The sequence below is a fragment of the Bos taurus genome, chromosome 3 (assembly GCF_002263795.3).
Source record: "Bos taurus isolate L1 Dominette 01449 registration number 42190680 breed Hereford chromosome 3, ARS-UCD2.0, whole genome shotgun sequence".
In the NCBI taxonomy this organism is placed as follows: Eukaryota; Metazoa; Chordata; class Mammalia; order Artiodactyla; family Bovidae; genus Bos; species Bos taurus.
Genome location: NC_037330.1, coordinates 21501128 through 21640177, shown reverse-complemented (window position 1 = coordinate 21640177; position 139050 = coordinate 21501128). Strand labels below are relative to the sequence as shown.

At 41.7% G+C, this 139050-nt stretch overlaps 5 protein-coding genes across 13 annotated transcripts; 3 read left to right on the top strand and 2 right to left on the bottom strand.

Annotated features, from left to right (window-relative positions):
- The first annotated feature begins 24593 nt into the window (after positions 1-24593).
- Positions 24594-29219, top strand: CD160 (CD160 molecule). Its single transcript, XM_059885311.1, is given in 3 exon segments — positions 24594-24931; positions 28839-28951; positions 28954-29219. Coding segments are annotated over 3 exon segments (522 nt in total). The 5' UTR covers positions 24594-24623; the 3' UTR covers positions 29055-29219.
- A 2069-nt stretch (positions 29220-31288) lies between these two features.
- On the bottom strand, positions 31289-107279 carry RNF115 (ring finger protein 115). 3 transcript variants are annotated; one of them, XM_024989690.2, is made up of 10 exons: positions 107093-107214; positions 85911-85969; positions 85114-85165; positions 82338-82380; positions 66862-67073; positions 47896-47946; positions 46649-46721; positions 45629-45722; positions 42886-43001; positions 31289-42200 (listed from the first exon to the last, which is right to left on the bottom strand). In XM_024989690.2, the coding sequence occupies exons 2-10, from the start codon at positions 85918-85920 to the stop codon at positions 42069-42071; spliced, it is 783 nt and encodes a 260-aa protein (XP_024845458.1). In that variant the 5' UTR covers positions 85921-85969; positions 107093-107214; the 3' UTR covers positions 31289-42068.
- Positions 107200-120398, top strand: POLR3C (RNA polymerase III subunit C). Its single transcript, NM_001038511.1, is given in 15 exon segments — positions 107200-107690; positions 108676-108842; positions 109449-109704; positions 109815-110000; positions 111061-111149; positions 113117-113221; positions 113352-113444; positions 115342-115422; positions 115665-115716; positions 116209-116269; positions 116710-116860; positions 117626-117727; positions 117839-117888; positions 118313-118462; positions 120249-120398. Coding segments are annotated over 14 exon segments (1602 nt in total). The 5' UTR covers positions 107200-107690; positions 108676-108695; the 3' UTR covers positions 120328-120398.
- PIAS3 (protein inhibitor of activated STAT 3) lies at positions 107549-135103 on the bottom strand. 6 transcript variants are annotated; one of them, XR_009493798.1, is made up of 15 exons: positions 134268-134350; positions 131939-132356; positions 131695-131779; positions 131402-131452; positions 131076-131166; positions 130228-130362; positions 129917-130022; positions 129143-129216; positions 128848-129008; positions 127419-127552; positions 127170-127338; positions 126900-127033; positions 126668-126705; positions 122140-122249; positions 107549-107851 (listed from the first exon to the last, which is right to left on the bottom strand). XR_009493798.1 is itself a non-coding variant. In XM_010803096.4 (14 exons), the coding sequence occupies exons 1-14, from the start codon at positions 134289-134291 to the stop codon at positions 122235-122237; spliced, it is 1635 nt and encodes a 544-aa protein (XP_010801398.1). In that variant the 5' UTR covers positions 134292-134350; the 3' UTR covers positions 118823-122234. The 6 variants fall into 6 exon arrangements, 4 of the variants coding, with proteins under 4 accessions (XP_010801398.1, XP_005204048.1, NP_001095655.1 ...); XR_009493799.1 differs by lacking the exon at positions 107549-107851 and adding an exon at positions 118823-122045; XM_010803096.4 differs by lacking the exon at positions 107549-107851 and having other exon boundaries at positions 118823-122249.
- NUDT17 (nudix hydrolase 17) lies at positions 122444-127735 on the top strand. 2 transcript variants are annotated; one of them, NM_001083383.2, is made up of 8 exons: positions 122444-122654; positions 122815-123001; positions 123235-123260; positions 123410-123502; positions 123758-123856; positions 124079-124215; positions 124588-124740; positions 127183-127735. In NM_001083383.2, the coding sequence occupies exons 1-8, from the start codon at positions 122463-122465 to the stop codon at positions 127202-127204; spliced, it is 909 nt and encodes a 302-aa protein (NP_001076852.1). In that variant the 5' UTR covers positions 122444-122462; the 3' UTR covers positions 127205-127735. The 2 variants fall into 2 exon arrangements, with proteins under 2 accessions (NP_001076852.1, XP_059738890.1); XM_059882907.1 differs by lacking the exon at positions 123758-123856.
- Positions 135104-139050: the final 3947 nt, after the last annotated feature.

Here is a 139050-nt window from a genome sequence, read left to right as displayed (position 1 = left end):
TGTAGACTACCCAGAACCTGACGAATCCTCAATAGAAAATAACATTATTGTGGTTTTTGCAAGAACAAGACCTCTTAATTTATGGGCACATGTTGTAGAAGCAAGCTCATGGAAATAAACGGGCTAGAAGTACACAGTGGGCAACTCTGTTTGAGAGTTCAGAACATTTGGGGCATCATGGATGGCATTTTTGCCCACACACATACAGCATTTTGTGCAAGTGGTCAGGAACAGAGAAGTAAAAAGACATCCCAATGCTTTCCTTTTTTTTTTCCTATCGTGTCACATGGAGAAATTGGTAACAGTTGCATAGCTCATCACTAGAGTAAACAGATGAGGCTTTTTAAGCCTGGAGTGACCTGCCTAGGGCCAACTGTCCCAAGCTTTCCCCAGACTCCCCAGAGGGTGAGGGGATCAATATTTGGGTATGCTTGTAGAAAACTAGAAAACATCACTGAGGGCTTCCCTGGTGGCTCAGTGGTAAAGAATCTGCCTGCCTATGTAGGAAACTTAGGTTGGATCCCTGATCTGGGAAGATCCCACATGGCACAGAGCAGCTAAGCCCATGTGCCACAGTTGTTGAGCCTACCCTCTAGAGCCCAGGAACTGCAACAACTGAGCCCACATGCCACAGCTGCTGAAGCCCATGCCCTCTAGAACCTGTGCCCTGCAAAAAGAGAAGCCACCGCAATAAGAAGTCTGTGCACCACAACTAAAGACAAGCCCTGCACTCTGCAAACAAGAAAAGCCCAGGCAGTAATGAAGACCCAGCACAGCCAAAAAACAAATAAAAATATTTTAAAAAATCATTTAGAGCAACCAAATAAACTTAAGCAAATGAAGATTTTACCATATCCATTGACTGAAACTTCAGCACTAAGATAGTTCTCCAAACTGATCTACAGATTATTGTATTTCTAATCAAATTTCCCACAGGGATTGTTTGGTCACATGTTTGTTTTTTGGTGAAACTCGACAAGCTGATTCTGAAAAATAAGAATAAGGAAGGAGTTGTTCTCCTGGATAACAAGATACTAGAGAAACAATAATTACAACAACATGACATGGCCACAAGGTAAACTGTAACACTGGAACAGACTAAAAAGCCCCCACACAGACCCATACAAATAGAAGCAATATGACAAAAACAGAGGAAGAGGCAGGTCTTTTTTCAGTAAATTGCTCTGGTGTATTCCTTTCCGGTCTGGCTTATTTCATTCAATATGATATTCGTGAGATTCATCCATGTTGTTGTGTACAGTTGTAGTTCATTTGTCTTCATCCAGGGATTCTGTTATGTAATGTCCAAACAGCAGTCAGAACTTGGGGTGATGCCTGCTCAGGTGGCAACACAGTATCCACAATTGGAAGGGATCTCTATCTTGGCATTGGCATACTTGAAGAATCTTGGATCTCTCCATCTCAATTGTTTTTATTGTGGTAAAAGCATACATAACATAAAATTTACCATTTTAACCATTTTTTAGTGTCAGAGACATTATGTACTTTCACAGTGTTGTGCAACAATCACCACCATCCATCTCCAGAACCTCTTTATCTTCCCAAACTGAAACTACACGTCTATTAAACAACTGTCCATTTTTATTTTTATCTGGCAACCACCATTCTACTCTTTGTCTTTATGAATTTGACTACTCTAGGTACCTTGTACAAGTGGAATCACATGGTATTTGTCTTTTTGTGACTGGCCTATTTCACTTAGCAAATATCTTCAAGGTTTATCCATGTTTAGCATGTATTAGAATTTTCCTTTTCAAGACTGAATAATATTCCATTGTGTGTATACACCATATTTTATGTATTCACTCAGTGTTGAGTGGATTACTTTTGGCTATTGTGAATAATGCTGCTATGAACATGAGTGTACAGACATCTGTTCGAGTTCCTGCTTTCAGTGCTTTTGAGTATATGCCCAGAAGTGTATTTGCTGGATTGTATGGCAATTTTATGTTTAATTTTTTGAGGAACTGCCATACTGTGTTTCCACAGCAGCTGCTCTATTTGCATTATCATCAACAATGCACAAAGCTTCCAATTTCTCTGTATCTTCATTGACACTTGATATTTTCTGTATTTTTTAAATAACAGTCATCCTAATGGGTGTGAAATGACATCTCATTATGGTTTTGATCTGTATTTCCTGAAAGAATAGAAATGTGCTTATTAAACTTTTGTATATCTTCTTTGGAGAAATGTGTATTCAAGTCCTTTGCCCATTTTTTAATCAGATTGCTTGATTTTCTGTTATTGAGTTGTACCAATTCAATTTTTTTACTATGTAAAAAGACTCAAAGAGATGAAGTGACTTAACCAAGTCAATTAACCTCAAGTTTAGAGCAGAGCCATGGATAAAAAACTTGTGATTTTAGGGATACAAAGATGGTTTAATATCTACAAATCAATCAGTGTGATAAAACACATTAACAAAAGGAAGGATAAAAATCACATGATCATCTCAATTGACACAGAAAAAACGTTTGACAAAATTCAACATCCATTCATTTTAAAGTCTCATCAAAGTTGGTATAGAGGGAATATATCTCAACATAATAAAGGACATTTATGACAGACCCACAACTAACAGCATACTGAATGGTGAAAAGCTGAAAGCCTTTCCTCCAAGATCAAGAATAAGACAAGGATGCTCACTCTCACCACTTCTATTTAACATAGTATTGGAAGTCCTAGCTACAGCAATCAGAAAAGAAAAATAAATAAAAGGCATCCAAATTAGAAGGGAAGAAGTAGAATTCACTATTTGCAGATGACATTACACTTAGATAATACTTTGACAATACTTTGGCTACCTGATGTGAAGAGCCAACTCAGTGGAAAAGACCTTGATGTTGGGAAAGATTGAGGGCAGGAGGAGAAGGGGGTCACAGAGGATGAGACATTTGCATGGCATCATCAATTCAGTGGACATAAGTTTGAGCAACCTCCAGGAGACAGTGAAGGACAGGGAAACCTGGCATGCTGCAGTCCATGGGGTTGCAAAGAGTGGTACATGACTGAGAGACTGAACAACAATGACAACAAATGACACTAGAAAACCCTGAAGTTTCCACAGAAAGTTGTTAGAACTAATAAATGAATTTGGTAAAGTTGCAGGATACAAGGTAAATATATAGAAATTTGCTATTTTTCTATACACTAATAATGAACTATCTGAAAGAGAAAATAAGAAAACAATCTTGTTCAAAATTTCATCAAAAAGAATAAAGTACCAAGGAGTAAACTTAATTAAGGAGGTGAAATAACTGGAAACTACAAAACACTGATGAAAAAATTAATGATACCAATAAATAGAAAGTTATCTCATGCTCTTGTGTTGGAAGAATTAATATTGTTGAAATGTCCATACTACCCAAAGTAATCTACACATTTAATGCAATCCATATCAAAATACCCATGACCTTTTTCACAGAACTAGAACAAATAATCCTAAAATCTATATGGAACCACAAAGGACCCTGAATTGCCAAAGCAATCTTGAGAAAAAAGAACAAAGCTGAAATTATCACCCCTAGCTTCAGACTATAGACTGTACTACAAAGCTACAGTAATCAAAACAGTATGGTACTGGCACAAGACATACACTGGAACAGAACACAGAGCCCAGGAGTAAATCCACACACGAGGGCAATTAATCTAGGACATACAATGAGGGAAAGACAGTGTCCACAATAAGCAGTGCTAGGAAAACTGGAGAGCTACATGCAAAAGAATGAGATTATAACATTTTCTCATACCTTATATAAAAATAAACTCAAAATGAATTAAAGACCTAATTGTAAGCCTGAAACCATAAAACTTGTAGAAGATAACATAGGCAGAATACTCTTTGACATAAATTGTAGGAATATTTTTTTGATCTATCTCCTAAAGTAAAAGAAAAGAAAAAAAATTTTTAATGAGACCTAATAAAGCTTAAAAGCTTTGCACAGTAAAGGAAACCATCAACAAAATGAAAAAATAATCTATTGAATGGGAGAAAGTATTTGCAAATGATATAACTGATAAGGGATTAATATCCAAAACAGATAAACAGCTCATACAACTCAATATCAAAATGAACATCCTGATTCCAAAATGGGCAAAAGACCTGAATAGACATTTTTCAAAAAAGAAGAAATATGGATGACCAACAGGTGTATGAAAACATACTCAACATCACTAATCATCAGAGTAATGTAAATCAAAACAATAATGAAATCCCACTTCACACCTGTCAAAATGATTATCATCAGAAATTCTATAAATAATAAATGCTGGAAAAGGTGTTGAGAAAGGAGACCTTTCAGCTGTTGGTGGGAATGTAAACTGGTGCAGACACTATGGAGAACAATAGGCAGTTCCTCAAAAAACTAAAACTAGAACTACTATATGATACAGTAATTCTCCTGTTAGGCAAACATTTGGAAAAAGTGAAAACATTAATTTGAAAAAAAATACATGTACCCCAATGTTCATAACAGCATTGTTTATAATAACCAAGATATGGAATCAACTTGAGTATCCATCAACAGATGAATAAATGAAGAAAATGTGGTATATAAAATGGAATACTAGTCATAAAAATGAATGAAATTCTGCCATTTCCAACAGTGCAGATGGACCTAGAGAGCATTATGCTTAGTGGAATACGTCAGACAGAGAGAGACAAATTGTGTGTGTTATCACTTACATGAGGAATCTAAAAACCAAAACAAATAAATAAATATAATAAACCAGAAACAGACTCACAGATGTAGAAACAAACTAGTGGTTACAGGTGGGAGAGGAAAGGGGGGAGGGGCAAGATAGGATATGGGATTAAAAGTTTAAAAGTACTATGTACAAAATAAGTAAGCAATAAGAATATATTGTACAGCACAGGGAAATATAGCCATTATTTTGCAATAACTTTAAATGGCTTATAATCTATAAACATATTGAATCACTATGTTGTATACCTGAAACTAATATTACAAATCAACTACAGTCCAATAAAAAATAAATCCAAGGCCAATGTCCTTCTACTACACCAGTCTGCCTGGTTTAGTACAAGATTCTAGCCTCCACCCTTTACATTTCAGATATATCCCTGATACGTTCATATTTTTACCCCAACTTCAGATCTGATTATCCTTGTCTTTTTAGTAGCTCATTAACTTACCCGGAGCCTGATATTTTAAGCTCCAGCAGTTTTCTGCCCCTGGGTCAATATTTATGACAATCTCCTCTGTTACTCCCTAGATTACTCTGGCCTCATCCAACACCCAAAGAAGCATTCTGTTTAGGCTGCATACCTTTGGAGGAATTTATTAGGCCAGGGTCCAGATACAGAATTGAGATAAATGTTTTACAGCAGTACCAGGCAATGGGCAGGAGGAAGGGCAAAGTCATGGTCCTCAGCTGGTTCACACACTGTGGCTCCACATGTTTGCTGAGTTAAACTTTCTAGTGTTTTTTCAGCAACCAGGTAGCAGGTTGGCAGGTCTGAGGACCCCTAGAGAGCTGTGACTTATTAATACTTGCAAGTAGGCTACAAAGGATACTTCAGTAGTTATTCCCTCCCTCTTCCCTTTCCCAGCTGAGGGGTCAGAATACACAGTACTTTTCCACTGGTTGGGGCGGGGGCAGGAAACAGGTACAGAGCAAGAACTGGCCATGTCCTCCGTTCCTGAATGTATCAAAGTCTGGGCACTCTTGGAATACCGATTAGGGTCTATCCTTACCTTTTTCTGAAAGACACAGAAATGGAGGATCAACGGCCTTGGGAAGTTTCCAGCTTCTCAGGGGCCCCAAAGGGACAAGCTTAGGGACAGGTAAACAAGGAAAGTGCCAGAGACTTCAAGGCCACAGCCTCAGCCTGACTCCAGTCCTCACAGGGAGACTGAGGATCATCCCATTCAGGCGTGAAAGGCCAGTGAGAGAGAATCAAGACAAGGAATAGATTAATGGACCCAAGTCTGTGGCATGATTTAAAAGACACCCCTGCCTCAAAGTACTGCCTCCTTCAGGATGGTCTCAGGACTTCTTGACACTCTAGTTAAGAGAAACAACTAATTCATGTGCATGCTATTTTTCCCCATTGCTTAGAATTTTAACATGCCAGAAACACACACACACATACAATACTCACCTTCATTATCCACTGAAGAAAGTACCTCTTCTCAGGAGCCCCAGTCAGATTAAAGATGATCCCAACTGATATGCCATAAGGTGGTATACAGCCTCTATGCCCCCAGCTACACGAGTGCTGAAATCCTACCCTCAGCAATGGATCCCTTGCTAAACAGTATCTTTTTCCTTTCCCCTAGATCAGCCTGGAAATATTCTGGAGGACAAAATGCTAAGTCCCTGATTCAAAGACTTGGGCATCAGCAGGCCTGAGATTCCTAGGTGCTGTAGGAAGGCTGAAGAAGTGCAGATGTCACAAAATGCAGGAGGCTAGTTTCCTCGACTCCTTTGGCCAAAGACAGAGCTAAGCAGAGCTACAACAGAGCTCAGGACTGGAACCCACACCTGCCACTTGCGGAGCAGCTGTCAAGAGGCCATAAGCAGAGAAAGATGGGGATCTGCAGCTTCAAAGCCACATTCTGTGTGACTCTGCTGTCTAATAGGCAGTGAACTGCAGAAAGGAGCTGTCTTCCTATTTGCTCACATGGCACAGTGTGGCTTTGTGGTGGCAGTGAGGAGGCACCCCAGCCCAGAAGACACACAGAGCTGTGACTGCAGCCATTTCTGCCACCAGGCTGCTGTATCCTGAAAAAACCTGGTATATCGCCATATGGATCAGCATGTGGAGCAGGTGGCAGTGTCAGGCTGCCAAGCCAGCAGTTCTGCAGGAGGGAGGCCTGGCTGCAAAGGAACTGGTGTCCTCTGTGACCAGGAAGAGGTAAGACTCTCTCTTGACACCAGTGACTTGGGCAGATTTTTTTCTGCCTTCAGTTTAAAACTTGAGGTCATTATTCCCAGTAAGCCATTCACTACAGACTGGAAATTGGGATTGAAACTGTGAGAGGCATTGCTCCCAGAGCCTGCCTGTCACCCTAATACCTACACCCCTGAAGCTGCCATGCCATCCCCATAAAAAACAGCCCTGACTCTCTCCTCATGATGTTACCAAGGACTCTGGGCAAGAGGCCAGTAGAGACAGAGGCAGGGGGTGGGGATTGAAATGCCTACACAGCTTTGCTCTAAATGCCCTCTGGCCCTGAAGTTTGGTTTCCTTCCAGAAAACTATTGGCTGTACCAAAGGGGTCAGTTCACCCTTCCCCAGGGGAGACGCTGGGTCTCCCACCAGGCCCATGGAGGCAGGAGAGGCAGAGGCCAAACAGAGAAAAGAAGTAGATCCCTTTTCTCCGTCAGCCTCTGACATGCTTCTTCACATGGCCTGTTGCCCAGGTTGCTCTCAAGGCAGTCACAAAGCAAGCGGAAGCCCCAGGTCAGACCCAGGATCAGAGTGATGTCCCCAGCCAACACCCCACACATAGTAAGAGCCCCATGCAGAGGCAGCCAGGGGAGCTTCAAGGGGAAATGTGACAAAATAACAAATTTTTCCTTATGTGCAGATGTGGCTTCAGGCATTTCATTGCCTAAAAGTCTGATGGGGTCAAGTGAAATGTGGAAGTTAGCCACAAAAGCTAGTGATCTTTGGCGGCACTGAGTATACTAGGCTCCAACTATGCTGAGGCCAGTGGCAGGTCTGAGCCCCATGCACACTTGACAAGGGAACTGTACAAACCAGACTCTGTTTGGAGCAGAGTAACAAAAATGAAGGAAATATTGACACTGCCATAAGGAATAGGTGAAGAAACTAAAGATGTTTATCCCAGAAAGCAGAAATGTTAGCTAAAATGATTAACTTTCTTCAGTGATTTGATGAGATCCCAATAGAGAAGGGTTTCCCTGGTGGCTCAGACAGTAAAGAATCCACCTGCAATGTGGGAGACCTGGGTTCAATCCCTGGGTTGGGAAGATACCCTGGAGAAAGAAATGGCAATCCACTCCAGTATTATTGCCTGGAGAATCCCATGGACAGAGGAGCCTGGTGGGCTACAGTCTATCGGGTCGCAAAGAGTCAGACACAACTGAGAGACTAAGCATGCACACACATGGAGAAGGAAATCCGGGTAATGCTAAAACTCAACATTTACTGAGTACTTACTATGTGCCCAAAAAACAAGCTAATTATTTTATACACACTTTCTCATTCAATCTAAACATCTTATTTAGATATTTTAGAAACATATTATTTCCATTCTACAGATCAGGAAAATCCAGAAAAGCTGAGAGACTTGCCCAAGGTCACATACCTAGTGGGAGAGTAAGGAGATGAGCCCAGGCCTGTGACTCAACCACCATCCACAGACACGTTCTGTGTGGTGCTCTCAGCAGAATTAGGAGCAATGGTTGGGTGGAAGTAAAAGGAAGGCAGTTCTGAAGGCAACAAGAGGGAGAATTTTCAAACAACTGGAGGGTTCAACAAAAAATAGTGGGTGGGTGCTGAGAGTGGTCAGGAGCCACACACAACTAGAGATGGAAGCCGAGGATTCAAGAAGTATTAAATAACTTAGTTGTCAAGAATTACAGCAACAGCAGCACCTGGGAACTTATTAGGAGCCCAGATCCGCGGACCCTACCGCAACCCTACTGAATCAGAAACTCTGTGGCTGGGCCCAGACATGTGTATTTTACCAAACTGTCCAGGTGATTTTGATACACACTCAATTTTGAGAACCACTGACAAGGAAGCTTCTACACCCTGCCAGGGACTGGACTAGATGACTGTGTTTGTCTCTTCCAGTTCTAAGACCTCACAGTTCTATAGAAGTGAGATACAAGTATGATTTAACAACTAACCAGATTTTCTTTTAACATGGAGCACTTTATAGTAATATCTTGGAAACAATATATCAGCTGTTAAATTGTGTGATTGGACTCACCTCAGACACGTGAAGGCTGACAAGATAAACATCTGGGAGACTGTGGGCAATGGGGCTGCCCCTCCAGCCAGCAAGCAACCTACGTTCTAGCCACCTCAGCCATTTCACTGGTTTCCAAACAAGCCCCGAGTGTCCCCACTCCTGGTTCATTCCTGTTGTTCTTCTATCTGAAAAGCACTTACCTTTTGAAATTCTCTCTTCTTTAAATGCTCAATTCAAATGTCACCTTTCCTGAAAGTGCCCAGCAGTATCTGGTGCACGGGTCGGCCTCTCTTCCCGCTTTCCTTCCTGGGTGTCCTCTCACTTCTGGGTGACTTGCAGCACCTGGTGCGGTCGGTCGGCTCTGGCTCAGGGGTGGGGCCTCAGCAGAGCGTGTTCTCCTGAGAGGAGGCCGGCACTCAGGCACGTCAGCCCCCAGTGCCTACCATACAATGATGCTCAGTGGGGAGGGATCAGAAGCGGCATCTTAGGAAAATGATTTAGGCAACTATTTACAAGATGCACAGATGCCAACTCACTGTGAGAAAGAAGCCCTCTATGATTCAGTTTCTAGCCCTCAGGTCTTTGCAAAACTTTGAGGTTTTTGCAGTAACCAGTGTGAATACATATCTATGCTGTTGGGGCTCAGGGGGCCCACCTTTATGCATCTACAGCCCTGTTATGTTTAACTCCTCTTCACATTCATAACAATCTTTGTTATATAATCGCTGGATGATGAGAAATGCTGAATGCCCTCACAGCCAACCTTCTAAGTACCCCACAGAGACAAGCATGGACAAATCTCCTTTTTAGGGAACAAGGAGGTCATAAATTTGACCACTATTGTATGGACAACAAAGAAGGATACTGGGTTACCAGATACCAGGTCCAATTTAAGAGTTTATGTCAGCAGGGCCAGGTGTCCTGTGGGCTGTGGTGGGCTGGCCTTGTGACCAGGATGCTGGTGAGAGACATGGAAAGGGGATGAAAGACCTCCCTTCTCAACAAGGGTTTCTATACCACAGGCTCCTGGAATTGACTCATTATGAATACTGAAAGCTGAATACTTCAATGGAATAACAACATGTTCCTGATGTATGTCTCACCTGACAAAGCCCAGACAATGGTTTCCTTGTCCACTGAAAGGACCTCAAACTCCAGAAGTCCTGTTACTATTTGGGGGTGGGGCACAGAGTACTACAAAACAGGAATTCCCTGTCCACACAAGTGGAGAGGGACTCTAGTCATGAAAAACTTCCCCCAACCCAATTAGGGCTCCTGGGTAGCCCAGCACTGGTTGGCAATCATGGAGAGTTTGCTGCAGAGCCAGGGGACTTCGTGTTGTGTTGGGTCCCCTCTGGCACAGGGCCTGGCCCAGCCTTGCAGAGGTTAGAGCCCAAAGTTTCTCATTCTCAGACCAATGCTTTTTCTACCAAAGTACACAATCTAGAGTTTAGGAATAATCGTCACAGTCTCCCCAGCCATCAACAACCGAGGAGGAATAGAACAGAATAGAAATGGGTGAGGGGGTCACGAGTGAAGAAATAAGGTCAGTCACCCACCCCCTCACCTCTACGTATAGGACCATTTTGACTGCCATCACCCCTCATCTCCCTTGCTCCCCCCGCCTCCCTGCATCACTCCTGGCCCATCTTCCCCTTCATCCTGAAGCAGCTCTGTTCTCTGTCCTGTGCTGTGCTTAGTAGCTCAGTCATGTTGGACTCTTTGTAATCCTGTGGACTGTAGCCCACCAGGCTCCTCTGTCCATGGAATTCTCCAGGCAAGAATACTGGATGGGTTACCATGCCCTCCTCCAGGAGATCTTCCCAACCCAGGGATCAAACCCAGGTCTCCCACATTGCAGGTGGTTTCTTTACCATCTAAGCCAAGACCCAGTAATTAGACTGATTGTGGAATGTGGCTTAGGAATGAGCCCAGGACAGGAAGGCGTTGTCTAGAGAGTCAAACGGCAGACTCAGGATATTTGGAGTCAGCAGAAACAGCCCTACATAGATTAACAGGCCCATCTGGAAAGTAAAAAGTAAAAGCATAGAGAATAAAGACATAAAAATGCCATCACTTAGTCTGGGTCAGGATGCTCCCATGAGTCAATTTTTGGCACCTTCAGAGCTGAGGGAGAAGAAAGAATAACCTGGTAAGGGCCTTCCCAGAGGAGATTGACCCCAGATCCCAATGTCTTTATCAGGACCTCAATGTCCTACTCCTAAGCCAAATCTTCTCTCAAGAAAAGACTAGGCACCTTACTTTATACTTGAGGGCACATTCTGTCCTTATAGTGACAAGATATTAAGATATTCTAATTTCAGTCTTATCCTTATAGTGAGCTACCAAGTGAAAAATCTTTGTCCCTCAAGGTGAAGAAAACAAAGAGTGGTTTTTCTCAGCCTTTTCAGCACCTTAGTCTATTTCTAACACAGGCCAAAAAAAAAAGGAAAAAGAGAAAGTGGTAGAGAAGGAGGTAGAGGAGACAGAGAAGAAAAGATTTCACAGTGGGGGTGGAGGAGGAAGAGAAAAGTAGGAAGACCCATGATTGCTACTAAAGAACTCATCTCTGGTGTTAAAAGACCATATATACCAGTAATGAGGGCACCAGCAACGACAGAAGAGGGGGATGGGGCTTGAACAAAAATGAAGAGCAAGTTGAGGGCTGAGAGCTCATTCACAGAGCTTTCACCAGAGCCCCCAGCCTGAGAGCAGGAAAGAACTTCTGTCCTGAGGTAAAGAGGCCCAATGGGGACCTGGGGCCTGGGAGCGGGGATGGGACAGTCAACAGGACCGGTCAGGCAAGGACAGGCTTCCAGTGAGGTCCCTGGGAAGCCCCATGTCTTAAAATGTTCTTTGCCCTCAAGAGCCTGGGAAGAGAAGTGTTCCTCACACCCACGAAGCCGGCGTGCTCAATATTCTCCAGGAGGCATTCAGGGGCACACCCTGTCCTGACAACTTCCTCAAATGGGAAAGAACCACACTGTGTGTTCATGGGAGGGAAAGCCAGGTGAACTCCTTCAAGTAACTGTACCTGTACTGTTACTGTACCAAAGTCTAAACTGTAACTGTACCAAAGTCTAAATTGCTTATGTACTTCTAAGTCCTCCAGGCTCCTTTCTTCTGTTCAGTCTTGAGGAATGAATGACAAAGGGTCATTCTTATCAATAAAAAGGAGACAGTTAGCAGAGGAAAGTTAGCAAGGCTTGAATCAATTCTCCTCTGGATCCCAAGCCTAGCCTGGGAAAAGACACTAGGCTCCATGGAGCTTGGAGCTGGCCCTGTGAGGTGCCTTGCGGGGAGCTCACATCCCAGATGTAGGCTCTATGGGTGATGCAAACAAGGGAGGCTTTGGCCACTGCATGTTTCTGGCAGAGTAAACCTGGAAATTCCAGGGTGAAGATATTGGTTTGGAGATAGTTCTTCCCAAGTTCCAGAGTTATGCACTTTAGTGGGAAGACCCTTCACCTAGGAATCAGGAGACCTGGTTGCCTCAGTTTCCCCACAGGCAAAATAAGGAGCCTGTCCTGCAGGACCTCTTAACTGGGGAGTACATGGATTCACTCATGAGATAGTGAATTAGGGAGAAATGTTACATCTTTATCTTCACCAGTCTCTAGTTGAAAGTTAGCATTTGCTTCCATTATGAAGGTAGGCAACAAACCACATTAGAATTTGCAATCAATAGAAATTACAGTTATTTACAAATCTCTTCAGGCTTGTCGCAGATTTTTTAATATGTCATATATGCTCATCACTTCTGTGAAATTACAATTGTTTATTTAGACTGATGCTACTTCTAAAGAAGCCCATACACCACTCTATCACACATTCTTCTAATGTTTGGACAACTGTTTTTATATAACTTGTTTCCTTTGTTATTCTATATATTATGAATTTTTAAACGTTATTTTGAGAAGATGATCCACAGGCTTCACCAGACAACAGAAGTGTTCATAGCGCATTTATGTAAAGGTTGAGAAGGCCTCTGCTCTAGTGTGTCGAGAGGGGTCAGAGTGGGAGGCCTGAGAAAGCAGACAAGTGATCCAAGGGTCTCCTGCCTGAACTTTGGCTGACTTACAACTCTGCCTCTACTCTAAGGAAGTTGTAGTGACTGATGAAATCCTGTCTCTGGGCCTCAAGCATTTTTTTCAATGTTGTGGGAGATCTGCAAACAGAGGTGTTTGTGAAGTGGATTGCTAACCTTCCAGCTCCTCTGAGAGGCTAGGTCTGGGCTTTGATAGAGGAGAGAATGGAGCCTCTTCCTTACAATCTTGTCCCCACCAGTAACAGTCCACATATCCCAGAAAACCCTGGGTACAGCTTCACGTGCCATTTAATCATCACATTCCCACGATGCAGCTTGAAACACAAAAGGAACGTGAGCCTGATTTAGAAACGTGCCTTCCATCACAGAAAGCTTGCGTCTGAATCCAAGACTCAGTGGTCTCCCATTTGAAAAGGTCAGGGAAAGGAGTCCATGCCCTGCTGGCTGTGGCTGAGTCACTCCATACTGACAGTCCACAGGCCCTAGGCAGCCAAGGGAGTTCAGGAAACCCCGAGAAAAGGCCAAAAGGTGAGAGTGCCAGTCTGGTGCCAACCTAGTCAGCATCCATGTCTTTGCCCACTCTGCTCTATGAGGGAGATAAGACTTGTCCCCACACAGGTGGTGGACCCAGAATGTCCCAACTTCCCGCCCCACCACTTTTCTTGCTATTTAGTGCCAGCTGCAACTCTAGTACAGGCTGTGACCCCAGGACCCATCAGACCCGGAATTGCATACCCCTACCCTAGACCTCTGCCTCTAGGTTTTCCTGGGTGAACCCGCAAGCTCCACCCCGCGCCCGGCTCAGGGAGCCGAAGCCTGGGTTCAGGAAGACTTCAACCGGAAGGCAGCGCCCTCTAGCGGTCAGAGTGCAGAACCAGCAGGGCTCTGCCTCCATCACACCAAGATGTTCACAAGCACCAAGGTGACTTACTCCAAGAGCATCCTTGTCCCACGGACCCCGCCTACCCACAGCCTTCCATAACGGCCCATGACAGACTTACACGCTCTGCTCCAGCTCGGCCCTAGGCACCACGAAGCCCGGTGACTCTTGTATCAGCTCCTGCAAGCTTGCCAGACTTGTCTGCCGCTCTCTTCTTGGAAGCAGCCCCTACACTGCCCCCTCCTGTCCCGCTGCACCAGTCCCTTAGGAAACGCGCCTGGAAAAGGGATAGGACCTTCTCAGTTTCTCACAGCTAGCTAGTGCAGAGCCAGGTGTTTATTCATTAAGTCCTGTCGGACTCTTTTGTGACCTCATGGATAGTAGCCTCCCAGGCTTCCCTGTCTGTGGGAGGGGAGGGGGCAGTATTCTCCCTGTCATAGGCAACAATACTGCAGTAGGTTGCCATTTTCTTCTCCAGGGGATCTTCCCAACCCAGGGATCGAACCTCTGTCTCCTGCATTGTCAGGGAGATTCTCTACCACTGAGCCACCAGGAAAGCCCAGTGCAGAGCCAGGTCTGGAAGCCAAATCTCCCCTAGTCCACTCACCATGTACCCATAAGGCACCAGCAAACATCTATCAAGCCCTAATTCCACTGTCACCTTGAAGCCTTTCCAGATCCCTCATCTAGAACTTCTCCTTCCCTATTCCTTGATACACTTTACAACCTTATTATTGTTATCAGAGTCCCTTGTGTTGCAGCTGTTCCTGAATGGCTGGATGGGTGGGAGAAAAGAGGCAAAGAAAATTCCAAGAGAAAGACGTCATAACTTAGGAGTTAGAATCCTTGCTCCCCTATTTAGAAGCTGTGATTTTAAAGTGGTCACAATGCCTCTCTAAGCCTCCATGTGCTTTAGCTCAAATGACAAATTTTTAAATAACCATAATACCTCAGTGTTTGATAAGAACCAAATACAGGACTTCCCTGGTGGTCTAAGAGGTTAAGAATCCACCTGCCAATTCATGGGGCATGGGTTCAACTCCGGGTTCAAGAAGATTCCACAGGCTGTGGAGCAACTAAGCCCCTTCACCACAACTACCAAAGCCTGTACACCTAGAGCCAGTGCTCAGCAACAAGAGAAGCCACCACAATGAGAAGCCCACACATCACAAGTAGAAAAAGCCCACATAAAGCAACGAAGACCCAGCGCAGCCAAAAATTTTTTAATTTTTTAAATGTAAAGTTAACAAAAAAGAACTAAACACAGTCATGTATGTGTATGTGCTTGAGACACTGTAAATTGTCTCAAATGTGAGGAACCATTAAAAACATAATCATGGTTAACATTTTTTGAGCCCTTACTCTATGCCAGGTGCTATAATATGTAGTTTACACAGGCTGCTTTGTTTAACCCACACAACAAATCTGGGAAGAGAATATTATTATCACCATCAGATCAATAAACTGATTTTCAGAAAGGTTTAAAAACTTGCCCAGCATTATACAGCTAATAATTGTCCAAGCTAGATCACAAAGCTGTCCTGATTCTACAGGTTGCATTTAACCACTAAAATAGTCTGTCTCTGCGTTTTAGTTACCTTTCTGTGACCTGTGTTGCCTGACACATCATGGGTGTTCAGGTTTGTCAAAGGTATTCATTTATCAAGGACTTAGTGTAGTGCCTGTCCCAGGAGCCTAAGAAACTTACTTGTCACACAAGTAAATTTTGGGATCAAGAGTTGGACACAAGCTGCTGGACTTAACCACATCCTTTGGTGAAAAGAATCACTGCAGTCCTCTTTATCTTTCTTTTCCAATCAGATAATGCTTGGTAATGAGACACAATGGGCTACCTTGGTGGCTCAGTAGTAAAGAATCCACCTGCGGGCCCAGCTTTCATCCCTGGGTTCAGGAAGATCCCCTGGATAAGGGAATGGCTTCCCACTCCAGTATTCTTGCCTGGAGAATTCCATGGACAGAGGAGCCTGGTGGGCTATAGTCCATAGGGTCCCAAAGAGTCATAACTGAATGACTAACAACATTACATTTTTAATATCCTGCTGAATTGGTTTGTTATCTTTTCTTTTGTATTTCCATGTGAATATTTAGTACTTTCACATGAACAAGTGACATTGGTCTGTGGACCTTTATATCCTTTCTTTTAGGATTAGCAAGTGAAAAGTGAAAGTGTTAGTAACTCAATTGTGTCCAGCTCTTTGCCATCTCATGGATTGTAGCCTGCCAGGCTCCTCTGTCCATGGAGTCCTCCAGGCAAGGGAATGGGTTGCCATTTCCTTCTCCAGGGGATATTCCCCACCCAGGAATCAAACCCAGGTCTCGTGCATTACAGGTGGATTCTTTACCATCTGAGCCACCAAGGAAGGTATTAGTAAAAAGAAATGAGATTTCTTCCTTTTTCTATGCTGCCAATTTGAATAGCATCGGAATCCAGAGTAGTGCTTTCTGAAAAGATAGTTTAGTTCAGTTGTTCAGTCATGTCTGACTCTGCAACCCCATGAATTGCAGCACGCCAGGCCTCCCTGGTGGAGAGGTCTGACACAATGTGGTCCACTGGAGAAGGGAATGGCAAACCACTTCAGTATTCTTGCCTTGAGAACCCCATGAACAGTATGAAAAGGCAAAATGATAGGATACTGAAAGAGGAACTCCCCAGGCCAGTAGGTGCCCAATATGCTACTGGAGATCAGTGGAGAAATAACTCCAGAAAGAATGAAGGGATGGAGCCAAAGCAAAAAGAATACCCAGTTGTGGATGTGACTGGTGATAGAAGCAAGGTCAGATGCTGTAAAGAGCAATATTGCATAGGAACCTGGAATGTCAGGTCCATGAATCAAGGCAAATTGGAAGTGGTCAAACAGGAGATGGCAAGAGTGAACATCGACATTCTAGGAATCAGTGAACTAAAATGGACTGGAATGGGTGAATTTAACTCAGATGACCATTATATCTACTACTGCGGGCAGGAATCCCTTAGGAGAAATGGAGTAGCCATCATGGTCAACAAAAGAGTACAAAATTCAGTACTTGGATGCAATCTCAAAAATGACAGAATGATCTTTGTTCATTTCCAAGGCAAATCATTCAATATCACAGTAATCCAAGTCTATGCCCCAACCAGTAATGCTGAAGAAGCTGAAGTTGAACGGTTCTATGAAGACCTATAAGACCTTTTAGAACTAACACCCAAAAAAGATGTCCTTTTCATTATAGGGGACTGGAATGCAAAAGTAGGAAGTCAAGAAACACCTGGAGTAACAGGCAAATTTGGCCTTGGAATACGGAATGAAGCAGGTCAAAGAGTTTTGCCAAGAAAATGCACTGGTCATAGCAAACACCCTCTTCCAACAACACAAGAGAAGACTCTACACATGGACATCACCAGATGGTCAACACCAAAATCAGACTGATTATATTCTTTGCAGCCAAAGATGGAGAAGCTCTATACAGTCAACAAAAACAAGACCAGGAGCTGACTGTGGCTCAGATCATGAACTCCTTATTGCCAAATGCAGAGTTAAATTGAAGAAAGTAGGGAAAACCACTAGACCATTCAGGTATGACCTAAATGAAATCCCTTATGATTATATAGTGGAAGTGAAAAATAGATTTAAGGGACCAGATCTGATAGATAGAGTGCCTGATGAACCATGGACAGAGGTTCGTGACATTGTACAGGAGACAGGGATCAAGACCATCCCCATGGAAAAGAAATGCAAAAAAGCAAAATGGCTGTCTGAGGAGGCCTTACAAACAGCTGTGAAAAGAAGAGACGTGAAAAGCAAAGGAGAAAAGGAAAGATATAAGCATCTGAATGCAGAGTTCCAAAGAATAGCAAGGACAGATAAGAAAGCCTTCCTCACAATCAATGCAAAGAAATAGAGAAAACAACAGAATGGGAAAGACTAGAGATCTCTTCAAGAAAATTAGAGATACCAAGGGAATATTTCATGCAAAGATGGGCTCGATAAAGGACAGAAATGGTATGGATCTAACAGAAGCAGAAGATATTAAGAAGAGGTGGCAAGAATACACAGAAGAACTGTACAAAAAAGATCTTCACGACCAAGATAAACACGATGGTGTGATCACTCACCTAGAGCAGACATCCTGGAATGTGAAGTCAAGTGGGCCTTAGAAAGCATCACTACGAACAAAGTTAGTGGAGGTGATGGAATTCCAGTGGAGCTATTTCAAATCCTGAAAGATGATGCTGTGAAAGTGCTGCACTCAATATGCCAGCAAATTTGGAAAACTCAGCAGTGGCCACAGGACTGGAAAAGGTCAGTTTTCATTCCAATCCCAAGGAAAGGCAATACCAAAGAATGCTCAGACTACCACACAATTGCACTCATCTCACACACTAGTAAAGTAATGCTCAAAATTCTCCAAGCCAGGCTTCAGCAATACGTGAACCATGAACTTCCAGATGTTCAAGCTGGTTTTAGAAAAGGCAGAGGAACCAGAGATCAAATTGCCAACATCCGCTGGATCATGGAAGAAGCAAGAGAGTTCCAGAAAAACATCTATTTCTGTTTTATTGACTATGCCAAAGCCTTTGACTGTGTGGATCACAATAAACTGTGGAAAATTCTGAAAGAGATGGGAATACCAGACCACCTGACCTGCCTCTTGAGAAATTTGTATGCAGGTCAGGAAGCAACAGTTAGAACTAGACATGGAACAACAGACTGGTTCCAAATAGGAAAAGGAGTACGTCAAGGCTGTATATTGTCACCCTGCTTATTTAACTTATATGCAGAGTACATGATGAGAAATGCTGGGCTGGAAGAAGCACAAGCTGGAATCAAGATTGCCTTGAGAAATATCAATAATCACAGATATGCAGACGGCAGCACCCTTATGGCGGAAAGTGAAGAGGACCTAAAAAGTCTCTTGATGAAAGTGAAAGAGGACAGTGAAAAGTTGGCTTAAAGTTCAACATTCAGAAAACTAAGATCATGGCATCTGGCCCCATCACTTCATGGGAAATAGATGGAGAAAACAGTGGAAACAGTGGCAGACTTTATTTTTGGGGGCTCCAAAATCACTGCAGATGGTGACTGCAGCCATGAAATTAAAAGATCCTTACTCCCTGGAAGGAAAGTTATGACCAACCTAGATAGCATATTCAAAAGCAGAGACATCACTTTGCCAACAAAGGTCCATCTAGTCAAGGCTATGGTTTTTCCAGTGGTCATGTATGGATGTGAGAGTTGGACTGTGAAGAAGGCTGAGCGCCGAAGAATTGATGTTTTTGAACTGTGGTGTTGGAGAAGACTCTTGAGAGTCCCTTGGACTGCAAGGAGATCCAACCAGTCCATTCTGAAGGAGATCAGCCCTGGGATTTCTTTGGAGGACTGATGCTAAAGCTGGAACTCCAGTACTTTGGCCACCTCATGTGAAGAGTTGACTCATTGGAAAAGACTCTGATGCTGGGAGGGACTAGGGGCAAGAGGAGAATGGACGCCAGAGGATGAGATGGCTGGATGGCATCACTGACTTGATGGACGTGAGTCTGAGTGAACTCCGGGAGTTGGTGATGGACAGGGAGGCCTGGCATGCTGCAATTCATGGGGTCGCAAAGAGTTGGACACAACTGAGTGACTGAACTGAACTGAACTTGGCTACATCATGATAAGGGTAGGACAGTGAGCAGGTACTAGACTTTGAAGAAATTTCACCAGTGAGTATTATTTCACTGTCATCTCATTTTTTACTGCATATCCTCAAGAGCCAAAGGCCTGATACGAACATCCCATTAGTCCAATTCCATCTTTCAGAGGGTGGGAAAAAGGTGTATCTGGTCTTTTGGGCTTCTGGAAGGAAATCAGGGCTCTGCCTTCTACCAACACTCTCACAGGGAGATAATGAGGGGAGAAAGGAGGATGAAGCTGGTTCCATCAAAAGATACTATTGAGTGGCCAGAAGAATGACAAACACCCACTACATGGAATCACTGAAATCTTTCAACTGGGGAGAAAGCCAGGTTCAAATCTGTGTGTTAGTTTTTTCAATATTTAGAAGTAGGCAGCCTCCTCACTTACAAATGGGGAAATAAAGTTCAGGAGAGGACCTGAGACAAGCCAAGGAAACAGTCATCAAGAGTTGAAATCAGGAAACTATAAACAAAATGAAAAGACAATGTATAGAATGAAAGAAAATATTTGTAACTGATGTGGCTGACAAGGGATTCATCTCCAAAATATACAACTCACATAGCTCAATATAACAAACAAACAAAACACTCAATCAAAAAATGGATGGAAAATCTAAATAGACATTTCTCCAAGGAAGACATACAGATGGCCAAAAGGCACATGAAAAGATGTTCAATGTTACTAATTAGTAGAGAAAGGCAAATCAAAACCACAATGAGGTATCACCCACACCAGTCAGAATGGGCATCATGAAAAAAATCTACAAAAATAAGTGCTGGAGATGGTGTGGAGTAAAGGGAACCCTCCTACACTGTTTGTGGGAATATAAATTGGTACAATTGTTATGAACAACAGCATGAAAAGTCCTTAAAACATTAAACACTGAACTACTATATGATCCAGTGCCGGGAGCCACCACGGGAGATCCCACCCATGACAAAGGTCATGCAGAGAAAACCTGACAGGCAAAGGCGGATCAGGCCTCGAGGGATTCCCTGGATCTGCTCGAGCATCTACCTCAAAACCAGAATCTGTCTGTCTTACTATTTTGTGCCTTTCACCAACTCTTCTGACATTAACAGGGGGTGTGGTGTTGGAGAAGACTCTTGAGAGTCCCTTGGACTGCAAGGAGATCCAACCAGTCCATTCTGAAGGAGATCAGCCCAGGGATTTCTTTGGAGGGAATGATGCTGAAGCTGAAACTCCAGAACTTTGGCTACCTCGTGCGAAGAGTTGACTCATTGGAAAATACTCTGATGCTGGGAGGGATTGGGGGCAGGAGGAGAAGGGGACGACAGAGGATGAGATGGCTGGATGGCATCACTAACTCGATGGACCTGAGTCTGGGTGAACTCCGGGAGTTGGTGATGGACAGGGAGGCCTGGCGTGCTGCGATTCATAAGGTCGCAAAGAGTTGGACACAACTGAGCAACTGAACTGAACTGAACTGATCCTCGACCACCTTTCTCTGGAAAAGGTCAACTTAGGGCTTTAGTTAATAAGTCTCCTGGGTATGATAGGACTGTTTCAATTCAAACCCCTCTGATGGCTTTCTAGCTTGCCTGACAGGTTTTTCACAGCCTCCCAACCGTGAGAGACATGGGAAGCCTAAAACATTCTAAAAATATAGAGCCTTTCAAAGAGTTAAAAACTATTAGAGTAGTGCTGGTGTAGGATTTCATTGTTGAGCCAATGCTTGCTGCCAAGTTCCCATATCCCTTATCCACTGTGCACCTGGGAGTACATTAGTTAACATAGTTGGAATGTGAGAAAAACAAGTAGTAGCCTTGGAATTAACCACATCAGACCTTTGAGCTATTTTTCCCCAAATAAAATAAACTCACAACTCTCACAATTGTGCATTTTTTTAAAGTCAACACAGAGAAAGACAAATACTATATGATATCACTTGTATGTGGAATTTAAAAATAAAAATGGTACAAATGAATTTTTGATGGTTAAAGGCAATTAATAAAGCATTCAATATTTATTCTTGATATCTTGAAAATTCAATAAAATAGAAATAAACATATATACCTTAACATAATAAAATACTTAGCACAATACTTAATAAGGAAACAATTGAAGAATCCCCCATTAATCTAAGGAAAAAGACAGGACTCATTATCACCACTATTTAATATTTTCTGAAGATATTAGCCAACACAATTAGACAGGAAAAAGAAATCATAAATGTAAAACTAGAAAATGAAGTCATTATCACTGTTTACAAATAAGATGATTATATGACTAGAAAAGCCAAGACAGTCAACTGAAAAATGATTAAAAACAATTATAGAATTGAGTAAGAGACAGTAACTAGGTATGAAATTAATATATAATCATCAATAGTCTTTCAGGTGTGGAAAACACTGAAGAGATAAAAGATATAGTGAATGATAACAAAATTAAAATGACAAACATAAAGCATACAGTGGGGAAAAGATAATATTTTCAATAGTGACATAAAATATAAAATACTAAGAAATAAACTTAAGAAATGGACAAGACCTTTATTTTAAAAACTATTAAAAATGTCTGAGACACACATATCAAAACACAAGACTTTTAAAAATGGTAAGGAATATCATGCTCTTGGATGAAATATAATCAATGTCACTGGAAGCAACCTAGATGTCCATTGACAGAGGAATGGATAAAGAAGATGTCATATGTATACACAATGGAATATTATTCAGGCATTAAAAAGGATGAAATAATGCCATTTACAGCAACATGGATGGACAAGGACATCAACCCTATAGGAGATGAGCAATTTCACAGAAAGGGATAAACAAATGTCTCTTGAATATATAAAAATGTGCTTTACCTAGGTCATGAAAAGATAACTGTAAGTTAAAACTGTATGAAGACCATTTTTCACTTCTCAAATTATCACTATGCTGTTGGCATGGGTATGAGGAAGCATTTCATATGTTTCTGGTGGAAAGTTATGCTGGTGCAACCTCTGTGGAGGACAATATGGCAACTTTCTCAAAATTGCAAACGCATATACCCTTTGACCAGCAATGCCATTTCTAGAGATTCATCATTAACAAAATAATGCACGTACAAGGTAGGGTTTAGGAAACCTCCATCAGACTAACCAAGCGAGGTTGCTGCCAGAAGCAGGGAGATGGTCTTGGATCTCTGTCAGGCCTTGTGTAGGAGATCCCCTTGTGCTTTCAGGAAAAGTGAGGCCAAGGACACCAGCAGAGCCAACATCTGCTATTCCTGGGGCTGCTGACAACATGCAAGATGCGGATGGAGAGGCTGCTGTGCCCTACCCATTCTTCTGGCAATTGTGGACATCTAGCTTTGTGGTGAGCACAGCCCATCCAAAGATCCCTAGAGCAGAGACAGTCAATAGGGAGAATCCTGGGTTCATGAGGGATGGAACCCATAATTTTTTTTTTTTATGGTGGGGAAGAAAAGGACCCATTTTTCCTGACACTAATGAAAGGGTGAAAAATATATTTATTTTTCTTTTTTTTTTTAAGAACTAATACTATTGCCCTTCCCATCAGACATCTGCCTCTACTATATGTTGCAAAAAAGCCTGGTAATCTGGCCTTTAGGCTCTCATATACTATAAATTTATAAAATCCAGGTTTGATATCCAGATACTCCAGTATCTGTCAACTTTCAGTTCAGTTCAGTTGCTCAGTCGTTTCCGAATCTTTGTGACCCCATGAATCGCAGCACGCCAGGCCTCCCTGTCCATCACCAACTCCCGGAGTTCACTCAGACTCACGTCCATCGAGTCAGTGATGCCATCCAGCCATCTCATCCTCTGTCGTCCCCTTCTCCTCTTGCCCTCAATCCCTCCCAGCATCAGAGTCTTTTCCAATGAGTCAACTCTTCGCATGAGGTGGCCAAAGTACTGGAGTTTCAGCTTTAGCATCATTCCTTCCAAAGAAATCCCAGGGCTGATCTCCTTTAGGATGGACTGGTTGGATCTCCTTGTAGACCAAGGGACTCTCAAGAGTCTTCTCCAACACCACAGTTCAAAAGCATCAATTCTTCAGCACTCAGCCTTCTTCACAGTCCAACTCTCACATCCATACACGACCACTGGAAAAACCATAGCCTTGACTAGACGAACCTTTGTTGGCAAAGGAATGTCTCTGCTTTTGAATATGCTATCTAGGTTGGTCATAACTTTCCTTCCAAGGAGTAAGCGTCTTTTAATTTCATGGCTGCAGTCACCATCTGCAGATTTTGGAGCCCGAAAAAATAAAGTCTGACACTGTTTCCACTGTTTCCCCATCTATTTCCCATGAAGTGATGGGACCGGATGCCATGATCTTCATTTTCTGAATGTTGAGCTTTACACCAACTTTTTCACTCTCCACTTTCACTTTCATCAAGAGGCTTTTGAGTTCCTCTTCACTTTCTGCCATAAGGGTGGTGGTGTCATCTGCATATCTGTGGTTATTGATATTTCTCCCAGCAATCTTGATTCCAGCTTGTGCTTCTTCCAGCCCAGCGTTTCTCATGATGTACTCTGCATATAAGTTAAATAAGCAGGGTGACAATATACAGCCTTGACGTACTCCTTTTCCTATCTGGAACCAGTCTGTTGTTCCATGTCTAGTTCTAACTGTTGCTTCCTGACCTGCATACAAATTTCTCAAGAGGCAGATCAGGTGGTCTGGTATTCCCATCTCTTTCAGAATTTTCCACAGTTTATTGTGATCCACACAGTCAAAGGCTTTAGCATAGTAGCAACCACTTAATCACTCTGTGCCTCAGTTTATCTGTAAAATGGGAAAAATAATGCCTGTCTCTAGGACTATACCATAAATGTATACAAAAGCACTCTTTAATAGTTAAAGGGCCTATAGAAGTTCCAGTTGAAGAATAGAAATAAAATATAAACCACTTCAGAATTAATGAAGAACTGGGATTGCAGACCTCCCTCAGATACAGGTATAGTCTGTAGGTTACTCTTCTAACAGGGTGGCATTCAGTGTCTATGGAGCAGCCCCATCTCTGCCTCAACATTTTTATGTGAGTGGATTTAGTTAACCATGTATATACCTGTCTTCCATGGCTAACACTTTCCTTCCTATTCCAGAATGAATGCACACCCTCAGCTCAACTTCCCAGGAGGGAAACCAACTGTATGGCTTAAGAAAGAAGAAAATGAGGCGGGAACCATGTTTTTGTGCAAGGACAAGTTTTGAGATTGTTCCCTTGAGACAAGCTTGAAGCAACTGAGACTTAAATAGGATCCTGAGAGAGATGGTATCAGTGAAATATCATCTCAGTTGGTGCTCACCGTAAACCAAGCCATTCCATTGGACAGGGAGACCTACCAATGTTGTGCCAGAAGCCAGAAGCTGGATATCCACCTTCAGGGCCATTTTTGTCTATATGAGTCATAGCTGAGCTTCTGATATCATCCCAATGCTACCAGGTGGGATAGTAAGCAGGGTCACAGATAGAGACAGTAGTTATTTCAGGTCCCGGATAGGCAGTAACCTTGGAAAAAGAGTCCTTCCCATTACTTAGATCCTTTGGCATCACTCCCATTGGCAAATGCTGCCTTTCCTCAAAGCATAGATACAAAGGTATCTCATTTTGTCTTTAGTTTATAAATGGATAGGTGTCTTGAAGAACATTTAGTCATAAGAAACAGAAACCTGGACTTGCCTAGCGGCACAGTGGCTAGGAATCCACCTGCCAATGCAGGTGACATGGGTTTGATCCTTGGTCCAGGCAGATACTACATGCTGCAGAGCAACTAAGTCCATGTGCATCAACTCCTGAGCCCACAATCTAGAGCCTGCAAGCTGCAACTACTGAGTCTGTGTGCTGCAACTACTGAAGCTGGTGTGCCTAGAGCCTGTGCTTTGCAACGAGAAGCCACCACAATGAGAAGCCTGTGCACCGCAATCAACAGTAGCCCCGCTCACCACAGCTAGGGAAAGCCTAGCAGCAACGAAGACCCAGCACAATGAAAAAAAAAATTTTTTTTTATTTTTAAACTTTATAAAAAAATTTTTTTTTAAAAAGAGTAAATCTTAAGAACTTTCATAAGAAAAAAAAATCTATTAAAAAAAAGAAACAGAAACCACTCAAATTGTCATAGATTTGGGGGGCAGGGAATAATAATAAGTAAAGCAAGCTCTCGTGAGTTCTGGAATCAGAAATCAGAAAACCAACAGAACCCCAGTTACTGTCTCAATCTCTCTGGGGTAGGAAGCCCTCTCATCTCTGCACATTTCCTTCGTGTATGTTCCCCTGCTTTGTCACTGCTTTGTGTGCATGTGCTCATTGTTTCAGTCGTGTCCTACTCTTCGCGACCCCATGGATCATAGCCAGCCAGGCTCCTCTGTTCATAGATTTTTCCCAGCAAGAGTACTGCAGTGGGTTGCCAGGCCCTCTTCCAGGGGATCTTCCCAACCCAGGGATGGAACTCCCGTCTTTTGCACTACAGGCAGATTCTTTACCTCTGAGTCACCAGGCTTTAGGACAGCCTAAATATGGTCACTCCAACTTCAACTTTATATATGACTTCCTCCTTTTCCCAGACAAGGGAGCAAGTCTTCAAAACTAAACTATGTTCTAGCTAGAATACTATACCCAACCAAACTACCAGTTAAACACGAGGAAAGAATGAAGACAGTTCGACACACAATGACTCAAAAAAAAAAAAAGTGCTTCAGTAAACCAAGGTGAATCAGTACAGCGGATAAAATGAGATCATCCAGGAAATGAGAAAACTAATAGGGGGAAGGGGATAAAGAAATTCTAGAATGAAAAAGGGCCCAAAAGGGTAATTGGTTGTGAAGAAAACAAATGATAGAGGGCTCGGAAAGATCTCTAGCGGGTGAAATGGAATTGACAGATCATCTTTCTGAAGGTCTATGATAGATCTGATAAAGGATTAAAGATATGGATATGGAAAACTGCCTATTTAAGATGACCATCATCTCCAAGGAAAACACTAAATTTCACAAAAGGAAGCACAATGGTAGCTCACAATTTGGCTCTGTAATAAGTAACATTTACAGAATCCAAATTATGTAAAAATAAATGAAAATTTGTGATATAATGATTTTTGAAAGATGCAGAGAAGGGTAGAGGTTTAAAAGAACTATACCCTCATTTTCTATAACACAAAGTCAGTAGACAATGTCTAAACTTTATCATCAAGAAGTGGCAGTCTTAGGGCTTTGTGTAGGAATATGGTAAAACACCTCAAAGAGTTGATAACGGATAAAAGGACACTATTACTTTTTATGAAATTTCACATACTATCTTTTTGACTTTAAGAAAAATAGATCTAAAGTACACCTACCCACCCCCAAATAGAATCTACTTACAATGCAGGAGACCTGGGTTTGATCCCTGGGTTGGAAAGATCCCCTGGAGAAGGGAATGGCAACCCACTTCAGTTCCTTGCCTGGAGAATTCCATGGGCAGAGGAGCCTGGTGAGCTACAGTCCATGGGGTCACAAAGAGTCAGACACGACTGGCTGACTAACACTTCACCCCCAAATAAAAACCTATCCCAGAGCCTTTTAACAAATATTTTCAACATCACCTACAGTTACTAGTTAATCCAAATTTTCTACTTCAGCCTAAGGGAATTTGTTTTCCTCCTAGCTTCCCGGTGTCTTCCCATCTGACCTAACTAGCTTAACATTCAGCACTTTCATTCTCTCCCTTATCAAACTTTCATCTCTACTGGCTTCTGTGACTGCTTTCTGGTTTTTCTACCTTTATGGCTGTTCTTTTCTTTCCTCTGCCTGTTTCCTCCTCCCGCCTCTCAAACATGAAATTTCATTCAAGGCTCATTCCCCACTCCTTTGATCTTTTCTACTATCTCTCCCAACTTCTCACCCACCCTCGATTTAAACCTGCAACCCCTTGCAACTGACCCACAAATCAACTCTAACCTCTTTTCTAAGTTTCAATTAAAAAATCTACCCTGACAACTGACTCCTTGTTCTTGAATGCCCTACCATTTCCTCACTCAAAATCAAATCTGAGACCATATTTTTGTCCATGATTCACAGTCATAACCTTGGTTCCTCCCTTTTCCTCTTTCCCTATCTGGTCAGTAAGTACTACTAGTTCTTTCCCATATTCATTCCTTTCTTTCCAAAGGTGTTTTCCAGGTCTTCAACATCTCACAGTATAGTCTCCTAAGTGGTAAACCCCAGATCTCAAATCTGCCCATGTATTTAATACATCCCACACCTACCTCAGGGCCTGGCACCGAGCTACTGCCTAATAAATGGTCCATCGTCCCTAAACACGATCTCCACCTCTAATCCATACTGCCACCAGACATCTAAAATGCAAATTTGTACAAACTACACACCATTCAGAGTTTTGATGTCTTTTCACTGTCATGCGGCAGTGAATTAGTTTAGCCTGGCCCTGGAGGTGCTCTATGAAATTTCATTCTACTACTTATGTGAATACTGTTCTGGTTAATCTCCCTAATGGAAACTCCTCTTTTATTCATCTGAACAGACTGATTACATATCCCAGGCACAGTGCTAAGCCTTGGAGAATAGAATGGGAGTATAAGGAAGCCACTGTCCTTATAATCCAGTATCTGTGTTCTCCTAATACCCCTTAAATATTTCTATTAATACCTGTGATGGTTCTCCTCAAGATAGAAAGCCTTTCTCATCCTCTCAGCATACTTAAGTACTACAGTCAGTAAATATGGATGCTCACCAAATGTGGAAATAAGGTTCTTTTTGGAAGGTGAAATAAGGCTAAAGAGGTAACAGATAATACCAATAAACAATGTCTACCATTTACTGAGTGTTTACTGTGTGCCAGGCATTGTGCTAAGTGATATATTATTTCATTTAATCTTCATGGCCTTTTGAGGTAGGCAGTATTCTTGTCACGTGACAGGTCAAGCTCAAAGGTAATCCGTGTAAGTTCACTCAGCTAGTAAATAGTGGTAAATAAAAATCCAGATCTATTACAAAACCCAAGATTTTAACTTAGACTGAACTGCTTGATTCACTCCAGAAGATGGTTTTGAAATGAGATTTGGGGACACTCAAATCTAAGGTAACTAAGCTATTTTAGCTGTTTCTCTGGCCTTTAGAGTTCCTTCAAGGTAGGCCGATTTGCATCCCCACTGTGACACACATAGATTCTATATTTATGTACTGTTGCTTAAGTACGTCATCACCACCTCCCACAAACGTTAAAAAATACTTATGTGGGCAACTAATTATACTGAGAGGTATCCTTGGAGATCATGAAAAAGATGTCCTGAGATTATGCAAAAGGAGGTATTAATTTTCAAAACTTTCTCCTGATCCACTGATTCTCTTCTGGACTGCAGTAATGGTACTGAAACACAGAGGACACCCTGAGTTTGGCCACAGTAAATGTGTTCTCAGCTCAGGTTTCCTGAAAGAAAAGTCTGGATGATGCTGTTCACCAGCCTGGTGACCCTTCAAGGGATGTTCAGAAGAGCCTTAAGGGCCACAAGAAATGAGGGTCCTATACCTTTAACATCTTGATGCCTCTCCAGGAGTGGAAAGGAAGCCCAGAATGGGACAGTGAAATGCTCCCCAGGCCCTGGCTGTCCACAAGAAAACATAACATCAGTATGAGGGCAGAACTGGTCCAAATGGACTAGTGACTGCATACGAACTAGGGGAGGTAGATGAATCAGACTTTCCATTGGGCAGGTCACACCTACGAGGAGAGAAAGCCTGTGGGAGAGGCAAGCAAACACCCCCAACTTACTGGATGAACAAAAGGCTGTAAGTTGAGGCAACAGATGTTTGGCTACAGTGTGAAGATGAGAAAGGCAAGAAACAGACTTGGTCTGGAGGTGGGTTTTAAACAATGCAGCTCTTTAGCAAAGGATGATGGTCAGTCTGAGTACATAAAACACTTGTAGTTGAGTCCTCTGAGCATCAGTGTGAATCAGTTTTCCCTATTAGATTAAAAAAGACACTGGAATTTGCAATGATTTACCATTTCATGTCTGTATAATCAATAACTGATACAGGTTTTTGCCTCTCCTAGACATCCTTAATTTCAAGCCTATTGAGGCCTTCCTCAAATCAGTAAGTAATACTTTCCAAGCGCCACCAGAATGCAAGCTCTATAAATATGGTAAGGACTTTGTCTTTTTTACCCCAACAAAAAAACAGTATCAGGCACATAGCAGGCTCTTAATATATTTGTTTAAAGAATTTGTATGATGGGCTAGGCTTTACAAGGTGCTTCTAACCTCACAACCCTTCCAGGTAAATATTCCCTGATTACTCACCAGCAAACAGGTATAAAGAGGTTAAAGGTTGCCCCAGTGCACAGGAATTAATAAGGACCGTCTCACTCTAAAATCTGTGCTCTCAGTGATCACCTACTACATGCTAAGCAACTTCTCTCTCAACTCCATCACCACTCTCCCCATTTTGAGACTGCCTCCTCCCATTTCCAGAAACAGGACTACCTAACACTCTTACTTCAGCCCTTAACCTAAACTATCAAAAGACAACAAAGACCTAATCTGTGCTCCTTGGCAAGCATCTGCCAAACGTAAGCCTATGCCAGCTTTCAGGAGGAAACTGGTGAATATCAAGCAGTCTGACCCTTCAGACATAATTCTTTATTGAATCCAAATCCTCTCAGATGGCTATTTTATTGACAAAATTAATTTTAATTATTCATACAGATTAAAAACTTTAAAGAGGAAATTTGTTTTAGCCATTCAACCTACTAACATTTATGACTCCCAAGTTATGCTAGAGGAAAAAAAATCTCTAAGCTCTTTTCCTTTTTCTAGTCAGGTGAAGAGAATGAACTTTGATAGTTCATTCCTTTCATCCCTCTCTCCCAACTCAAGACTCAGCAGAATTATGGATGTGGTAGTGTTCAGTAAAACAAAAACACACATTTTCTCAGACCCAGAGAAATGACATAGGTCAAGTTACTATGCATACATGTGACAAAAATGAGGGAACTTTCCTGGATCTCTATGCCTCCCTCAGTTCATGAAGCTAATTTCAGTAAGTGTCTCTGTCCTTTCACTGTGCATTCATTGCTATCCATGGAAAACCTACCTTGAAATTGAATGGCGTCTATTCCTTCTTTGATTGTCCTACTTTCCAGCAAGGAGAGATCAAAGGTAGGCTTCTTCCCCACTTCCATCTGGATCATGCAGATTTCATAAGATTACAATTACAACGTTAAGCAGTAAGACACAACACATGTAAGACTTTCTTCCCTCCTTTCCTTGTCCATTCCCTCCAGTCATAAGGGTCTATCAAACACACATCCTAGCATAAAGTACATCAGGTATTTTGTTGCTATTCTTAAGTTTGTAGCATAATACAAATCTTCCTTTTTCTTTCTACAGCTTTGTAAGCTTTGTGCCAGAAGAAATTTTTTAAAAAGCTACAGCAAGAGAAAACTGACTTTCTTTAGCTGGGTATCTTTCACATCACAGTATACAGAGAAGGAAATAACAGGGAACAGGTGAAGAGAGGCTAAATATGCCAAGAATATGGGAAATATAAGATGGGCAAGTAAATGTATTCCTTCACCTCCCCTCCTCACTGCCAGAACAAACCTAACTTTTTTCCTACCTCAGTCACCAGTAAACAGTGCAGTTCTCACAAAAGCAGTTGGTATACAGTTCTCATTCAAATACTGGCTAAGTATCTTGTGTTTTTGTACCCTGGAAGAACTTTTCCTCTATGTCCTCCGAACAAAGTCAAATAAAGAAGCAAGTCAAACAAAATGAGAACACCAATGTTTCTGGAAGACATTTTATTTGACACGGTTAAGGGAAAGTAGATGAAACAAGCAAACATAGTTAGGATAGGGGAAGAACGCCAGACCCAGTAACTGACTTGGCAGAAAATGAGGAAACAAAGAGACCTTGGTGTTGAACAGCATCCACGTAGTAGTACTGGAGGAAGAGGAAGGTTTATTTGTGTAGACTAGGTGCACCACAGATCCTAACTGTCCAGCTTCAATGAAATACTTGTCAACCTCTCTGATCATTTCTCTCTTTTTAAATAAACATCAAAGCAGTATTTGCAGCCTTTTCTTTTCTCCCTAAGTTCACAGATCCTTTTGTCTCTCTTTGGACAGATAACCTCTTATCATAGTTAAGCAGAGAGGTGGGGGCAGGATATTCCTGATAGGAGGAACTATATGAATAAAGAGGTGGGAACACAATTCAACCAGGGCTAAATGGCAAACCATCAAGGGGAAACAGACACCTTACCTGTGATCCTTGGCCAGGACCTGCAAAATGTGGGAGCTAAAGTTTATAGGAACAGAGGGAGAAAGGCTGAAAACAGATGGGTTAAGACCTTTATTAGTGATAGCATTGAACCTCAAACTAAGGATTTTGGATTTTGTTGTCTTATGGAGGTAAAAAGACTAGGCATGAAGTAAAAAAGCCTTAATTCAAATTCTGACTCTGCAACATACAGGCTACATGTCTACGTGTCCTTGGGCAAATGAAGTTTTGAGATACTATTTCTATCTATTTCTATCTACTTATCTGTAATATGGCATATTTCCTACTTTATCTTCTGTTTCCATAGGATTCCTCTGAGAATCAAATGAGATTCTGGATTTTAAACCCAGAACCATTGGAATTCTGACTAAAGTCTCCAAAACTTTCTCCACTATAGTACACTCACTTTAATCTTTATTGACCTGTTTTATGTACTAGTGCTGTTCTTTTTACTGTATTTTAAGTTTACATGAGTGGAGATGTCTTTTATTTTTTTACTATTCAAAGACTCTTCTGAAACTACTCCATATTATACAATTGCTGGAAGTCTCACAAAGAAGCCATATCCAACTATAGAAAAAGTTTTTATCCATTGTGCTGTGCTAATTATAGCCTACATTAAAAAAAAAGTCTGCAGAAAGGACACATGATTACTGGCCAAGTTTATCAAGACATTCAAGAGCATTAGACTACTAACTCTGACTTGAACTAAGCAGAATAAATAAACCCAACAGTAAGTCAGGGGTCCCACTTCTAAAGAATTTATTTATTCGGCTTATTTCAAGACAGTTAAACAGAAATTTGAAACACTTATGTCTTGACTTTCAAAGTGTATTAATTCCACTGATTTCAAATAAGCCTATAAATTTCCATGCATGAATAAGTACTCTTCTGGACACACATCTAAACTTCAATCTATATGAGTGATTCATAATCCAAGGAATTTGAACCTCTGTAAGGCCATGCAGTTACATAAGAAATCTGTATAAGTATTATCTCTAATATATCTTACAAATAAGTAATACTTCTCTTCAACTGGATGTAGATTCTTGTGTGACTAATAAAGACAAATTGATTTAAAAGCATTACTAAAAGCATAGCAGCTTTTTGCTGTGTGTTCCAGCAAGATACTAAAACTACAATTATAATCTTGTTGGGAGGGAATCTAATAATTTTTGGACCTCAAAAATGATACATCTTATTAGAAAAAGAATCATAAGCTTACATTTCATGATTTATAGATATTAAGTGTTTCAGGTGAAAGAGGAAAGGTAGCATATAGACTTCACTTCTGGGAACACCTTAAGTGTAATTCGGCAAAACACAAAGTTTATATGTAAAAAATTTGAAACTTGAATGCCTGTAATTCCACTTATCTGGCAGGTATATAAGACATCAAAACCTCAATAGTGTCCACTGGATAAGACGTTTTAATCCTCTCTTGATCCTGGAAAAGATCTCTGGTTGTACACTTTGTATTCTATACATTCTATTTTAAAACCCATGGCACAGCCTGCTGGGATGCTGACATTACTGCAATCTACAATTCCCCGCCCCCAATAGGATGGACACCTGTGATATGTTTACCTCAGTGTTCCCCAACCTTTTTGGCACAAGGGACTAGTTTCATGGAAGATAATTTTTCTACAGATAAGGCTGGGGAGATGGTTTCAGGATGACTCAAGAGCAGTACAATTTATTATGCCTCCACTGATCTGACAGGAGGCGGAGCTCAGATGGTTATGTGAGGGGGACTGATTGTAAATACAGAGAAAGCTTCACTTGTTCGCCTGACACTCACCTCCTGTTGTGTGGCACAGTTCCTAACAGGCCACAGACCAGTACTGGTCCATGGCCCAGGGGTTTAGAACCCCTGGTATACCCCACCAAATCCTTCCCCCAACTCCCTACATCAGAACTTATGCTAGATTCATTCTGGAAACTTATAGTAAGAGTACTCTCTCCTGCTAGTACCCTCAAACTCCCCAATCTCCACTGGTAAATTTCTGCAAACTGCACCTTTATCTTCCTACTTCTCTACCACAGAGACCAACGGGATTTCCCCTAACAATCAAATATCTATTCATCAGCCCTGCTCCTTTTCCTAAATCTGTCTTCCTTCACAGATGTCAGTGGCCTTCCTAGATCAGCTCTAAAAATCAACTCTGAGGTGGTGTCTCTCACTTCTCCAAACCCCAGAGGCTGTTTTGTTATCGTTTAAAACAGACACACTATGATCCCCTCCTGATTAGTTTTTGTTAAGTTCTGATAAACCTGTATTCCTTGAGAAACAGCACTTGGACACCAAGAAGAATGAAACTGAAGCACACAGAAGGTCATGTGAGAAGTCAATTTGTCATCAATCATTTATCAAGAAAGAAATTTTAAAAACAAGACAAATGTGTTAGAGTTCACCTAATTATAATACAGGAAAAACAGATAATGAACACCCTTTCCTCAAAGCCATTTATTCTCAACCTTCAAAAATGATAACCGGACTTTTAGCTCTAGTAAAACCCTTTGCCACATACCACATAACAGGATGCCTGCCCAAGCCAACAGTGCCCCAAAATATAGAAGTATAGAGACACATGGGCCTAAGGCAGGTACCATGAGGGAATCAGACTATGAGGCTCCAGCCCTCTGCTGTACCCCTGCTCACTTTATCTATTTCAGTGCCCACCAAATCCCTTCTTCCTCCAGAGTGAAATGTGCATATATGCATGTGCCTATGGACACACACACACAAATGTTCAATATAAAGACATAAACAAGGAATTTTTCTAATAATTATTTAATCCAAGTGAGACTTGGGGGGGAAACAAATTCTTCTCACCAAATCTTCCAACTTGAGAAGTAACTATCGGACCAGAGAGAGTACTGCTTAAGGAAAACACTTAACAAGTATTTGCTCATTTGTTATGTAGCAAATGTTCACAACTAAGGAAGCTATTTGGACTCTCCAGGTTTCCCAACTCTTCAGAGAACTGGCAACAAGAGGAATTTTGAGGGAAAATTAATTGTGAATACCAGGATTAGTCCTTCTCTCTGTTGAAGATAACAGTTAAATGTTCATCACTTTGCCCTGCCCACCCAACTGCCTAGTTCTAATTCATCTGGAAACTACCCGAGAAGCAATAATCACTCAGAGGCCAGCATGGAGCTGACCTACATAACCTCTCAACTTTCACGTCTACCAATCTCTAGGAAGTCTCTCCTAATTATGTGCAAACAAAATTATTTCCCTTATTTCAAATTATAATGAAAAAAGATTAAGAAGAAAAAGACATTTTATGAATGAGAAAAAAATCTGCTTATCTCTGCATGGAACTCAAAGGGTAGGCCATTTAGTACAAACGTAAAGGCCTCAAGTCTAATGACTAAGATTTGAAATTGCAACTTTCTTCTACTTGCTTTGATAATGAGTGAAAGCTGAATCGTCTCTCCTAGTAAGGCTGACTCCTAGTAAGGCTCCAGTTTCCTGAGTCTGTAAACCTTCAGGCTGTAAAGGAATGAACACCTGAAAAGTCTGGGTTATGGAGACTTCTGCTTTGGGCACTGTATCAAACTGTGTTTGGATCCATAATCATGTGGCCCACTTCTTTATAATAAATCTCTATATACATGTACACACAACCTTATGGTTCAGCTTCTCTCAGTTCAGTTCAGTTCAGTCGCTCAGTCTTGTCTGACTCTTTGCAACCCCATGAATCGCACCACGCCAGGCCTCCCTGTCCATCACCAATTCCCGGAGTTCACTCAGACTCACATCCATCAAGTCAGTGATGCCATCCAGCCATCTCATCCTCTGTCGTCCCCTTCTCCTCCTGCCCCCAATCCCTCCCAGCATCAGAGTCTTTTCCAATGAGTCAACTCTTCACATGAGGTGGCCAAAGTACTGGAGTTTCAGCTTTAGCATCATTCCTTCCAATGAACACCCAGGACTGGTCTCCTTTAGGGTGGACTGGTTGGATCTCCTTGCAGTCCAAGGGACTCTCAAGAGTCTTCTCCAACACCACAGTTCAAAAGCATCAATTCTTCAGCACTCAGCCTTCTTCACAGTCCAACTCTCACATCCATACACGACCACTGGAAAAACCATAGCCTTGACTAGACGAACCCTTGTTAGCAAAGTAATGTCTCTGTTTTTGAACATGCTATCTAGGTTGGTCATAACTTTCCTTCCAAGGAGTAAGCGTCTTTTAATTTCATGGCTGCAGTCACCATCTGCAGTGATTTTGGAGCCCAGAAAAATAAAGTCTGACACTGTTTCCACTGTTTCCCCATCTATTTCCCATGAAGTGATGGGACCAGATGCCATGATCTTCATTTTCTGAATATTGAGCTTTAAGCCAACTTTTTCACTCTCCTCTTTCACTTTCTTTTTTTTTTTTTTTTTGTCATGCAAAATTTATCATCTTTATTCCAATGCACACACTCAAAAATCTATTTAAGTGACAGTATTAAATGGATTTTCACTTTCACTTTCATCAAGAGGCTTTTGAGTTCCTCTTCACTTTCTGCCATAAGGGTGGTGTCATCTGCATATCTGAGGTTATTGGTATTTCTCAAGGCAATCTTGATTCCAGCTTGTGCTTCTTCTAGCCCAGCGTTTCTCATGATGTACTCTGCATAAAAGTTAAATAAGCAGGGTGACACTATACAGCCTTGACGTACTCCTTTTCCTATCTGGAACCAGTCTGTTGTTCCATGTCCAGTTCTAACTGTTGCTTCCTGACCTGCATACAGATTTCTCAAGAGGCAGATCAGGTGGTCTGGTATTCCCATCTCTTTCAGAATTTTCTACAGTTTATTGTGATCCACACAGTCAAAGGTTTTGGCATAGTCAATAAACCAGAAATAGATGTTTTTCTGGAACTCTCTTGCTTCTTCCATGATCCAGTGGATGTTGGCAATTTGATCTCTGGTTCCTCTGCCTTTTCTAAAACCAGCTTGAACATCAGGAAGTTTGCGGTTCATGTTATTGCTGAAGCCTGGCTTGGAGAATTGTGAGCATTACTTTACTAGCATAACCCTAAAACACTCCTTACCTAAATTAACCTGGAAGTCTGAGATATTTCCTATTCTTTGAAGAAACACTACAGATTCATTAAGTAGGAGGGGTCTTGGAAACAGCAAAAAGATTTATCTCCTTTATCTAAAAGAATTTTTAAAAAGTGAAGGAAATTTCAGATAGGTTAAGATTGATGCTCTCTGCTATTCTTATATTGAAAAGTTAAATCCTTATCCAGCACTTTGTTTGCATACCTTTGTAAAGCCACTCAAGAGTCTTTCTGGTTGTCTAGTTTAGATTAGTTCAGTCGCTCAGTCATGTCTGACTCTTTGTGATCCCATGCACTGCAGCATGCCAGGCTCCCCTGTCCATCACCAACTCCTGGAGCTTGCCCAAACTCATGTCCATCGAGTTGGTGGTGCCATCCAACCATCTCATCCTCTGTCGTCCCCTTCTCCTCCTGCCTTCAATTTTTCCCAGAATCAGGTCTTTTCCAATGAGTCAGTTCTTTGCATCAGGTGGCCAAAGTATTGCAGCTTCAGCATCAGCCCTTCCAATGAATATTCAGGACTGATTTCCTTGAGGACTAATTGGATCTCCTTGCAGTCCAAGGGACTCTCAAGAGTCTTCTCCAACACAACAGTTCAAAAGCATCAATTCTTCACTCAGCTTTCTTTATAGTCCAACTCTCACATCCATACATGACTACTGGAAAAACCATAGCTCTGACAAGACAGATCTTTGTTGACAAAGTAATGTCTCTGCTTTTTAATATGCAGTCTAGGTTGGTGATAGCTTTTCTTCCAAGGAGCAAGCAACTTTTAATTTCATGGCTGCAGTCACCATCTGCAGAGATTTTGGAGCCTAAGAAAATAAAGTCTCTCACTGTTTCCATTGTTTCCCCATCTATTTGCCACGAAGTGATGGGACTGGATATCATGATCTTAGTTTTCTGAATACTGAGTTTTAAGCCACCTTTTTCACTCTCCTCTTTCACTTTCATCAAAAGGCTCTTTAGTTCTTCTTAAATTTCTGCCATAAGGGTGGTGTCATCTGCATATCTGAGGCTACTGATATTTCTCCCAGCAATCTTGATTCCAGCTTGTGCTTCATCCAGCCCAGAGTTTCTCATGATGCACTCTGCATAGAAGTTAAATAAGCAGGGTGACAATATACAGCCTTGAAGTATTCCTTTGCCGATTTGGAACCAGTCTGTTGTGCCATGTCTGGTTCTAACTGTTGCTTCTTTACTTGCATACAGATTTCTTAGGAGGCAGGTAAGGTGGTCTGTTATTCCCATCTCTTGAAGAATTTTCTACAGTTTGTTGTGATCCACACTGTCAAAGGCTTTGGCATTGTCAATAAAACAGAAGTAGATGTTTTTCTGGAAATCTCTTGCTTTTTCTGTGATCCAAATGATGTTGGCAACTTGATCTCTGGCTCCTCTGCCTTTTCTAAATCCAGCTTGAACACCTGGAAGTTCATGGTTCACGTACTGTTGAAGTCTGGCTTGGAGAATTTTGAGCATTACTTTGCTAACGTGTGAGGTGAGTGCAATTTGCGGTACTTTGAATATTTGATTGTGCAGTAGTTTGAACATTCTTTGGCATTGCCTTTCTTTGGGATTGGAATGAAAACTGACCTTTTCCAGTCCTGTGGCCACTGCTGAGTTTTCCAAACCTGCTGCCATAATGAGTGCAGCACCTTAACAGCATCATCATTTAACTGGCATCATTTTAGTTCTCTAGTTGTAAGTAAAAATACACCTTCCTGTCCTGGCATCAGTTTACTTCAGTTCAGTCACTCAGTTGTGTCCAACTCTTTGCGACCCCATGAACCACAGCATGCCAGGCCTCCCTGTCCATCACCAACTCCCGGAGTCCACCCAAACCCATGTCCACTGTGTCAGTGATGCCATCCAACCATCTCATCCTCTGTCATCCCCTTCTCCTTTTGCCCTCAATCTTTCCCAGCACCAGGGTCTTTTCAAATGAGTCAGCTCTCCGCATCAGGTGGCCAAAGTACTAGAGTTTCAGCTTCAACATCAGTCCCTCCAATGAACACCCAGGACTGATCTCCTTTAGGATGGACTGGTTGGATCTCCTTGCAGTCCAAGGGACTCTCAAGAGTCTTCTCCAACACCACAGTTCAAAAGCATCAATTCTTCTGTGCTCAGCTTTCTTCACAGTCCAACTCTCACATCCATACATGACTACTGGAAAAACCATAGCCTTGACTAGATGGACCTTTGTTGGCAAAGTAATGTCTCTGCTTTTGAATATGCTGTCAAGGTTGGTCATAACTTTCTTTCCAAGGAGCAAGCATCTTTTAATTTCATGGCTGCAATCACCATCTAACAGTGATTCTGGAGCCCAGAAAAATAAAGTCAGCCACTGTTTCCACTGTTTCCCCATCTATTCCCCATGAAGTGATGGGACTGAATGCCATGATCTTAGTTTTCTGATTGTTGAGCTTTAAGCCAACTTTTTCACTCTTCTCTTTCACTTTCATCAAGAGGTTTTTTAGTTCCTCTTCACTTTCTGCCGTAAGAGTGGTGTCATCTGCATATCTGAGGTTATTGATATTTCTCCACGATCCTGATTCCAGCTTGTGCTTCATCCAGCCCAGAGTTTCTCATGATGCACTCTGCATAGAAGTTAAATAAGCAGGGTGACAATATACAGCCTTGACGTACTCCTTTTCCTATTTGGAACCAGTCTGTTGTTCCATGTCCAGTTCTAACTGTTGCTTCTTGACCCGCATACAGATTTCTCAAGAGGCAGCTCAGGTGGTCTGGTATTCCCATCTCTTTCAGAATTTTCCACAGTTTATTGTGATCCACACAGTCAAAGGCTTTGGCATAGTCAATAAAACAGAAATAGATGTTTTTTTGGAACTTTCTTGCTTTTTCAGTGATCTAGTGGATGTTGGCAATTTGATCTCTGGTTCCTCTGCCTTTTCTAAATCCAGCTTGAACACCTGGAAGTTCACGGTTCACGTATTGCTGAAGCCTGGCTTGGAGAATTTTGAGCATTACTTTACTAGCGTGTGAGATGAGTGCAATTGTGTGGTAGTTTGAGCATTCTTTGCCATTACCTTTCTTTGGGATTGGAATGAAAACCGACCTTTTTCAGTCCTGTGGCCACTGCTGAGTTTTCCAAATTTGCTGGCATATTGAGTGCAGCACTTTCACAGCATCATCTTTTAGGGTTTGAAATAGCTCAACTGGAATTCCATCACCTCCACTAGCTTTTTTCGTAGTGATGCTTTCTAAGGCCCACCTGACTTCACATTCCAGGATGTCCAGCTCTAGGTGAATGTGAGTAATCACACCTTTGTGATTATCTGGGTCGTGAACATCTTTTTTGTACAGTTCTGTGTATTCTTGCCACCTCTTCTTAATGTCTTCTGCTTCTGTTAGGTCCCTACCATTTCTGTCCTGGCATATCCAGATAATAACAAAACTTCCAGGCTAACATCATTTTTTGAGACAGCTGATACTGTCAATATTGTTTTACTTGAAAACCATAACATATTCCAACTTCAGTTGAGCCCATCTCAATGGCCGTTCACAATATACCTCTTATGTCCCCTCAGACTCAACATCTCTCCCCATTCAAAGCCAACGTATATCTCTGGGTTACATTTCAATAACCACAGTAAACAGTTCACATTCTCCAAAAACACTCTCTCTACAGAGGTATAACATAAGAAGCTTATGAGAAAACATCTCATTCTCTCTGGGGCAAACCTGAATCATATCTTATGGTCACAACTTTTAGAGGCAAGCTATTAATTCAGCATTAAATTCTCCCACTTTCTCTCTTCCCTCCCCTATTCCTCTATCCTCTACTAAATTACAAAGATATCTCTAACCCCACCCCTCATGCCCAAAACCAGTGTGTGACAGACTCCTAGCCAAGAAAGAGACTCACCAAAGACTCATCTTCTTGTTTTGATCATTCCAACCATTAAGGGCTGATTAGACCACACCAATGGTGCCCCTCTTGTCCCCATTTTTGGTGCACCAACTGTGGTTACATGTTCCCATCATTTATTTTTAAGACTTTGAAGTTCCAACAACATTCTTAAGCTTCTCCGTTTATTCAAACACTTAAATGCACCAAAGAGCATCTGCATGTACATGGGACACAGGCTGAAAAAAGAAGGCCTATCTCTCCTAGGCCAAGCTGTTTCAGCATCATCACAAAAATCAATATGACTCCAAGTATAGCCAGAACGAAGCAAACAAAAAGGTTTCAGAGATGATAAATGAACTTTAAAAATTAAAATGAAACAACATAAAGTCTCAATTCCTGAAGACCAATGAATTATAAAAAAAACATGAATCAGCTGTAAAAGCAGTAATAAAATAATCCTATTTCTGTGAAGGAAATTACTTTAAGGTCCCCAGGATAAACAATGAGCTGAGACTCACTAAAAAACCTTAGAACCAGAGATTTCAAACATCTCTCTTTTGTGCCTTTATCCTGCCCAACTTATTCCCAAAAAGGAACCAGAATCAGATTCCTACCAACATAAGACTCTTAAGATATGTCATTTGTCATGTTGGTTTCTGCAGAAGCTGCATCTTACGAAGTAGTCTTTAAAAATAAAAATGAGAAAACCAAAGAGTACAATCAGAGGCCTTCCCACTGTAACTTTGTTTTGATTTGCTCTCTAAAGATTTAAGAAAAAAAAAATCATTAGTCTCAGATTCCTGATTTAATATGACCTCACTCCATGGCTAACGTGGCCAAGAGTAGATGTTTCTGTACAATTAAAACAGAAGCACTTTATCAGCAGGACTTTACGGCTCTGGTTCCACTGTATTTACTATAAAGTACACTAACGATGGTGGAGGTTGAAGAAAGAGGTGAAAACAACTGTCACAAGGTAACATAACAGACAGCATGACCCTAGGTAGACTTTAAGGAACCAATTCTATTCTGGCAGGGGAAACCCACATAATTAACCAATTCTATTCTGGCAAGGGAAACCCACATAATTAAGTTTCACACTTACAAAATTTTATCACTCTGAATTCAGGAATAAGAGGCATTTGGTTCTAGATATAATTCCATCTGTAGACACTAACTTTAAATTTAGAGAAGAAAAACACTCAGTGAATTAATATTATAAGTTGGGGTTTCTTAAGTGATTCCTAAATCCACCTACTATTTTTTTTGCATTGATACAATTAATAGCTGTGATAGGAGGTCTACCATAGCCCTGGCTCAGACGTGGTCTTTAGTTTCAGAAAGTCCATCGGTCATGTAGCTGGCTGTCACTGCTAAATCTGTTGCTTGCAGAAGCCCCGGATCTCTGTGTTTGCTGAGTAGAGTCCTCACCATTTAAGCTCTTCCTACATACAGGACATGCGTCATGCTGAAACAGAAAGATATAAGTCCACGTGAACATGCCTGACCTGAGAAGCTGGAAGAACTAACTAAACACTTAAGAAACCCTGACAGTTAGCAGGTAGATAAACAAAAAGGGCATGCATTCTCACAGAGTACCCGCTGGGCTTCAAGTGTAACCCCAGGACATCTCCCAAATAGAACTTTTAACAGAACTGACAAAGAATTCAAGGCAGCAACTTAACAATAGCTAACACATACTATCAAACAGAACTAACTAGAAACAATGACCTGAGATGGTCTAGAGAAGGGGTCAGCAAACTTGCTCTGTTAAAGAAAAAATAGTAAATATTTCAGACTCTGCAGGCCATACCGCCAATGTTTCAACTACTTAACTCTGCTAAGGGAGCAAAAAAGTAGCCATAGACCATCTGTAAACAAATGAGCATAGCTGTGTTCCAATGGAACTTCATTTACAAAAATAGGTGCCAGTCCACAGAGACCTATAGGCTGTAGTTTGCTAACCCCTGGTCAGAGAAGTTCTGAACAGATTAATAATCTAAAACACAGTAATGTTGCTACTAGGAGTTAGCCAGAAACTAAAATCTGATTTGCTTGGCTCTCCACTAACTGTTAATTATGCCCTTACTGATCCCCCCCAAGACATGACTGCCACAGGGGCCCCATCACAGATGAGAGCTGTCTGTACTTACGAGTTCTAACCACGGCACAATACAACTGCTGTGAAAGTAGTGGTTGCAGGGTAACTGCCGGACTTCCTCCTCAACTGTGTAATCCTCTTTGCATACTGGACACTCTAAGCCCTTATCTGTTAGAGGAGGAAATGCCTTTTAAAATAAGCAAAAAGAAGGAAAAAAAACCTAGCCTAATGTCTTTACCAACCAAAAGGATACAAAGAAAAAACAAAGTGCATCTAGGGTGGAGGCAGAGAAGCAGCAGAATTTTACTTCAAAAGGGGGACAGAGGTGGTAACAGCCAAGGATATGAAAAGGACTGATGAATGGGCCCGTTCCAATAAGGTCCAGACAGCAACTCTACGAGGTCTATTTTTCAACATAAAGAGTTGGAAGAACTGGGGCTTAGATTATCTGTTAAGTAAAACAGGAAAAACATCTTCTCAAATGTGTGAAAGCCTCCTGGCAGTTTCTACTTAGGAAACACTGGCAATCTGTCCACCACGACCAAAGGACTCATCTTGACAATCTTAGCAGTTCTCATTCAGTGCGTCAAGCCACTTTCACTCTACTACTTTCGACATTACACATCCTATTTCATCATGGTTACCCTAAAGCCTTTTTAACAAGTTGTTTATTAAAAGCTGTACCAAGAGGTGCTGCTACAGAACTGCAAGGCCCAAGGGTAAATCAGGCTCCAAGTCCAGAGACCGGAAACCTTCTTCTGAGAGATAATGGCTACAAACTGAACTAGGATTACCAAGCTGCAAATTCCAAGTTTCCCAAGTTTGGCTAATAACACCAGCTAGTCTATCTCTCTGGAGAAGGCAATGGCATCCCACTCCAGTACTCTTGTCTGGAAAATCCCATGGACGGAGGAGCCTGGTAGGCTGCAGTCCATGGGGTCGCGAAGAGTCGGACACGACCGAGCAACTTCACTTTCACTTTTCACTTTCATGCATTGGAGAAAGAAATGGCAACCCACTCCAGTGTTCTTGCCTGGAGAATCCCAGGGACGGGGGAGCCTGGTGGGCTGCCGTCTATGGGGTCACACAGGGTCGGACACGACTGCCGCGACTTAGCAGCAGCAGCAGCAGCAGCAGTCTCTCTCTCCAGCAGCCGGGGTATGTATGCTACATGCTCCACAGTATTCACAGCATTTGGAGTAAAATACCACTTAAAAGATTCACTCCCTCCTCTCTACTCCCACAATGTTTGCCCTAATTTCAGCGTTTACTTCTCATGCCTGCTGCTGCTGCTGCTAAGACGTTCCAGTCGTGTCTGACTCTGTGCAATCCCATAAGACGGCAGCCCACCAGGCTCCCCCGTCCATAGAATTCTCCAGGCAAGAACACTAGAGTGGATCGACCCCATGGACTGCAGCCCACCAGGCTCCCCCAGCCATGGAATTCTCTAGGCAAGAACACTAGAGTGGGTTGCCATTTCCTTCTCATGCCTAGTTTACTGCAATAGCCTCTTAGGTAACAACCCTGACTCCAGGCCTGCCAAATATATCCTATACTTTGCTACCAGTTGGTTTTCCCTAATACCAGCTCCACAGCAATCCCCAGCTCATCTTTTCTTGGATTCTCATTTGGGATCCCCAAAAGCAACAGATTCAAAATTAAAAACATCACATCACCTCCTTATCCAAACCAGGGCCTGCTCATAATTCTTCCATTCCCTGATGATGTCAGCACCACCTCTGTAGTTACAGAGTTGCAAAACTTTAGAATCATCTTTCCCCCTTTCCCCTCCTTATCTTATGCAATGATGAAAGCCTTTCTTCAAAAATTATCTGAGTCTACCCTTTCCTTTGTAGCACTGCCATCACCTGAACCCCATCAGAATGCTGCAATAGCCCATTAAGAATATTTCTGCTCCTTCCCTCTTCCAATCTATTTTAGATACTATCCTCCAAACTAATCTTCCCTAAAGATCACTCAGCTTCCCTCATTCCTCCAGTTAGGGACCTACAGAATTTACCTACTACCTAAAACATCCAGCCCTAACTCCTCTGCCAGTTTCAGGGTCCTCTGCAATAAGGTCCTATCCAGTCATACCTATCCAATTATACCTCCGATTCAAACATACCTCCCATCACTCCACAAATTAGATTCTATTTCAGATCTAATGAGGTTACACTCCTTATACCTAATGCAGACTCCACGTTCATACTGACATTCTTCATTGGTTCATACTTTGCCATAAACAGAATAATGTCTCTAAGATGGCCCATCCTGTCTTTTAAAATCTTCTGACTCTCTAAAGTAGAATTCATGGGGAAAGAAACTCCAAGTCCAAACTAATGTCCCTCAATACTAATTTTTTTTCATGCTTATAAATAAAATAATATCTATATCTAATGTACCTAAATATAGGGTAGATGTGAAACAAATTCCTAGCCTCCTATTTTTTCTCTTCCTTTTCCCCTAGATGATCATTTGCTCAAGTACTTTTTATAATAATGTCTAATCATTTGGTGAGTTTTGCTTCCTCTAGTAAGTTCTTCAAGAAATCAAGTTTTATATACCTTTGCATTTCTTTATTTCCTGCATAGCAGCTAGAGAAATAGCATGGTAATTGCTCAGGAATTACCTGGTGACTAACCCTAATGAAGGGATAGGTACCTTTTATATCTGGCACACAGGCAGGAACTTTAGGAGTCCTACAGTTTCATGGAAGATTTTTAATATAGTACATGGATCAGATTCTGAACAGAGATAATAAAACGACAACACACATATGAAAATGAACCTACCAACTTGTTCCTGAGTTACTGTCACTGTTGGAAGAGATGTGATCTTTTCCTTGTCAGCTGGGGGAGGCCCTGTATTTTCCAGTTGTCCTAAAAGCTACAAAAAAAAAAAAAAAAGGCAAAGAAGAAGTGGCAGACATCGAACTATCCCTAGGAGGGTGCTGCTCCATCTGAGAACAGTGCAGACATGAGAAATGTTAGTTGCTTTTGCTTCCACAAGGCTCTGAGAGGCTTGCATTTGCCCTTTCCTGCTGCCAGAATAATTGCTTTACAATTTCAGAGTGACATTAGTATAAGCCTACAGACAGATCCATCATTGCAAGGCTCACCTCTGGGCATAAAGCAACTTTGGAGGCAGCAAAAGGGTTGTGATGTCACAAATAAAACTACACCTTAACAGAAAGTGATACTTAACCAGTTCAAAAACTTCATTTTGCTGAAAGAAAGAAAAAGATGAGAGTATGGAAAGTAGCATAAGGTAAGCCAAGAAATAGGTAAATTACTGCCTACAAGAAGACCTGGATATAAATGACATGCCTTCTAGTCTCAGCAATCCACAAGGGAAATGAAAAACCAATTAAATTAAAATAAACATAAACAAGTGGAAGCAATTATACATGGCATGGGAATACCTTTTTCTCTGCTTCCTTCCCCTACTTTGCTCCATCTAGCAGAAATCCCTGCTTCAACCTGTGAGGAGACCTTTCTTTTTTGTGAAGTACTTGTCAATAGAATCCTCATAGGAATGAACAAGAGGCCAAAACAGAAAATACTGTTTGTTACAGAAGTTTTTTCCTTTGGAGTTGAAGCTATCTTCTAGAAAGTCCCTAGGACCAAGAAAGTACATGGATGCTGAGCTAAATCCATAAACCATTTATCTCTTTAGTAAAACAGAAACCCACAAGCTCAAAATATTAAGGAAAGCAGAGTGACTGCCATTTCAGAAAGTAGCAGAAGGAAAGCAGGAAGCCTGTGGAACCATGAGACACACTGAACAGACACCCTCAAAAGGCAGCTCCTCACCTGGGTTACAATGGCATCAAGCCCTGTCTGACCCCAGGCATAGTCCCCAGGGTTGGAGTGCAGCATCCCGCTCCTATACATGAGATGAGACAGACAGCATTAGATGGAGTGACCAGGCTCCGCCCTACACCACAGAAAAAGTTGGCAGAGGAATCCTGCTCTCTCTCAGAGCTGGCAAGTCACTAGTTCTCTAGAACTAAGCGGCAAAGAATTTCTCAGTGATTTCAAGGTCAAACAGATTATCCAGAGGCAGTCTCTCATTCTCTAGGAATTTCTGCTTAACTGTATGGAACATAAAATGTGAAGCTACCTAAAATACCACCTGACAAACCAGAGCAAAAAGAGTGACTCATTGCCTGTTGGTTATAAGTTTGTCTCCTCTGTGCCCATTTAAATTAAACATAGATGGAGCTGCTTTTTAAGGAGATTTTTCCCTTCCTGAGTGGTCAAAATTGACAGCAAAGTTCCCTCATTCTAAGGGGCAGCCTGTGGCCTTACACAATGAGCAGCTTTCAAGTAGAGAAGCAGCCATAGCAGTGTCTCTCAATCACAACTTAGAGCAGTTACAAAAGGGATTTGGCAGCACCTCTTTCTGGAGCTGTTGGTGTACCACCCTGCATGACAGATATCCAGACTCCGGCTGGAACATGCTTAAAGAAACTAGAGGCTGGAAAACAGGGTAACTGTGTGGAAGGACCAAGGTCCCTCTGAGCAAAGAAGCCTTCTGGGGTAGAGTAAGAAATGGCAAATAATTGTCCAGACAAGAAGACATTACATCTTTAACCTGTACAGTAAGTGACTGTCACTCTGTTACTGAATTTAAGCCTTTTGTTTCTTCTGAAAAAACCTTCTTACTTTGAGAAAAGGAAGTGAAGCAATGTTTTCAATTTCAGAAATTCTTAAGGAATAAAGTCTTCCCATATAATCTCCAAGAGAAGCTCACAAATCAGACACCAACCTTCGTAGGGACCACCTCACTCCCTACCTCAGCACGACCCTCAGACCTGAGCATGAATGGAATCAGACACCCTGCAGGACCAGGATGGCCCTCATCAGCCTGAATTATACAAAAATAAGTTCTGATTAAGTTTGGGCTCAGCAGACAACAGCAGTCTTTAACAGCCTGCCAATCACACCTATACACTCACCTGTGGAGCTCCTTTTGTCTCTCATTATGGCACAGATACTACAGTACTAGAAATTATGCTACTCCAGGAGAGTGAGACAGAAGGCAATTAGTTACTTACCAAGAAAATGGGGATCCAGGAATGAATCCTGCAATGATCTGTTGTAGTACTCTGTTGAAGAAAAAAAATTAGGTAAGACAACAGACTAATGAAAGTACTCTATAGATATCCATGGCTATCTCATCACCAACCCCTTCCCCGTAACGCAATGGCTTTTCACTGTATACAATAGCAAATCAGTCTGCTATCTGGTAGACTGTTACTTTGATATTATGGCTGTCTTCCTGAGCTATGCTGCCTTATATAATAATAGATTTTTATGAATTAAGCAGGAAAGGACTCTGACTGTATGGTTAGTGTTCAAACTATGATTCCTGGATCCTTGGAAGCAACATGAGAGGCTTAAAGAGATGCTAGGCCAGTGGGATTCTGGACCCACCTCCCTGCAACAAGAGTAGTTCCATTTTTATGTGTTATATACATTGTGCAAAATACTATTTAAAGGTACAGCATCCCACCCACCCCTTTATTTGGCTGTGCTGGGTTGTCTTTGCTGCTCGGGCTGTTTTCTAGTTGTGATGCTGTCTAGAGGTTTTTCATTCTTGTGGCTTCTCTTATTGCACAGCACAGGCTCTAGGACATGTGGGGTTCAGCAGTTGCAGCTCCAGGGCTCTAGAGCACAGGCTCAATAGCTGTGACATACAGGCTTGTTCCTCCATGGCATGAGGGATCTTCCCAAACCAGGGATTGAACCCATATCTCCTGCACTGGCAGGCAGATTCTTTACCACTGAGCCACCAGAGAAGCCCTAAAGAGCCCTTTTAAAAAAAATTCCATGATAGCTAACTAAGACACTCACAAGTTATTTTATACTCCTCTTTTGGGTATAGGTTGGACTTACTGACTTTTCTTTTTTTTGATGTACAACTGACATATAACATTGCATTTTTTTTTCAGGTACAACATGATTTGATGTTTGTATATATCGCAAATGATCATAATAAAACTAGTTCACATTCATTACCATACATAGTTATAAAATTTTACTTTCTTATGATCTACTCTCTCAGCAACTTTCAAATATACAATACAGTATTAAAATAACACTGTAATATAATTAACAGTAATGAACTATAATCTATCTCATTGTGAGTTTCATTTACATTTCCCTGATAATACAGTCATTGTGCTATACATTATATCCCCAATATTTATTTTATAGCTGGAAATTTGTATCTTTTGACCCCCTTCACTGATTTTACTTATCCCCCAACCCCTGCCTATGGCAACCCACCAATCTGTTCTCTTTTATCTATGAACCTGGATACTGAATTCTCTTTTTTTTTTTTAAGATTCCACATAAAAGATTATATAGAATTTGTCTTTCTCTCTCTGATTTATTTCACTAAGCATGTCCTCAGGGTCCATTCATGTTGTTGCAAATGGCAAGATGTCAGTCTATTTTAGAGCTGAATAACATTCCTTTGTATATGTGTACCACCATTTCTTTATCCATTCGTCCATCAGTGGACCCTTAGGTTGTTTCTATGTCTTGGCTATGGTAAACAATGCTGCAACGATCATGGGATGCATGTATCTATTCAAATTTGTGCTTCTGTTTTTTTCAGATGAATATCCAGAAGAGGAATTGCTGGATCACGGGGTCGCAAAGAGTCGGACATGACTGAGTGACTGATCTGATCTGAAGGTAGTTCTATTTTTTTTTTTTTTTTGAGGAACCTCCATATTGTTTTCCACATTGGCTATACCAATTTACATTCCCAATAATACTGTAGAAGGGGCTCATTCCCTTTTCTTGACACCCTCATCAACACTTGTTATTTCTTATCTTTTTGATTATAGCCATTCTAACGGGTGTGAGGTGATAGCTCACTGTGGCTTTGATTTGTATTTCTCTGATGATTAGTGATGGCGGAGCATCTTTTCACATGCCTGTTGGCCACCTATATGTCTTCTTCAGAAAAATGTCTATTCAAGTCCTCTGCATGTTTTTTAATTCAATGTTTGTTTTTATTGTTGTTGAGCTGCATGAGTTCTTTGTATTATTTTGGATATTAGTCTCCTGTTGGATATATCATTTGCAAATACTTTCTCCAGTTCAGTTGCTTTCCTTTTCATTCTGTTGATTTAGCCATGCAGAAGCTTTTCATAGTCTGAGGTAGTTCCACCTGTTTATTTTTGTTTTTGTTGCCTCTGCTTTTGGAGTCATCCAAAAAAATCATCACCAAGACTGATGTCAAGGAGTTTCCTGCCTGTTTTCTTATAGGCATTTTACAGTTTCAGGTCATATGTACCAGTCTTTAATTCATTTTGAGTTAATTTTTGTATGGTATAAGACACTGATCCAATTTCATTCTTTTCCTTGTGGCTATCCAGTTTTCCCAACACCACTTATTAAACAGACTGTTCTTTCTCCACTGTATATTCTTGGCTCCTCTGTCATAAACTAATAGACCATATATGCATAGATTTATTTCTGGCCCTCTGTTACCTTGATTTAGATGTCTATTTTCATGCCAATACCATACTGTGACTTACTTCTTTTTTTATTATTAAAAATTAAATTTATTTCATTACCAAAGTTAAGGGAGTCAAATAAGACACAAAGACTTAAACAGATTCTTGCAAAAGATTCTTGTCTTATCCAACCCCCTGTTCCTGCTCCCGGGAAGGAATCACTTTCTGTGGTTGCTTCTGGCATTCTTAAATATTCATATTCCTAAGTACTATCATGATTCATTTGTCTCTTTATCAATCAGTTGTAGTCATTCACTTATTGATTTACTGATTTCCTCTTAGAACAGATGAGCATTTAGCTCTATGAGCTGATTACTCCAATCTCATCCTGTCCTCCAGCTACTCTGCTTTCCTATTCCAGACAGAGTCTGGTCAGTGATTCTGGCTATATCAGTAACAGTTGTGACTTACTTCTTAACAATAGAATACGGTAGGATAACTGTGACTTCCGAAAGTGGAAGTGAAGTCGCTCAGTCGTGTCCAACTCTGTGACCCCATGGACTATAGCCTACCAGGCTCCTCCATCCATGCGATTTTCCAGGCAAGAATACTGGAGTGAGGTGCCATTTCCTTTACCAAGGATAGGTCATAAAAGGCATTGTGGCTTCTTCCTCACACCCTCTCATGGATTACTTTCTCTGGGAAAGTGCCATATCAAGCAATCCTATGGAAATGCCCACGTGATAAAGAACTAAGGCTTCCTGGCAATACTTAGAACAAACTTGCCAAAATCTGAGTAATCCCCAATTGATTCTTCAGATAACTACAGCAATGGCCAATGAACTGACTGTAAGTTCATGAGATCCTGGGCCAGAACCACCCAGCTAAGCTGCTTTCAAATTCCTGACCCACTGAACCTATGAGATAATAAATGTTTGTTGTTTAAGCCTCTAAGCTCTGGGGTAATTGTTATACAGCAATAGATACCTAATACAGATTTTGATACCCAGAAGTGAGTGCACGCATGCTAAGTTGTGTCCGACTCTTTGAAATCCCATGGACTGTAGCCTGCCAGGCTCCTCTGCTCATGGAGTTTTCCAGGCAAGAATACTGCAAGAGGATTGCCATTTCCTACTCCAGGGGATCTACCAGACCCAGGGGTCAAACATGTCTCTTGTGTCTCTTGCACTGGCAGGTGGATTCCTTACCACTGGGCCACCTGGGAAGCTTGCTGTAAAAAAAAAAAAAAAAAAAAACCTAAAACGTGGGAATAGCTCTGGAATACAGCAGAGGGCAGAGCTGGAAGGATTTTGAGGAGAGTGAGTAAAAGTTTGAAAAGCCTTGAAGAAATAGTAGACGCATGATGGCTTCTGAGGAAGAGTGAGTACTTAAGGGAAAGTGAGGAAAACAGGAGGGAAAGAGATCCTTGTTATGTAGTGGCAAAAGCCTGCCATCATATGGGAAGTAGAAGTTATGGCTCATGAACGGATGATAATCTAGCTAATAAGACTTCCAGACAGGAATGTTGAAGGTCCCTTTTGGTTTCATCTTGATGCATTAAAATGCAAAAGAAGAGGAATACATTAAAGGAAGAATACTTAAAAAGGAGTTAAGATTGGATCATTCTGAAAATTCCCAGACTCTCCAGATGGCAAATGATACTAAAATTAAGAAATGGCTTTTAAAAAAAAGAAAGAAAGAAATGGTTTTCAAGCAAAGATCAAATCATGGGCCTTGCCAGAAGAAAACAGTTAAAGAAGCCAAGAATATGGCTATAAAAATTCTTTGTGAAGACCTCAGAAAGATAGTGCCTAGAGAACTATTCAATTAAACAACTGTGGACGTTGTATTATTAATAGTTTTCTGGGGCTGCCATAACATATTCCCGCAAACTGGGTAGCTAAAACCAACAGGAGTTTGTTCTCTCATAATTTTGGAGTCAGAAATCTGAAATCAAGATGCTGTCAGGGGCTTCCCTGGTGACTCAGTGGTAAAGAATCCACCTGTCAATGCAGGAGACATAACAGACGTGGGTTTGATCCTTGGGTTGGAAAGACTCCCCTGGAGGAGGGCACGGCAACCCAGTATTCTTGCCTAGAGAATTCCAAGGACAGAAGAGCCTGGCAGGCTACAATCCACAGAGTTGCAAAGAGTCAGACATAACTGAAGCATCTGAGCACACACACACATAAAAGACCTTATTTCCAAATAAGATCATATTCACAGCTAAGTCAGGAAGTTAGGACTTGAACATTGGTAGAGTATACAGTTCTACCCACAACAAGTATTGTCCTTCAGCAATCCCAGCAGAAGTTCATGGTAAAAAAGAGTATCTAAAAAAGACTTGTGAGTGTAGCTCTTGTTAACGGCATGAACTTTACTAATACTCACAGGAGACTCAAAGTTTTCAAAAGAAACACTACCAGCTTAAATTGAAAAGTACAGAGGCAGTACAAAACGAAAAGAGATCTTTAAGGCCCTCAAAATTCTATTGGTAAGATGCACGCTAAGAAAACTATGGAGCTGCAAATTTGGACTACTTTTCACGGAAAACAATGACTCATTGGGTGGAATCAAGAGCCAGGAAGGAGGAAACAAGAGCCACAGAGAAGCATTCCTGGGCAGAAGTAGAACGAAGTCCCAATCAAGGACCGTCCAACATTTATCCAGACAAACATCAAAATTGCTATGAATCAGTAACTTCTGTGTGCCTTACATCTTCTCCCTTTCTAAACAGAAATCTCTATACCTATTTATTATATGCTTCTCCCATCACTATATGTTGTATATGTGAGGGGTAAAAAACTTGTGTCTTTGTTTTCTAGATCTCCACATCAAAAGGAATTCTGTCTATATCCAAAGAGGCTCATCCATACTCAGACCTAAGTAAATGACACCTGGATTTCAAGTTAATGCTATAAAGGGACAAGGCTTCTGGTGGGTCTTGGGAGGAGGTGAGTATATTTCTCACATGGGAGAAATTTCTGGCCAAAGGTTAAATTGTGGTAGTTTTAAAAAAATATGTCCGGGGCTTCTCTGGCAGTCCAGTGGTTAAGACTCTGCTTGCACTGCAGGGAGCACAGATTCGATCCCTGGTCAGAAAACTAAGACCCCCACATGCCGTGCAGCATGGCCAAAAAATTAAGGAAAAAGAAATTTTTTTTTAATTTTGTAAATAAAAACATGTACACAAATTCTTTAATATTCTTCCTCATGAATGTGGGCTAGACTTGGTGACTCACTTCTTACAGATAAAATATAGCTGAAGTGACAGTGTTTGTCTTTTAAGATCAGGATATAAAAGCATTATGGTTTTCCCATCTTCCTTCTTCTCTCTTGAATCACTTACTCTAGGGGAAGCCAGCTGCCAAGTCATGAAGACACCAAAGAGTCCTATGGAGACGTCTACACAGTGAGGAATTGAGGCCTCCTGCCAACAGTAATGTTAGTTCACCCATCTTGAAGTGGATCTTACCAATCCCAGGTAAGTATTCAGATTACTGCTGCCACTGCAGACATTTTGATTACAACATCATGAAAAACTTTACCAAAAACACCTAGCTAATTTGCTCCCAAATTCCTGTCCCTCAGAAACTGTGAGATGATAAATGTCTGTTGTTAAAAGTTCCCTGATAGCTCAGTTGGTAAAGAATTCCCCTGCAATGCAGGAGACCCTGGTTCGATTCCTGGGTCAGGAAGATCCACTGCAGAAGGGATAGGCTACCCACTCCAATATTCTTGGGCTTCCCTTGTGGCTCAGCTGATGAAGAATCCACCCACAATGCGGAAGACCTGGGTTGGATCCCTGGGTTGGGAAGATCCCCTGGAGAAGGGAGAGGCTACCCACTCTAGTATTCTGGCCTGGAGAATTCTATGGATTTTATAGTCCATGGGTTTGCAGAGTTGGACACGACTGAGCAATAACTCTATCATAAATTGCTAAATTCTGGTATAATCTGTTTACCCAGCAACAAATGACTAGTATATCCTCGCCTGCTAGTAAAGGCATATCTCAGCAATATCACAGATGTGGTTCCAGACCACTGCAATGAAGCAAATGTTGCAATAAAATCACTCTTATGAATTTTTTGGTTTCCCAGTGCATATAAAAGTTATGTTTACACTTTACTGTTGTCTACTAACTGTGTGATAACATTATGTCTAAAACAATGTACATACCTTAATTTTAAAATATTTTATTATTTAAAAATGCTACCCATCATCTGAACCTTCAGCAAGTTAGTAGTAACACCAAAGACCACTGATCAAAGCTCACCACAGCAAATACAATAATGAAAAAGTTTAAAATATTATGAGAATTATGAAAATGTGACACAAAGACGTGAAGTGAGCAAATGCAGTTGAAAAAAATGGCACGGACAGATTTGTTGGATACAGGGTTGCCACAAACCTTCAATTCGTAAAAAACGCACTATCTGCTAAGAGCAATAAAGCAAAGTGTAATGAAAATTGGGGAGCTGTACAGTTGGCCTTCTGTACCCACAGGTTCTGCATCTGCAAACTATGAGGGGAGGGGGGAAACTCAAGAAAGCTCCAAAAAGCAAAACTTGAATTTGCAGTTCACCACCAACTATTTATATAGCATTTACATTGTTTAAAGTGTTGCTATTTACATAGCATTGTATTAAGTGTTACAGTAACCTAAAGATGACTTAAAGTATACAGAAGGATGTTTGCAAATAGTTTTATATCAGAGATGCAAATTCTCAGAGTTGGGTACCACCGGGGGGCGCAGGGTGTCCTGGAACCAATCCCTCTAACAGATACTGAGGGATGACTAACTAGAACAGTTAATCACATACTTGAACTAACCAATAAGTAAGTGGTAATAATCAAGTTTGAGAGAAAGACAGAAAGACTCTAGTTCCCTGAGGCTCTAAAGCAGACCCTATATAAATACTTGGAATTGCCAGGGATACCTCAGGGGATCAGCTGCTGATTTCGCCTTTATCGGCAGCTCACTCTCCGGAAGTGAGATGCAGGTTCCATCTCAGCAGCTCAAGGTGACCCCAGTAAGTGTATGAGCTGACGTCAGGAAATTATCTTCAATAATACATACACAGTACTTACAGTGAACTTTTTTTAAACAAACACTTTCTTGTTAAAGTAATAGGAGCTAAAAGGAGTGGGGGAAGAGGTTTACGTATTTAATTTTAGCAACGCACAGAAGAGAGAAATAAATCCACAGGGTCTGGAAGGGAAGATACATGCTAAACCCAAGAGTAGTCAGTCTCCAGAGCTGTATTCTCTCTAGGTTTTCCTCCTAGCTCCCTTCTCAGTCTTCTCTACTTATTCTTCCTACCTTACAAACTTCTAATCAAGGAGGGCTTTGAGCTCAATTCCCTGAGCTCTTCTATTTTCTATCTTGACTCTTTTGGCAATTTCATCCAGTTTTATATTTAAGTACCATATATAGGCAACAACTTCCAGGTTTTATCTCCAGCCAAGACCTCTCCCTACTCAACATCATCACTTGAATGTGTAGTAAGCACCTCAAACTTATTAAGTCCAAAAGTGAACTCTTAGATCTTCTCCCCCAAACCTATCCCTTCGAGCATTCCCCATTTTAGCTGATGGTGGCTCCATTTTTCTAGTTGTTCAGACAAAAATCTTTGTCATCCTTAATCGTTCTGTTACACCTCATACCCAATCTGCCAGCAAATCCGATCATGCCCATTGTCAATCTTTACCTAGAATCCAACTTTTTTTTTTTTTTAAACTAACCCTCATCCAAGCCACTGGCATCTCTAATGCAACAGCCCCCTAACTGGTTTCTCTGCTTCTGTCTTTGCCCCCGTGCCCTTCGTACACACACATATCACTCGCCATTCTATTATCAACACAGCAGTTACAATGATCATTTAAAGGTGTAAGTTAGACCATGTCATTCCTCTACCCTAAAATTCCTACTGGACCTCCACTGCACTCAGAATAAAAGCCTTTATAATAGCCTACCAGTCTCTACATGATCTCAGACTCACCTCCTGATCTCCGGCCCCAACAAGTTCTCTGTGACCTCATCTCCTACTATTTCCCTCACCCATTCTGCTCTCTTTACATTAGACTCTCCTTGTTGGCACATTCCTGGCTCATTCCCTCACTACTTTTATGTCTATTCAAATATCTTCTCAATAAGGCCTTTGCTGACTACACTTTTTGAAGCTTCACTTCTCCCACACTCCCAAACTCCCTCCTCCCTTTTTTTTTCTATATCATTTACTGCTGTTTAACACTCTATTGATTAGGTTTATTTTGCTTGTCTGTCATCCCCCATTAGTATTTAAATTCCACAAGGGCAATCTTTTTTTTTCTTTTCTTTTTACTGTTTTGTTCACTAATGTATGCCCAACATCCTGAATAGCACTTGGCAGTAATACATAAATGCTTACTGCATGACTTAAGAGACCTCAAGATGGGGCCCAATCAGATAGTCATTGAAAGATATACTCAATCTATGAAGATTAAAAAAAAGAGATTATAAAACAGGTATAGTATGATTTCTTTTCAACTCTATAGATGTAGGTATCTCATATATATGTATGTAAAAGGTCTACATGATTACGTACCAAGAAACAACTGTGGCTAATTTCTGGGTAATGCTGTTTTTCCAATCCAAGCCAAAAACAAGACAAAGTAAACCTACTATTTTTAAATAACAAAAAAAGTCAATTCTCAAAATTTGAGTTGTGAGTAGTGGTCAGTAAACAATGGTCCCATAATCTAGGGTTACCTTCTGCTGCTGCTGCTAAGTTGCTTCAGTCATGTCTGACTCTGTGCGACCCCATAGACGGCAGCCCACCAGGAGCCTCCGTCCATGGGATTTTCCAGGCAAGAGTACTGGAGTGGGGTGCCATTGCCTTCTCCGAGGGTTAACTTTAGGAGAACATATTTTAGGTTGAAAACCTGCTGCTGCTGCTGCTGCTAAGTCGCTTCAGTCGTGTCTAACTCTGTGCGACCCCATAGATGACAGCCCACCAGGCCCCCCCGTCCCTGGGATTCTCAAGGCAAGAACACTGGAGTGGGTTGCCATTTCCTTCTCCAATGCATGGAAGTGAAAAGTGAAAGTGAAGTCGCTTAGTCGTGTCCAACTCTTAAGTGACCCCATGGACTGCAGCCTACCAGGCTCCTCTGTCCATGGGATTTTCCAGGTAAGAGTACCGGAGTGGGTTGCCATTACCTTCTCTGGAAAACTTGATAAGCAGGATAAAAAGTTATACTACTTCTCAAATCAACAGGACAAACTGTTATCAGGAAGAAGCCAAGCCAAAATTTAATCAATAAAAAACTTATAAAATATGAAATTGTATAGTACTTTCAAAACACTGGGTAACATTGTAATGATAACTACTGTAAAGTAATAACAATCATGTGGAACAATCTGGGTTGACCTGCTAAGAAGGCAGAGCAATACGCCCCAAAGATGTGTTCCATTTACTCTTACATGAATGAAAAGAAAAAATAAATTGAACATAAAACTCCCTAAGTTTTACTTACTGATACACTGATATGTGTCCCTTAGAAGGAAAATTTTTGACAAAGTTAGGCAAATGCTTAATTCTTTTTTTTTCCCCCCTAATTGTGAAGACTATAAAACACTATTAAAATTTCTTTAAGTATTTTGAAACATTCATAATCCCACCAACTACAAATATCATCATTTTTGCCATATCCTGGCTCCAATATTTAACTGGCTTCATATCTTCAGGCAATTTACCTAACCTCTCTGTGCCTCAATTTCTACTGTAAAATGGAATATTCATAGTAACTTATCCAGAGTTATAATGAAGATTAAACAAATAATTGTAAAGCAATTGTAAATCAAACTACTATCTGGCACAAACTCTTAGCTATTATTACTACTAATTCATATGTTCCATATACCTCTTAGAAACATAATTACAATTATTCATTCATTCAACACAAATATATAGTGTGTGTATTGTGTGTTTGTGCTCAGTGGTGTCTGACTTTGTGAATTTATAGACTGGAGTCTGCCAGGCTCCTCTGTCCATGGGATTTCCCAGGAAAGAATGTTGGAGTGGGTTACCATTTCTTTCTCCAGAAGATTCATTCAACACAAATATATACAGTATTCACTATAAAACAGACACTAACTAGAAGCTGGGAATACAAAAATGAATAAAATGTCACCCTAAGCCACTGATCCCAGAAGTAACTGAAAAGGTTGTAACAGATCTGGTCTCCCAAAGATGCTAGGCTCAGATAAAAATTACAGGTAACTTTTATCAAACCTTTAAAAAATAGATAATTCCTGATTTAAACTATTCTCAACCATAAACACAAAGCAAGATTTCCCAGTTTATTCTACCAAACTAAAATAACCCTGATACCAAAGCCTGATAAAGATTATACAAGAAAATTACCAGCTTCCGTATGAATTGATGCAAAAATCCTAAAAAAGATTAGGAAGAAATCAACTCCAACAATTCATTAAAAGATCAATGCTTCTTTGTCAAAGTAGTTTTTAATTAAAATCTGATGAATTCATAGTGTTCACTGAATGTTAGAAAATCTATTAGTTAATAAAATGCACTAATTGTTTAAAGGAGAAAAACTATAAGGGCAATCTTCACAGGACTGCAAAGAGCATTTGATAAAATCACTCGCCATCCTCAGTTAAAAGCCCATAAAAAATCAGGAATAAAATAAATGTGATAGTGCACATATTAGGAACCAAAAGCAAATATGCTTAATAAAGAAACACTAATTCACTCTTACTGAAGTCAGGAAGAAGACAAAAATAACTATTAGGTAACTGTTTTGATAATAAGTCAGTGTTACAGATAAGAAAAATAATGAGGCATAAACACAGGGAAAAAATACAATCAATATTTGTAAATGATACACCTGTTAATCTAGAAAATTTAGAAAACAAAATGAATAACTATTAGAGCTAATAAGACAACTAAATTAAGGAGCAAGGTGTTGGGTAGCAATCTATCTAACAATCAGTTTAAAAATTAAGTGAAACTATAAAATTTTACTGAATACATCAAAAAAGAACTATACAAATTGAGACATGAGCTGCAAGTCCAGATGAGAAGTTTCAATATTATAAAAAGTACCAACTGTCCCCAAATAAATGAAATTCCAGTCAAAATTCCAACAGGATAAGAGAGGTCAGAGATTGACAAATTACATTTAAAATTCATTTGAAAGAGTAAATGCAAGAGAAGCATTCAGCAGTTTTTCAAAAGGAATAATAATGAAATAGACATTCACTACTAGGTATCAAATCATACTACAAAATTATAGAAAGTAAATCAGGAAGACATAGGCATCGGAGCATATAAAAAAATATCAGATCATAATACAAAATCCAGAGATGAATATGAAACTGTATACATAACAAAGGTAACATTTCAAGTCAGATGGATTATTCAATAAATGATAATGAGAAATAATTATATACTCATATTTGGAGGGGACATATTAACTCAAAAAATGCACAAGAATTATACCACTCAGTTCCAGAAGTGTGTGCACAAAACACAGAAATCCTCCCTGGAAGTGGATAGAGGCACATATCCACTGGGATGAATGCTCTAATGTTCTTATAAACTTGGAACTACCATTAGCTTTCATTTTACATAGGAGAGCTATCTAATAATGATGCCAACAAAGAGAGGACAGAGACAGACAGATGATGATAACATACTGACCAACCACTTAGTTCCATCTAAGAACATCTAATTTACATCAGTGGTCAATACTGTCCCCACAGAGCAACTGAGAAATCCAAAGAGATGGTTTTGCTAGATTCAATAAATGGGGTAGTACCATTCATACTCAATAGATAGGAAGGAGCAGTACTAGTCATCCTGCCAAGAAATGGGAAGTCAGCCAGGATCAACACGGAACTGTCTTCCAACATGTGTAATTTGTGAACATCCTGCCTGGACATTCATTTGGGGCATGTCTGTTTAGAATTAACTGAATTTTCTAGTAACACATCTACTGTGAAAATCAAGGGAAAATTATACATTCCCGCCCCCAGCACTTTCCCAGGAAGTCTTCACCACTTTGGAAAATCTTAACACCGGCAATCACAGGTTCGATCCCTGGTTGGGGAAGATCTCCTGGAGTAGGAAATGGCAACCCACTCCAGTATTCTTGCCTGGGAAATTCCATGGACAGAAGAGTCTGGCAGGCCATAGTCCAGGAAGTCGCAAAGAGTCGGACATGACTGAGCACATACAGATGCACACAACTCTAGCAATGCTGCTTGTGGTAGACAGAGACGGTAGATATTACACTCTCATACCATCTGCCTATCATATTAATTAAAAAAAATTACAGACATTTATTCTTTAGTTGAAAAATCCATACACATAATCAGAATATACAGTTTAAGGTTTCTTTTTAGTGCAAAGGAATCCAACGTCTCAAGAGCTTTGATGAGCCTGCAACATGTTTTCTGGAAATCACTTAACTGAGCCTTTTGAGACTCTGGAACAAAACAGAAGAAAAATTGTCTCAAGAAAATCAGCACTTAGATTTTGAAATCAAACTGCTGCTGCTGCTGCTAAGTCGCTTCAGTCGTGTCCAACTCTGTGCGACCCCACAGACGGCAGCCCACCAGGCTCCCCCATCCCTGGGATTCTCCAGGCAAGAACACTGGAGTGGGTTGCCATTTCCTTCTCCAATGCATGAAAGTGAAAAGTTAAAGTGAAATCACTCAGTCGTGTCCGACTCTTCGCTACCCCATGGACTGCAGCCTACCAGGCTCCTCTGTCCATAGGATTTTCCAGGCAAGAGTACTGGAGTTGGATGCCATTGCCTTCTCCGTGAAATCAAACTACCTATTAATTCTATACATCCAGAACTGGAAAGAACTGGGACAATTCTCTTCTATATTTCCAACATGCTCAGATTTACCCTAGCAAAGAGATGCCTGCTCTACTGGAAGACATAATGCAAACAGAATAAATTCAACAGAAGATGGTGATATGCTTTTTTTTTTTTTTTGGCCACAGATGTGGCTTGTGGGATATCAGTTCACTGACCAAGGATGGAACCCAGGCCACAGCAGTGAAAGCCCGGAATCCTAACCATCAGACCACCATGGAACTCCTGGTGGTACGCTTTTAAGGACACAATTGATGGCCTGTGGCAAGTTTATGGAATGGTAAAGATTTTCAGGGCAGGGATGAGAAAAATAGCTACAGAAAAGGTAATGTAAGATTGCAAATAAGAACTTATATTGATAACTGAACTGAGCAATGATATACTTTTAAACAAAGGTGGACCTCATTTACCTAATATTCAATTTCCAACAGTTTCAATACATACCATTGGGAATACCACTACTGACTACTTTGCATATAATTCAGGATTCCATAGACCCCATGGAGACATGGAATTCAATGAGAAGCCTTCATCTTTTATGTGAAATTCAAAGGCATTGTGAAGTCTGAGGTCAACTGAGCTAACCAGGTTAACTAGGATTTGATTCATTTGTAAGAGAACCCTCCTGCAACAGTTCTATTTAATTCTCCTAAAAATGGTGGCCTTTTAAACTTTTCTTTCAGAAGCAGCAGTTATATAAATGGGATGCTGGATTAAACCTAAAAATAGGGGTACTGGTCAACTTTCATTATTTTTCTACATATAATCCTGGAAAAAGGTTAGGAGATCCCTCTTCCCACTCTACACATTTCTCATCAAAATATAATTTGAAAGTTTGTCCTTGCCAAACTATAAAACAGTTACTTGAGAATAAACCAGCAGAGCACTGCATCACCTCAATAAAGCTGTAGGTTTCATCATATGCACCAACAAATCTACAGGGGTAGTTTCTACACCCCTCTTTTGCAGACTATCTCACACCTCTCATACCACACAGCATTTTAAACACTGACATATAACTCCCTAATAAGATAAAGCAAAGATGAAAGTGCTTATAAAGCCAGGGATGAGCAGCTTCCACATGATTTTTAATTCTTTACAGTCTCAGGATTAAGCTGTCAGTCAGGCTTTGATTCATGTTAAATAGTGTATGGATGATGTTAATGTCGCCCCCAGGCCCCATTTCCTGGCCTACTCCTTAGAACTATTTCCATGAAAATATATTTTAAAATAAATAAATAAAGGGGTGTAAAAGATAAAACTGTTTATCTTATTAAATACACTATCACTTAAGTCTTCTAACATTACTGCACTTTAATTTTCATAATTTCCCAATGCATTCATGAAGCAATCTGCAGAAAATGTTTTAACAAATTAAAGAGCTTTTAAATCTGATATTTGTATGTATTTGTGAAATGATTATCACGTAAGTCTAGTTAATATTCGTCACCATACAGTTTAAATTTTTTTTTAACATGAGAACTTTTAAGACCTACTCTCTCAGCAATTTTCAAATATGCAATAACATTATTAACTATAGCAGCCATATTGTACATTATAATCCCATGACTTATTCATAATATAACTGGAAATCTGTCCTTTCTGATACCCTTCACCCATTTCACACACCTCCCACCCTAAAATCCCTCTGGCAACCACCAATCTGTTCTCTGTATCTATGAACCTGATTAATGAATTTTTTTTTTTTTAAGATTCCAACTATAAGATCATACAGTATTTGTCTTTCTTTGTCTGATTTATTTCATGCAGCATAATGCCTTCAAGGTCCATCCATGTTGTTGCAAATGGCAAAATTTCATCCTTTTTCATGGCTGAATAACATACACACACATATATATGTGTATCACAATTTTTTTTTAATCTATTCATCCATCAATGGCTCCTTAGGTTGTTTCCATGTCTTGGCTATGGAAAACAATGCTGCAACAAACATGGGATGCCATTTATCTTTTCATATTTGTGTTTTTGTTTCCTTCAGATAAATACCCAGGAATGGAGTTGCTGGATCATAAGGTAGTCCCATTTTTAATTTTTTTTGAGAAACCTCCATATTGTTTCCCACAGTGGCTACACCAATTTACATTCCTACCAAGTGTAAAGGGGTTTGTTCCCTTTTCTCCACAACCTCATCAACACTTATTATTTCTTGTATTTTTGATAACAGCCATTCTAACAGGTGTAAGGTGATATTTCATTGCAGTTTTGATTTTTATTCCTCTGATGATTAGTGATGCTTGGCATTCTTTCATGTCCTTTCTGGCCATTTGTATGTCTTCTTTGGAAAAATGTCTATTCAGATATTCTGCCCATTTTTTAAACAGATTGTTAGGCTGTTTGCCTTTCATTTTGTTGATGATTTCCTTTGCCATGCAGAAGCTTTTTATCCTTCAATGTAGTCCCACTGTTCATTTTTGCTTTTGGAGTCAGATCCAAAATATCATCACCAAGATCAATGTCAAGGAGCTTGCTGCCTATGTTACCTCATAGGGATTTTATGGTTTCAGGTCTTATGTACAAGTCCTTACTCTATCTTGAGTTAATTTCTGTGGATGGTATAAGGCAGTTTCATTCTTTTGCATGTGGTGACTCTCAGAGCCCCAAAATGGCATCTAGCTTTCTCCTCAGCAATAGACTGAAGGCTTTCAGCAAATTTTCACTGCTTAACATCCTGATGGACAGGCCTGCCACAGGATGCATCCTTAGGAAATGTGCATTTACAGCCACTAAAATACACACAAATCTAATATACAACATAATCTCACTTGGCCCTGTATCCCAGTCTGTGCACTTTATCAAGCCAAGTGGGGCAGGCAGTCTTACAGAGCTCTGAGAGCTGGCAGTACTGTACCCTGAAAAGAAAGTGCATTAGGTCAACTGCTTCCTCCTCTATAGCTCCTGGATGTATTAATACTTGTACCGATACAAGTACCCATCTTGGCTTACCTAATGGCTGCTGCCAGACAGAAAGGCACTATCACTTTCTTAGTGATTCTCCACGCAGAAGCAAGCATCTGGTATTTCACAGTCTCCCAAATCAGTCATAGCCAAGTATTTATAAATTTAAAAACATATTTTTTATGTATTTAGTTCTCTTCTATATTAGTTGGAGAATAATAATATAGGCATAGATGTTTTAATTATATTTTATAGGTTTTATTATGAATAAATTCCAAATCAGGATAATAAGAAATGATATCATATTTGCTAAAAAAGAAGAGATGTTGGGTCTGATATGGCCAAGAACCACTTGAGTTATATGAACCAACACATTCTAATTTTCTCAAGTTATATTAAATTGAATTTCTATTGCTTTTAACAAGAGAGTTCTGACCATTATAACTAAAAAGCACTAGATAAGAAAATATTGGGAGAAAATATGGGTATATTTTAAAATCATGAAATAAGGAGAGAGACTTTCTAAGTATGGTATGAAATCTAAAATATGTAATATATAAACAATATATAAAAGATTAAGATCTTTGCTACATAGAGAGAACTCCTATAAAACAATTTTTTAATTCTGTAATAGGAAAACCAAAGGATATTAATAAACAATTCATAAAAGAAAAAATGCCTAATAATTATATGAAAATAAACTTAATCAAATGAAAAATTAAAGAGACATTAAAAAGTAATATTTAGCATATTACTAGCATATTTTTGTCTATCAGATCATGAAAGATAAAAGACTGATAACAGTTTGATAAGGATGTTCCGTACATTTCAAATACTACTGGTGAGAATATAATGCTATAGCCTTTCAGAAGGGCAATTGGACAGTATCAATTTTCAAATGGTCATATCTTTGACCCAGCTCTTTCTCTCTTAGAATTTTATACTCCAGCAAGAGAATTTCAGAAAAACATCTACTTCTGCTTCACTGACTATGCGAAAGCCTTTGATTGAATGGATCACAACAAACTGGAAAATTCTTAAATAGACTGGAATACCACACCATCTTACATATTTCCTGAGAAACCTGTATGCAGGTCAAGAAGTAACAGTTAGAACCAGACATGGAACAACAAATTGGTTCAAAAATTGGGAAAGGAGTACATCAAGGCTGTGTATTGTTATCATGCTTATTTAACTTACATGCAGAGTACATTACGCAAAATACTGAGCTGGATGAATCACAAGCTAGAATCAAGATTGCTGGGAGAAATATCAACAAACTCAGATATGCAGATGATACCACCTTATGGCAGAAAATGAAGAGGAACTAAAGAACCTCTTGATGAAGGTGAAAGAGGACAGTTGGCTTAAAAACTGTCTTTTTCTGGCGTTAAGCCAAAAAAAGCTGGCTTAAAATTCAACATTCAGAAAACTAAAATCATGGTATCTGATCCCATCACTTCATGGCAAATAGATGGGGGGAAAGTGGAAACAGTGAACAGTGACAGATTTTATTTTCTTGGGCTCTGAAATCACTGTGGATGGTGACTGCAGCCAAGAAATTAAAAGACGCTCCCTGGAAGAAAAGTTATGACAAACCTATACAGCATATTAATAAGCAAAGACATCACTTAGGTGACAAAGATCTGTATAGTCAAAGCTATTGTTTTTCCAGTAGTCATGTGTGGATGTGAGAGCTGGACCATAAAGAAGGCTGAGCACCAAAGAATTGATGCTTTTGAACTGTGGTGTTGGAGAAGACTCTTGAGAGTCCCTGGGACAGCAAGAAGATCAAACCGGTCAATCCTAAAGGAAATCAACCATGAATATTCCACTGCAAGGACTGATGCTGAAGTTGAAGCTCCAACACATGGCCACCTGATACAAAGAGCTGACTTGGGGAAAGATCCCAATGCTGGGAAAGACTGAGGGCCTGAGAAAGGGGCGACAGAGAGTGAGATGGTTGGATATCATTACAGACTCAATGGACCTGAATTTGAGCAAACTCCAGGAGACAGTGAAGGACAGAGAAGCCTGGCATGCTATAGTTCATGGGGTTGCAAAGAGTTGAACATGATTTAGCAACTGAACAATAACAAAATGAGAACAGCAACAACACCTACCATTTTACATGGATTAAATGAGCTAAGTAGAAAAAAGCACAAAGCACAATCCTATGCACATGGCAAACACTTAAAAATTTAGTGTTTATCATTCCTACTAAATGGTATCCATGAGATCAAGGACTACTATCTGTTTTGCTCACCATCATATCCCCAGTATCCAGTGAAGTGTCCCAACATAAAAGACACTCTATAAGTATTTGCTGAGTGAACGTTTTGCAGTCACAAGACTCTATATTCCTATTAAATTTCATATTAACTCCATCACTGCAATCTATTGAGGTCTTTTTGAATCCTAATGTCATCCAATATATCCGCTATCTCTTTCAGTATCTTCTGAAACTTTGATAAACCTATCACCTAGATATTTATCTGAAATATTAATAAAAATGTTAACTAGAGACCTATGTCATTAGTTTTATCATCCTTCAGTTTATCATCATTGGTAAACTGGTACTAGTTGAGTACAGACATTCAATTTGGCTTCATTTTCATTCTGCGTATATATTCTCATCTTGTCCACAAAGTACAAAAATCTTATTATGTCAATTAGATTATGTCAGTATGTCCTTCACTGAAACTACCCTTAAAAGAATTTAAATAACAATTTAGCACTCACCTTTCAAAAGCCGGGGATCTCTCTGGACGAGTACTTCCTCGAGATCTGTATCTCTGAGTCACTGACAGCCGTGGAGGCCGACTTGGTCCCCAGAAGTCAGTGTGAGTTTGGTGACTCCTCTCATTGGCTCTGTTATCTTGGTCCAGTAGACTGCTACTTAGAAAGGGTCTAAAATCTTGGAAAAACATCGTGGGGTCCAAACGGTCCCAGAACTATAGCAAAAACCAGAAATAAACAACATGTTACTTTTTTCAAGAAAAGGTGACAGAGGAAACAGGATGAAAAAATACTGAAAAAAAGAGAGGATTAACTTTTAAGACTTCAAAATTCAGCAGTTCCAAATGTTAAAAATGTATGCTTCCCAATTTCGTGGAGGAAAAAAGAGAAGTCTCTCAAGTGTATGCACAGGGGGAAAATTTTGTATACCAAGAAATAATTCCCTTCATATAGAAAGAAGCCAATGGCCAGACCTTAATACTGAGCTCATAGCCACATGGCTCTGACCAGTTTCCCACACTAAAATTAAAAACATGAACCAAAGGTTGATCTTGAACTTCTGTCCTAAGTACAATCAATCATCTAGATAAACATTATAACCTTGTGTATTGTAACAATGACATCCACATGTCTACCATAGAATAACCTAAGATTAAACAAAATGGATGTATACACTTGTGGGGGAAAAAAAAGAATCAACACTACAAAGTGAAGACAGATGTCTATAAAATACCTAACTTATAGAAGGTGCATGAGGAAGCTGTGTCAAAGCTGTGCCAAAGCAGTGCAAGAATGTCTGATAAGGCCATTCTATCGTACACACTTTTTACTAAAAGCGTATTGGCATGGGACAGGCATGTCTAGGGGCGAGGGGGAAGGGGAGTGCTTGTTGGGTTTTGCCAAGGAATCACTAAACAAAGAGTAAGAGGAAAAAATCCAAGTTACCTCTAAAATAATTTAAATTTTATTTATTTGGGCATCAGATATTTCAAGAGTTCCACAGACCACAGCTTACTTCACTCCATCCAACCAAGTACATAACTCTGGTCACATCCTGGTCTTTTCATGTTGTTTTAAAGTTTTAAATCAAGTTAAAAAAAAAACCTCATCATTTATTGTATTTTTTAGTATGTTACTAAAATATTAAACTACTCAATACATGAGCTTAGATCCTAAAATCCTCACAGCTCCTCCATCCCAGACTGATCTTTCTTCCAGAGACCCATACTTGCAACAGCCTCCTTTAGAAATACTCAGAGAAGGGTTAGCAGCTCAGTTGCACATTAAGCTAAAGCTGATTCTCAATCTACCTTCCAGTAATTTGTCACATCAATTCTTGAAGTTAAGGGGTTTGTCTAGGTTTGTCAGTAATGTTATTTTTTGCTAATTTTTCCAATTTATAATTTCTGCTTTATTTTCAAAGATGCTTTCTCCCTTTTTAGTTAAAAATATACAATAAATATAAATTATAAAAATACAAGTGCAGAATATAAAATACAAAGTACAATATAGCTTCCATTCTCTCAGCTGTGACCAAACCCTACCCCTAATTCCAAAGAACTATTTAGAGGTTAATTTGATATGCAGAATTCCAGATTTTTTTTTCTTGAGAGGGAATTGTTAAATTTTAATCTTTTGTTTTCCTTTTTATACTTTATGACTTTCTTGTTGCTGTTTGTTATAGTTCTAGAACATAGGCACCATTCCACTAATAGAAACTGACAGGACATAGAGACAGAACTATCTGATGAATACACACAATGACTAGAAAAGAAATATAAAGAGACTTAGTTTATGAAAAGACTTAGCTTACCTCTGAGAAATCATCCCCCCAAATAGGTCCTATATTAACAACTGCAAAAACTAAACAAACCCAAATGAAATAAAAGCAAATAAAACTTCAAAACATTAAAATACAGTGCAAAAAAATGGTGAGACAAATTTAAGTCACTTTCCAGCCCTTCAGTCAATAAAAGGCTGTGACTGTGTCTTTGTTTGGATTCAGGTCCTCCTTTTTAAATTATGCCCTAAAGCCCTTGCCCCAAGTGATGGGGGATTGGGGGGATGTTAAGCGGGGCAGTGAACACCGGTCTGTGACACCAGACAGCATGCGCTTTCACGGTGGGCCAGCACAGCAATGACGACTCCCCTATTCTCACCGGTAAAGCTTTAGAATTCCAGATCTTTAATTATCTATGTGTACATACATTCACCAGGTTTTATAAACATACACCCACATTTATTCAACAAATACTTACTGAGCATGTACTATGTCCCAATCACTTTCTGGGAATGATTAGAATACAGCAGTTAACAAGATGTGAAAAAGCAAATAAGAACTTGTGCCCTAACAGATTTCATTTTCAAGTGGGAAGAGAAACACTCTCCCTCCCTCCAATAAAAAACAATGCCATGAAAGGAAAAAAAGGCTTGCAATGAATAACTCAGAACAAAGGCATATCATTCTTTTCAACAATAGCACTGTATGGATGTTTTATGTTTTATAAAGTCTTTAACATTTATTATAATATATAGTATTTGACACATGTAAAATAACACAAGAAAGGAGGTGTAAGAAAATAAAACAGGACTTCCCTAGTGGCAGAGAAGATAAGAATCGACCTGCCAATGCAGGGAACATGGGTTCCATCCCTGGTCTGAGAAGATCCCACACGCTGTGGACCAACAAGGTCCCTGCGCCACAACCACTGAAGCCCATATGCCCTAGCGCCTGTGCTCCACAAGAAAAGCCAACACAATGAGAAGCCTGTGCACCGCGACAAAGAGTAGCCCCAATTCTCCGTCAACTAGAGAAAGCCTGCACACAGCAATGAAGGCCCAGCGCAAACGAAAAAAGTAAAAATAAATTTTTTAAAAAAGAAAACATATGGTCGTGTAACCATCTCTTAGCTCATATGACCAAAACCACTGAAACCCTATGTCCCTCCCTCCTCCAACCTCCAGGGATAACCACTACCCTCAATTTTTTCTTTACCATTCCTTGAATAGTTTTACCACAGATATACACATCCATAAATAAAATGTGCCTTATGAATTAATATGAAAGTGCCTAATGAAAGCACTTGCTTTTCTGTCTCCACATGTTAATACATTTATTTTCACACACACTTTATGCCACACTTTTTAAAATCTTTTCTTCCCTCAATAAACATAAGGACATAGTATTTCCAGTTTTTTGCCATTACAAACAGCCAGTGCGAACATTCTTATATATGTTTTCTGCTATAGAGATAGGAAGTTTCTGTTAGTGGTCTATACAACTTTATATATGGTCTATATTAATGCCAAATTGTTTTCCAAAGTGGTTGAACCAATTTACACATCCACCATGAGTGTTGAAGGGTTTCCACTGTATCAAATCCTGGTGAACACTTGATAATAGGGCTTTTTAAAAAAATAGTTTTTACCAGTCTTCAAGACAGAAAACACTTACATCACTAGAGGTTTCTCTTTTTGTTTTCTGTGTATAAGAATCTATAGGAGGTTGATTTTTTAAATGTATATTTTTTTGTCCTACTGCAGAAAGTAAACTCAACAGGTCTATAGTAAACCTGAAAGACTCCCTTCTGCATTTCTTGTATAGATGGTATAAACCATATAGTAATGAACTCCCTCAGCTATTGTTTATCTGGGAATGCCTTAATTTCTCCTTCATTCTTGAAGACAGTTTTACTTGATTTAGAATTTCAAGGTGGCCATTTTTTTCTTTCAGCACTTTAAATATGTTATCTCACTGCCTTCTCAGTGTAGTTCAGTTCAGTTGCTCAGTCGTGTCTGACTCTTTGCGACCCCATGCACTGCAGCACGCCAGGCCTCCCTGTCCATCACCAACTCTCAGAGTTTACTCAAACTCATGTCCATTGAGTCGGTGATGTCATCCAATCATCTCGTCCTCTGTTGTACCCTTCTCCTCCGCCTTCAATCTTTCCCAGCATCAGGGTCTTTTCAAGTGAGTCAGTTCTTCACATCAGGTGGCCAAAGTGTTCGAGTTTCAGCTTCAACATCAGTCCTTCCAATGAATATTCAGGACTGGTTTCCTACGATGGACTCGTTGGATTTCTTTGCAGTCCAAGGGACTCTCAAGAGTCTTCTCCAACACCACAGTTCAAAAGCATCAATTCTTCAGCACTCAGCTTTCTTTATAGTCCATCTATATTATACTGTCCTCTCATATCCATACATGACTACTGGAAAAACCATAGCTCTGACGAGACAGACCTTTGTTGGCAAAGTAATGTCTCTGCTTTTTAATATGCTGTCTAGGTTGGTCATAACTTTTCTTCCAAGGAGTAAGCATCTTTTAATTTCATGACTTCAGTCACCATCTGCAGTGATTCTGGAGCCCCCAAAAATAAAGTCTGCCACTGTTTCCACTGTTTCCCCATCTATTTGCCATGAACTGATGGGACCAGATGCCATGATCTTTGTTTTCTGAATGTTGAGCTTTAAGCCAACTTTTTCCCTCTCCTCTTTCACTTTCATCAAGAGGCTCTTTAGTTCTTCTTCACTTTCTGCCATAAGGGTGGTATCATCTGCATATCTGTCTTTCTCTGTCTGACTTACTTCACTTAGCATGAAAACTTCTAGGTCCATCCATGTTGGTACAAATGGCATTATTATTTTTTAATGGCTGGGTAATATTCTACATTGTGTATATGTATACATGTGTGTGTATATCACATCTTCTTTATCCTCTCATCTGTCAGTGGACATTTAGGTTGCTTTCATGTCTTGGCATCCCTGGTGGCTCAGACGGTACAGCATCTGTCTACAATGTGGGAGACCCGGGTTCGAGCCCTGGGTTGGGAAGATCCCTTGGAGAAGGAAATGGCAATCCACTCCAGTACTATTGCCTGGAAAAATCCCATGGACAGAGGAGCCTGGTAGGCTATAGTCTATGGGGTCGCAAAGAGTCGGACACAACTGAGCAACTTCACATGTCTTGGCTACTGTAAATAGTGCTGCTGTAAACACTGGAGTGCACATATCTTTCCAAATTAGACTTTTTGTCTTTTCCAGATATATCCCCAGGAATGAGATTGCTGGATCATATGCTAATTCTATTTTTAGTTTTTTTTTTTTAATATTATTTATTTTTGGTTGTGCTGGGTCTTCATTGCTTGTAGTACATGGGCTTGTCATTATGGAGGCTTCTCCTGTTGAGGAGCACAGGCTCTAAGGTACGCAAGTTTCAGTAGTTATGAAGCACGGGCTCAGTAGTTGTGGCTCACGGGTTCTAGAGGGCTGGCTTAGTAGTTGTGGTGCACGGGCTTACTCGGCCCACAGCACGTGGGATCTTCCTGGACCAGGGATCAAACCCATGTCCCCTGCACTGGCAAGCAGATTCTTAACCCCTAGACCACCAGGGAAGCCCTACTTTTAGTTTTTTAAGGAATCTCCATACTGTTCTCCAAAGTGGCTGCACCAATTTACATTCCCATCAACAGTGTGGGAATGTTCCCTTTTCTTTGCACCCTTTTCAGCATTTATTATTTGTAGATTTGTTCATGATAGCTACCACTGTGGTTTTGATTTGCATTTCTGTAATAATTAGTAATGCTGAGCCTCTTTTCATGTGCCTATTGGTCATCTATATATATGTCTTCTTTGGATAAATATTTTAAATTTTTGATTAGAAGAAAAATTAAGCACCAAACTCATAATATCAGTAATCTGCATTGATAATTACACACGAATTATTGCATCTAACATTTGTAAAAATGCTGAAGGAACCCAAGCTTAGAAGCAGCTTCAACATCAGCATAAGGCATTTTCTACTTGTTTGGAAACTGCAAATTAGTGCAAACAGATAGTAGTAGTCAATGTATTTGTCCCAAGATACTACTGTATGTTGACCATATAGCACCTGATAAACAGAGCACACCACACAAATCTATCGGAGAGGGCGATGGCACCCCACTCCAGTACTCTTGCCTGGAAAATTCCATGGATGGAGGAGCCTGGTAGGCTGCAGTCCATGGGGTCACTAAGAGTCGGACACGACTGAGTGACTTCACTTTCACTTTTCACTTTCATGTACTGGAGAAGGAAATGGCAACCCACTCCATTGGGAGACACGACTGAAGAGTTGGACATGACTGAAGCGACTTAGCAGCAGCAGCACACAAATTTATACCAAATCAACACTAAGCATAAGAATAGCTTCAGGTCATTTGCCTCTGAGCAGACTTAAGACAAGCCTAAGAGAAAAAAATAGCTCATACAACAAAACTGGGTATTCAAGACAAGTTAAAAACAGATATTCAATCTATTTTAGATTATTTTCTCACATAGGTTATCACAAGAATACCATATAAAGTTTTGGTGAAACATTCAAAAGATTCACAGAAACAGCCTACTTGACAAGCTCTATCTTGAAAAACTGAAAATGTTACTCTACATTGGAGGTAAAAAGATGATGCTTCAAAAAATATGTAGGCTGAAATACTTAACATGTTTCAATATAAAAAAGATGGAGTGACTTCCCGGGGGTCCAGTGACTAAGACTGTGCTCCCAATGCAGGGGGCCTGAGTTGGCTCCCTGGTCTGGAACTAGATCCCACATGCAACTAAGAGTGCCCACATGCTGCAGCTAAGACCTGGTGCAGCGAAATAAATAAATGATATGGACAATTAGCAAAATTTGCTATAAGCTAACCACGATTATATAGGCTAACCAGAAGAACTATACAAAAAAGATGTTAATGACCCAGATAACCATGATGGTGTGATCACTCACCTAGAGCCAGACATCCTGGAGTCCAAAGTCAAGTGGGCCTTAGGAAGCATCACTACAAACAAAGCTAGTGGAGGTGATGAAATTCCAGCTGAGCTATTTCAAGTCCTAAAAGATGATGCTGTGAAAGTGCTGTACTCAATATGCCAGCAAATTTGGAAAACTCAGTGGCCACAGGACTGGAAAAGGTCAGTTTTCATTGCAATCCCAAAGAAAGGCAATGCTAAAGAATGTTCAAATTACAGAAGTTGCACTCATTTCACATGCTAGCAAAGTAATGCTCAAAATTCTCCAAGCGAGGATGTATGCTGCATGTGGGATATAGTTCCCTGACCAGGGAGCCAACTCAGGCGCCCTGCATTGGGAGCACAGTCTTAGTCACTGGACCACCGGGGAAGTCACTCCATCTTTTTTATATTGAAACATGTAAGTATTTCAGCCCACATATTTTCTGAAGTGTCATCTTTTTACCTCCAATGCAGAGTAACATTTTCAGTTTTTCAAGACAGAGCTTGTCAAGTAGGCGCTAGCAAAGTAATGCTCAAAATTCTCCAGGCAAAACTTGAACCAAGACTTGAACAGTACATGAACCATGAACTTCCAGATGTTCAAGCTGGATTTAGGAAAGGCAGAGGAACCAGAGATCAAATTGCCAACATCTGTTGGATCATTGAAAAGGCAAGAAAATTCCAGAAAAATATCTACTTCTGCTTTATTGACTATGCCAAAGCCTTTGACTGTGTGGATCACAACAAACTGTGGAACATTCTCAAGAGATGGGAATACCAGACCACCTTATCTGCCTCCTGAGAGATCTGTATGCAGTCAAGAAGCAACAGCTAGAACTGAACATGGAACAACAGATTGGTTCCAAATTAGGAAAGGAGTACATCAAGGCTGTATATATTGTCACCTTGCTTATTTAACTTATATGCAGAATACATCATGCGAAATGCCAGGCTGGATGAAGCACAAGCTGGAATCAAGACTGCAGGGAGAAATATCAGTAACTTCAGATATGCATATAACACCACCCTTATGGCAGAAAGCAAAGAAGAACTAAAGAGCCTCCTGATGAAAGTGAAAGATGAGAGTGAATAAGCTGGTTTAAAACTCAACATTCAAAAAATTATCATCACGGCACGCATCCAGTCCCATCACTTTATGGCAAATAGATGGGAAAACAATGGAAACAGTAACAGACTTTATTCTCATGGGCTCCAAAATCACTGCAGGTGGTGACTGCAGCCATGAAATTAAGAGACGCTTGCTCCATGGAAGAAAAGCTATGACCAATCTAGACAAAGACAGCATATTAAAAAGCAGAGACATTACTTTGCCAACAAAGGTCTGTCTAGTCAAACTATGGTTTTTCCAGTAGTCATGTATGGATGTGAGAGTTGGGACCATAAAGGAAGCTGAGCTCCAAAGAACTGATGCTTTTGAACTGTGGTGTTGGAGAAGACTCGAGAGTTCCTTGGACAGCAAGGAGATCAAACCAGTCAATCGTAAAGGAAATCAGTCGTGAATATTCATTGGAAGGACTGATGCTGAAGCTGAGGCTCCAATACTTTGGCCATCTGATGTGAAGAACTCAGTCCTTGGAAAAGACCCTGATGCTGGGAAAGATTGAAGGCAGGAAGAGAAGGGGACGACAGAGGATGAGATGGTTGGATGGCATCACCAACTCAATGGACTTGAGCTTGAGCAAGTTTCAGAAGTTGGTGATGGACAGGGTGGCCTGGCATGCTGCAGTCCATGAGGTCACAAAGAGTGGGACACAACTGAGAAACTGAACTGAACCATGATTTTATGAGCACCTCAAATATTATGGTCAATTCTTTGAAAAGTTAAAGAGTTACTATATGGCCCAGCAATTTCCCTCCTACTTATATACTTGAGAACACAGAAAATACATACAGAAAAAAATTATACATATTCACAGCAATGTTATCCAAAACGGTTAAGTGTAAATAATGGAAATGTCCATCAACTGATAAGCAGATAAACAAAATGTAGTATATCCATACAGCAGATCCTGCAGCCATAAAAAAGAATTAAATACTGATTCGTGCTATAAAACAGAGATATGTCAAGAAAACATTATGTTAAGTGAGTCAGTCACAAAGGTCACATACTGTATCATTCATTCCATTTATATCAAATGTCCTAAACAGGCAAAACCACAGAAACAGAAAATCAGCTGATGGTTTCCTAGAGCTGGGGGAACTGGGAAGAAAAAGGAGTGACTACTAATGGATATAGGGTTTCTTCCAGGGGTGATGAAAAAGTCTTAGAATTAGATAGTGGTAAAAAAAAAAAAAAAAAAACCATTATGAGCTACAGAGATGAGTCAGCTGAGGGCCATTTCAAAATTACTAATTTAAGAAATGCAATTTTGAAAAAAGTTCACAAAAAAACCATTATGATCTACAGAGATGAGTCAGCTGAGGGCAATTTCAAAATTACTAATTTAAGAAATGCAATTTTGAAAAAAGTTCACAAGAAATTTTACAAAAGCACTAAATCAAGATACAGGACATTTTCATCACCTCCATATGTTTCCTAATGCATCTTGGTAATCCCCTCCTCCTGCCCCTCCCTGCCCTCAAGGAGCCAATGATCACTCCGTGATTTGCACTTTCTCGAATTTTATACTTTCTAGGAGTTCATGTAAAGGGAATCATACTATATGTATTCTTTCACTCAGCTTAATTATTTTGAGATTCATTCTAAGTTTTACATGAATCAAGGGTTTATGTTGAGTCACATTCCACATACTTTATATTGCTGAGTAGTATTCCATACTATGGATATACCATAATTGTTTATCCATCCACCTGTTGATGGGCACTTGGAATGTTTCTAATTTTTATTATTACAATAGTTGCTATGCACAATTATGTACCTATCTTAGGAGAGTATAATGGTTAAATCATATGGCTGATATTTCTTAAAAAAAAAAAAAAAAAAAGCCTGTTTGCTAAAGTGGTTGGACCATTTTTCAATTTTAGTTGCTCCACAGCCTTACCAAAAGTTAATATCCTCAGTCTTGTAAAGTTTAGCCATCCTAATAACTATGTAGTAGCTCACTTTGATGAGTTGTTTTTTTTGTTTGTTTTTGGCCATACCACGCAGCATGAGGATCTTAGTTTCCCACCCAGGGATTGAACAATGCCCTCTCCAGTGGAAGATCGAGAGTCCTAATGACTGGACTGCCAGGGAATTCCCTCATTGTGGTTTTAATGGGCATTTTCCTAACTTCTCAATGGACATGAATTTGAGCAAACTCCAGGAGATAGTGGGGGACAGAGGAGCCTGGCATGCTGCAGTCCATGCAGTCACAAAGAATCAGAAACAACTAAACAACAACAACAAACAACAACTAATGATGTTGAGGTTTCTTTTGCCATCTATACACCTTCTTTGGTAAAGGAGATTGTTTAAATCTTTTGCAATTTTCTAAAAATGGGTTGTTTTCTCATTATTCCATTTTAAGAGGTCTCTACGTAGCCTGGATAACAAGTTTTCAATCAAATATAAAATTCCTAAATTTTATAAAAATACAGAGTATTCAAGTGCTATTCACAAAGAAAAAATACGATGTCCAGTACCCACTCACCCCTTAAAACGTAAACACTGTGCCATAACTTATCTCTTGAAAAGCACTTTTTCCAAACGAGTTTAAGCTTACAGGCTATAGATGTGGTCAACTGGCAGTCACTGAACAAAAAACTGGCAAGGCTGACACCAAAACTATTTTTTGTTTCATTCTTCTTCCTTCAGTTACCATTGAGTTTACATTACGTTCTTTGCTTGGCAACAGAATTACCAATTCTGTGTGAACTTAGTAGTGAATTAGAGAAACACAGTTATTCTTTGAACAACTGCTGAAGAGTTCTGGAGTTGATATTTCCAAATGGACTGGATGTGAAGTAGGCAGCACTGTGAAATGAGGTCTTTTAACTCTTTATACTAAGAAGTGAGACAGATGAAAGATTCGGTTGAATTAATTCAACCTTTAAGAGCACATCCAGGGTGCAGCTGCTTAAAGAATCCAAACTCTACCCAGCATTTGAGTACAAGCCTTCTGGCTGAGACTGAGAAGAAAAGCAAACAGCTAAAAGGAAGACTTTCTTGGGAAAAGAAAGTTAAAGATTTGAAATCTTTAACTTTTACTAGGTTTAATCATTTAAAATTACCATCTTTGTAAGTCAAGAACAATAGAATATCAACAATTTTATTTAGCTCAGCTTAATTTAATGTTGTTCTTGATTACTTCAGAGCCTTCTCCACAGGTCCCAGGAGCATACACAAAAAGACCATAGTTGGTACTGGAGAGAGACTTCATGAAGGTAGACATAATATTGCCCTCCCAGACTACTCATCTCCTCGCCTAAATGCCAGAGGTACTAGTCCCAGATCCTTGCTAACTACAGACTTGAATTACTAAACTCAAAGGTGAGAAGGGAAGACCCAAGAGCTTTCACGTCCACTTCTAACCTCTTTATTCATTCCTCATTACTTTTTCCTACCAGAGAAATGATGTACCTGATTGGTAGGTTGTAAAAACCTAACATCTGCTAAGTCACATTTCTCCAGTTGATGGAGTTCATGTATAAGGGCCCTGCACAAAGGCCAAAGAAGTGGTTCTGAGTATTTGTGCCTGCTCTGCTGGCTCTAATTCTCAGGAGGGACATCCTGTGCAGACTTAGGATGTCCATTTGGCCACAGATCAAATGCGGTTTTCAATTTCACTGAATAAAAATTAAATCTTTATTTCCATCTCCCTAGCATCCATGCTTTACTTCTCAACATGTTCTAGACTCTGAGATGAAGTGAAGAGGTATGATCAATGATCAACCATCATGTATAGCCAGACATGTTTTAATACAGGATAACAGTTTAATATAGAGAATTCATGAAAGAATATGAAGTCATAAAATATAACTCTTATAATTATGAAAAGATAAGAAAAAAAATTGTGCTATAATCCTAAGTAAATTTTAAAAATCAGAAATATAACATAGCATATTCTATGATTATATCTGAAAACAGTTATGAAGCATGAATGTGAGAAATGGAAAGTATGAGAAAGAAAGAAAGAAAATGAGAAAGGGAGGGAAGGAAAGGATGAAATAAAAAATAAGGTAATGATAATATGGAAGACTTTTTAAAAATCTTATTAACGTTGTTATAGTATCTTTCAGTATCTATGCCTCAGGACAAAACCTGAAAGGAAATATAGAAAGAAAGGGGGCTCTTAGAATAGTGGAACTCCAGATGCATTTTAACACCTTTTTTATTGCCCAATGCAATGCTGCATATGTACCAAAACAAATTTTATTTAAATAAATATAAATCAGGCTGCTCAGAGCACCTTGCCTTCTTGAACACCTGGGAGTTCTTTTTCTAGAAAACCATCTATCTTATTTTTGCTAATATGAATCAGAAGCCATAGCCACTCTTGCACTGAAGTGATATACTCAGGAAAGCTGCGACTTTCAGATCAGATGTCTCACTGGCACCAGGTCATGGTCAGAAGCTTTCAAGTAATCAATTAAATGCTCAGATAGCAATGGGCTCAATTCCCCAGATTATCAACAGGGGCCTCAGTATAGCTATGTCCTCTCTCTCTACAATCTGTTAGCAACATTTCTAAATTCACTCTCCACCAACCCTCACACATTACTCAAACATAGTTCCCATTTCACTGGCAACTCTTCTCCATCCTCATCCACTCTTCCTGTTCCCCCACCCCAGATCTCATTCAGGAAAAAAAAAAATATATATATACACACACACACACATACACACACACATACACATATGCATGCTTGAACTAAGCCTCTTCTAATATATCTAGTGTTTTAAGAATCCAGCATTAATAAATACTAATTAAGAAAATAATCTCTTCATTGTACAAGCAACTCTGAAGAAAAATAGAGCAAAACTGAGCATAAGCATTTGCTGGAATTATCAACTGAAATATAGAAAAGAAAAACAACTCTTGTTTCCAAACATAATTTTCTTTCCAGGCTTCTCCTCTAGGGATATGGGTATAATTATGAACTTAAAGCCTATGAACGCTGTCTAGAGGAAAAGTGTTTGTGTTTTCTCATCTCTTTGTTTATCTAAATTCCACCTACCTTTTGAGGCTCTAGTACTCGAAGCCTTGTTTTACCTTCTCCATGAAGTATTATTAACAGCTAAAATTTATTAAGCACTCACTATTCGGCAGGCACACTGGCCCACACACCTGGCATGTATCAACTCAATCCTCACAACAACCCGGAGGTAGGTATTATTATTTTCCCCAATTTACAAAGGAGGAAACAGAGGCACTGAAAAATTCTAAGTAATTTTGCCCAGGTTACACAGTCAGTAAGCAGTAGACCCAGGATTTAAACTCAGGCAATCTGGATCTGGGCATATCACTATGTCATTTGACCTCTTTTCCTAAACATCTTAGTCTTTTCAAAGACAGCAGCACACCTAATCTGTCCTTTCTACTGTCTGTCACATACACCCCACAGTAAGTTTATTATACCCTCTGTACATTCTTTCTTGTATCCATACTTGTTTCATATGTTTGCACTTGCTCCCCAACTAAATTATAAGTTCCTTGCACTCAAGGCAACTGTAACATTTGTTTCTTGCCCTAACTTCTAGCAGAGTGCTGGAAGTGCACTCAATATATACTTCTTAGCTGTTTTTTTTAATCCTTGACAACTTATACAATATTAAAAGACAGGTTTTTTTCTATATAAGTGCAAAATATTTTAAAAGGAGAAAACTGAAATATTCCCTTTGATGACAAGGGAAAACTGGGTGTAATCATGCCCTTGCTACAAATCCTGAAGAACATGATGTCACAGGCTATAACTAGGCAAAATTACTTCAACACCTGAAGGATAACTCATGCAGTGTCAGATTTAGCATTACTAAAGTTGGGAAACTGACTAAATATATATATTTATTTTTCTTCTGAATGCATCTTCTCCTAGTGAGTCATAACTATAAAACTTGTATTTCCATCTCCTAAAAGAGAACACTTAAGGAAAATCAGATGAAGTTTTTCCTCTGCATATGTATAACCAGTAAGTGACAATCTGTGTTATCGGGAATAGCACACACAAGGAAAAAAAAACTACTAAAACTGGAAAGGCTTTCATGCCTGGTGAGCAGAATCAATTTTAAGTAATGTTTTTTCATCCATCAAAACAAGAAAATGGGAGTTTAAAGACATAATCTATCTTGAATCACACTAACCAACCCACATACCAAGTCAGTTCAGAGTTAGGTAAAAAGCTTAATACCGGATATTGGGAAGTACCACAGACCATAAGTAATAGAAAATACCCTTACTAAAACAGGATTGTTACCCAAACATTAAGTTTCTTGACTATATCTAATAACACAAAAAGTCTGGGGAGCTGAGAATTCCCTGGTGGCCCAGTGGTTAGGACTTGGTGCTTTCACTACTGGGGCCTGGGTTCAATCCCTGGTTTGTTTGAACAAACCTAGTTTGTTCCTTAGTTGCTTGTAGGAACTAAGATCCTACAAGCTGCACGGTGTAGCAAAAAAAAAAAAAAGTCTGGGAGCTGCAAGTCTTAAAATAATTTTCAGAGGATAAAGGAGAGAAGCTTAGGGTTTTATGGGCTTCTTACTGAATACCAGTTTTCAGACACACCTGCAAATACAGTTTTACTTTATACACAAATAAATACTAAGAAGTTTTGCTTGTTCTCAAAACTTGAACTATTTCCAAAAAAGGTTAATGTGATTCTGAAATCAAAGAAATTCCGATTATGGGATTTAATTTTTTTTTTTCTTTTAGCATCTGTTAGCTTTCTAGAGCTAACCAAACTATATGGCAGTAGGAGCAAAAGCAAACCAGTGTTTTCTGTAGGCAGAGGGGTCTACGCTTGTGAGATATAGTCTCTTAATGCTTATAAACAAAAAGTACTTAGTGTTACTTAAAACTGTACACCTTAGGGCTCCCCTGGTGGCTCCAGGGTAAGGAATCCACCTGCCAATGCAGGAGAAATGGGTTCGCTCACTGATTCAGAAAGATCCCACATGTCACATGGCAACTAAGCTTGTGCACCACAACTACTGAGCCTATGCTCTAGAGCCCGAGAGCCACATCTACTGAGTCCACCTGTCACAACTACTGAAACCCACATGCCCCAGAGTTTGTGCTTCGCGGTAAGAGAACCCACATTATATAAAGAACTGGAAATTAACTATAGGTCCTATCGTGAGACCTGGAAGGCAAGTAAATATCTTATCCTTAATCTGGCACCCAAATTCCAAAACATATACCAAATTACCATATTCATTAAAGGTAATCTCTAGAAACCAGTTCCTCTGTGTAAAACTGTAGACTGTGCCTCAATGTGACTTCAGTTATAACTCATCCCCTGCTCTTTACTTGACTGTCACACCACTAAGAGTCTGCACACAGTTATTAAAAAAAAACACAAGCTTTACATTCTCACACTATATACACAATATAGAAGCAGAAAATAACTGATAATACCTCCTAATCAAAGGTTTACTAAAAATAACATGCCAAAGCCCCAACTACTGAACACAAATCCTTCTAAGACTACTCTTGCCTACATTTCCCTTAAACATTCTGAGGTTTTGTTGCACTGTCACCGTTGTAGCACGAGGCCACTACCTAAAGAATCCATAGAGCCAAAGGAACACTTACCTCGGAAAATTGTGTTGATGTGCTGCTGCCACCACCTAAAAAACTGAAGAGAAAAAGCAATGAGAAGTGATTCTATTTTCTATTCCCAGGAGTAAGCTTCCCTCCCAGAACCTAAATATAGAATGGTACAGTGAGAACAAATCCCAATAAAGAAAAATAACTCATTCCAATGTGACACCTACAAAGGAAATTATGAAGAACTTGCATGTAGATTAATCTATGAAAAATACTATAACAAACTACAAAATCAAGGATAAACCAAGTGAAGAAAATTAGAGACAGGGGCCATCACAGGGAAGGAAGAAGGACCCACAGCCAGCAATGCAACTCAAATCTGAGTAAAGGAAGAAAAATATTTATTCTCAGAAGCTAAAAAATAAAACTAGATTCTCCAAATAATATTTCACTAAAAAACCACTAACCATCAGATGAACACACAACATTTGAAACTACTAGAAATGATTAAAAATTAGTAATGCAAGGGGTCTGGTACAATATTTAGCATCTTATAAAAGGGCTCAATACATATTTTTTCTTCTGATGGTGATTATCTTACCCACCCCTCAGAGTCATCCTCCATTAAGACTTTACTAAACTCACCAAACAAGACTCTTCCACAGCCCTCTGCACTCTTGACTTTGATTCTAAATTTGACACCTTGTATTATACATATCTAGAACTTGTTTCATCCATTTCTACTTCTTACCCTTCTTTCAGAAACATAAAGTTCAGAAGGTAAAGACTGTATTTTATTAATACCACAAATACATGTATTTATTATGTATCAGCCATTAGACAGAGCACTCAGCACTTTTGATAACACTGCTTTATTATATCCTGCATTGAAAACTCAAAAGTAAACGTTACTGAATTAATATTGCATGTGTAAACCAACTCCCAAAGACCAGGAAAAAATATTAGATCCCACTGTCCCCATGAAATTTGCAAAGAGAGAAAACTGGCTAAAACACTTTGAAAGAAGGGGGATGGAAAGAATCACAAGAATTGTTGAATATCACTTTTACTTCAAGACACATACAAGGGCACAAAAGTACACACATTAGCACACCCGCATGCACACACTCACCCCAATGATATAAAGTACACAAATTACTAGGGCAGCTTTCATTTTCAGAATTACAGTAGTAATCCAGGCACTGCACTCAGCTCATTGAGAAAACATACACACCCTGGTTAGTCTGGAACCAAAAGTGAAAAAACAAAAGCTAATGCCATTCTCTGTCTATGGCAGCCTTATTCTCTGATTAGAAACCATTTGACAACTGTTATTTGTTTCAGAAGTTAAAATGTCTTTTGTAAAAAAACACTTCCTCTGTAGAACAAGCCCCAAATTACCAGTACCTCTATGCTAGATAAATAATTAAATTACCACTGTGTATCTATCTTATTGCTCAAGCCTAGAAAGGCTTCCAGGGCTCTTACTGCCTTTACCATATATTGATAGCTTCAAGGATTCAGGTATCTTTGGTAATTAAAGTTATCAACTCTTTCTTTTAGGGTTCTTCTATCCCTGCAACTCCCCCAGCCTTCCCTTTCCTTAAAATTCCTTTGTATATTAAGAATGACAGAGCTGGGGTTCCTTGGTGGCTCAGTGGTGAAGAATCCACCTGCCAATGCAGGACACACAGGTTCAATCCCCGATCCAGGAAGATCCCACATGCAGCATGGCAACCAAGTCTGTACACCACAACCCTTGAGCCCGTGCTGTAGAGCCTGGGAGCTGCAACTACTGAGCCCCACTGTAGAGCCCACGTGCCACAACTATTGAAGCCCACTGGCCATAGAGCCCTTGGCCCACAACAAGAGAAGCCACCACAATGAGAAGCCTGAGCGCCACAACTAGAGTAGCCCCTGCTCGCAGCACCTAGTAAGAAGCCCATGCACAGCAACAAAGGCCCAGCACAGCCACAAATAAACAAACAAATAAATAATTTTTTAAAAAGAATGATAGGGCTAATCACAGAGAAGGGACAGTAAAAACAATTACATTTTTCTGAGAAATGTTACAAAGCTTAAGTAAATTTACAAGATGTTCCTCCAGATGAATGTCTAACAGCAAATGGAACCCATTATCCAATGTTCACATAAGGACTTGCTCTCATTAATTTTTACCATCCACTACATAACACTGTAATTGCTAAGTATTCAAATCAGCAAATGTTCATAAACTTTATAGAAGGGAATAAATACCCTGCTACCTCTAAGACACTGATTCTAAGCAGATTTCTTCAACTATTTAAAACACTGATCTTTCAAAAGACATCACCTTTGTATTTGAATATCTGCTACCAATAGCACCTGTACAAGACAATCTTTGACTCACAAAAGCACAAATAAAAGATTAAGTCAAGTGAGAGCAGGATCCATAGAATTCAGTTTCCTTCTAGCAAAGATTCATCTTGTAGAAACCAGGATTAGTATTCAAAACCTTTGAAAAAAACGCTCCCGCAAAACACAACATGCTCTATAACACATGCAGAGCATACCCTGCTTGAAACAAGTATATGATGCAATTATAACAGCACAAATAAAAAGCTATCCCAAGTTAGCATGCCATCCACACAAAATCGCTAATTTTGCCTTCATGCTAATCTTATAGATTGAGCTGGTATTGTGTTATTTAAAACCAAGATTATTACATCAAGTGTTTGTAGCAAACTAGATCTTCATGCCATATGTTGCCCCAGAAGCTTCAGGTCAGATTATACATATAATAATCACTGATCGTTAATAAAGTTAAACTGATTGTACATACTGTAAAATGTGTAGTTTTTCCTGGTTGTGGAAGGGAACTTCAACTTTATATTCTGCCAACAGCAACAGTAAAGGAATTATTTACTGTCATTAAAACCCCCAAAGTCATTCCAATATTAAAAGAAGCCCTCCTATCAACACTATTCTACTTTTTATTACACTTTCATAGTTTTATTCATATTAACCAAGAAGGAATATGTAACATTGTCACTTTCAGAAATAACTTTCCCCTTTTATAGGTTGTATACCATCAGTAAGAGCAACAAGAGCCAATTTCAAGCATTAACAACACACTAATACTACAGTGGCAAGATGATATGTTTGACCACAATAATCCTAATAAGCACAAGGGGCCCAAGGCTTCCTCAAGAATAACAACTCAGTTTCCCTGGCTAGAACAGCCTGTTTATCTTACTAGGCAATCTTTGTCAGAAGTTGCTCCCCAGCCCACCAAAGGGGTATAAGAGCAATCTACTTTCAGGCAAGAGTAGTCACCAAAAACCAACCAATAATCCAAGAGAAACCCTAAAGTCTCAGAAAATATACGAAAACTCACCAAATTTACTCTGATAGGGATACAGAGGTTTCCCAGGAACGCCACAGTAGATCTCAAGACACCTACTATCACAACATTTTCCTAATTTCCCCATTTTTCTTCCCCTTTTCTCTGCTGCTTTTCTTCTCTCTCAGCAGAGAGTGTAAGTTATAAAACAAATTTCTTTCTATTCATTCAGTTGATGTTAAAAAACATAATTTTGATAAGAGAATGCCTGATTTATTCATGGGCTTGTACTATACCTGGAATCATCTGTCACTTCTTCAATAAAACCTGATTCACATCTGGGACAAATATATTCCTATAAAAGAAAGGAAGACATAAATGAGAGTTTTTCACCAGAAAGCTAAGTATATAGTTACAGAACAATATGCAGTACACAAGCTGATGTTGTGAAATGTTGTTTGTACTTGCTGACTCTCAGGATAATTTTTTCTGTTATACTCCGGCAAGTAATGAATTCCATGTGATAATTATAGAATGGCTTCATAAGTGATTCCCACTGAAAGCTAAAAGGAAGAATGTCAAAGTTTGTTTTTTTAACTTGAACTTTTTTTTTTAACTGTAATGAGTTCATTATCTAATTCTTTCTTCAAATCTAGTGAAAATGCTCCAAGAAATGTATCAGAGCAGTAAAAGTTTGTAATACTCAATGGGTATAGAAATTGCTGTTTTTTTCCTGCTATGCTATTTTTTTCCTTTATCTACTCCTTGCCTTTTTGCCCCACTATCATAAACCAAGCTAGCACTGGCTCTAAACAATGCAGGAGACACAAACTGAATCACAGAATAAATTGATTGATTTAATCACAGAATAAATCAATTCCAGACTAGAAATTTACAGTGAAGTTTTACAATACTTCTAACCTATTTTTTGATTATCAATGGTTCCAAATAAAATTTAAATATTCTCAGGTATTCTATAGACATGTTAATTCAAATAACCAGAATAATTCCATTAGATCAGTTTCTATTTCCTTCACTACCAGGAATATTTCTTTTAATTAAATATCAAGCTTTTGGGCCAATTATCTGTGTCTAGAACTTCTGGGTTACCTTGATGGATTTCTCCACTCCAGGGCTCTAATTGGATGGCTCAGACAGTAAAGAATCTGCCTGCAATGAGGGAGACCGGGGTTTGATCCCTGGGTCAGGAAGATCCCCTGGAGAAGGGAATGGCTACTCACTCCAGAATTCTTGTCTGGAGAATCCCATGCACAGAGCAGCCTGGAGGGCTACAGTCCATGGGGTCACAGAGAGTTGGACGTGACTGAACAACATTGGGGCTGATAAGAAAGAATATACTTCAGAGGTTGCTTTACCACAATTTTAAAAAGTATATTTTAACTATTAATACCTATTACAATAGATCTGGGAAAGACATCTTCAACTATTTTCTTGCTCGCTATATTTTCTAAATCCCAAAGTTTGTCTTATAAGAAGGAAATGTAAGCTGTATTTGCCTACTCAAAGACAGTCAGAAATGTAACTCAAACATTCAAATGCTTTCTTAAAAGAGGCGTAAAGAAAAAAACCAATCCCTTCTGTCAAGAAGACTAGTTTGGTGAGCAGTCAATGCAAGAAAAACATTTAAATTTAATAAAACAACTGCTTTAAGCAATGCACACTGGGAATATAAACAAATACCAAAGTTCTCCTGAGGGAATCAGGGGAAGCTTTACCTGAAACAGAGACTTAAAATATTAGTCTATCTGCTCAATAAAAATGGAAATTATGAGTTAAAAATTGTAACAATAGAATACAGCATGCATGGTGGTTGGAGGGGAATGGTATGATGAATGTGAATAGGCAGGCTGAAACCAGGATACGGAAAACTTCAGATTACCATGAAATTTATCCTGTGGAGCAGAGACTCTCAACCTTTTTTCTTCTCTACACACATGAAAGATGAGAAACACTAATAATGGGCATACTGTGAATTACTCCAGGCAGGAAACAATCTGGAGAACATATAAATTCTGAGCCCCTCCCTCTGCTCCTCATCCCCTATCCTCCCAGGGGAGGATAACTATATTCCTTTGTAGTAGCAGAACTATATTCCTTCTCTCCCACAAAGAAAGTTATCTGAAAGCAAGTGAGATGGCCTTTAGAAAACCTTAAATCTATTTTAATGTTTAAATTTAAAAAGAAAAAAATCAATTAAAAAATGTTGTAATTTGTGATTTGCACCCCAGTGTCAGGCCCTCCTCTTTCTTTTCTCTTCCTCTCTCATTCATTCCCATTGCTTCACATGAAAAATAAAAAAATAAAAATAAATAAATATCCTCTAGGTGGAACAACTCCCAAATGTGTTATCTCTAACCCAGGTCACTCTTCTGGACTCCAGATTCATTTATCTTCAAATGTCTTCTCTGTCATGCTCTTTCTCTCTTACACACACACACTTATCAAGAGGTGGCATATCAAATTTGTTCCTACTGGAAAACTCGGGAGTCACTCCTGACTCCTCCGTCTCTGTCATCTTCCACATCCAACCATCAAATCCCGGTACTTCTACTGCGAACACATTTCTCAAATCTACTCCTTGCCTTTTTGCCACACTATCATAACCCAAGCCAGCACTGGCTCTAAACAATGAATAAGTTCCCTCTTAAGTGCTGTCCTGCTTCTCTTCCAGCCTCTTCCCATCTGTTCTGCATGATAAATTCAGAATTATCTTTCTAAAACATAAAACAGACCATATCATCCCATCTTAAAACCTTTCAACTATTTCCAGAAACACTCAGAATAAAATCAAACTCTTAAAAATGACTTGCAAGGCCTTGATTCAGCTGGTCCCTGTTTAACTTGCCAACCTCATTTCAGGCTACCTGCCTCAGTGAATTCCAGTCACAAAAACCTTTCAATTATTCTAACTCATCAAGCTGATCCCTGCCTCAAGCTTTCACACATTCTGCTCCTACAACTGAAAACACTATTCCCCTAACTCTTTGCATGGCAAGGGACTTCCAGTCTTTTAGGTCTCCATTTTGAGGTCACGTTGGAAAGCCCCTCTTTCACCATTCAGTCTAAAGTGCTTTCCTCCTCTTTTTAAAAAGAATTTATTTATTTTTGGTTGCACTGAGTCTTCATTGCTGTGTGTGAGCTTTCTCTAGTTGCAGCAAGCAGGGGCTATTCATCATGGCAGTGCATGGGCTTCCCATCGCAGTGGCTTCTCTTGTTGCGGAGCACAGGCTCTAGGCACACAGGCTTCAGTAGTTGTGGTGCAGGAGGCTTAGCTACTCTGTAGCATGCGGAATTCTTCTGGACCAGGGATTGAACCTGTGTCCCCTGCATTGGCAGGCAGATTCCTATCCATGTCCCCTCCTCTTCTTATTTTCTCCTTATGGCTCCTAATTCATTCCTTTATAGCACTTATCACAGTTTGTAATTATATATTTGTTTAATGCTTTCTTAATGTCTGTAACCATTCAGAAAGCTTTAAGTTTCATAAAGGCAGGGTTCAGATCAATTTTGTTTACCATTATATCCCTAAGACAGTCAGGTATTCAATAAACATTTACTGAATAAACAAACATGAAATTACTTGCCACACACCTCACAACTAGGAGTCAAAGTACCAGAATCTAATACAATCAGAGAATGGTTAGAGTGGAAGTAAACAACTAAAAGAGCTGGAAGTTTAAGAAGTTGGGGCCTGCTCATGGGATAGTGAAGCCTAAGATTTCAAAAGAAGCAATGTTCTGGATGATCACAAAGTGCAAGATGCAGCTATGGGAGTAGAGGGTGTAATAATTATACAATTATTATTGTATGCTAAAGCTGAAACTCCAGTACTTTGGCCACCTCATGCGAAGACTCTGATGCTGGGAGGGATTGGGGGCAGGAGGAGAAGGGGACAACAGAGGATGAGATGGCTGGATGGCATCACCGACTCAATGGACGTGAGTTTGAGTGAACTCCGGGAGTTGGTGATGGACAGGGAGGCCTGGCGTGCTGCAGTTCATGGGGTCGCAAAGAGTCGGACACGACTGAGTGACTGAACTGAATCACATTTATTTCATAATCAACATTAAGCATATATAGAAATATTATACATGTATTTTTAAAATTTTTAATTGGAGGATAACTGCTTTACAATATTGTGTTGGTTTCTACCATACAACAACATGAACCAGCCATAGGTACACATATGCCCCCTCCCTCTTAAATCTCCCTCCCACCTCCTACCCATCCCACCCCCCTAGGTTGTGTCACGGAGCACCTGACTTGAGCTCGGTGCATCATACAACAAATTTTCACTATCTGGTTTACATATGGTAAGTTATGTTTCCGCGCTACATTCTCGATTGGCCCCAGCCACTTCTTTCCTCACTTTGTCCACAAGTCTCTTCTTTATGTCTGCGTCTCCACTGCTGCCCTGCAAACAGGCTCCTAGATTCCATATATATGTGTTAATACACGATATTTGTTTTTCTCTTTCTGACTTACTTTACTCTGTATAACAGGCTCTAGGTTCATCCACCTCATTAGGACTGAATGTAGTCTTTTTTATGGCTGAGTAATATTCTATTGTATGTATGTACCACAACTTTTTTATTAACTCATCTGTCAATGGACCTCTACGTTGCTTTCATGTCCCAGCTGTTGTAAATAGTGCTGCAACGAAAGCTGGGGTACATGTGGCTCTTTCAATTATGGTTTTCTCAGGGTACATGCCCAATGCTGGGATTGTCGCATCATATGGCAATTCTATTCCTAGTTTTTTAAGCAGTATCCATAATGTTCTCCATAGTGACAGTATCAATTTACATTCCCACCATGGAGTAAGTAAGGTCTTTAAAGGGTCATCTACACTGATCCTGAACTTTCAATGATGTTTAGAACTGTGATAAAAAGAAAATAATTTCAGAAGGTAGATATCATAATTGGGAAGACAGAAGTGAGACTTGAAGCAAGAATCACAGTGATTTAGAGTAGAGAAATGTACAAGTTCTCGCTTCATGATCCCAGTTCTAAGAACCAGATCACTGAATCTGGAGAGCCCTGTGACTTCTTTACCTATAGAATACTGAGCTAATTCCAGACAATGTTCTTAACTGCCTAACAGTTTCTGCTTTCTGAGTCTTAAAGCCCTGAGCAGTCACACAAGTCTGGGCTACTCTGTTGGACAGCAAGCAAAGAGGAACTAAAGAACCTCTTGATGAGGGTGAAAGAAGAGAGTGAAAAGCCTGGCTTAAAACTCAACATTCAAAAAAAGATCATCATGACATCTAGTCCCATCACTTCATGGCAAACAGAAGAGGAAAAAGTGGAAACAGTGACAGATATTACTTTCTTGAGCTCCAAAATCACTGCTCCAAAATCACTCCAATCAATGACTGCAGCCAAGAAATTAAAAGATACCAGCTCCTTGGAAGAAAAGCTATGACAAACCTAGACAGCATATTAAAAAGCAGAGACAGTAACTTTGCCGAAACCATAGTCAAAGCTATGGTTTTTTCAGTAATCATATAAGGATATAAGAGCTGGACCATAAAGTTGAGTGCCAAAGAATTGATGCTTTTGCATTACGGTCCTGGAGAAGACTCTTGAGAGTCCCTTGGACAGCAAGGAGATCAAACCGGTCAATCCTAATGGAAATCAACCCTGAATATTCATTGCAAGGACTGATGCTGAAGCTCCAATTGCTTTGGCCACCTGAAGCAAAGAGTCGACTCACTGGAAAAGCCCCTGATGCGGAGAAAGACTGAGAGCAGGAGGAGAAGGGGGCAACAGAAGATGAGATGGTTGGATGGCATCATCAACTCAACAGACATGAGTTTAGCAAACTCCGAGAGATAGTGAACGACAGGGAAGCCCGACATGCTGCAGTCAGTGGGGTCACAAAGAGTCAGACATGACTTAGCAATTAAACAACAACTCTGCTGGACAGAGAAGTCACATAGATGAGCACTGAGACATCAGAGAAGGACTGGACTGTAAGAGAGAAAAACTACCTTGGAGGTCCATCCCAGTAGGGCCTTCAGACGGCTCCCTCCAGTTTTGTGGACTACAAACAGATGAAAGATCTCAAGTGAGAACTGGCCAGCTGAACTCTATAAATCCATAGGAACATGAAAGATAACACTGTTTCAAGTCACTAAAGTTTGGGGTGACTTTTTAGGCAGTAACAGAAAACCAGAATATTGACCAAGGGATGAAGAGTTTTGAATCCTGGTCTTTTTTGAATTCAAAACCCCATATTCTTTTCATTATACCTCACTGATTGACAATAATTACTCTTTTAAAGAAAGGAATAGGAACTATAATTTGCTGATGATTGAATGGAAAAGTTTACGTCAAGGCCAAATGAGGACTTGGGAGATTCAGCAACCTTCCAGACCCCTCCTTCCCTTAACAGGAGAGCATTACCCTGATGAACATACAATCCAGGGTCTGAAACCTTCTATCTTACAAGATCAGAAATTTAATCTAGCACACAGAGAAGACCTGTCTCTTAAGAGGAAGATTCACATAAAACCAAATTCAGAGGCCATGCATATAAAAACCAGAATGTCAATTTAATTTCAACGAAAAGAGTTACAGAGTGGCTCATTTACTTTTACTATTCAGCACAGTCTTCCTCAATAAATAATTCTACCTGAATAGAGGAAAGACACATGAGTAGAGGAATCACAGAACTGAATTCTAAACTCAAATCTCTATTAGTTGTATTATTATAAAGGTTACACTGTTTGCAAATTACCTAATTCAATGACTGCCACATTAGACATATAATATAGCTATTGTAGCTATTCCATATTATAATCACCTGTGTCATCAGGCTAAGATACCCTAATATATCCATTTCCACTATCAGCATAAACCAGATTCTCAAAATCAATGATCTGTGTTTCTTCTCCCTCTGGGCAGGAAGAAAACAGCATATGTTCGCCTCTGACTCTTTTTTCTATTCTTTCACAGCTGATCTACAATTTCCACACCTTCTTCTAACAGATACATTCTTTCTCCTGTTAGAATATAATACAATTACTTGGCTGTATTTTCTTACTTACAATCACAATTTAGTCCTGCCCTACACTGAGATTACAACCAGACTAGATTTTAAGTATTTATCTCTTGGGTCATTTCTAAAGATGGCTAACTTGGCATTTTAATTTTTCCTAATTTTTTTTCAGAGGTAACATTAAGTTCACTCTGGGGGAACATCCATGAATTAAGGAGAATTTGTAAGAAGATCAAACAAGAACCAAACATAGTCTCTGACTCTACACTCCTCCCACACCCAAGCCTTGGTCTTAGTATATCATCCTGATATATCCAGATTACAGAGTTTTAAATTTTAAGCATAATAGGTTTCCGAGGGGAGGGCAAAAGCAAGGATAAAAGTGAATTAAAGGCTCACTATAGGTCTGGCACTGCATGTCTTCAAACTAAACTGCTTTCCTGCAGGGTCTGAACATTTACTATATGCAACTCCAATGAAGACACTCAGTAGCAGGTACACTTGAATGAACTACTTTGGATGATCCACTGCCTGTTTCATCTAAAAATATCCACAAGGAGAAGTATTTTTCACCATTAACACTCTGAATCAGGGACAACTCCTTAAGTGCAGCTTAGCCCTGATGTTTACTCACTGAGAAGAATAGTCCTAGCAGACACAAAGCACTCAGAATGTAAGTGAAAAAACTTTTGGGCTTTTTCTTTTTGTGTGTGTGGTTTTTAGGGGGAATGGATGGTTTTAATGCATTGTTTTATTTTCCTTCTATTTCATAGGCTAACATCACAAAATATGAGGTCTTGGTAAAACAATAACCTACAAGCCAAGACTCATATTAAATCCCATACTGTGAAATTTATATACCCTTTAACTTTATATAAATTTATATCCAATGTTTATTCATAATATGAAATATAATATAAAAACTTACTATTTATTTTCTACTTCTACACTTTGTTTTTCTATGTGTTCACATAGAAAATTCTTTTTTAGCTAAAAGAAAAGCCTAATTTCCATGTCATTTGACAGAATCCAAATCTAAGATCACAATATTAAGTCAGTCATGTTCTATTGTTCATATTCTCTGCTGCTGCTGCTGCTGCTAAGTAGCTTCAGTCGTGTCTGACTCTGTGTAACCCATAGACAGCAGCCCACCAGGCTCCCCGGTCCCTGGGATTCTCCAGGCAAGAACACTGGTGTGGGTTGCTATTTCCTTCTCCATGCATGAAAGTGAAAAGTGAAGGTGAAGTCGCTCAGTCATATCCAACTCTTCGCAACCACATGGACTGCAGCCTACCAGGTTCCTCCATCCATGGCATTTTCCAGGCAAGAGTACTGGAGTGGGGTGCCATCACCTTCTCCGTCATATTTTCTAGAGTATCACAAGGCAAATTATTCAGAAAATCCTAATTAGAAGGATTAGGAACACAAACTGTTTGAAACACACCACAGTTTCTGCCTAGGCTAGAACCCACCACACCATGAACTTCATGTCAACTTATATCTCTAACATCAACCACACTGCTTTTCTCATAGAGAAAGTGAAAGTCACTCAGTCATGTCTGACTCTGCGACCCCATGTACTATATATAGTCCGTGGAATTCTTCAGGCCAGAATACTGGAGTCGATAGCCATTCCCTTCTACAGAGGATCTTCCCAACCCAGGGATCAAACCCAGGTCTCCCGCATTGCAGGCACATTCTTTACCATCTGAGCCACCAGGAAAGCCCAAGAATACTGGAGTGGATAGCCTCTCCCTCCTCCAGCGGATCTTCCCAACCCAGGAATGAAAATGGGGTCTCCTGAACAGCAGGCGGATTCTTTACCAGCTGAACTACCAGGGAAGCCCTTAAGTTTTCTATAATCTCCTATGATTATTCTTTTACAAACCAGGTTACACTTTCTGCCGTTTGAAAGCATCAGTTCAGTTCAGTCGTTCAGTGGTGTCCGACTCTTTGCGACCCCATGAATCGCGGCACGCCAGGCCTCCCTGTCCATCACCAACTCCCGGAGTTCACTCTAACTCACGTCCATCGAGTTGGTGATGCCATCCAGCCATCTCATCCTCTGTTGTCCCCTTCTCCTCCTGCCCCCAATCCCTCTCAGCATCAGGGTCTTCCAATGAGTCAACTCTTCACATTAAGTGGCCAAAGTGTTGGAGTTTCAGCTTCAGCATCAGTCCTTCCAAAGAACACCCAGGACTGATCTTCTTTAGGATGGACTTGGTTGGATCTCCTTGCAGTCCAAGGGACTCTCAAGAGTCTTCTCCAACATCACAGTTCAAAAGCATCAATTCTTCAGTGCTCAGCTTTCTTCACAGTCCAACTCTCACATCCATACATGACTGCTGGAAAAACCATAGCTTTGACGAGACGGACCTTTGTTGGCAAAGTAATGTCTCTGCTTTTTAATATGCTGTCTAGGTTGGTCATAGCTTTTCTTCCAAGGAGCAAGTGTCTTTTAATTTCATGGCTGCAGTCACCATCTGCAGTGATTTTGGAGCCCCCAAAAATAAAGTCTGACACTGTTTCCACTGTTTCCCCATCTATTTCCCATGAAGTGATGGGACCAGATTCCATGATCTTAGTTTTCTGATTGTTGAGCTTTAAGCCAACTGTTTCACTCTCCTCTTTCACTTTCATCAAGAGACTTTTCAGTTCCTCTTGGCTTTCTGCCATAAGAGTGGTGTCATCTGCATATCTGAGGTTACTGATATTTCTCCCGGCAATCTTGATTCCAGCTTGTACTTCTTCCAGTCCAGCGTTTCTCATGATGTACTCTGCATAAAAGTTAAATAAGCAGGGTGACAATATACAGCCTTGACGTACTCCTTTTCCTATTTGGAACCAGTCTGTTGTTCCATGTCCAGTTCTAACTGTTGCTTCCTGACCTGCATATAGGTTTCTCAAGAAGCAGGTCAGGTGGTCTGGTATTCCCATCTCTTTCAGAATTTTCTACAGTTTATTGTGATCCACACAGTCAAAGGCGTTGGCATAGTCAATAAAGCAGAAATAGATGTTTTTCTGGAACTCTCTTGCTTTTTCCATGATCCAGAGGATGTTGGCAACCTGATCTCTGGTTCCTCTGCCTTTTCTAAAACCAGCTTGAACACCTGGAAGTCCATGGTTCATGTATTGCTGAAGCCTGGCTTGGAGAATTTTGAGCATTACTTTACTAGCGTGTGAGATGAGTGCAATTGTGCGGTAGTTTGAGCATTCTTTGGCATTGCCTTTCTTTGGGATTAGAATGAAAACTGACCTTTTCCAGTCCTGTGGCCACTGCTGAGTTTTCCAAATTTGCTGGCATATTGAGTGCAGCACTTTCACAGCATCATCTTTCAGGATTTGAAATAGCTCAACTGGAATTCCATCACCTCCACTAGCTTTGTTCGTAGTGATGCTTTCTAAGGCCCACTTGACTTCACATTCCAGGATGTCTGGCTCTAGGTGAGTGATCACAGCATCATGACTATCTGGGTCATGAAGACCTTTTTTGTACAGTTCTTCTGTGTATTCTTGCCACCTCTTAATATCTCTGCTTCTGTTAGGTCCATACCATTTCTGTCCTTTATCGAGCCCATCTTTGCTTGAAATGTTCCCTTGGTAGCTCTAACTTTCTTGAAGAGATCTCTAGTCTTTCCCACTCTGTTGTTTTCCTCTATTTCTTTGCATTGATTGCTGAGGAAGGCTTTCTTATCTCTCCTTGCTATTCTTTGGAACTCTGCATTCAGATGCTTATATCTTTCCTTTTCTCCTTTGCTTTTCGCTTCTCTTCTTTTCACAGCTATTTATAAGGCCTCCTCAGACAGCCATTTTGCTTTTTTGCATTTCTTTTCCATGGGGATGGTCTTGATCCCTGTCTCCTGTACAATGTCACGAACCTCCATCCATAGTTCATCAGCACTCTGTCTATCAGATATAGTCCCTTAAATCTATTTCTCACTTCCACTGTATAATCATAAGGGATTTCATTTAGGTCATACCTGAATGGTCTAGTGGTTTTCCCTACTTTCTTCAATTTAAGTCTGCATTTGGCAATAAGGAGTTCATGATCTGAGCCACAGTCAGCTCCCGGTCTTGTTTTTGCATCAAGTGAACCCCAAAACAAAGTTAATAGATCTGAAATAGGCTGAGACTTGGGACCCTTTACTGGAGTGCTTGCACCTGGACAAACTAAGGAACTAAAAGCAAGAGTTTCAGAAAAACATCTGTTTTATTGATTACATCAAAGCCTTTGACTGTGTGGATCACAACAAACTGTGGAAAATTTTTCAAGAGATGGGAATACCAGACCACCTTACCTGTCTCCTGAGAAATCTTTATGCAGGGCAAGAAGCAACAGTTAGAACTGGACATGGAACAACAGACTGGTTCCAAATTGGGAAAGGAGTATGTCAAGGCTGTATACTGTCACCCTGTTTACTTAACTTATATGCAGAAATCATCACGTGAAATACCGGCCTAGATGAAGCACAAGCTGGAATCAAGATTGCCGGGAGAGATATCAATAACCTCAGATATGCAGATGACACCACCCTTATGGCAGAAAGTGAAGAGGAACTGAAGAGCCTCTCGATGAAAGTGAAAGAGGAGAGTGAAAAAGCTGGCTTAAAACTCAACATTCAAAAAATTATCATCATGGCATCCGGTCCCATCACTTCATGGCAAATAGATAGGGAAACAATGGAAACAGTGGGAGACTTTATTTTCTTAGGCTCCAAAATCACTGCAGATGGTGACTGCAGCCATGAAATTAAAAGACACTTACTCCTTGGAAGGAAAGCTATGACCAACCTAGACAGCATATTAAAAGCAGAGACATTACTTTGCTGACAAAGGTCTGTCTCGTCAAAGCTATGGTTTTTCCAGCAGTCATGTATGGATGTGAGAGTTGGACTATGAAGAAAGCTGAGCACTGAAGAATTGATGCTTTTGAACTGTGGAGTTGGCAAAGACTCTTGAGAGTCCCTTGGACTGCAAGGAGATCCAACCAGTCAATCCTAAAGAAAATCAGTCCTGAATATTCATTGGAAGGACTGGTGCTGAAACTGAAGCTCCACTACTTTGGCCACCTAATTCGAAGAACTGACTCTTTGGAAAAGAGCATGATGTGAGGAAAGATTGAAGGCAGGAGGAGGAGGGGACGACAGAGGATGAGATGGTTGGATGGCATCACCGACTCGATGGACAGGAGTTTGAGCAAGCTCTGGGAGTTGGTGATGGACAGGAAGGCCTGGCATGCTGCATGCAGTCCATGGGGTCGCAAAGAGTCAGACACGACTAAGCGACTGAACTGAGAAGTAATTCCATAAACACGCAGTTGGGGCAATTATGAACAGTAAGATACAAAAAGGCCACAAACTGACTTTTCGGAGATGTAGGTGGTGTTGGGAACAAAAGCACATGGTACCTGCACACAGCATCACCTGAGGTGGGCAGACCACCTAAACTATGCTTCCTGCCCAAGCCACCCATCCACCCCTACCCTTACCTCATTTAAGGAACCACTAGCTCACCTCACCTCAGAAGACGAACAAGGGCATCTGTTTCTTACTTGAAGTGCAAGTCCCAATAAAGCCTTTCCTGAACTTCTCATCTGGCCTCTTACCAATTTTAATGAGTCCACAGACCCAGGTCGGTAACAGAACTTCTGGATTCTATTCCCAGTTCCACCAGTTCATGGTCTTTGGGAAGACCTGTTTCTCCATCTATAAAACTAGAACACAGATGTTGTCTTCATTTACTTGTCTCCTCTAACTCTCCTTCAGGCAAACAAGAAGTCTCATTCATTCAATTCTTATATTGAGGTTAATACTGAAGATCTGGGGGCTTCCCAGGTGGCTCAGTGGTAAAGAATCCACCTGCCAAGCAGGAGATGCCAGTTTTATCCCTGGGTCGGGAAGATCCCCTCAAGAAGGAAATGGCAACCACTCCAGTATTCCTGCCTCAGAAATCCCATGGACAGAGAAGCCTTGCTGGCTACAGTCCATGGGGCTGTGAAAGAGAACACAACCTAACAACTGAACAACCACCATACTTAAGATTAGGATATTCACAGAAGTTTGTTTTATATGTCTTTACTTCCCTAAGTGGAATTTTATTATTAGAACATAAACTTTGTACATGATTTCAGTGACTTTTAATCCCAGGTTATTTTTCTTTCCCCACCAAGTATGCTTTTCTTTCTGCACAATGCTTAGAATGTAGAGCTTAGAATATAATTGCTGAATGAATGAAGGTTGTCAGTTTAAGTAAGAAGAGTCTATCAGCTTAAACTGAATGTAAGACAAACTTTTCCCTCAGATTATGGTGGTACATGATAGAACTAAGGGCAAACTTTTAGGATCGTTTACCATTTTATATCTATGCCACTGAGTTGTTCCCCTTCTTGCTGCCTTTACTGTAAGCAAGCAAAGAACACTATAACTAAACCCTTTCTGGCTACACTGTGTTAACTTTATCTCTGATAATTCTTGTAGTTTAGTCATTTTTTTTTTCCTTAGAAAATCTGGCTTCTTGTCCACCTGATCAAATTATATCAAGTAACACTTTGTCTCCTGACCTGATTTTCTGCCTTGTTACACAATGAACCAAAGAAAGTTGGTTGATTATACATTCCTGTTTGGAATCCCTGATAATGTCAACCTTTCAGGTCTGGAATGAAGGAACAAAATGATGAAGGTTGTGAATGTTACTATTCTTAGGGAATAAGACCATAAATAAAGGCAGTTCTAATGGCCTGGAACTCAATCACAGCTCTCCAAATATTTAAATTGTATAGGTATCTTTGTATAATACTAAAAAACTGTGGCCTGATGGTGGATTTTTGTTTTTGTAAACTGGTTTTCTTCCTGAATAACAGCCACGGGGACAATCACTTAATACTTCAGTTCAGAGCTAATTCACACTCAGTAACAGATTTCTGGAATCCTTTTATAGCACTAGTGTTGCAAGATGAAAAAGACCAATGTTACATTGCTAACCTTATTAAAACCTTGGGAACTCTGAATCTGCTCATCGAATACAGATTGTACGCTAAAACAAAATGCTAGCAAGGAACAGTTCTCAAAGCTTTCTAAGAGGCTGTTCCAGGGTTAAAATCCTCAGTTTAGCCCAAATAAAATTTTCCATTTCAAAAACAAATAAAAAAGAACCAAAATGCCAGTATATTATTAAAACAAGTCTCCCTAACTGAATTAGCACCTACATTTGGCACAGAATAATAATAAGCCAATAATTTTAATGATCAGCAAAATAAGGTTGAAAAATTTAGGGAATTAAACACTTTCATTATTCTTATTTGTGAATATTACTTCCAAACACTTCTAAATCATAAATACGCAAACTAAAAACAGCAGTAAAAGCTAATTTGCTGAGTTTACCTTTTACATGTTATTAAACAAAAAGTAAATGTACAATTATAGTTTTCACACTATATCAGCAATCAAAATGACAGTAGTTTAGGTTCAGATCTGCACAGCATCAAAGTGAGTGGCAAGTAGGTGAATATAGGATACCTTGCCTACTTCCTGTGATACCTGTTGAACTCATCAAGGAGGCTGGGCAATCTATTTAACATACAAGAAAAGTGTGCCTGGTTTAAAATCACCAGTCACTTCTATTTATTATACATGTATCTGTATATCTCTAAGGAACTCCGAAATAACAACTGAACTTAAAAAAAAAAAAAAAAGATTTCAAAAAAATCTTTCAGAATCTAACCTAAACTTCTTTATGTGAAACTATAAGAACCACCTAAAATGTTTCTGCTATGGTAAAGGCCTTATTTCTCTACAAATAAGGACTGCTCATTCCTACACAACCTTTCAATCAAAGATTACATATCCCCATTTCTCTGAATGCCCACTCAAGCTTTCAATAGGCACACCTCAGTATTATTTTACAGTGGGATACACCAAGACAAACTGAGAGGGTCAGATGACTCAACTTCAACCCCATGAACAAACAGTATTAGAACAAGGCTTGATAACTTCAGTTCACCAACTCGACCAAGAGTTTGGGGAAACTAAAATTTTAAGCACAAAATCTCCTAAGCTCATGAAAACTTTAAAGAACATTAAGAGAAACAGAGAAAGTAATGCTTAATTAATGCAAAGATGAGCTATAGAAAAACTAAAAGTTAGACTTGGTGTCTGCTTTCTACTTTGTTTTCAAACTGGAATTTCCAGATGTCTTACTAAGTTACATGTTGTGTTACTACTTCAATTAATTTCCAACTGAGAAAAAAAATCTGGATACTTTTAGAAGTTGCCCCACAGTGTGTAACTTGAGAGGCGTGATCCAATTCCTCTGGTCTCAGTAACCACAAGGAGAGAAAGCGACCCCAAGAGATACTGCTATAATAGAATGCCTCTTAACTACCTTCTAAACAATCCCTCCCATCAGGGCTTTGGTTAAAATTATCTCAACTTTATCTCACTGAAAATTCTCAACAGGATTCCAAAATTAGAAATCAAAGCTACCCCAGGACAAAACCTTCAGCACCAGTGACACAAGACAATGACTATCCTTTTATCCTTCTACACCTGGGTTCCTGAACCACAGTGCTCTTAACATTTTGGGCCCAATAACGTTTTGCTGTGGGGGTTGTCCTGTTCACTGAAGCAGGTTTAGCAGCATCCCTAGCCTCTATCCACTAGATGCCAGCAACAACCCTCCCTTTCCCGCAGTTGTGACAACAATCCTGCTGTAGAAAAGACCTACAGACATTGCCAAATTCCCTCCTAAAAAGCAAAACTGCCCCCAGTTGAGAACCACTGCTCTACATTATATCCTTTAATAATCAACATTAAGCTGTGGAGAGATGAAAAGAAGTCAGCATTCACAGGCTTCTTATTCTCAGACCCTTCCAATCTGACTAGAGAGAATAAGAAACAATCCACATGGTTTTTCCTCTTCTGATATGATGGCTGTCTGAGAGACCTCAGCATCCTCTCCCTTAATGTAAGCAAAGGTCATAAAAAGCCAAGTCAACATAGAGAAACAAAAAGTATTAGCAACCAAAAAGTGTTACTTCCCCTTAAAAATATAAGGAATTTCACCTGTGGTGAGTTTAACTTTAAGGTTTTTGTTCTTCCTCATATCGAAAAAAAAATCCCAAGATTTCCCCAAGATATACATAAAAGTCAATTTATCAGCAGAATTTCAAGACTAGAACTAGCCTTCTACCCATAAGAACACATATGTCTTTCTTCTAGCTCCTTGCAGGGACTATAATTACTGACAGTGTTATGTTCAAACTTTGCATGGCAGCGCCTGCATTTTGTTCCACCGAAGCCTTTTAGATAAAGATCTCATACCATTAACACCACTACTTTTTAAAAAGAACTATTGGGTATTCAACTCAAGGGCTTGCTTCCTGGTGGTTCAGCAGTAAAGAATCTGCCTGCCAATGCAGAAGATGCAGGTTCGATCCCTGGGTCAGGAAGATCCCCTTGAGAAGGAAATGGCAACCCAAGTCAGTATTCTTGCCTGGGAAATCCCATGGACAGAGGAACCTGGCAGGCTATAGTCTGTGGGGTCACAAAAGAGTCAGACACAACTTAGCAGCTAAACAACAATTCAACTCAGAATATTTCAAGAGACATTTAATAAGCAACTGCTATAAAGCACAGAAAGACGCTAGATAATCAAGCAGACTTTTTAGATGGTAAGTCACCAACAGCAGAATTTAAGAAATCTAAATAATTAAAACCTATAAAATCCAGCTCAAATCACTAATTCCTTCCTCCAGTTCAACAAAACTACTAATACTACTTAAGACACCATTCTAGGATCTTCCTAAGAATCATGCACTTTTAAAACTCTAGGTCTGACTTCCCTGGTGGTACAGTGGATAGGAATTTGCCTGTCAAGGCAGGGGACACGGTTTGGATCCCTGGTCCAAGAAAATTCCATGTCACAGAGCAACAAAAGTCCATTCGCCACAAGTACTGAGCCCCTGGGCCACTACTACCAGGCCCATGCGCCTAGAGCCTGTGCTCTGCAACAAGCCACCACAATGAGAAGCCCATGCACCCCAACGAAGAGTAGGCCCTGCTCACCACAACTAGAGAATGCCCACACACAGCAACAAAGACCATTGCAACCAAAAATAAATAAGTAAATTTAAAAAAAATAAAAAGCAAGGACAGGGAACTTAAGAGTTTTAAGAATCACAGTCTTTAAGAAGCCTACTTTTTAGCTTCTCTTACGGGGTGATTAGAAAGTTTTCCTGTATTAGAGTCATTACAAGTATAGCACAATAACAATGATCTGTATAGTACCTGGTAAACAAACAAATTAGGTAATATTATTTATTGATAAGGATGACATTTTATTAGTCCAAAGGTGATATAATACAGAGACGGAAGAGGGAGAGAAGTTGGCTACTTTCTTCAGGCAAAGCCTCAGAGGTGAGTAATACACTTGCAGTCCTTAATGAGACTGGTCTCTCTGGGTTTGGATACTCTGATCTCTATAAAACACTTAGGAACCACCCTAGTTTCATCAATACTAAAAGTTGTTTACTCTGCATGATTTATCTCACCTGTTCAATGACTCTACAGAATTTAATCTCATAAGGTAATATTCCCTGACCTTGATTTAAAAATGGGAGAGGATAGTATGGAGTACAGTTGCATGACACAGTCCTCTGTGGCACCACCCAGTCACCCCTCAGGGGCATCTCTCAGTGTTCCATACTTAACTCCATTAGTCTTGGCTTCACAGTGTCTCTCAATGGATAGACAGGTGAGGCAGTATTTCCTCTGTCATCTGATGATCAAAAAAATACAATACCAATTTACCCAATGATATTTAATATAAACTTGAAATACTAGGGCTTCAGACCATATAATCAAAATCCTTTATTTTAAAATCCAAGTTTAGAGGAGGACTCACCCTCCCCCTCCCTAACTCATCTGGGGCCGGCAAAGAAGACAGCTGTAAGGCTCAGTTCACCCAATGCCAATCAGAGGAAAATTGGCAAGAGGAAGCAGACCTGAAGAAGGATAGAGCGCATGAATCACTCTGCTTTTGCCTAAGCGCCAATCATGCTGGCCACTTGGAATATACTGACCCATCTCTGTCCACTTGTCTTAATTCTTCTAGGCTGGAATGCCTCCAAGAAACCTTCCCTGACTCAGACCCCAGCCTAAGTGATCTGCCTCTCCTTTCCTCTTACGCTATCAGTGGCTTCCTGGATGCACTTGTTTATAGGCCTCTGGACCCTTCTCTGTTCACTCTCAGCTTGATGCCAAGCAGAAGAATGCAAGACTGTTACTGCCTTGATCCTTATCATATACCCCTGCCTAACTATATAACAGAGAAGGCAATGGCACCCCACCCCAGTACTCTTGTCTGGAAAATCCCATGGACGGAGGAGCCTGGTAGACTGCAGTCCATGCGGTCACGAAGAGTTGGACACGACTGAGCAACTTCACTTTCACTTTTCACTTTCATGCATTGGAGAAGGAAATGGCAACCCACTCCAGTGTTCTTGCCTGGAGAATCCCAGGGACTGGGGAGCCTGCTGGGCTGCTGTCTATGGGGTCGCACAAAGTCGGACACAACTGAAGCGACTCAGCAGCAGCAGCAACTACATAACCTCTCCCTACTCACCAGGGAAAAAGCTGGCTTGAAACTCAACATTCAAAAAACGAAGATCAAGGCATCCAGTCCCATCATTTCATGGCAAATAGATGGGGAAAAAATGGAAACAGTGACAGACTTTATTTTCTTGGGCTCCAAAATCACTACAGATGGTGACTTCAGCCATGAAATTAATAGACGGTTGCTCCTTAGAAGAAAAGCTGTGACAGAAGAAAGACTTCCGTCTTTAATATGGAAGAAAAACATAGTGTTATTAAAAAGCAGAGAAATCACTTTGCCGACAAAGGTCCATATGATTAAAGCTATGGTTTTCCCAGTAGTCATGTACGGATGTGAGAGTTGGACCATAAAGAAGGCTAAGAGAAGAACTGATGCTTTCAAACTGTGGTGCTAGAGAAGACTCTAGAACCCCGTGGACAGCAAGATCAAACCAGTCAATCCTAAAGGAAATCACCCTGAATATCCTTGGAAAAGACTGATGCTGAAACTGACACTCCAATACTTTGGCCACCTGATGAAAACAGCCAACTCACTGGAAAAGACCCTGATGCAAGGAAAAACTGAGGGCAAGATGAGAAGGGGGCAACAGAGCATGAGATGGTAGGATGGCATCACTGACTCAATGGACCTGAATTTGCGCAAACTCCAGGAAATGGTGAAAGACAGGGAAGCCTGGAGTGCTGCAGTCCACAGGGTCGCAAACAGTCGACAGGACTTAGTGACTGAACAACAACTCGCCAGGGAGGACGGCACAGTTCTTGAGGCACTAGCCTACTATCCCCCTTTGCCTGGTAAAGTAATAAAGCCACTGTTTCCTTCTCCAAAAAAATTAATTAATTTAAAAATAAAATCCAAGTTTAGTATTCACTAAATTTTACTAAAACCATTTTCACTGTAAACAGGGAATCATTTTTAATAAAAAAAAGAAAATTCGTAAATCATTATTCACTTCTAGAATGAAGACTTTTTTGAAACCTAACAATACCACTGAATAATATTTTCATTCTAAAATCTCAAAAAAAACTGAGTAGCCATTGCCCTTTTGTGAAGAATACTTACAACAGAGAAATCTCCATTTGTAAGGGTTTGTCCCTCTTTGCACCAGAAATAGAAGGATAATGAAATCTCAATTCTTATCAGTGGAGAAGTCCTGATTTAAATCTGCAAACAATCATGCTTGTTTACCGTTGTTTGCATGATAATCTGCCAAAACTGGTTTCCCCTCTTCCCCAAAGTCTTCTGTTTCTAGGGATGGCTTTACAGTCATTTCAGGGAGAGATTTCAGTTTTCCCTGGCATCTCCCCTGTATATGGGAGGTATACATGTTTTTAAACTTCTCCAGGAAAAAAATAAAAAATAAAATTCCCTTCACGATTTCCCCCTCATTTCTTCATATCTCCTTTCTAAAAGAAATTTGTCTTATCTGAGAGGATCCAAATCAAAACACACAAAGTTGAGATAGATAGATCGAGATTAGCAGTAAGGAGCAGTATGGCAAAAATTAGACACAGCCAAAAAGCAGCAAAACTAAAACAGCATGTAGATGAAACTATGACTACAAAATTGGGAGTGGGGCAAATAGTGAAGAAAGAAAATGCTATAAGAGCCTGAAAAAGCACAACCTTTAGGCAAAAAGGCTATATACCTTTAGGCACTTTTTCCCTGGCCTCCATTGGTGTTTCCAAGAAATAAGATACACAGACACACTTTAGTAGGCTTTCTTACAGATTTTATCAGAGACGCTGTAAACACTGAGGGAAGTTGTTAGGAACCCTGACTTAAGGCTGAATACTGATACTTCTAAGGAGAAAAACAATCCTAACTAGCTAAAGATGACTGGCCAAAGGCAGGATTAACATTCATCCTGGTGGGTCTCCCTGTGGTAGATATAGCCCAAGCCAAAAAAGCCTGTGTGGTTTGGGTGTTTAGCGGGCGAGCTTGCTGCAGAAGCACTTTTTTTCACAGCCATAGCACTACCTCTCTAGGGACTAACAAAATCTGGCAGAGAGTAGTGAAAACCAATTTTACATTAGATGATGCAGTCCCCAGCATTCTGTCCTAGATCTTTTTTATTAAGCGAAGAGAGAGAGAACCAGAGGAGGAAGGGTGAGTAAGGCAGGTGGTGCTAAAGACACTGGCAGCATGACAATCAAAATAAGCAAGTTGAAACAATATGTTCTGCCTTCTTCCTAAAGCCATTTCCTTCAATAGTGGTAGGGAGCGGAGGCAGTCTGCAAGTCATTAGCACACTGCTGTTTTCACTTTCAGAAGAATATTGGAAACCCCTGAAGAGCAAAAGCCCCCTCTCCATCCCAGTTACCTTCCAACCCTCTTTTTCTCTCCGTGTTTTCTTCCTTCCTTTCCTAGGGACGACCGAATAAGGACAATTCTCAGCAATCCGTTATTCTGCTTTAATAAGGAGAGGGAAGGGGGAGGATCTGGTAAAAAGTGGAAAAGGAATAAAGGTGAGAGGCAACAGCGGAAAGAATATCGAATGCAGGAAAAGAGAGGTCATCGTGGGAAGGAGACAAGATGAAGAAGAGTGCATGAAAACAGGGGACGACGTGTCAGAAGAGAACTTGCTAAAGAAGGCCAAAAAAATTAAAAATGGACCGCGGGGGGAGGGGGATGGGAGGAGCTGGTCAAGAGGGGAGAGAAAGTGAGGGGCAGGTGGAACATCCGAGCGAGAATTGCGGAGCCTGGGCCGAGACGCCCGGGCAGCAGGGTACTTGAGAGACCGATGTCAGGTGAATCGGGGTTGTGTGGGAAGCTTAACCCCCACTCCAGGCTATCTGGGAGAGGAATCCGGCCCAATGCCCGAGCGCAGAGGAACCAGGTTCTTACCGGTAGTTTGGGGCTGACCTCGCCCTTGCAAAAGTGGCAGAAAAACCGGTGCGCGGCAACCGCAGAGCCCGCGCCGGCCCCGGCCGCCGAAGCCTCCGCCATTTTTCTCTTTCGCCACGGCTGTCCGAGAGGGCAGCCGGCCGGTCTTTCGCCAGGCCGCTGGCTCCCGGCTGCTGTCGCCTCCTCTGCCGCCGCCGCCGCCGCTTCCTCAGTGCTGCCAGCCTCTCCAGAGCCCGCGCGAGTCACGTGAGTCCGCCCGGCCCACAGAGGCGGTGGCGCGGCTGCTGACCCCGCGGCCCGCCTCCCAGAACTAAAGAGGCGCAGGAAGGAGTCCGCCCGCCGCCGCCCGCCGGCCGGCTTCTCAAACAGCCCCTCGCCGGTCCTCCAAACTCCCAGCGAGAAGAAGGAAAGAGCGCCTCCGGAAACCACCGAAACGCTGGGGCAGATCGGCACACGTTTTTCCTCTTCGCCGGTCCTCGTCGGTGGCCGTGCTCCTGCGCGAAAGGACCTTGGGCTCCCCCTCTGCCCGGGCGGCCAGCGGGAACCTCACAAAGCAGTTGTGGGGAGCTCGGCGGCGTTACGTTGCATTGACCCAGAGGTTAGTGGAAAATGCGGTCTGAACGAGGCGGCCCTGTCTCTGGACCCGGGGATCCACTCTGGAACCGGAACCAGCGGGAAGGGGGTGAAGAGCCAGGAGCCAGGCTCCCTAGAAATCCTTTTCGAGGATGGCAGAGGGTCTGGGGATGTGTCCCCAAAGACCTGTGGATGGAAATAGTGAAGCTGAAAGGCATACTCTTGGTTGGCTTCTGAGGGATTGAGAGAAATAAATGAACAAACCAGTGTTTGATAGCACTTCTGATTATATAGTCAACCATGTCTGTTTCTTTTTGTGTCTACTTAGTCAAGAAATCGAAATTTCAAAATTAAATACTGCCCTGCTAACAACATACTTCATCTCTATCTGAAACACCCTGTTGAGAAGCTATCATTTATCTCCTGACTTACTTTGCAAAGTTGTCATTGCCTGTTCACTCCCAATAGGAGTGAAACAATGAAGTATAGAATCTAAGGTCTGTGATAGATCGCAAAACCATCTACACCCAATCTTTCAAGAAAATTAGAATCATATATGAACCCATAAAGATAAATCTCATATACCTAGGTTTCCAGTCTTCTTTTTTGATGCATGCATGTGGGGGGGTTTTCACAATAATTGAACTTTCCTCTACATTTTGCTTTGTAACCTTCATCTTTCACTTAATGAATAATTTTCTACACTAATACATACTGTATTGTGAATGTTGACATAGAATTCCATTGTACGCATATACCATAATTTATTGAAATAATCACTTACTAGGTTCCTAGAATATCAGTATTCTAATGTGACATATTTTTATCATTCCCTTGGAACAGAATAGCCAAAACAAAAGAATTACGTCAAAGATATGCAAGATTTTAAGGCTTTTGGTATATCTACTGTCACATTGACATCTAGAAAGAACATGAATTTACATTCAGCAATTCTGCTCCCAAAATAAAAGAAAAACTTCCTGTCATACTGTCTTTTATTTTTTTCCTAGCTCTGAGACTCCTCAGCGTAATGACTCAAGCAGAAATTAAACTGTGTTCTTTGTTGCTGCAAGAGCATTTTGGAGAGATTGTAGAAAAAATTGGAGTCCACCTAATCAGAACTGGCAGCCAGCCCCTAAGAGTTATTGCCCATGACACAGGAACATCACTGGATCAGGTATGTTTGGATCACATCAATTTGCTTTCATTTCATTAATTTCTTTTACCTACCCTTGAATATTGTTACTGCCTGCCCCACAAGGACAGAGGAGCCTCGTGTGCTGCAGTCCATAGAGTTGCAAAGAGTCAGACATGAGTAAGAGACTGGATAATCCCACAAAATGGAAAAGAGCAAAGTCTGCCCTAGGATCAGAAGGGTGTTATTTGAGAGGAGAGAGAGAATGAGACATAGGGCCCAGGGTTCTGCTTCTCAAAGTGTTCTGGCTCCTTGTGGCTTCTTAGGCAAATCTTTGCTCCTCCTGTCCCATACTTCATTTATTCGTAATGAGTCTATTAATCTCAGTACTACATTTTAGGAATTAGAATAATAGAGGGGAAGTAAACTGTACTTTGAAAGATAAAGATTGGAGGAAATATGAACATCATAGTAAGGAATCGTCCTCATTTTTTCCACTGACATTCGATTCTTACTAACTATTCCAGTGGAGAGAGGGAGCAATTTGCAGCTGTCTCTTGATGTTTAGGAAACTGTTAGACAAAACTTGCCAGCAATAATGAACTGCATCTTCAGACTTTTCTTCTCTTTCTTTTGTATCCTCTCTAGGTTAAAAAAGCCCTTTGTGTCCTCATCCAGCACAACTTGGTGACATATCAAGTGCACAAACGTGGAGTGGTGGAGTATGAAGCCCAGTGCAACCGGGTGTTGCGAATGCTTAGGTATCCCCGGTACATCTATACCGCCAAAACACTGTACAGTGACACTGGAGAGCTCATTGTTGAGGAGCTGTTGTTGAATGGCAAAATGACAATGTCAGCTGTCGTGAAGAAAGTAGCAGATAGGCTCACAGAGACTATGGAGGGTCAGTACTGTATCCACAGCTGTTAACAAAAGCATAGGTTGACTGGATGCAGGAGTGAACCCTTAGCTACCTGAGGCCGTCTCATTCGCCTGTTTCCTCCTGTCATACAGATGGCAAGACCATGGACTATGCTGAGGTATCAAACACATTTGTGCGACTAGTGGACACACACTTTGTGCAGCGTTGCCCCTTGGTGCCTGCCACTGAGAATTCAGATACTGGGCCACCACCACCTGCCCCCACTCTTGTCGTCAGTGAAAAGGACATGTACCTGGTTCCTAAACTGAGCTTGATAGGTAAGGAATTTTGACCCCGAGATCTGTGACTTGCCCTGATTGTCGATTCTTTCATGAAAGTTTCATAGTGATTGTTAAATGAATGGCTTAATCAATGAAGCAATTACCAAGGATTTGCTCTATGCCAGATACTGTGGTATAAAGTGATGAAAAAAACATTATAGTCCCTGCCCTTATGGAGCTTGAGTCTAGTATAGGAAGCTTACATTAATCAGATAGTCTCATGGATATATAACTAACAAACTGTGATTAGTACTGTGAAGAGAAAGTATGAAAAGTGTGAGGAGTGTTATGAAAATATATAACAGGGGACCAGATTTACCTGGGAGTTTAGGGCACATGCTTCTTTGAGAAAATGGCATTTGAACCAAGATTTTAAGCAGAAGTAGGAGCCAGTCAGTGAGGTAAGGTGTGAAGAGGTACAGAGGATACGCATTTTTGGCAAAAGGAATTGTATGTAGTGAGAGAAAAAAAAGTATATTTGAGGAATTAAAAGAAGATCAGTGTAGTTAAAGCATAGAGAGCAAAGGAAAAAGAGCCATACGATAAGGTTAGAGAGATAGGCAGGGAATAGATCATGCAAGATCTCATAGAGCACTTGTTCTTTATCGTAGATGTGAAGGAAAACTACTAAAGGATTTTAGAGGAAGTAACATCATCTAATTTGCATTTTAAAAATATGTTTCTGTCTGCAGAAAGGAGGGGGCAAAGGTAAATGTAGACAAACCAGTGAATAATTAGGCATAGAAGGGATGAGGAAAACAAATCAAGAATGACACCTGGCTGGCGTACATGGAAGGATGAGCGTACCATTCACTGTGAAAGGAAGCCTTGGAACAGGAGCAATTTGAGGGAGAGAGACTATGAGTTTCTTTTTGAACACGTTGAGTTTCAGATGACTTCATCATTAACTTAATTTCTTGTAGTTCCTCCGTCTCCTCAACATCTCTTGCCTAGAGGCCACTACAGAGGTCTTTGGGATAGCGACACCTGTCACCTTCCACAATTTCCTGTCATCATAGGAGATGTAGCCTATCAGTGCGCCTGTTCTGTTTGGCAGGGAAAGGTAAAAGGAGGAGATCGTCTGACGAAGATGCTACTGGGGAGCCCAAGGCCAAGAGACCAAAACAGACCACAGATAACAAAGAGGTAATGATGCTTCTGGACTTGGAGTCCTCACCCTGAGGCTAGCCAGGAAGAGCACTGAGATACCAAGCCCTGAAGAGCTTCAAGGTTCTTGGGTTGAGAAGTAGTGGGATTATGAACTTGATCAAATGTTGGCCAGGGACAGACTAACAAAGAGGGCACTCCATTACTGTCTCTATACTGTCCATTACTGTCTCCCTTCTGAGGCTTAACCTCATTGGACAGAGGTAGTGGCTTATGCACAAATAAAGGGCCTAGAAAAAGTTTAAATTGATCACTGTGGCTGGACTGTAGAGACCCACAGGGATAAGTGGCCACAAATGAGTCTAGAAAGATATGTGTAGACCTGAGCTCTTACCTTCAAATGCCTTCTCAGCATCCCTATAAAGATGTCTAATAAGCATCCCAAAAGTAGTATGACTAAAACAGAGTAATTGATTTCTCATTCCTAGCTATCTACTCCCTCCTAAGCTTTCCTCATCTTAGGAACATCACCAAGACCAACTACCTAGGATACCATTTGCTTAGACCAAAGTCCTGGGAGCCATCTGACCTCACAGTAAAACCTGTCAACCCAATTTCTAAAATCAATTCAAATCTGACTGTTTCTTACCATTCCCAGTCACCTTAGTCCACACCACTATCACTGTAGTCAAGATTTCACCAGCGCTCTCCTAAGTGGTCTCCCTTCCTACATTCATACCTGCATAAGAGCCAAAATGACTTGCTAAATTGTTCTTTTAAAAAAAAAACCCATCACTGATTTTTGACTCTTTTAATAACTTCCCATTACTCTTAGAAGAAATCCAGATCTTGACCATGGATTATTATCCCTTACATAAACTAAGTCTTTGCATGATCTGCTGGGGACAAGGCTCTCTAATCTCAGCTCTTCCTTCCGTCCCTCAAATATGTCATACTTGCTTTTTCTAGTCTTTTGGCTTTCATCCCTAGGATTTCTTCTGCTTCAAGATCTTCATGTAGTTGCCTCTTTTTCATCATTCCGATCTCAGTTCAAATGCTGTTTTTTAAGAGCTCGAGCCCCATTGCCCACTCTCTATTCCATTCTCTACCACATTTTCCCATTTCATCTTCACAGCATTTAAAGGTAGATAAAATTATGTATTATTTGCACTCCCAATAGACTATAACTCTTTGAAGACAATATCTTGACCCTGGTACCTGGAATACTAGCCTAACATCAATAAATATTTTTTGATCGACTAAGAGGTTTACACTTCACCCTGAAGATAAGGGGGAGTTGATGAATTTTAGGTGAATGAAGTAGCTAGATTTAAGTTTTAGAAATGTTACAATAGTACAGTGGTTCATAATTTGTACAACTTCATGGATGCATTTCAGAGAGTCTACCTGTACTTGTTCATATGTACATTTTCCTATAGAGTACTCATAGCTTTTTTCAGATTCTTCAAGGGGACTGTACCCCAAAAGCTGGAAAAGCACAGCTCTATGAGAAACAGGGAGAACAGTGCAAAAAGAAAAAGATTAAAAACAGAAAACCAAACTATCCTCTTTTATAGTGTTCATTAAAAAAAAATGAAAGTTAGGAGGCTACTTACAGTCATTCAAGTGAGTCAACATTAGAGCCTAAAATAAGGTAATGACAGGATAAAGAAAAGTAGACCTCCGATTGGGCTTCCCTTGAGGCTCTGCTGGTAAAGAATCTGCCTGCAATGTGGGAGACTTGGGTTTGATCCCTGGGTTGGGAAGATCCCCTGGAGAAGGGAAAGGCTACCCACTGCAGTATTCTGGCCTGGAGAATTCCATGGACTGTATAGAGTCAGACACAACTGAGCAACCTTCACTTCACTAAATCCACACAATTGAATGGTTTTTTTCTCCAACCAATTTAGTCACTACTGTATAGGAAAAGGAACAGTGAAATCCAAACTCCTCCCTAGAAAACTTCATTGTATCTAAATGTTTCTTTCTAATACTTTTCTCCTCAGCCCATTCCAGATGATGGGATTTATTGGCAGGCCAACCTTGACAGATTCCACCAGCACTTCCGTGACCAAGCCATTGTCAGCGCAGTTGCCAACAGGATGGACCAGGTGATATCTAAGTGGGTGGGACAGTGGCTATCAGGAACATTACACTGTTTACCAGATGTGGCCACTGGCATATAGCCAGAGCCCACACAGCAGAATGAATTCTGAATTCCAGTTCACTGTTCAAACCTAGACCAGTAGTGAGATCGTGAGGACCATGCTCCGGATGAGTGAGGTCACCACTCCCTCTGGTGCCCCCTTCACCCAGCCATTGTCTTCCAACGAGGTGAGCTTCATGCTTCTTATACTAGTTTTCTGACAGACTCTTGGATGTTATAATTATTATACGTAGAGCCTGGGATTAGGTTAAGGTCTGGACCTTGAAAGAAAGGGTTTTTGCCTTTTGAGATGGGACAGTGATTAGCCCCAGGTGGTAGGTACTGAAATATTTGGTCTCTTGGGAATTCAACCTTTAAAACCCTACACCACTGTTTTAGTCAAAGTACAAGTAATTCTTTTTTTTTTTCATTTTGAATATATTTTATTGAAGTACAGTTGATTTACAATGTTGCATTAATTTCTGCTATACAGCAAAGTGGTTCAGTTTTATATCTATATCTATATCTATATCTATATATATATATACACACACACACACACATTCTTTGCTTTTTCATGTTCTTTTCCTTATTGGTTTATCACAGGATATTGAATATAGTTCCCTGTGCTATACAGCAAACCTTGTTGTTCATTCATTCTATATGTAATAGTTTGCATCTGCTTATCCCAAACTCCCAATCCAAACCCTCCCCTACCCACCTCCCTCTTGGCAACTACAAGTCCATTCTCTGTAAGTCTGTTTCTTTTTTGTAGATAAGTTCATTTGTGTCATATTTTAGATTCCACATATAAATGATACTGTGTAGTATTTGTCTTTCTCTTTCTGATTTACTCTACTTATTGTGATAACCTCTAGGTTAATCCATGGCTGAGTAGTATTTTGTTGTATATATATATATGGTACAGATTACTCTTAATTGTTCTAAGTATTCACTGCTTAGAATCTGAGCCTTAGTGCTCAGGATATTATTTGGCTGCTTGTATTTGTTTTTTCAGTATATTATATATATTTTAATTTTTTAATGTTTTATTAAGTTTTGAATAAAAAATATTTAATATATCAAATACTTTATATTGTTACTTTTTAACCATACCAATATTTATTCATATTAAATATAGTTGTATTTTTACAGTGTTTAAATTTTTTTAAGTTATTCTGTAACAAAAATTTAAATACAAATGTTTTTCCAATGACAAAAATAATTATATGACCTGTTTTTAGAGATCTATAGTTCTTCTTTAAGATTTCTTTGTTTAGCTGCACCAGGTCTTAGTTGCTACAGGTGGGATCTTTGATCTCTGTTGCAGCATGCAGGATCTTTCACTGCAGCATGCACACTCTTAGTCACAGCATGTGGGATCTAGTTCCCTGACCAGGGATCAAACGTGGGCACCCTGCTTTGGGAGCACAGAGTCTCAGCCACCGGACCACCAGGAAAGTCCCTAGAAATATATAGTTTTTCAAAGTGGTAGTTCCCCAAACTTTCAGAAATGGCAGGCAAGTGCTGTATCTTGTAGATGGCAGTTACATGGGTATATAAAATTATCAACACTCATCAAACTGAATCCTTACGATCTGTGCTTCTTGTATGTAACATACTCTAGTTTAAATACATATGTAGTTTTGCATAATCCCAACCCGAGATCTTTGTCAGTATTTTGATACATATCTTTATTCAGACTTCTTATATATAGTCTCACTTAAATGTAGGTATATGTATATTTTTTAACAAAAATTTTAAAAGGGATTATACTCTGCAAACTGTTCTAAACTTGCTTCTCTCATATGACAGTATATATAAACTTCCTTTTCATGATCTATCTCATTCTTTATAATGGCCATATCACATTCCACTTAATGTGGCCATGCTATACTGTATTTTAATGAACTCCTTACTATTGGACATGTGAATTCTTTCCAGTTTTTACTCTTACCGACAATGCTGCTGTGCTTTGGGACATTTTTATACTTGTGATATCTAAAGTTAAAACATCTTTATTTCAGCAATGTCACCAGTTCTAAGTTCCCAAACTCATTTTCACTGTGTCTTTTTGCTCCATAGATCTTCAGATCCCTACCTGTTGGCTATAACATCTCTAAGCAAGTTCTTGATCAGTATCTCACTCTGCTGGCAGATGATCCAGTAAGTCTTTTTTTTTTTCTTTTTTCTTTTTTCTATTGTGTTTAGGATTAATTTCTGCCACTGATAACTAGTAGCAGTCTTCTGCAGCTTCATTCTCTACCTAGCCAGCTCAGACAATTTCTCTACCATCGCCTGATGGGAGAGCTTCCTCCTACCAACTCAACCAGATTTGCTCTTCTGGAAACAGAATCACTGGACTTTCCATTCAGATAACACAAGTTCTCTCTCTCTTTTTTTAATAGCTAGAGTTTGTTGGAAAGTCTGGCGACAGTGGTGGAGGAATGTATGTCATCAGTATCCTTATGGGTGGTTATTTCCTTAATAGTCAGGCAGCCTGAACTATGAAACAGAAGGGTGACTTTAGGAAAGATTTGATGATATTTAGTATACTAAGTGGGGAAGGGAATGGCAATCCACTCCAGTATTCTTGCATGGAGAATTCCGCAATCAGAAGAGCCTGGTGGGCTACAGTCCATGGGGTTGCAAAGAGTTGGACATGACTAAGCGACTAACACACGCATATAGTATACTAAGTAAGTTAGAAAATTGAACTAAAACACTGATGATAAAGAAGTAAAACAGACTTTTAACCAACTAAATTTTAGTTAAGCAAAACCCTGACTTAAGCACCTTTAGTTAATTAAGGTTTTGAAATACTTAAATAACATAAATGAGACTAATGTGAAAAACAAAACGGTATTTAAATTTTAAATACTTGGGAATAAAACTAAGAGCGCAATATCCAGGCCAAAACATCATGGAGTGACCTTTACCCTCTACATAAAGACCTGCATAAGGCTCTAGGATCTCTAGCCACGGCCACTCTGGAGTCCGTCGTACAAGAGAGGTAAGGCGGTTACCCTGAAAGGGTTGGGGGTCAGGTAGTTCCTTTCCACACCCCATTTGAACAAGTGATTTGATCATTAGGTAACCGACCAGTATAGGCACACCTGGCACATCTTGCCCATTTTCCACTGGACCACTATGGGTCCCATCTATTACTGCTCTTTACCCCAAATACCCTGCTGCTTAATTCCCAGGGATGCCAATTCATCAGCCTTCCTAACACCTTTCCTTACAAATGCAGGAACTGAGGCATTCGAGTCAGCAGTTGGTGACTCTTATGATTAGCAGTATTGTCATTGATCTATGGAGTTAGGAAGAATTCTCTGATTGCTGTTCCTCTCAGGTCCTTGCTCCACACATAGACACTAAACAACCCTCTGTGACTAAGAACTAAAGCTAATTTATGTTGGCCTGCCATTTGCTTCCTTTATTCCTTTCCAGATTTGGATCTCGCTGTGCCAGAATATTCCGTCTAGTTTTACAAAAGAAACACCTGGAGCAGAAGCAGGTAGAAGACTTTGCAATGATTCCAGCAAAGGAGGCAAAGGATATGCTTTATAAGATGCTCTCAGAAAATTTCATATCACTGCAGGTAACAATAATTGCCAACCAGCAGAGGTGATGGATGAGAGAAATTGCTGAAGCAAATATTCTGAACCTCAAACAAACTCTGTATCCATCTTTGAGACAGAAGAAAAAAAAAGATTGACAAAGACATACCAAGCACTTGCAAGATAACTGTGGAGCTTTATCTGGCCTTGTAAAAAAGAGGCAGAGCCAAGAAATCACCCCAGAATCACTGTACCTTTTTTTCTTTAGCTCCTTGTTCCTATGATTTATCCTTTCCTCAAGTCTTAAGTTTATTACCGGTCAGTCTATCAATAGCATCTGTTGGGTCCTCACTGCATGCAGAGCTATGTACTCTACCCTAAAAGGAAGTAAGATAGAATGGATTTTGGAATCAGAATCACAGCTCTGCCTATCACCCAGTTACACTAAGCAATTTACCTACCGTCCTTTTTCCCACCTACAAAATGGTGATAGATGGAGGTAACAGAAATAATATAGTTTGTTGTAAAAATCAAATACAGTCTACTTGGCACATAAGAGTTGCTCAGTAAATGTTAAGCGCCTTCTCTTTCTTCCCCACTCAGGATGTTGACAATCAAAGGGAAAAACAGGACATCCCAGCCCTCCCTATGGCTGATTATGCTATAAACACAGATGCTATGTGACTGGGGAAGAGGGAATATAGGTGAAAGAAAGGACTTAGTAACTCCAGATGGCACAGGTATTTACTTTGCCAGTTCTGAAGGAAAGTATAATGTCTCTTATTTTTCTTTCTGTGAACAAATAGGAAATTCCCAAAACACCAGACCATGCCCCATCCCGGACCTTCTATTTATATACTGTGAACATCCTGTCAGCTGCCCGAATGTTGCTGCACAGGTGCTACAAGGTAACTCCTCCCCATTCCCTCTACAGAGATGTCTCGCCCTCACGCCCCCTTTAGCTGTTGTGCCTGAGCTACTTATACAGAAAGAACTGTGCATTTCTTCTCTCTCCTCAGAGTGTAGCCAACTTAATAGAAAGGAGACAATTTGAAACCAAAGAAAACAAGTGAGTAACATTTTCAACTCAGTAATTACATATTTCAAGGCCAAAAAGCTTACGGGGAAATTTTCTATAGAAATGGAAACCAATAGAGATAATAACCTGTCTGGTTGCACTGAATTATTGGCTTAGGTTGGCATAATCATGCATTTGTATACACTTGTCAGATATCCCCAGTGAAATAGTTCTGCAGATTAAATTTATGGGCAACATATAAACTGGCACCAAACTTTTAAGTACGAGTGAGAAGCAGCAAGAGTTTCAGGAATAAAGTCACATTTCTAATTAAACTTGTAGGAAACATCCTTAGAGAGTGACATTGTCCACTTTGACCAGGAACATGGTAAAGGGGGAGTTATGCCCCAGGTCTATGGGATGAAAGAATCTCCAGGGCTAGGGGACATGCCTCAGAGTTGTGTTGTTCTGACAGGCGTCTACTAGAGAAGTCTCAGCGGGTAGAAGCAATCATTGCATCTATGCAGGCCACAGGCGCAGAGGAGGCGCAGCTCCAGGAAATAGAGGAGATGATCACAGCCCCCGAACGCCAGCAGCTAGAGACCCTGAAGCGCAACGTCAACAAGTAAGCCTCACAGACTTCAAAGCTACATTGAAACTATCTTCCTCCTCACCTCAATCAACAGAATTTAATCCACCTATTTTACTAAGCTCAAATTTCTGAAGATATTCTCAGCTTCTCCCTCACCTCTCTCTCTCTCCTCTCCTCTCTTCCCTCTCTCTCTCCTCTCTCTCTGTCTCTGTCATGTTCACCACGACTCTTGATGTTACTTGAGCAGCGTGTCCCAAATCTGGCCTTTCATCTTGCTCTCCACGCACGCCCTTCTCACCTTTTCCCCAGACCTTTGCAGTCACCTCCCCCTTCAAGCCATTTCTTATAATGCTTTCAAAGTTAGTTTCTTTAAAGGGATTGATAATAGCACTCTTCTACTTTAAATGCTTTATTGACTTCTTGTGTACAGCGTAAAGACCAGCCTCCTTGGCATAACATACAGGTCCTTTCATGGTCTTATACTAGCCTGTCCCTTCTTCCTCATTTCCTTTCACTCCTCACCATAGACCTTCAGAGAGATTGCTTTGAATCTGGGGAAGATTGCCATCTTAATGATACTAAATCTTCCAACCCATGAATATGAAAGGTCTTTCCATTTACTTAGTTCTTCCTTAATCTCTTTCAATGATGTTTTCAGTATTCAAGTCTTATAATTTTTTTGGTTAAATTTATTCCTGTTTATTCTTTTTTGATACTGTTTTAGTGTTTGCTTAAATTTCATTTTTGAATTGTTCATTGCCAGTGTATGGAAATAGAACTGATTTTTGTGTGTTGATTTTATATCCTGCAATTTTGCCAATTGATTTACTAGATGTGGTAAGTTTTTTGTGGATCCTTTGAGATGTTTCTGTCTATAGGATTATGTTATCTGTGAATTAGAAATAGCTTTACTTCTTCCTTTTCAATTTAGATGCCTTTTGTTTTTCTTGCCTAATTTCCAGACTAGAACTTCCAGTGAAATGTTGAATGGAAGTAAAAAGCAGGCATCCTTGTCTTGTTCCTAATCATAGGGGGAAAGTTTTCAGTCGTTCTCCACTAAGTATGATGCTCAGTATGGGTTTTTCATGGATGATTTTTATCAGTATTATCAGAGTAGAAGCGGTTTTCCCTTCTATTCCTAATCACTTTCAGCCTCAGCCACTCTCAGCTTCTATTTTAAAATACATTTAAACACACTGCAGGGCAAATCATATTTTCTAAAACACAGGAACTACTTTTAGTAAAGAAGCCTGACTAGATACATCTTATTTCAAGATGTTCTGTTCCTCCTCCACTCACCTCAGCTTTATTTAGAATTTCTGTTACATTTAGTTTCTGTAGGGCTTCCCTGGTGGCTCAGACGGTAAAGCGTCTGCCTACAATGCAGGAGATCTGGGTTCAATCCCTGGGTCAGGAAGATCCTCTGGAGAAGGAAATGGCAACCCACTCCAGTACTCTTGCCTGGAAAATCCCATGGACGGAGGAGCCTGGTAGGCTACAGTCTATGGGGTCGCAAAGAGCTAGACATGACTGAGCGACTTCACTTACTCAAGTCCTTTTACACCTGTGCCTTTAACATGTGCTTTTTCCTCCTTGCAAATTAGACTATAACTTCTCCTGGGACAGAGGTGTTGTTTTTTGAACCCTCAGCAATTTCCACAGTGCCTAGCACATACAAGATGCTTGGTCAACAGGAGAATGAGCTATTAGTTCTCTTGCTTTCTGCCCAGTACTTTTGAGGGTAACCAGTCCAGCCTCTAATCTTAAATATGCTGATAAATGTTCAGTCTGGACAAATGCTCTCATTTTTTTCACTCAGGTTGGATGCCTGTGAGATCCAGGTGGATGAAACCATCTTCCTGCTGGAGTCATACATCGAAAGCACCATGAAGAGATAGTGACCCAGAAGAAAAGTCTTCCTCCAAAGATCTGAGGGGATTGGAAGAATAAAGGAGTAGGAGAAAATCCAGATTCTGTGCTGACATTCCCTCTCCCTACCACCCAGAGTACACCAGAAAGAGTGTAACCTGTCTTTTTTTCAAGTTTGCTGATTCTGTTTTAGAACCATCATTATATTCTATCCTCATCAAATCTTGGCAGGAGAAAGAACCTTAAATCAACTAGATTAATCATCTATTAGATGTATCAGTTCCCACCAAGAAGTTAGCTAAAGCTGTGTTTGAACATCCCTGACAGAAAAACTTCTTCCTAAGCTTTTTATCCCATTTTCAAAAAGCTGCACCTGTTCTTTACTTTGTTAAACTGTAATATTAAACACACACACAGTGTAGAGAATGTGAAAGACTACCACGGAGAGGGGGATAAAATCTATTTGTAGGGCTAGTAGGTGGGTTGGCCCAAGCAGTCATACTAGAATCTATGGATAAATGTCATATTTGCCAGCTCTGGGCTTCTAACACATCTGAAATTATGTGTGTAAAACTTAGCACAGTGCTTGGCATATGATAAGCACTCAATAAATCACTGCCTTTCTCTTCACCATTATTCCTAAAAACTGGCAATTGTAACTTCCCTCTCTCAGTACTGTGGATAGATGATTAGTTGGTATAATTTGTCCCAGCAGCTTCATTTCATTTAAAACAGTTAGGTCTTATTTCATAATCACTTCAGTTTGCTCCTACCAAGTGTTAGTCCTAATTCGTTAAACATTGGAATCCCAATTAACTGTAGAGACAATATACAAAGATAACTCTTAATATAATACCATCTCTGCCTTCAAGACACTTACCATCATTTTTGAGCATCCCCAGTACCAAGATGCAAAGATGAATAGCCTCGAGCACAAACATAATGAAAGGGGACAAATCAGTACAAGGATGTGTTGGGGGGCTGTAGTATAGAAGTAAAGGGGAGAAGGGTCAGGCAAGAAAGGAGGCAAAGAGAAGTGACTCAATCTCTATTTTGGAAGATGGGGATTTACCAGGTGAAAGAGGGAAAGACCCCAGAGGGAAGCAGAGCCTGTTTCTTAGGGGACCCACAAATAGGATATGACTAGAAAACAGCATAAGTCCTGCCAGAATTGACAGGCAGGAGCAAGGACTGGTGGGTCCTTGCTATGCTGTGGTAAGTAGCTTAGCTTATCCTGAGACCATGGAGAAGCAAGATGAGCAGACTTGTGTTTTGGAAAGATCACTCTGAACTGTAGAGAATGAATTGGTGGGGGCAGGACTATCTCAGTTCAGTCACTCAGTCGTGTCTGACTCTGTGATCCCATGGACTGCTGCACACCAGGCCTCCCTGTCCATCACCAACTCCCAGGGTTTACTCAAACTCATGTCCATTGAGTTGGTGATGCCATCCAACCATCTCATCCTCTGTCGTCCCCTTTTCCTTCTGCCTTCAATCTTTCCCAGCATCAGGGTCTTTTCAAATGAGTCAGTTCTTTGCATCAGGTGGCCAAAGTGTTGGAGTGTCAGCTTCAGCATCTGTCCTTCCAATGAATATTCAGGACTTATTTCTTTTAGGATGGACTACGTACAGATTTGTAATAATATATCAGGCAGAATATGAGGAAGACTTGAACTAGGGCACCGGAGGCTGGAGATTAAGACACAGATTTGAGAACATTCAAGGAGGTAGAATCTGGTGGACTTGGCTGCCATTTGAGTGAAAAGAAAGAAAGAGAAGGTGTCAAGAATGTTTCCTGGGTGTCTGGCTAAGAGATAGATGTAATTAATCCGAGGTGTTACCTGCTAGCACAGGTGTGCAGAGTGTCCTGGAAGGTTGCTTACAGAGTTCCACCCATGCCTGGTGGGAAATGACACGAGTCCAGAAATCGCTCAGTCTAGGGATCATTTTCCTAAACAGAAGATGGGAGGACAAGAGGAGCTGAGGATTTAGAGGCGTTCCGCTTTGTCATTTATTTATTATACTCCTGGATCATCCCCAAGGTTCTTCCCTCAATTTCCCCCTGGGACGTTCCGGAAGCCCGGTTTCCTTCCGAGCCGCCGGAAGGCTCGGAGGGGAAGCGCTGCTGGGCCACCAGAGGGCGCCAGGCGCGCCGCAGCCCGTGATGGCGGCGGCACGGGTGCTGCTACTCCTCTCCGGGCGCCCGGAGTCGGTGAGCTTCGCGCAGAGTGTGTGCGGCCTCCTGGGCGCCGGGTCGGGGCTCGGGCCGTGGCCCACGCACTGCGGCCTGAAGCGGGGACAACTGGTCCTCTCGGACAAGCCTTTCCCAGGCGCGTCGGCCAGGCTTCCGCTCCAGGTGGAGAGAGGGGACGCGATGGGGCGGGTGAAGGACCGAAGGAAGGGACCGGGAGAGGGTGGGAGCTGGAGGCGAGAGGCCTGGGCCGGTCACCTGCCTCGGGCTCCTCCAGTTCCTTGTCTCTTCTGCGATGTTAACCCCAGTGGCTCCCTCCCGCCAGCGACCGCCTTTCTGCCCTTTTGCGGCCCTGGACCAACAGCCCAGGGCTCCGGGGGTTGAGCTGCCCCCGAAAGGTCGAGGTGTGGATCTGGGTGTGGCGGTCATTCTGCAGTCCAGCGACCAGACTGTCTTGTTGACGCGAAGGACAAGCACCCTCAACATTTCGCCCAACCTCTGGGTACCCCCAGGTGAGTGACCTGAGGACAAGGCCCAATGTCCAGGAAAGAAATCTGCCTCTACCCCACAGCTCTTTTCCCAGTCTCAATGACAGAAGTAGGCCCAGAAGTGTGGTAGGTCCCAGAATCACAAGGGGCTACAACTGCATCTGTGTCCACTGGAGGAGGGGGCAAGCGTGAATAGTGAGTGGGGGTCCCTGGACAGGAACACTACCTTTCACCGACTGGTCCCACTGTTGTTGCAGGTGGGCATGTGGAACCTGATGAAGAGGTAACCAATCAACTGAGCCAGACCGCACCCTCTGCTGAAGGAGAGACCCTGTCTGGGACCACATGGGGTGTGGGCTGGAGGAAGGGCAAACACAGGACTTGTAGGAGCCAGGCATTGGCCTCTCTGACCTCCTATCCTCTCACCCCCAGCTGCTGGATGGGGGGCTTCGAGAGCTTTGGGAGGAGAGTGGACTCCAGCTGCCCCAGGGCCAGTTCTCCTGGGTCCCTCTGGGGTTATGGGAGGTGAGACAGGGGCCTGGGAGAGGTTCCTTCCTATCTAACCAAGAGCACTTAATAACTACTAACCCACCAAAGCCCACAGAACAGCCCTACTTGCCTTGACCACAGGGAAACTGATGGAGTGTGGGTGGTTTGGAGTCCCCAATCCCATGACTCTTACCCATGTCCCTCCTACACCATTTCTACTCTCCACTCCCTCAGCTGCATTTCCAAAGTCTCAAAAAGGGACAGGAAGTTCTCTTTTTTTTTTCTTCTTAGTCTGCCTACCCCCCTAAGCTGAGCTGGGGTCTCCCCAAATACCATCACATCGTTCTCTACCTACTTGTCATCTCCCAGGAGTCACAGCAGCAGCTCCAGGTAGGGCTGGCAGTAGACAAAGGAAATGGGGCTGAGGAGGCCCAGAAAGACTGGTTCCAAGGATGACTAAGGTGCGGGGAAAGTCAGAGATAACCACGAAATACAATAGCCTCTCCTTTGTCCCTGCTCCAAGTCTCTCCATTCCACCTGTGGGTAGGCTGTGATCAAGAACAGGTCTTCTGAGAGAGGCCATGACTAAAGCATCAACATGTCTGGCCCCAGGCCCGGATTCAACCAAATGCAGGAGAGGTGAGTGCCTTCATGTGGCTGGGACCAGACATAGCAGCTGCAGTGGCTGCCACAGAGGATGGGACAGAGACCCCCAAACATCTTCCCCAGGACCTACCATCTTCTGTACCGTAAGTAGGAACTTCTCCCTGTCCCTCCAACACATAGACATTGAGAAGTTTACCTTCTGTCTCCTCCTCAGGGGAAGACATGTGTTGTGGGGGAGATTTAGGGACGGAGTTGGTCAACTGATAATGAAGAGAGCACATAGATCAAAGACAGTGCCTATTATACTCCCAAGAATTCCTGTCTAATAGGCTACCTGGGTTTCGGTCCCACACTCTCATTGGGGCAAGTCATTTTACCCTCCTTTCTGTAAAATGAGGTTAACCCCCCCGACCCACCCCTCTCCTGTGGTGGTTCGGAGGATCATATGACCTAATGGATATGGAAGTGGGGCTAAGCCACAAGGCACAGCCCAGACAGGAGCTGTCGTTCTGCAGTACAGTGGAACTAAAAGAGAATGGAGGAGCCCAGCCTCTGGCCTTGCCCACATCCACCCTGCTGCGGACAACCCCGGGCACGGCAGACAGCAGAGAGAGGGTCAGCACTGGCACCAAGTTTGCCCTCACGCTTTGGCTGCAACATCTGGGCAGGTAAGGATGCGGAAGGACATAAGGGCTCCACGGTGTTGGGCTGAAGGGGCAAAGAAAGGAAGAAAGAACAACTGCCCTGGCAAGTCCTCAGTGTAACACCTGGAGCTCACTTGGACCCAGGGCCAGCAAGGGATAGCAGAGCGTGGACCTCCCTCCCCACCTCCCCACACCAGGGATCTGGAAAGCCGAGTGCTTAATCACCTCCCCAGCCCACCTCCGTGACACTCACAGAACATTCACAACCTTTATTATGGGTAAGAACTTTGCTACAACTGTGAAAATAAAAAGTAAAATTACAACATAGATCCTGGGCCCCAGAGGAGCCTGAAAAGGGAGACAGGCGAGAGCACAAGGATGCTCCCACCTCCCAGGAAAGGTGCAGAATGAGCCAGACCTAACCCCAGGGCCACCAGCCTTTAGAAGCTCAGGCCCCAGGCTGGTCAGCGTAAGCAACGTTGTGAACTTAAATATATAAATAGAGACCCAGGCAGTCAGCCAGGCCCTTCTCCCAAACGCCTGGGGATCCGGGCTAAGGCCTTATCTCCTCCTTAGTCATACTGGGCAGTAGGAGGCAAGGAAGGTCATCTTTGGAATATTTTGGTTTTTCTTGTTTACGCACAAAAGATCTGCAACCCAAAATAGAATTCTCCGTCCATGTGTCTGCCTATCTCAGTTACTCCACCTGTCTGTTTGGCCAAAGAAAACGGAATGGACACGAAGAGATGATGGATGCAGGGGAGGAGCAGAGCCGGCTGTGGGGGCTGGGAAGAGAGGGTATCTGGGGGACACGAGAAAAGCCCCTTCCCCACAAGGCCCTAGACAGTCAAGGCTGAGGACTCAGCCCTTTCCCCAACTCACATCCCATCCCATCTGCCTCCCACTGCCTAGATTAACAGACCCAAAGGAATGTGCTGGATGTCAAAGAACATTTCCAAAAGCAGACCCCAAATGTCCTGAAAAAGAGGTTAAATATTAACCCTTTGGGTGCTAGCCTCGTCAGGCAGAGATAAGGCCAAAAAACCGGCGTCCACGAAGGTATTTCTGGCCATTGACCAAAGCTCCCCTGCCTCCGCCCCAAGGGGTCAGAGTGGCCAGGAGTCTAGACTCCACAGCATACTTGTTCAGTGTTGGGAGACTCAGTCCAGGGAAATGATGTCTGACCGACAGCCAGTCAAAGAGGGACCTGAGGGCAGGGGTCCTCCATGGCCCTCCCTTAAGGTGCCTCCAGGGGCCACAATGCTACTGACACGGCCAGGAGGGGGTGCCGGCGTGGCGCTGCGGTGAGAGCTCCCCAACGTGGGGGTGAGCGGGCCCAGGAAGTGGGAAGGGGTCCCTCGGTACTGGAAGAAGTGGCCCAGGGCATCCTGTTCATCTAGTGAGGTGATGACGGAGGGACCATAGTGCTGGGAGGAAGCAAGAGTGTGGTGTAAGATTTTATCCGGACCTTCCTTACCCGCCTCCCAGTCACCCATCTCACAAATACCATATGGGATAAATCAACCCCTCAGAATCCCGAAGAGTTCTCTGAGAAGCAGGAGAGCTCTCCTCTGACTCCTTCCCCCACACCCCAGCCCTCTTCCCTGCCCTGAGACAGCCCCACCAGCTCAGCCCTGTGGGCGTCTGAAATGTGTGGAATGTCCGGCTAGGGCAGCCACGGCGCTCAAGTGCACGTGGGTTGGGGGCAGGGTGGGGGGTGAGCAGACAAGAGCAGAACTACACCAAAAACTAGAGACAAACAGTAACGGGACAGAGGAAGACTCCAGTGAGAATCTGAGGAAGTCCCAGGCGGGGCCTCCGAGGGAAATAAACTGCCCGTACCACCCTGCCCTTCATGAAGAAGCCGACTTAGGTCTCGGGAAAATGAGGGGCCCCATCAGTGCCTAGAGAGGAAGCTTCAGAGATATGAGGTGGAGAAGGGACCACTTACCTGACTCTCAGTCTGAAGAAAAGAAAATAAATCTAAACCTGGTAGGAAAAGAAAAATTAAAATCAACCTCCTATCGAAACACTTCATCACACACACACACACACACACAAACTCAAGGAAGTTCCCTGGATTGTAGCCCTTTGCAAAATAGCCAAAAAGCTCTGAAGGGTTCTGAACTGGTTTCGGGGAGGACGTGGCAGGCCAGGGCCCCATGCTGTGATCCGTGTCATACCTTGGATATCAGCCCCGAGGGGGAAGGCGGGCGGGTACTCATGTAGTGGGAGACTGGACAGGAAATCCCCGCCCAGCGTGCCCATAGCAGGGCTCCGCAGCACCGAAGATGGCTGGTGACCAGATGTCAGGACTCTGTGGGGGAAGAGATGGAATCACAGGTGCCCTCACCCAGTTCAGCATCCCAAGTCCCCTCTCTGCCCCAGGGTCTGCCCATTCCTGATTTTTCCCTCTGTGCCCTGTGCTATAGATTCAGCCTGTTTCTTCATACCCTTTGCTTCCAGGAAGAGCCGGGATGGCAGCTGACGTGACAGGACAGTGCTTCTTCGTCGGGGGCAGGTCCTCCTCATCTGATGAGCTTTCTACTGTCAAGTCAATAACTTCAACCTTCTTCTTACTCTCCGATGGATTGCCCTCTTGGACTGGGCTATACTGGAGGCCTGTGGGTGGTAAGAAGACTGTGTCTCAGAGAAGAAGCCACACAAGACTTAGCTCAACTAGGGGACAAGGGGTCACTCACCATCCAGCCCATACCCTGGCGGGGGGCAAACCTCAGATGCCTCCTTCTTGGGTTTCATTGGGCACCAGGATCCATCTTCCATGAACTGGATCTCATCACAATCCGAGCAGGAATTAAGAATCTCCATGAATAAACTGGGGGAGAGGAAAGATGGGAATTCACATGGCTGGGAGGTGGCTGGAACAGTGGCCACGGAGTTCTGGGACTCACCTTCCTGAACCTGTTTCCTCATCTGTAAATTAGGGCTGTTATCCACCCTCCTGGCCTCTCTGGGTTGTTGGAATCAAAGCAACGTGAATAAAGAAAGTGAAAGTGAAGTTGCTCAGTCGTGTCTTGACTCTTTGTGACCCCATGGACTATACAGTCCATGGAATTCTCCAGGCCAGAATACTGGAGTGGGTAAACTTTCCCTTCTCCAGGGGATCTTCCCAACCCAGGGATTAAACCCAGGTCTCCCACATTGCAGGTGGATTCTTTACCAGCTGAGCCACAAGGGAAGCCCAAAAATACTGGAGTGGGTAGCCTATCCCTTCTCCAGGGGATCTTCCCGACTCAGGAATCAAACCAGGGCCTCCTGCATTACAGGTGGATTCTTTACCAACTGAGCTATGAGGGAAGCCCAAGGTGTATAAAAGAGCTGTGAAAACTTTAAATGCTAAGTTTTAAAATAAACACATGCTAAAAAATCTGTTTCGTGTGGTACTAGGAACAAGACAGAAGCAGCAGAGGTACAGAACACTATGAAAGTGTCAGTCGCTCAGTCATGTCCCACTCTCTGTGACCCCGTGGACTGTAGCCTGCCAGGCTCCTCTGTCCATGGGATTTCCCAGACAAGAATACTGGGGTGGGTAGCCATTCCCTTCTCCAGGGGATCTCCTCGACCAGGGATTGAACCCAGGTGTCCTGCACTACAGGCAGATTCTTTACCACTAAGCCACCAAGAAAGCCCTCTATACAGAACTCTATAAACCACCTCAAAAAAGGCACTGGGAACAAGAACTGTAACAGAGGATCTGGAAGAGAGTTAAGACTCGCTAGATCAGCACATCCAGGCCCTCGGAAGAACCTGACTGCTATGTACAGTAAGAGGTCAGGTAATTGTTCTATGTAACAGTTCGTATCACTTACCCTAACTTTGAGCAAGATACTGCATCTTTCTAGGCTTCAGCTTCCCTCCCCTATAATGACAGTACCCATCTCACAGGGTTATCGGCATCTCACAGGCTTCAGTGAGATAAGGCATGCAAAGTTCTCAGCACAATGTGTAGTGAGTCCTCAATGTGGGAAGATAGATAATATTTCTATAAAATAGACAGGTAAGCAGGTTCAAGGGAGGGGAAGTAAGTTATTGATATGGATTTATATATACGGGGGGGCAGTCCTAGCAGATATCCTCAGTAAAAGGAAGCAGAATGCAGAATGGTCCTACCCATCAATGATAAGAGATTCATAGGGAGCTTTCTTGTCACACACAGGACATGTCCACGTTGGTTTCTTCTCATTCATCTGTAGATAAAGGGCAGCATCGAAGCTCTGCAGGTGGGCGCAGGTGAGGGCGCGACAAGGGACAGTCAAGCGCATCTTCCCCAGCTGAGGAAAGACAAGTTCTCTGGTCAGAGTCCCCATGTCCCAGAAAGCTTTATGCCTACCGCCCTACGAACCCTCATCTGCGTCCAGAAGTTCATGCCACCCCTCCTGCCCCTTCTCCTCTCCCTGGTACCCACCGGGCACATGAGTGACACCCGGAGACTCGTAGTAGCCACCTCACTGTCCGGGTCAGCGGTCAACTTCTCCTTGACTGAAACAAGAGTGGGGCCAGAGCCACAGGGTCAGCAAGGCTGGAGAGAGCCCCGGGAGATGCTGAAGCCAGAAGCAGATGGCCCTGACTGAGAGGCAGCTGGGGAGAGAGGCTTTGGGGGCCTATGAGATAGCATATGGGGGTGGCCTGGGACCTGCATTATGAAGGCTAAGTGGGGGAAGGGGATCTGCCAGTCCCTAAAGATGCTTAATCTTCAGCATCTTTGGCAGAGACGACCTAGAGGGAATTGAAGCATTGCCAAGACGGTTGGAGTAGACGATACTTAAGACTCTTTCTAGGGACTTCCCTGGTGGTCAGTGGTTAATACTTCATTTTTCCACTGCAAGGGGCACAGGTTCAAGCCCTGGTCAGGGAACTAAACATGCATGCCATAAATAAATTAAAATTTTAAGTTTAAAAAAGACTCTTTCTAGTCTGGAGAACCCATATTCTAACAGTTAAGGTCTGTGAGGTACAAAGCAGATGTAGAACTGGGAATGCAAGAGTGTCACTCAAGCCTGGAGTGGCCCCACTTTTCAACCACAAAGACTGGTAAGAGGGGTACCACAAGGGTTTTAGGATTCATGTAAAAGGTAACAAGGTAAGTTGTCACAAGAAGGGTATAAGTTTAACTATAAAGGCCAGAGGGCCAGGAAAAACTGGATCTGGGTCGAGGGAAGAGGGGCAAGATGTTACTCACTCAGTGCCCGGGAGTGGTCTGGGTTCCGGATGCCCTTTGCTCTGAGTTTTTGTAGCAGGGTCCCTGCCGTCAGCTGCCTCACCAGGTACACGGACAAGGAGTAATTCTACTTGGAGGTGGGGGAAACAATTAGCCTCTGCATTGTACACCTCCACTACCACCATCTCCACTTTGTCACACAAGGGCCAGAGACAGCAAGTTAAGGGAGAGAGACCCACAAAGAGATGGATATTTCCCCAGCCCAAGACACTTGATGGTTCCCTCTCATTCCCTGCAGGCTTCTCCAGGCTCCCTGTCTCAACCATGCTCACCCGTCCAAACTCAGACGACCAGTTAACCACGATGGTGTTGGGAACAGTGGCCGAGAGACGAGCCAGGGGTGTGATGTTGATGGGGCGGCTGGGTCTCTTGGGCTCAGCCCCGTTCTTGGTAGGGGGAAGGTAACCCTGGAGGAGGGAGGGGCGGACTGGTCAACACATCTTGTCTTAGGTTACTCACTTTCTGGAGAAAAGGTCAGCTCATTCTCTGACCAAGGAGATGGGGGCCCATTCAGTGACTCAAAAAACTGGGGCACTAGCTAGGGTCGGGAGTGAGGTTCATTCCTGGGGGAAAAGGAGAGCTTATTCACTGACCAAAGATAAAGGAACCTGCTCATTGCCTTCTTAAAAAGGAAGAGTAGGGATACCCAATTTCTTCTAACCCTCAACTCTAGGATCATCACTTCTGAGAATCTTCTCTGAGTTTTTGGGTTGAACTAATATCCCTCCTGATGCTGGGAAAGATTGAAGGCAAAAGGAGAAAAGGGCAGCAGAGGATGAGACGGTTGGATGGCAACACTGACTCAATGGACATGACCTTGGGTGAACTCCGGGAGATGGTGAAGGACACAGAGGACTGCCATGCTGCAGTCCATGGGATCGCAGAGTTGGACACAACTTAGCGACTGAACAACAACAACGTCCCTCCTCTGGGTTCTAAGAGAACATTTGTTCAGCCCTATCCTAGTTCTCGCCAGACTATATCGATTCAGGCAGTAAACTGAGCACCTACTATGTGTCAGGCACTGTGCTAGGCACATCTCTTTCATAACAGATGTGTAGCTAACATTGAAGAACTCAAACAAGGAGAGGGCGACTGTCAGAAGAAGAAGAGCATTTACCGGCAGGGGGCACAGTTTCCCATTGACCTTGACAAAGAGGTTGGGGGGGAAGTAATCTTCCTGGGGGCAGCTGGTCTCACAGAGACAGAACCTGGTAACAGATAAGAGAAGATGAAAGTATGGGAGGCAGTTTCTGGAACAAAATCTGACAAAGAGAGGTAGGCAATCTCAGAAAATCAATCAAGGGTATCTGTAGCCTTTAGCTTCCAAACAAGAACTCCAGGCGGGTGTGACGGAGCAGGGGTATCTCCTAATAAAGAGCGCGCATACCCTCACTTCGTTCCCACCCTCAGTGGGAGACCTGCTGGGAGACAGCATCAACTCACCTTAACTGCACCTGTATGGTATAATCGCATTTGGCTCCTGGCAGAACCTCTCTGAAACAGGGAGGGAGAAGGAGAGATGTCAGTGTGTGGCCCCTGGCGGGTAGCACAGGGGTGAACAGAGAAACAGAGAGTTAGATGTCCAGGGGATAGAGACGAGACATACAAGAGAATGAGGGACAGAGCAGGTGCAGGAGGATGGTGAGAAGGGGGCAAAAAAGAAAAGAAGAAAGTCAGAGAGCAGAGTCTCAGGGTAACCACCCAAGGATGAGGCAGGGGGACTCAAAGAGACATACCTGGAAGTAAGAATCTGCTGCACTTGCTGGGGGGTGAGGGCAAAGGTGAAGTGCGCTTCCTCGAACCGCTGGCTAGAAGTGGATGCTGAGGACACAAAGGGGCAGTTATTCCCAAGCCCATGCCCACATGGCCACAGAAGTGGCCCCTATTCCAGTGTGCTGAGCGCACAGGACAAAAGCCTAAGAAAGGCTTGAGGAAGAGGCAGGGAGGCCAGGAAGACCCAGGGACCATAAAGATCCATACCTAGGGTGGTAGGCCGGATGAGCTCCCCGTAGATTTCATAGAAGGGCAATGGTTTCATGGTAACGTCAGGGTGCACAGGCTGGGGTAGAGGAGGGTGCATGTCCACTTCACGCTTGGGGCCCAGTAGGGTGCCAGGGGCCAAGAGGGCCGGGGGGATGGGAGCCAGAGGACCAGGAGAGCCTACAGGAGGGGTTCCAGGGGGCAAGGAGAGCAGAGAAAGATCAGAGGGCCCCAGGGTCTTGCGGGGAAAGCGTCGGCGGTAAAGCTCTTTGATCTTCATCTGGACGCTGGGGGCACAGCTAGACTTGAGGAGGTGTAGGGCCTTGGCCAGGAGCTCGTGCTTCCGTCCACTCTTGTTCCGGCCAGCAAAGCCGAGGAGCACCTGGAGCTCAGACACCCGGAAACTCATCACCATGTGCTGTGGAGATCAGAGAAGCTTGAGGATCCTATCTTGCACAGACCTGTCCTGCCAAAGACACTGGGGCTGAGCTTTTAGGTGGGCAATGCGCTTTCCCTCCAGCACTGATCTGAAAGATGCTTTGCAGCCAGTGGATTACTGCCAAACTGCCTACCTAGCCAAAAGGACATCTAAGTCCCATTCTAGCAACCCTGAGGTCACCTCTCCACTATCCCCCAGGCTTGAGCAATCCTGTCTCCCCATCCCGTCAGTTGACCAGGTGGGGGCAGGGTGCATGCCACCCTACAGCACAACTCTGAGTCCACTACAGCCTACCACCACCCTGCCTTGAGCCTGGACCCTCCTTTAAGCCGCTTATCTCCTCTCTTGCTCTTTCTCAGACTCTCAGACCCATCCTAGCCTCCTGAAAGGGAACAGGAGACAGGGAGGAGGGGGAGAAGAGGATTCAGGCCACACAGCCCCACAGGGAAGAAAGGGGCCAGGTGGCTGGAGGATTGTGCCTCAAAATCAACTCCTCTCCACACCTTAATCTACCTCAGCTATTTTCCCCAAGCTTTTGTGGCCAGGTCAGGGTTCAATGCTCATAACTTCCCAAACCTTTTCTTGGTGTTATTTACATAACCACTCACCCCTCAGTCCTATTTTTTCTGGGAGAGAAACAGGACCAAAACTTGGGGTGAGGGGTTAACAGTGAATTGTGGAGTCCAGGTATCCTTCCTGTTTACCTGTTTACTCCATCTGCCAGGAACTAATAACCTGCTTCTCTCCTACCCAGAGAAAGTAAGTGATTCTTCCCTTCCTCCACAGGGGTGGAAGAAACAAGGGGAAAGCTCTAAAGAGAGCCCCTGGAAGAATGGAGAGAAGGTGATCAGCCCCTGAGCCAGACTGCAGAACTGCACACTCTCCTAGGAAGCTGGAACCAGTGACTAGACCTCAGACCTTCCCATGACTCTGCTTCCATTTCAAAAGGCAGAATAAAGCCAGGAGGCAAGGGGGTGAACCCCATGGTTTTTAAAGATTCTGCAAGATGGTTATTTATCCTCAAGATTCTGGTAGTGGTAAGCTCTCCGCTTAGAGGACTCACTTCTGTGAATCTCCAGGAGACCCTGCCACAGGCCGATCTTACTAATCATCTGCAATTCTTATGGAGGCATTATGGCTTTGGGCCCCTTTTGAGGAATATGATTAAAAACTTGCTCCTCTACCTTTATCCTCATCCTTATCTCCTCGGTCCTGTCTTTATTTTTCCATTAGCTTTGTCAAGAAATTCTTCTTTTCAATCCCATAGTCTCACACTTTCTCTCTGCCCAGAGATACCGATTCACTAAGGCAGGACCTTCCTCTCAGCCTCCAGGATGCTTCTGCCCCACCCCTTCGATCTATCCCCGTACAGCCCCGCCCCCTAGATCTCAGCCACCTACTGGTACTTCCCAAGGCTCAGATCCCAACAGCAGCCCCAAAGTCTCTATCCTCTCAGCGCCTTTCCCCCAGGAGCCTCCCGGTAATCGGCCCCCCAGCCCCATTCCCATCATCTGCCCCCTACTGTCACCTCTCTAGGCCTCGATCGACTCGTCCGCTTTGCCTCTACAGCAGCTTTTCCTCCCCGCCCTACCCCTACATCTGCCCCTACTACCAAATTCGACTTCTACCCCGCGTCCCCGCCCCCTGAGCCTCGGCCCCCAACAGCTGCAATTCCCCTCGGCCCCACCCCTACATCTGCCCCGCGGCCCCGCCCCCGGAGCCCCGCGCAGCCCCTTTCTCGCCCACAGCCACTTCTCACCACCCCCAGCAGCCTGTCCCCACCACGTCTCCGGCCGCCACCCAAGCCCTCAGCACCCAGTCTCGGTCGCTTCCCAGACTCGGCGTACAGCCGGGCTCAGTCCAGATGGGGATGGGGGAGGGGGCCGGTACCTTTAATTCGCCCAGCTCCGCCATCTTGAGACATCGCAGGCGCCCGAGCCCGAGCCGAAGCTCAGGCCCAGGGACCGGCGCACAACTCTCCACCCCGGCGCCGGCCGCAAATGCCGCCTGCTCCGCCCCGTCCGGCCCCCTACACCTCCCCTTCCCAGCCCCGCCCGCCGTGTTTCGGACGAACCCCAGCCTCAGCCCCTCCCTCCACAGCCGGACCCAGCCGCTGCACGTCTTTGGCCGCGGTGCCAGACCCGTAGACCCGGAGGGAGTGTGCCGCCCGAAGGATCGCGGGGTCCCCGGTGGCATGCGAGAGGAGGTGAACCCGAAGTACCTGGGGGAGGGGGGCCTTGCCACGCCGGAGTCGGGAAGGGATGAGCTTTGAGAAAGCCAAAGATACTTGGGATATGGAGGGAAAAGTCTCGAGAAGGGCTTAATCTCAGACAAATGGGGGAGGGGGGAGCAAAGTTGGAGCAAACCCCCTCATCTCCCTATCTACAAGTTTAACCAGCCAAATTCAAGAGTTCCACCAACTCGGGAAATGGGTGAGACCTGATCCATTTTAGGGACGCATGAGAGTCGTGAATTGTTTATTTCAAGACGGCTATTCTCAATTCTTCACCCCCTCCCCCCCACCGGTTACATTGTATCTCATGGTCCCGCGGTAGGGCTCAAATTCGCCAGCAAAAAGTTTCGTGCGGAGAGTGGGACTTACCGGCACAGTTGCAAGGAGCGGGGAGGGGGCTCGGGACGCTCAGAGGGGGAGCTGAGGAGATGGGGGGGGAAGGGGCCCGGCGCTGCTCCCAAGGTCTGCACGGCTGGAGGTCGGTCCGGCAGCTGGACGTTGCAGCCGCAGCTCCGCCCGGGCGGGAGCTCAGCCCGGCCCAGCGCTGGGACTTGGGGCCGCCCTCTCCTGGATGAGCCCGCCAGGACAGCGGAGAAGTGGAGAGGGGCGGAGTCTGAGACGGGAGAGGGCGGGACTCTGAGCCTGCGGAGGAGAGATTAACTCCTCTAGGGAGTGGATGGGAGAAAGCAATGGCACCCCACTCCAGTACTCTTGCCTAGAAAATCCCATGGATGGAGGAGCCTGGTGGGCTGCGGTCCATGGGGTCGATAAGAGTCGGACACGACTGAGCGACTTCACTTTCACTTTCCACTTTCATGCATTGGAGGAGGAAATGGCAACCCACTCCAGTATTCTTACCTGGAGAATCCCAGGGACGGGGGAGCCTGGTGGGCTGCCGTCTACGGGGTCGCACAGAGTCGGACACGACTGAAGCGACTTAGCAGCAGCAGCAGCAGCAGGGAGTGGATGGGAGAGACGTTCTTGGATTTCACCATTCTCACTACTGTTCTGACTCCCTACAAGCAAACCCTTATATGCGTTTTGAGTGGAAGTATGCTGCAAATAAGGACGGTGTGGACCAGAAATCCGATCGCTAAAAGAGGTAGCTACTTACAGTGAGTCTCTCCCTACGGGAAAGAAAACATGAGCTGCTAAAATCCGAAGTGTACCTAAAGCCTACCTGCTCCACCTGTGGCCCCCTACTCCCTACCGCAAATACACAGACTGTCACCAGAGACTTAAGAGCTTTAATGTAGTTGAAGGTGAATGGAGGGGAGCTTTTCTCACCGAGAAAAGGCACTTTTTCTGCCACTGTCTGAACTGCCTACTCTCCTTCCTCCAAAGCCATAGACCTTTTCAACTAAGCTAATCACTCGCAGACAGTTCCCTTGAAAATACCAACTTGAGAGCAGTTTACCCAAACTAGGTATTGGAAAAATACACAGCATTTTGTACTTAGTTGGTTGGGACCTAAGTGATAATGTCATTTGTTCAATAAATATTTGATTACTGTTCAAAGATTGTTAGGTGATGAGGACATAAAATCCTTGTAGAAGTTTCCAGTCTAGCAGCAGCCAGATGGTTAAACCAATAATTGGCATACAGAAAGAGTACTTTAGTAAATAATATGAATAATCCTCTCGTTTTGCTTACTTTCAATATAACCCTTCCCATGAGACCCCAAAACTGTAAGATTGAAGGTGCCAGCCTACCAACACCCCCAGGTACCTGCTGAGCTGGACCATGCCCAACTACTATGTGGGTTTTGTCCCTAGGGAGGATGTCTACCCTCTCCTGACATTCAGGTTCTTTCCTTGCTGCTCTGCTGCCAGCAGTAGTGGAAACTCAAGCTCAAATATTTGGTTCTAAATCCCAGCTGCTCCCTCCAACACTTGAGTCTTCATCAGGCCCTGAGCTCATTTTTTTGTTAAGTCCTCTATACCAAAGGAGGAGAAGAGGACAACAGAGGATGAGATGGTTGGATGGCATCACTGACTCAATAGACATGAGTTTGAGCAAGCACCAGGAGATGGTGCAGGACATAGAAACCTGGCCTGCTGTAGTCCATGGGGTCGCAAAGAGTTGGACAGGACTGAGTAACTGAACAGCAACAAATCAAAAGTTACTATGGACTAGTTTATACCTTCTAGAATTTTCAGTGGTTTCAGGGGAAGGAGAATAGGAAAGATTTAAAAAAGAGAGAGAGATGGGGAAAGTCTTTGGAAGTAATGGGTATGTTCATCATCTTGGTGTGATGGTTTTATGGGTGTATGTGCTGTGCTTAGTCACTCAGTTTTGTCTGACCCTTTACGACCCCATGGAGTATAGCCCACCAGGCTCCTCTGTCTATGGGGATTCTCTAGGCAAGAATGCTGGAGTGGGTTGCCATGCCCTCCAGGGGATCTTCCCAACCCAGGGATCAAACCCAGGTCTCCCAAATTGCAGGTAGATTCTTTACTGTCTGAGCCACCAGGGAAGCCCAAGAATACTGGAGTGGGTAGCCTATCCCTTCTCCAGGGCATCCTCCTGACCCAGGAGTCAAACTGGGGTCTCCAGCGTTGCAGGCGAATTCATTACTGGCTGAGCTACCAGGGAAGCCCCTTATGGGTAGATAAATATGTCCAAATTGATCAAACTGTACACTTTACATGCAGCTTATTGTATGCCAGTTATACCTCAATAAAGCTGTAAAAATATAAAGGAAAAAACTCAACCTCACCTTGATTGCTAGTAATTTAATAAAGGAGGGATCTCCTATAATAGTTAATTTGAATCCCCAAGAAAAAGAGGAAACGCTCTTCCAAGGAGGAGCTGCTCAGCACTTGAAGAGGTTGCTGGTAGTGTTGCAGGGAGAAGTCAATTCTGACTCCATGTTGGAACTGTTTCCTTGACTTGCTTTCCATTGTTTTTGTTATTATAATCATACATAAAGTCCTACTTCAGAGAATTCTGCCCCTCTGCCTCACTGTTAAGTGAAAGTGCCTTTGTTCATAACCTTGTCCACCTGTAGATTGCAGAAGAAAGAAATTAACACATCCCCTTGCCTGAGGCTTGCCATTCTAGGAGATATTTGCAAAATTAATGGCCTTTTTTTTTTTTTACTTTGTTTCCTCACCTACCACTGCCCCCCCATCTCTGATCCATAAAAGAACCTGGTATCCACACCCAGAACAAGATGGTTATTTTGAGATGTTGCCATCTTCTGGATCAACCAGCTTTCCAAATAAAATTCCTTGCCTCAACATCTTGTCTCTCAGAGTCCTTAGCCTGTCATGTGGCAAGCAGAGTGAACTTGGACTCTGTAACAGTAGCAAGAGCAGCAGCTCCAAGAAAAAGTTCCAAAAGCTATCCCAAGGAGATTAGAATGGACATTTCCCTGATGGGCATAACTCATGGAGATATTCCCCAACCCATCCCCTATATCTCAAGAAAAACAAATTCACAAGGGGAGAAAAAAAAGTTCATTGCAGTTTTAAGTTCTAGCATCCCTACAGGATAACAAAGAACTAGGAACCAGGGCTCCTGAGTCTGATCCTACCTGCAAGTTCTCTCTATCCCCAGTGCCTGGCACTTAATAGACCCTCTTCACATCAGTGTAATAAAGTTATGTGACCAGACAAAGGAGGTGAATTGCACATCAGAACCAAGTTTCAGATCGAGGGCATTCAAAAACATGGTCAGGGGTTCAAACCCCATCAGGGCGCACCAAGTTTCACCTCCTCTCATGCATACACCCCATCTGGAGAAGGAGAGAGAAGTGAAACAGGAATAGTCAGTTAAGTCCCTACTGAAGTTCTACTAAAGAGACAGTCCAGGAGGAAAGACAGGAACATTAAGACTAGGGTTACTTTGAGAAAGAAAGATTTATTTATGAAATCAAGGAAAATTTCAGGGCTTGAGTTGTTGGGGTAACAGTTTATGGGGTTGTATAAAGGGAGACTGCTTAGGAAGACCCATGGCTGGAGAAGTTTCTACTTCTGTGTTTTAACATCATTGACCATTCCCACAGTTCAGCCATCCTGGGATCAACTTCCAGGAACCCCAGAGGAAGCCAAAGGTGTGACTTCCATTACCAGAACTGTTTCCTGACTCGAACTTAGCAAAATGATTTCCCCGTCCCTGGACCCTTCTCTCAGCAGTCTCTTCATTCTTCCCACCCCACACTGCATATACATCAAGGAATGTAATATTCCTTTTCTATTCTGTGGTAACTGGAAGGGCAGGAAGGAAAAGAGAAGTTCTGTTCCCCTTAATAGAAATGACTTTGACCTTCTGATGCTCTTTTGGCAGCTGCACCCTTTTTTTCCCCATCAATTCCTCCCCTCTTCATTCTCCCAACCTTAAAGCAGTCCTGTGTCCATCCGCATAAACCCTGAAACTGACCTCATCTTCTCTAGGACCTAATCTACATAGCTCCCCTTCTCCTGGCCAAACCCTGGA

Bases quoted from the DNA above. Each gene is read 5' to 3' on its own strand.
- RNF115 (XM_024989690.2), bottom strand. The intron at 67,074-82,337 runs GTAAGTGTTCCT...TTTTTGCTATAG, and splicing joins CATCAACACAATTTTCCGAG to TTCTGGGACCGTTTGGACCC. The intron at 47,947-66,861 runs GTGAGTGCTAAA...TTTCTTCAACAG, and splicing joins AGATCCCCGGCTTTTGAAAG to AGTACTACAACAGATCATTG.
- NUDT17 (NM_001083383.2), top strand. From the start codon at position 122,463: ATGGCGGCGGCACGGGTGCTGCTACTCCTCTCCGGGCGCCCGGAGTCG. The intron at 123,002-123,234 runs GTGAGTGACCTG...CTGTTGTTGCAG, and splicing joins CAACCTCTGGGTACCCCCAG to GTGGGCATGTGGAACCTGAT. The intron at 124,741-127,182 runs GTAAGGATGCGG...CTTTGCTTCCAG, and splicing joins TGGCTGCAACATCTGGGCAG to GAAGAGCCGGGATGGCAGCT.
- PIAS3 (NM_001102185.1), bottom strand. From the start codon at position 134,291: ATGGCGGAGCTGGGCGAATTAAAG. The intron at 132,357-134,267 runs GTACCGGCCCCC...TGATCTCCACAG, and splicing joins CGGAGCTGGGCGAATTAAAG to CACATGGTGATGAGTTTCCG. The intron at 127,553-128,847 runs GTAGGACCATTC...CCTCTCCCCCAG, and splicing joins GAATCTCTTATCATTGATGG to TTTATTCATGGAGATTCTTA.